Here is a 104,844-nt window from a genome sequence, read left to right as displayed (position 1 = left end):
CTGAAATTGTTCCAAATAAATCGTATTTACAACTATTACAATTTCTTTTTAACAATTTTTGTTGTGAGGTGGATATTTTCCGAGTTAATTATACTTACAGTAGACGCCTATATTTTTGACTATGATATTGCATGAAACTTTTTTGGTATTGTAATAAATTTCAAATCCTTCTAATCACTTAAAGTCCTATGTTTTGGCTATCTATGGGCAAATTTTCAGCCAAATCGATTATGATGTATTTAGGGAATGGAGGAAAATGTAAAAAACGGTATTTTAACGTTTTCTACACTATAAAATCTGACCAAAAACTTGTTTTGAATCAAAATAACTTGTTATAATGCCATATAATGACATTTTTTTGAGTCCCTTCTATTAAAATATTATGGTTTTCATTGATACTTTACGATAGAAAATGCAAATTTGTTTAAATAAAACCAAATCACTGTAAAATCGCTTAAAATAACATTTTGAGAAAAAAAAAAGAAAGAAGAAGATAATTCGACCTTAAATGTTTTATTTCTACATCCTGCAGATGATATATACCAATTTTCAGACAAATCGGAGATCCTAAAGTTTTTTTGGTCCAAAATTGAGTGATTTGAAATGGATAGAATTTGAAAATAAATATAAAATTATAACCGAAAGGCAATTCGGATTTGTGAAAAAAGCTAACACAGAGAAAGCTATAATCGATCTTGTTGATCAAACAGTACAATGTCTAGAAGAATCAAATAAATGTCTAGCAATTTTTCTGGATCTCGCTAAAGCTTTTGATACTATATCACATGAGATTCTTCTAAACAAATTATATAAAAATGGGGTAAGAGGTATAGCTTTAAATCTTATTAGTAATTATTTATCTCAAAGAACACAAAAAGTTAAAATAGGTAATTGTATTAGCTCAACTAAAGAGATTACTGTTGGGGTACCCCAAGGAACAGTACTAGGTCCGATTCTATTTATACTGTACATTAATAGTATAACCGAAATTCATGGGTTTTCAGGGCGAATTTTATGCTATGCTGATGACACAGTCTTAGTATTTAAAGATTCAACATGGGACCGCGTATGTAAAACAGCTGAATCTGGCATAAGTAATATACAGTTATGGCTTAACCACAATCTGCTCAGTCTGAATATAAAAAAAACTAAATTTATTACTTTTTCTCCCACTATGTCTGATCAGCCAACTAATATTAGTTTAAAAATTCATAGTTCAGATTGCAACAGTGTGCAGGCATGTCCATGTCCCTCTTTAGAAAAAACTAAATCTATTAAATATTTAGGAGTTATAATTGATCAGCATCTGAGATGGCGTGAGCATGTGGCACACGTTGCAAAAAGAATTAGATCCTTAATGCCTAAATTTTACTTATTAAGAGACATTCTCTCAAAAAAAACCTTGAGTATCCTATATAACTCTTGGATTGAATCTATAATACGATATTGTATTGTTGTTTGGGGTGGTACATTTAGTAATACCTTACATATTTTACAGATAGCTCAAAATACACTTCTTAAAATAATATTTAAAAAAAGTAAACTTTTTTCCACATCACTTTTATATAAAGAGCTAAAACAAATGAGTGTCCGATCTATTTATATACAGCAATCATTAATTTGGGTATTTTCCAATTCAAGTAAGTTAAAAATAAATCAACATCAAAAGTATACAAGGGCAACTCAACAACTTTTGGTTAAAGTACCATTTTTCAGCAAGACAATTACAAAACGATCACTATTTTATTATGGTCCAACTCTATTTAATTTATTGCCAAAAAATATAAAAACAATAATAAATTATAAACAGTTCAAAAGAACCATAAAAAATATGATATTAACTAAAACAATTGAATTCAACATTTTCTAAAAATTAATTTTCTAGCCAAACTGTCTTCTAGTAAATATAGTTGCGCCATGCCGATTAGGTCTTCTCTCCTCTCACTTTCAATTGTATTTTGTCAATCATAGAGTATGTAAATTATACCAGCCACAAGTACTTACTGTTTAAAATTGTACAATTAGATTGTACACCTTCAGGGATTAAGGTTACAATACAGGTATTAAGTTGCCTAGTGTGCTTTTTCCCTGAAGTGGGTGCATTATATTAAATATAATATTATTGTTAATTACAATGTACAAAATTCTTCTTTGGAAATAAATTGAATTGAATTGAATTGAATTGAATCACCCAAAAACTGTTTTTTCTGTATCCAACAAATGTATCCAATAATTCTGATCTATGAGGCCATATTGAAAACACATCATCTACATATCTCCACCATATTGTGGGTTTTAAATTTTGTTTAGAAATGATATTAGTTTCGAAATCCTCCATAAATATATTAGCCAATAATGGAGATAAAGAAAGCCCATTGCTAGACCAAAATTTTGTTTATAGAATTCATTATTTAGTTGAAAATAATAAAAAATCTGTTATATTGTACCTCCAAAAAATATGCGGTTTTGTACTTACCCAGTCCTAGAGCTGGCTTATGGGTGGTCAAAAGTCACAAACTACACCGGTTCTGAATCGGCCCTGACCACGTCTTGAAAAAAATCAGACCGGTGTAACTTTTCCGCACACATACACACATACCCACAAACATTTTCCCCTTTTTAAATAGAAATTTAGTCATATTAACTCCGTAACTTTTGAATTTTATAACCGATTTTTAAAATTGGACGTGCGTTGGAGAGGTAATGACCAGTATAGTGGAACCTCTATAAGTCGAATTAATCGGGACCGCGGCCGATCCGGGTTATCGAAAATCCGGGTTAGCCGGAGAATATGGTAAAAATTAATAAAATACGGTATAGGTACTTACAGGTAAACTCCATTATAATTGCATGAAAACATGAAATAAATATGGACAATAATACATCTAAATTACGTACAGTTGTATGCAGTATTAGTATTGCTCATTTCTTGTTACATAAAAAAATTAAGTCAAACTGAAAAAAAGTTTGCATTGTCTGATGAAATTCGGTCCGGATTAGCCGGACTTCCGGGTTATCGGAGGCCGACTTATCGGGGTTCCACTGTACTATCAAAAGCCGCAAAAGTCGGACTTAAATTTTCGAAATTTTTGGGAGTTTTGGGAACGAGAACGAAAAACAACCCTAAATGGGAAGAGCCGTAAAATCCACAAACTTCAACCAAAATGGATCATTGACATATGGATAGGCGAGTCTTTTCCTAAACTATAAGATGGGATTTGGCCCAATTTTCAATTCAGTCAGATTTAGAAAATCGAGAATTTCGTGTATATATACAGGGTGAGGCAGATAAAGGTCCTATTAGAAATACCTCGAGAACTAAAGATAAGAGAATCATGAAAATTGGAATACAGGGGTTGTGAGGTATGAACTATTTAATGAAAATATTTTGGTAACTTTGCTACTTCCGGTTATACCGAAAGTTGATTGTAACTTCCTTTTTTTAAATGGAACACCCTGTACATTTTTACATTTTTGGATTCTGCTCGATGTCTTCTTTCCTAAAATATGAGGTTTTGTAATATTATACAGGGTAGTTTAAAAGATAATTACGGTTTTTTATAAATTTTGTAGCAAATTTCACACCTTGTAGAATTCTACTTATTCGATATCAAAAACTCCATTTATATTTAAGTGATTTTTAATGTAGTCTACTATTATCAAAATTTATTAATGTAGCGAAATGTTTAATTTTAGTATACAGGGTTGGTCGAAACTCGGAATGAGTATTATCTGAGTTTTCTTAAATGGAACACCCTGTATTTTAGTATTGTAATGAAATGATATTTTATAGTACTTTTTTATTTCTTAATCATTCCCTATACCTAACTGCTTTAATTTGTAAGTTATTCGTAGTTCTTTAAGCCAAACATAAATTACAACAAAAATGACGTGAAATTTTATTAGGTTTGCCGTAAAAATATTCAATCATAAATAATTTTTCGAAAATAAACACATATTAATCTCGACTTACCCTTAATTTATTAATACTGGTTGATATATCAAAATACCTAAGTAGTTAAGATTGTTGGCGTGTAATATGTATTAATAAAAACATACAATATTCTATCTAGTTGGCTATGACTTTGACACTAAATATGCTTAAACATTTGCTTTGCTTAAACATTCTACTATCTTTGAAGTTCCAGTTGCTTTGCTACCATTAATGAATTTTTCTAATGAGGAACTGATTCAAATGTTTTTTTTTGTTCTAGGAGAGTATAACAAATAAAAATGTGCTACTAGCAATAATAATTTATCATCAGCAATTCCATGATAAATGACAACCAAAAAGAGAAACTTTTTAAAATTTACTAGAGCGGTTTCAACGAACTGGACATTTAGATTACGAGAAATCTGATCGAACAAAAACTATTGTAAATGATTAAAATGAATTAAATGTTAGTGTCACTGAGAATCTGCATATTAGTATGAACGTTCTCGTAATCTAAGTGTCTAGTACGTCGAAACTATTCTAGTCAACTTTAAAAAGTTTCTCTTCTTGGCTGTCGTCTATCAGGGAGTTGCAGATGATAAATTCTTATTGCTAGTAGTACATTTTTGTTATACTCTCGTAGAACAAAAACTTTACTAATAAGTTCCCCATTACAAAAATTTATATTAGTAATGGTAACAAAGCAACTGGAACTATAAAAATAATATAATGTCTAATGTTTAATCAAGTGTAGTGTCAAAACCATAGCCAACTAGGTATAATATATGGTTTGTTTTTATTAATATTTTATGCACCAACAATCTTAACAACGTAGGCATTTTGGTATCTCATCCAATATTAATAAATTAAGGATAATTCATAATTCTAGATTTACATGTATTTATTTTCAAAAAATTATTTATGATTGAATATTTTCACGGCAAACCTAATAAAATTTCAAGCAATTTTTTAAAATTAAAGTTAAATTTTTTAAGAAATAGAAAAGTACTATAAAATATCATTTTATTACAATACTAAAATACAGGGTGTTCCATTTAAGAAAACTCAGATAATACTCATTCCGTGTTTCGACCAACCCTGTATACTAAAATTAAACATTTCGCTACATTAATAAATTTTAATAATAGTAGACTATATTAAAAATCACTTAAACATAAATGGAGTTTTTGATATCGAATCAGTAGAATTCTACAAGGTGTGAAATTTGCTACAAAATTTATAAAAAACCGTAATTATCTTTTAAACTACCCTGTATAATATTACAAAACCTCATATTTTAAGAAAGAAAGACATCGAGCAGAATCCAAAAATGTAAAAATATACAGGGTGTCCCATTTAAAAAAACGAAGTTACAATCAACTTCCGGTATAATCTGAAGTAGCAAATACCAAAATATTTTCATTAAATAGTTCATACCTCAAAACCCCTGTATTCCAATTTTCATGATTCTCTTACCTTTAGTTCTCGAGATATTTCTAATAGGCCCTTTATCTGCCTCACCCTATATAGTGTCACATGAAGGGCGGTTGTGCGCTACTGGCGAGGACTGCCGTCCTCGAAAAAATACTACTAAACACTACAACTCGATTATTTTTTTATTCAAAACAAAGAAATTAGGTACGTCTTTTTTTTAAAATATCACGAGATTTTCCGATTAGAGCTTCACGATATTCGATAAAAATATCGATATTGTATTGATATCATATCGAAAATCAATACGATACCGATACAATATATACCTTAGCAAAATGTCGATACAATACAATACTCTTGTATTGTCGATACGCTTTTCTCGATATTATTGGGAATATCGATATCGAAAAAAAAAAAATAAAACGCCACATAAGTGCTGAACCTATTAATCCATTATACAGTAAAAATATTATAAGTTATAATATTATGCTCTCCATTAGTGCGAGAGAGAAGGACGATGAACCCAATAAGTCAATAAATTTCGATATTTTGATCATATCGGTGTTTTTAAAAAGGAAATTGAAAATTACTTGCAATCTGCAAGACTTGGATCAGACACAAATATTTTATTATGGAGGAAATCATATAGTATTGTTTTCCCCGTTTTATATCGGTTGGCTAGGGATATCTTGTGTCCAAGCGACGTCCGTACCAGTCGAGCGGCTTTTTTTCTGAAGCAGCGTTGATAATAACGAATAAAAGGTGATCTTTGGAAGACAAAAGTATTAAAGAACTCATTTGTGTAAAAAGATAGCAGAAGAGCTCTTTAAAAGATAATATTATGAGGTTTCAATGTAATTTTTCCTCTTTCTTGTATATTTTTAGAGATTTTTTAATAAAGATAATGATAAATGAATAAAGGAAATGAATCGTTTTTATAATTAATTTAATCATTTTTATGTCGATATTTTATTGAGTATTGTATTGATATCGTATCGAAATCAATATCGATAAGATATTTTTATAAGAAAGTATTAACGATATCGATACACGATACGATACTTCATTAGCATAACCAACACAATACTCAATACTTAAAAAGTATCGATAGTGTATCGTATCGTGAAGCTCTATTTCCGATGTGTGTATATGTTATGGAAAGTGATTATGTTAGCCATTATGTATAATGCCCGGTCATTATTAATAATGACTAACTTCAGCGGGCAATTTGATAACTTTTTACAATTTATCATATTGTCTGGTCATTATGAAAAATGCTATACTATGGCCGGGCAATGTGATAAATCGGCGTTCTTAGTAAATCATGCGATCTTCAGCAGCGAATCAACGCGCTGTATCCAAGGTTACAGTCACCGAAGCACGTCGGCCATTATTTATAAATCATATTGCAGTTGAATGTTAGTAATGGTATATACGACAAGTGGTTTGTTTGTGACATTTCTTTGTTAATTCTTTGTTTATAAAGTATTGCATAGTGAACTATGGAAAAAGAAGAACCATTAAGTGATATGAAAAATCGATTTAACAATCGGTTAACTGAATTAGTTTCAGTAAAAAGTCAAAATTCACAAATTTTCACAAAAACAGCCTACATGGAAATGATACAGAAGGTAAAAAACTCTAAAAGTAAACAGACAAATAAAACGCCGAGTGATTATCAGCGCTTACGAAGATTCGACGTTATGACGATTAGACAAGTAGAAAAATTTATTGTTCCTGTGAAAGAAGATAACGTAATTAAATACTACGTCCATACAGAAGAAATATTTGATACATTGCGCGATCTTCATATTACTATCGGGCATGGTGGTAGAAACCGAATTGAGAAGGAAGTACATTCTAAATTTAAAAATATTACAAGGGAGATGATTGTTATCTATTTAAATTTATGCATGACCTGTCAGAAAAAACATAATGTTCCAAAGAAAGGCTTGGTGGTGAAATCAATATTGAGCAAGGAAATGAATTCAAGATGCCAAGTCGATTCAATCGATATGCAGTCACAAGCCGATGGCTGTTATAAATTTGTGCTTGTTTATCAAGACCATCTTACCAAATTTGTCCAACTTCGACCTCTTACAAGTAAAAGAGCAGAAGAAGTATCGCATGTACTTTTGGATATTTTCACAATATTTGGGGCGCCGAGTGTGCTTCATAGTGATAATGGCAGAGAATTCGCTAACCATATTATCAAAGAGCTGTGTAGCATGTGGCCCGAGTTAAAAATGGTACATGGCAAACCCAGGCATTCTCAGAGTCAAGGATCTATAGAAAGGGCCAATCAAGACGTAGAGAATATGCTTAGTTCGTGGTTAGAAGAGAACAATACAAACAAATGGTCTGAAGGCTTACGTTTTGTTCAACTAATGAAAAATAGAGCTCATCACACTGGTATAGTCCATATGAAGCCATGTTCGGCACAAAGTTGAAAGTTGGTTTAAAAAGCTCTCTACCCCAAGAAGTTCTGACTGATGTTAATTCGGAGGAAGACTTAGAGGTCCTGTTCAAAAATCAAGAGGCTGGGCTATCTACAGAACCGGATATAATACAAAATAATAATATAAATGTGGACTCTTCAATAATGTTGCCCGAATCAAGTTCATCTCATGTTCAAAATTCATCTCGTGAATCTAGTCAAGTTCCAGAATTTTTAACAAATGCGGTAGAAACGGCTATTGTAGTTAATTTAGAAAATAATGAAAATCTGGATTCCAATATAGATATTAGAATAAACGATGTAAGGAAGAAAAGAAAATTGGCTTTGACGAATCTAGAAAAACAAGCAGAGAAGATGTTAAAATTTTCCAATTCCAAATATCCATCGGCTAAACTAGGTAACACAGTTAGGTTACGAGTGCCAGATGTGGACCGAGCTCGTAGTGATCAGTGATCAAAGAAATCTACTAGCTATCGTGACAGAGATAACTGAAAAAAAGCTTTACAAACTAGGCACAAAATATGGCATAAATCAGTTATATTCAAGAAACCAGTTTACCGTTTGTAAAGAAAAGTTTATCTCCATAGAAGAGATTCCAGACACTGAGATATCTCTTAGAGAATGCGCAAGAAAATCTTCTAACTGTGGGGGACAAGGATACAGTAGGTGCGGTTGTAAAGGTGGGTGTAAATCTGATAAGTGTAAGTGTCGTAAAGAAAAAAAAATATGTAACTCCAAGTGTCACCATAGTGGAACATGTTTCAACAAATAGTTATGTATTGTAAATCATTCATACAAAATAAATTTCGATGATGTAGCACGCAAAGGAGGTAAGTGTATTTTTATTTAAAATTGAGTTTGATTTAGAAGAAAAACGATTTAATTTCTCACTGGCCGCTTTGTGTGTTACCATCGATTTCGGTCATTAGAAAAAAATGCAAAGAAAAACACAGAATTCTTTTTTTGGTTTCCTCAATTACCGTTAATACGTATTATATTTTTTATGTATACTTATTCATTAAATGTACTCATGTGCCATTTCACAGAAGACTGCAAGACGGTTTTCATTAGTATATAAGAAATATTTTAGTTTTTACTACATACTTGATTGTATCAAAATAAATATATTTCATATTTAATAAAAATAAAAGTAATTTTAATCATCCTGTCTAGTAGATGCCAAGCATTATACATAATGCCCGGGCAATGTGATGAATTTAATAGTATTTATTATATTGACCGACAGTATTGGGCATTTTTTATATAGCCCGGGCATTATGAAAAATGACCAATTATTCATATGGTCCATAACATATATACATCAAATAACCACACACATACAATCCGAAAGCTTGCAGGATAACTCATTACGATATCTAACACATTAGAGAACAAAGAAGTAACGACACATAGAAAGTGATACGAGTTGAAGAAAACTGGGCAAACATCAAATATCTCAGATACGGAAGTTTTTGGCCAAAAAAATATCTAATACCCAAATTATAAAAGTTACATGTAGTTCAGAGAAATAAGGTTTTTGTCGGGACACTTGAGCAGCCAGGTTGCAAATGGATTTTTTGGGTACTATATACCTAATACATTATAAATACAAAAATGCCCGCCACAGTTCGGACGAGAAACTTAGTTAATAACAAATAAGGGTCAAAAATGACAGTTTTTGATTTGGCGATTTTACCTGTAATCCATGTCTTATATCTTCGTTTCTTCTTTTGTCTAATCTTCTTGCTCCCACCACTTTTCCTGAGTATCTGGGAGCAAGAAGATTAGACAAAAGAAGAAACGAAGATATAAGACATGAATTACAGGTAAAATCGCTCAACGAAAAAGTTGAAGAAAAGAAGTTAAAATGGGCTGGACACATGATAAGAATGAGTGGTGACAGACAAGTGAAAATGACATGGGAGGTCAAAGCAGTGGGTAAAAGCACGAGGGGCAGACCAAGGAAAAGCTGGAACAGTAGTGTAAACGAAATACTTAAGAAAAGAGGAACATCGTGGCAAGAAGCAAAAGTTTTAGCAGCAGATAGGAAGAAGTGGCGTAAATTTGCAGAGAGTATTATATAAAGGAGGAATCCTCGACAACTAATGGTAAAAGAGGCAATCGATTATGTATGTATGTATGTATGTTATTATTGACTGTAGGCTAAAACTACAATGGAATTTGAACAACTGGTATTTTTATACGAATTTTCAAAGAAAAACTTTTCGCCTAGGTTAATTTTATTACGGTCAAAGTTAGCCACTTTTTTTATATAATTGACGGCTACTTTGTTTATAACAATTAAGCAACCTAACTATAGCCATTTTGAAGTTAAAGATATATAGGTTATGTGTTGTCAATATTAACAAAGTTATTCAAATTGTTTATAAGCCAAAATTACTCTATTTTAGTAAAATGTTTTCTGAGTGATAAAAATGACATTTTATTGATTTTTTTAAACGCTTTGAAAATATGACTATTCTTCTTTCATGTTGTTTTCACAGAATTGCTGTATCATTATTATTTTCTGAACAATAACATTGCGAAAAAAAAGCTCTTTGGGATAAACAAATTGAAAAAAATTTAAACTAATTGACGCATCGTCTTAAAATTTTTTGTGCATTGTATGAACTGTTTGACTCAACTTTTCGTGCAATATGAAAGTCCTAAATTCATTTTCGCAAAAGCTATAGCAAATTTTTTATTTTCGAAATTTTAGTTGTATTTTGCAATATCCGAAGCAACAAAGAATCGGACCAAAATTCAAAAAACGCTATTTTAAACCTTGGCTCATCTAGTAAAAGAAAAATATTATAAATAAGACATTTAATTACCCTATTTTTACCTGTAGCGATTTAAACGAAAAAACTCTCATTTTTGACCCTTATTTGTTAATAACTAAGTTTCTCGTCTGAACTGTGACGGGCATTTTTGTATTTATAATGTATTGGGTATATAGTACCCAAAAAACCTATTTGCAACCTGGCTGCTCAAGTGTCCCGAACATGGTATCTTTTTGCCTTATTTCCCTGGTGTAATGGTGCAGTGGAGAAATCAAGTACTTAGATATTATGTCAAGACACAACAAGCATAAGACAATTATTTACAAGAAAATAAGAAATGAAACATATGCACTTGTAAACAGAATATAAACTGGTATGGTGTCTCAAAACAAATGAAATAAAATTTTCATGGTAAAAAAATGAAACATAATGAAGACAACAATAAATAAAGGTTGGTAGAGAAACTAATTGGACCGAAAGGCAAATAAAACTCCCTACAGAAAAGAAAACTACAGCTCATGACCAGATTGACGTTAAAAGTGCAAAAATACTTCAAAGACTACTAGTAAGAAAAGGCGATAAAAAACCAGAAAAAAAATAAATTAAACAGGTAGGTAAGCATAAACTTATGTTTATCATATCTTTATAAACGTATCTTTTAAATTTACAACTTTGCATTAACCAATAAATCAGAGGATAAACAGAGGTTTTTGTGCAGAAGCATCATAATATACAAATGCAGGTGCGGTCATAAAAAACAAATTACCAATAACGCACTACAGTATAATATCTACACCAGGATTTCTATGTTTATTTGACTTAAAAAAAGCATTCAAGAGAGTAAGATTCAAAGATATAATTAATCTTTTGTGTAAGTACATTAATGTATAAATATGGTTCCCTGGACATCATAAAAATAATTATTGAAAACATCTATCAAAACAACACGATTCAAATAATAGTCATCATCGACTCTTTTAAGTCCACTACAGGAAATAGGCTTCCCCTATTTTTATCTAGAGTGCACGATCTTGTGCAGCATTGATCCAAGTTTTCGTCATATTTCGTAGATCATCTTGCCATCACGTAGGTCGTCTTCCTCTGTTTCGTTTATCTGTTCTTTATCATTTATCATTTGCTTTGCTTGCATGTCCAACTTCCATCTCCTTCCATCATATTCATCCTTGACACATGGCCAGCTCTCTCCATTTCAATCTACAAACTCTCTCCACAGCGACTGTAACTCCGATTATGTTTGGCAAGTCTTCGTTTCTGATAATCTTCGGATGAAGGATCTAGCGAACAAATTCGCTTTTCTGGCTTTTAGAACTTAGAGTAGGGGAGCAAAGTATGCTAAATGTGCAGTCACTCGAGCACTTTGGGGACCTATTGGGTTGTGATTATTAGGTCCTAAAACGAAAAAAAGTTAAGTACAATTTTCCATTTTAGTGGGGACTTCCCATTTTTTAATTTAATTTTCCATTTCCAACAATCGTTTTTTCCGATTATAGCGCCATCTATAGATAATTCGAAAAAATATTTCGAATGTTTCGAAAAATGTTTCGAAAAAAGTTGCTTATTTTTATGCAAAGAATCCAAATCTGCAATAAAAAATGGGGGCTTCCATTTAAGATTTTAAAGTAACCCCCACCGAACCTAAGTGGGGGGTCGTGTTTGGTACCATTCGATAGACTTTTCAAAAATATTGAATAAGTGTATTTTGCAGTTTTTCGATCTGATGTTCATTTTGCGAAATATAGCGGCATTTGTATTTAAACCACCCCTCTCCGTGGGGGCTCATGTTTGGTTTCTTTCGATAGATTTTTGAAAAATATTGAACACGAAGATTTTAGTTTTTCGATCTGACGTTCATTTCGCGAAATATTCGCTTTTTTTGTGAAACTTTTTGATTCAGGCCCCCCTGAACCAACTCTCCTGTGTTAAGAGCCAATATATTATGGTAGAGGTACATCTGCAGGGTACCACGTTTCTCCCCATATGATAATCTGACGCGCTCGAGTAACTGCAAAAATCCCCTCTTGGGCTCCCCTACCATTACCAGTGTGCGGAAAAATTTGAGAACTATTGAAGATGGAATAAAATCCCACGCTCTAATATACTGCCCACTTGATTAGGCTTTAATATTACAAACAAGCTAAAAATTATTACTTGGTTTATGTATTTAAATTCATTAATTACGTAGTAATGCTTAAATTAGGTACGTCATTGAATAAAATACGTTGTGGAATAAATTATATCAGTTTTAAAAAAATAATTTTTTTAGGAGGAAGTTCTGCGTTCTCTCATATGGCGCTACAGCCCACGTCGGGCCCTGGATTCCTCCCAGCATCCGCCTACAAGTATCTCTGTCTCTGGATGCTCTTCGCCAGTTGTTCACCCTCAATATCTCTTTAGCACTGGTTGCTATTTCGTCTATCTACCCTTTCCTTGGTCTTTTTACTGGCCGACGCCCCACCATATTGCCGCTAAGTGTTCTACTAGGTGTTCTGTCCTTATCCATTTTTATAAGTTGTCCTGTCCAGCTCAATCTTTGTATTTTTGCATAATTGGCTATAGAGGGTTCTCTTTAATCCTACGTTGCCTGGTTGCGAAGGAAGTCATACGTTGCCTGATATAAAATAAGGAAAAGTTTAAACATCTAGTATTTTATATAAAAATGTAAATTTATAACATTTAAGCTAGTCACGTACGAGGAGCTATATTACAATGAGGTTCAAAATTATGGAATAAATTAATTTTTTCGAGAATAAGCCACTTTGGAGAAAAATCCCGGCTGGTCGATTTTTACTTTTAATTGTGTTTTTTGCCATATATACTATATTAGTGACGTCATCCATCTGGGCGTGAAGACGTAATCGATAATTTTTTAATGAGAATAGGGGTCGTGCGCTAGCTCATTTGAAAGGTTATTCAATTCTCTATTTAGTAATATACATATTAACGGCGTTGTTTATAAAGGGCGTCCAAAAAAATTTAAATTAAAATAATTGAAACAAAAAGAAGAATGTATTTAATCTATTTAATTCAAAATACATTTTACTGTTCTCAGAAAACAGAAAAGAATTTTTTTTTGACAAATAAACATTGCTTTTCGATTAAACTAAATGTTTAAACTGACAATAATAAGAGGCAGGTACCCAGATAGCACGGGACGTCCCGAGGACGTCTGTTTCAGATCCCACTTAAGTCTGAATGTACTGGGAACTTAAATCGGATGTCCCCAGAAATTACAAATCCAGACGTTTCCAGGAAGTACGATTACGGCCGTCCCCAGGGCGTCTGTTTCAGGTCCCACTTGGGTTGTAGCTTGAACATTGAATTGAAGCAAAAAGCAATGTTCATTTATCAAATAAACATTTTTATGTTTTCTAATAGAAGTAAAATGTATTTTTAATTAAATAAATAACATACATTCTTCTTTTTTTTGTCAATTAATGTACTTTAAATCAAATTATTTTGGACACCCTGTATAAATAATTAGGTTAATGTTTATATTAATGACTAGAGAATTGCATAACCTTTCAAATAAGCTACCACACGATTCCTATTATTTTAAAAAATCATCTATTACTTCATTACGCCCAGATGGATGACGTCGCTAGTAAATAATAGGTTTGTTCCAACACGACAAGAAACCGTCCATGTAACGATTACCGTTCTGCGCAGTAACATGGAACGTATTATTTCGCTACCATGGAACCCATGGAACGTTAATTATATAGTAACGTGATCATTACATGACGGTTCTTCGTTGTGTTGGAACAAACCTTACATATGCCAAAATTTCATAATTTAAATTTAATTCCATAATTTTGAACCTGTCTATATATTATATCTCATATATTCTCATATCGCTCACATAGTAATGAGTGAGCGTGAGCCTGCATACACGGAACCGTAATATAAATTATAGTTCCGTGTATGCATGCTCACTCAAAGGTAGTGAGCGATATAAGATGTTATATGTGAGATATAATAATAATATATTATAGTAGGTATTGGCTCCGTGCGTCTCCCCTCTATTTACAGCAATTTACAGTCACGTGACACGCTGTCAGTTTTGTAAAGGCTGTATGACACTATGCATTTTCTTGTATCATTTCTAATATCGTTTCTGATATCGTTTCTTGTATACATTTTCTTGTATCATTTCTTGTACGTACATTTGTGCCCTGTATGACACTATGCAAGTTCTTGTATCGAAAACTGTAAGTATGAAATTCGGCACGTGATTGGTCGAAATTTTGTTTGTCACCCTGTCACGTTAGATTGGTATGGTACTTATGCCCAGGCAACCAAGTGACGTCATATAACGTTGAGGAAACGTCAGTTTTTGGTTGAATATAACACGTGTTTGTACATTACGTCATATAGACGTCTTTTGTAGGTGATTTTAAATACGTAAGATTAATGACGTTAAAATTACGTTTAAAAAACGTTTGAATTTCAGACAGCCTAAGTCTGACGTCACAAAATTGGGAGGAGCTTGCTTGTTTGTATTGACTACACACAATTTCGTTTAGGTATAGATAACGCTAAATGTTCATAAGAAATTTCTCATTTATTGTTTACGTGGTTTGTGCCTTGTGTGACAAAATAAGACTTTTCATTTAGATATTTAGTTGAAAAAACGTGTAAATTAAGCGATTTTTATGTGTTTTTGCTCAGTGAGTTAGTTTAATGCAGTAATTCTTCTTGACAACTATTTGAGGTTATGTTTATTTGTTTTTAATTAAGCGTTAAATGAAGATATTAAGACAGCGTTAAATTAAGATATTAGTATGCTGGATAACTTGTTAATAAATTATTTATTAGTTTCATATATATGTTGTTTCAGTTTTGACACAGTAAATAGGTATATATAACTAGTGAAAATTCTAAAATGTGACGGCTGGTACAATCATGCAGAATCAATGATGCTTCTAGCCTAGCGCACAAGCGATCTTAAACAAGTGGTAGTACTTATATCTTCGACACATGGGACGTAGGCCTATATGTTTCATGTTATGTACCTATTTTTTATACTATTTTGAAACATCTGAAAGAGGTCACTTTTTGAAAGTATTAAAGACGTGATTTTACCGACGTGAAAAAAACGTAGATACGACTACGTTTTAAAATCGTCACAATTATGACGTCAAATCGATGAGACAAATACACGTGATTTTCAACGTCAGTACTACGTCATAGAAACACGTCAATTGGTCATTTTTATGACGTGTTATCTACGTTATAAAAACGTCGTTTGGTTGCCTGGGTGGTAGTACTGTGTCTACAGCTGATTTTAAGGATTTTATGAAATTTATAAACTTTTAAAAACAAATATTTTAATGTTATAATAACTAGAATTTTTACGTTGACTGTTGATTATTTGTGTTTTTTATTTTGTTTTGATATTTGTGCTAAAATATTTGCATTATAATTATCTTCAGTTTGATCCAAATTGGAACTATTGTATTTTCCTCTATTAAAAAATTATGCAATATGAAACCCAAAGTTATTCTAAATATATGGTTATTAGTAGAACAGTAGTCCATACCAAACGGTATATTAAGTATCAATAAAATATTTATAAATAATACCTACAAGACACAAATAAATTCATCAAGACATAAATCATATGATCTCATTTTCAGCCGCCATTATGACATTTAGAAGTTTTACCAGCAGGTTTTACGTTTTTGCTCTTTGCGCATAAATTGGCGCAGTTATTGTACAAGAATCTGTGCCTGACACAAATTCTTGTATCGTTTCTGATATCGTTTCTTGTATCTGTGTATGACACTATACATTTTTTTGACATATCAGAAACGATATTAGAAATGATACAAGAAAATGCATAGTGTCATACAGCCTTAAGGACGTTTTAGCAATTTAGCATTGAGTCTTTTGGGATTATTTTGTAAACTTGAATATTTTATATTTTTATTCGTTATAATAAACGAATACAAATTGTTAGAATTCATTAGTTATTCTTTTATAGTGTCATTTATAGTTCAACAAAAATATGTTTTGTCGTTAATAAAGATTTATTGACATAATCTGCGATAGTGAGGTTATATAGGACATGCCATATCCCTACTTTTTGGAGTCAATTCGGATGTATCAGAGCTAAACAGTGTATGTATAATATGTACAAAACTTATAAAAACGTAAATAATATTATTATATCATTATCATGTGTATATTGCCACATCCTTTGTATATATACAGGGTGTTTCATTAATAATTGTCCATATAGTATCTGGAGAAACGTTAGCACAAAATACGAAGATTTGACCTAAAACACTTAAATAAAATGTGCTTCCTTACTGAGTTACAGGGTGTTTTATCTAAGAATTTAAAAACTATTTTTGCTCAGCATTTTAAAACGAACGAATCGTTACGAATGAAGAGTACATTATTTTCAAAGAAAGTATTGGAGAATCCAAATATTGGACTAAAATAACAATTCCGCCAGTGGCGTAGAATTTGAAAAGGGTCAACCATTCAGTTTCCCCTGTCGTACGCCTCTGCTAAAAGCCAGAACCGTTTGTCTAACATAATTTAGTAGTATGTACAGTACCTATACTTTCTGCAAAGTATGAAAAGGATACGTCGAATAGTTTTAAAATGCTGAGCAAAAATAGTTTTTAAATTTTTAGATAAAACACCCTGTAACCCAGTAAGAAACCACATTTTATTTAAGTGTTTTATATTAAATCTTCGTATTTTGTGCTAAGGTTTCGCCAGTTACTATATGGACAATTATTAATGAAACACCCTGTATAGAAAAAGTTAACCTCACTTTATCTTTTTAAGGCTATGGGTACATAATTCGCAAATATTTTACGTGTATCCCTAATTTTTCTGTGTTTACACGGCAAATTACGTGTAGTAAAATTCACACTGGTATGGATATGTAAACATTACTAGAATGTCATTCTACTTGAAAATGTCATCATTAATTTAAAGAGATGGGTTTTGAATGTTCTTGGATAACTGTTATTTTTATAATTGCAAAGTATTAATTCAGTTAATAAATGTGATAATTTTTTCAATAACTATGTATTCAGTGATTGTAATAATTTATTTGTACAACAAAGACTAATACTCAATTAAGAAAAGAGGAAAAGTGCTAAAGTGATTTTTTAATAATATATTGTTATGGAACGCTTACAATTTTGAACATCTTTAACAACAAAATACTTGGATCACAGAATTTATTATCCTGGTGTATTCTCTGCTTGGATCTTCCACAAATAATACACAATAAATAACTTTTTATTAAGTTCACGTCTAAAAATCAATTATTTATCAAATACACTATGTATCAATAATATTTAATCAATAACTCAACATATTCCCGATGCAATGTCAAATATTTAAAATTGTCACTGATTGTCAGTGTCTGACTGACAATATATATGCTGACAATATTATGTTCGGCTGAGTGCGTTGTAAGACAAAGATAGATTTGGAAAATATGACCACGGCATTGTGTTCATTTTTTTCGAATCCTGAAAAAACCAATAAATATTTTTGAAAAATTTAAACGCAGAATGAAAGACTAAATTATTACCGAGGGCCGAAAGTCCCTTAGAATAAATAAAAAGTTTATTTTTAATGATATATTTGAAATTAAAAATCACACTAAATTTTTCTCTTAGTTTTTCACCCATGTAACTTATTAAAATAAACATTATAGAAGTTCTCAGGGACTTTCGGCCCTCGCTAATAACGTAATCTTTCATTCTGCGTTTAAATTTTTCAAAAATACTTATTAGTTTTCTCAGGATTCGAAAAAAATTAATCCCCATTTGAATAGCATTGCAGCCGAAAATACGTACCGATCCTCTTAACAGCGTTAATTAATTTTATTCTTTGATCTAATTTTTTTGGGAACGAGGAAAATAAAAGTATTTCACATCACTACTTTGGTGAGGCAAGAATGGGATATTATAGACTGCGAGAAAACCTGAGCAACGTACCAGTTAAATCAGGACATAGTAGAATAACGAATGACATTAATGATGCCGAATGGATGATGATTTCTATGACCATATGACATCAAGATACAAGCCTGAAGTACCTGTTCAAGTGGACATTTGCCCACGAGACGAATGGGACAGAGGAAACTCTCGACCCAGACTGCAGGGTTACACCTGGTATACGGACGGGTCTAAAACTGCAGACGGTTCGGGCGCAGGGATATTCTGTAGTGGTGGAAATTTCAACATTTCTATTCCACTGGGAGAATGTACGAATGTACCTCCGTATTTCAGGCAGAGATTTTTGCAATCTTGCAAGGTGCAAGAGAAAACAACCTGAGGGCATTCGAACTGCAGCGGGTTAACATATGCACAGATAGCCAAGCAGCCATTGGGGCCCTTATAAGCCCTAAGGTGAACTCTAGGCTGCTGGGAATGTCGACAAGAACTTGACAGACTGGCACAACATAACAGTGTTATACTGGTATGGGTTCCAGGTCATCGGGGCATATATGGCAATGAAAGAGCTGATGCACTTGCCAAGAGAGCATCAGCTACAAAATACCTGGGTCCAGAGCCGGCCGTGAGAGTGCCAAAAAGCAGCGTCCGCGAACGAAAAAAAGTCTGGATCCGAAGCCAACACAACTCACACTGGGAGAGTGTACCCGGTCAAACACATGGCAAGATATATATCGGACGGACATGTACTAGTAGTGCTGAGTTACTGCTGAAAACAAGCAGGAATCAGCTCAGAGTCATAACAGGTCTTCTCACTGGACATGCGCCAGTTAAGGGTCACCTGCATACAATGGGGCTGTTTCATGGAGATTTGAGCTGCAGACTCTGTAACAGAGAACCTGAAACAGTCAACCATATTTTGCATGACTGTGAGGCATTGGATCGGAGGCGGCAAACACTTTTCGGAGACATCGAAGTGACTCCAAATATATATGGCACCCACCCACTAGACCTGTAAAAGCTGGTACAGGGTTCCAGAATTCTGGAATGGGTTTTATAAACGAATGGAAGATGTACAATAAGCCAAGTGGCTGCAGTACAACCGGTTCACAACAGACGGCTTCCAGAAAAAAAAACATCACTACTTTTCCATGTATTTTTACAGTGAACAACACAACAAATAGCGTGATATGGCATTTTTTTAAAAGTCCCCTTTAAACATACAATAAAGCGTCCTTACAAAGATTCAAGCAACCGCCACCATGAGCAGGTCGGTCGATTTTGCCTTGACACTTTGTTAACGTTCGGAGCGAATAAGCTCCCCTTTAGTAACAAGGTTCAAAAAGTTTTCACCCACGCATAACTTCGGTGCATGCTTCGGTGACTCAAACATGTATACCTACCTCTAATCAGCACTGTTGATGGAATTTTTATTCCGAAAAAGTTTTGTGATGTAGTCCGGTAAAAGATCTTCTTAAAATATACATTTCATAAAGAATTTTTAATAAATTTTTAAATAATTAAGACATTGAGTTATGGACTAACTGCAAAAATCCCAAGAGTGAAACTATAGCACTTTTCTTACATACAATTTGGCGCTCGTTAATATTAAAACAAACAAATATTTAGTCGTTCCTGTTTTATATAAATTAAAAAATAGTAGAAAAGAATCCCTAAAATAATAATAAAAATGTACTTTTTCAAAGCTTTCTCTCTTTGAAGATATATACATAAGGTTTGTTCCAACACGACCAAGAACCGTCAGATTACCGTTTCGTTACTAGATAATTAACGTTACATGGGTTCCATGGGAACGAATTAATACGTTCCATGGTATTGCGCAGGACGGTGATCGTTCATGGACGGTTTCTGGGTCGTGTTGGAACCAAAGATATTATACACACAGATTTGGCCAACTCCGAAAAATAGCGTAGCATGGAGCAATTCGGGTCGGTGGTCCAAAAATTGTAAAATACTTTCATTGGTCCACTCCATATTTACTATTTTCAATATTTTCTACGCTCTGTGACAATAACTAAACTACTTTAATAAACGTTATAAACTTTAACCTAACCTAAAAAAACTTGCTTGTGCTTGCAAGAATATGTGGATGATATTCCAACGGCGAATATTTGACACGCACTAAAATTGGTCAATGCCAAATAGTAAGCAACCCCTCCACACTAATAGGCAAATAGCAAGCATTTGTTAGGTATTTGCCAAATACCACATATCTGGCGCCGCCTTATCCTTTTACACGTCTCTGGTTGGAACAAACCACAACACTGCCAAATGCAAATATTTCGTTCTGTGGTCATCATTTTAGCTTGTAGCTATCTTCATCGGAACTTATTCTGTTCAAGTCATAGATATATACAGTTCAAGTTTCAAGTTCAAGTCAGGTCATGTCTACTACCAAATACTATAGACTGTAATACATCCAACTCCCACAGAAATCTGGAAGCACGTTGCCACTAGCGCGCTAGCGCCACTGTCGGCTTGAAGTAAAACTACGTTTTGAAAATGTAAAATTTGACGCATGATACTATAAATAACAAGATAATAGGTTTGTTCTAGCACACAGTCAAACTAGTCAGAAACCGTCAGCAAATAGTTGGTCAGTGAGAGAACATAATACAGTCAACCATGATACTATAAATAACAAGATAATATATTGCACATCCGGAAGTCGTGACGTAACTGGAGACCGGCAAGTTCGTAATGGTTCGTAATCATTCGTAATGTCCGATTACTTTGAATTGTTCGCGGTTGTATTTTATATTTTATCTTTGACAGTTATTTTGACTGGAATCTCGACTCTAAATTCTTTTCGAATACATTGAAGTTTAATCCCATTTAACTTTAACAAGCATTCAAATTCAACTTCCGGTCTCCAGTTACGTAATCAATGCGCGAACTCGGACGTATTTTGAGCTACGGGAAAATACTATCTCTTTATTTATAGTATCATGCAGTCAACAGTGCTATTCCCGCTATCCCCTATACGCGCGCTAGTCGACTATTCGCTGATGGTTTCAAACCGTTTGAAACTGATGCTAGAACAAACCTATTATATTGCACATCCTGAAGTCGTGACGTAACTGGAGACCGGCAAGTTCGTAATGGTTCGTAATCATTCGTAATGTCCGATTAGTTTGAATTGTCCGCGGTTGTAGGCTAAGTGTATTTTATATTTTATTTTTGACAAAATTTTGACAGGATTTAAGGATTTAGGACTACACTAAATTTTTTTCGAATACATTGAAGTTTAATGTTATGTTTCTAATTGAATAATTTCATCACAGAATACATACAAATCCCATTTAACTTTATCAAGAATTCAAATTCAACTTCCGGTCCCCAGTTACGTCATCATGCGCCAACTCGGACGTATTTGAGCTACGGGAAGACACTATCTCGTTATTTATAGTATCATAATTTGACGTAAATATTCAAATTTATTTTAAAAATTTTTGAATAACGAGCTAATTTTGCTAAATTAAATTAAAATAAAAATAGTTTTCAAACACTCCCCTAATAGCACAAGCACGTCCAATGGACGTCCATAGGACGTCCTTCACGGACTTTAAGGACGTCCCTTGGACGTCCGTCTTCGTCCGAGGAACGTCCTTTATACGTCCTATTTTGATCCAAATGTCGCGCTACCGAACGTCCATTGGACGTCAATCTAAGGTTCGAGAGGACGTAAATTGGACCTTAATCGGACGTAAATTGGACCTTAATCGCACGTCCTAGGGGACGTAAATTGGACCTTAACAGGACGTCCTAGTCTGGTCCAAATGCGACGTTCCCAAACGTCTAATGGACGTCCACCTAACGTCCAATGGACGTTCATCTGACGTTCGGTGGACGTCAATTGGACCTTCATAGAACGTCCCAGTTTGGTCCTATGCCGTGCTGCCGAACGTCCATCTAACGTCCTGAGAGGACATTCGGTGGACGTCTAGCAACCATATTTAGACCTGTGGAGAATGTATTGTCGGAAATAAAAAATATATTTTTTAAGGAACTTATATTACATCTTATAATAAATTACAATTATTGGATATTACATTATTTACATTAAATTGCAATTACACTTCTCCAAGAAATTAACGCACCACCTTAAAAATAGAGCATTTTTGATGTCTCGAATTTCCTAAACCTGTTGTCCCATCTAAGTGATTTTTTTATAATAATATAGCCTAGACTATAGGTTACCTCCTTAAGCTTGTCATGCACGGGGAGCTATACGCTCTGAGCTTCACTGGTGTCGCTAACTAGCGGATTACTAATGCAACTTTCGCCGGAAATTTTTAAATTTATTATTTAATTTTTATCGTTTAATATTTACAACGCAAAAAAGTAATTAAATTGTAATCGATTTTTTTAAGATTTTGCTAATCATTTTGACGTTCTTTTGATAAAATATTAGATACTTTCTTATTTACTTTCTTATTTAAGCAATTTAGACAAAGAAGTAGTTTGAAAAACCATTTGATGATTCACACTGGAGAAAAGCCTTATAAGTGTGAAATTTGTTTTAAGCAGTTTACTTAAAAAGTTCATTTGAAAACACATTTGAGAGTGCACACTGGGGAAACGCCTTATAAGTGTGAAATTTGTTTTCAACAGTTTTTTCGGAAAGGTTATTGGAAAAAACATTTGAGAGTGCACACTGAAGTAGTTTGAACAACCATTTGATAATTCACACTGGAGAAATAGGCTATTGATTATGTACTATAGAAAGGAACTAATTACAACGTTAACGGAGTTTTATTATTTCATATGGTCAATGAATCTCTCTATATGAAAAAACCGCGGAGTGCTACCATTTAAAGGGGTGCGTTTTTGAGAAATGGGTGAATTAGTCCCTGGGCACAGGTTACATTAGGGTGAGTTCTATGCACTTTTGGTACAAACACGTCTACATAAAAATTGTTCCTGGTTAAATATCCTATCTAAATATAACTTTTTAAAGTCAAGGATACTTTTTTTTACAAACATATATTCAAAAGAAAAAGCACAAAGAAACCCAAAAGAAAGAAATTTTTTTTTGTCCCATAACTTTTGTCCACGGGGATATAGGTATAGACATTGCTTCATAGAAAAAAAAACTTACATATTTTCTCTTTAAAATGATGTTTGGTAGAGGTCATTAGGATTTACAGTTTTCGAAATATGATTTTTCAAAGTTCGCCACTCACAGCAATTTTGGGCAGTTTTCCTTGTTATTTCGCAAATATTGTTCTGTAACTTTTTTCTACGTAACTTTAGGTATATGCAATGGTACATTTAAGAGGAATAGAGATCAATTACCTTTAAAATGGTTAAACGCAAAATGAAAGATTACGTTCTTAGCGAGGGTGGAAAGTCTCTGAAAACTTCTATAATGTTTATTTTAATAAGTTACAGGAGTGAAAGACTAAGAGAAAATGTAGTGTGATTTTTAATTTCAAATATCCCATTCAATGGAAACTTTTTATTTATTTTAAGGGACTTTCGACACTCGATAATAATTTAGTCTTTCGTTCTGCGTTTAAATTTTTTAAAAATATTTACATATTAGTTTCTTCAGGATCCGAAAAATTAGTCCGTAGTGACATTTTCCAAATCGAACATTCGCTATCTTTGTCATACAACGCACTGAGTCGAATAGAATGGGGTGGCCAAGCTCCTTGACAGTCCGAGCCATTTTTCAAAATTTGTAATTTTTCGCGAACCACAATTAAACAATTATTTAAAAACTTTAAAAACAAGGTGTTCAATTTTTTTCCAGAAATAATATTTATGAAAACATGATCAGACGCTCTTATAGGGTATGGTATAATAAGGTATGCAAGTATAAGCCGGTGGTTTCCAATAGACGCTGTATGCTGCGTACAGCGTCACGCCGTAGGAAAATTGTTCATTTTCGTTACTTTTAATAAACTTTGAAGGATAAAAACCATCTTACAATCGAAAATAGTTAAAAAAGAGTAATTCTAAAACCAAATTCAAATTATGGGGTGAATTGAAGTGGCTACCGACTTAGTCGGTTGTCTCCAATAGACGCCTTAAGCTGTATACAGCGTGTATTGGAGACCATCGCCTAAGAGAAAATCAATAAAAGTACAAAATATGTTGTTCTGAAGCTATTTCCTTTTGGCATTTTTAAAAATCAGCTACATATTCTGAATGGGAAATAAACCACAATTTTTCGTATTTTGACAACGACATCCGATGTGGACGTCAAAACGTTAAGAAAATCATTTTTTTAGTTAAATTGTGGCTTATTTTCCATTTAGAATATGTAGTTGATTACAAAATATATGCATTAAATTTAAATATACACATTTAATTTACTTCTTCCACTTTTAATTTACTTACATCCAAAAAGTTTGAAACCAAGGAAGGATTACGACAAGGAGACCCACTATCAACAACCGCATTCAATCTAACATTGGAAGGAATAATCAGGAAAAGCAGAATAAACATGCAAGAAACGATATTTAAAAACGGTCACCAATGCATAGCATTTGCAGATGATCTGACGCTATTAGCAACAAGCAAAAAAGAACTACAAAAGTTAATGAAAAACATAATAACAGAAGCCAAAAAATTCGGACTTAAAATAAATGAAGAAAAGACAAAATATATGATAATGGGAGAGATCCAAAAAGAAAAAGAGAATAACATCATGCTACAAATAGATGGAGAAAAAACATACTCGTTCAAAAGAGCTAAAGGAATTATTTACCTGGAAGCCAAAATAGATGAAAATGGTCATGAAGAAGGGGAGATAAAGGCAAGAATAGCTAAAGGAAATAAAAAATATGGAGCATTGCGTACATTATTGAAATCCAAATACGTATCAAGAAAAACAAAAATAAGAATTTATAAGACTGTTATCAGACCTAGAGTAACATACGCATGCGAAACATGGGTGCTCAAAAAGTCAGAAACAGACCTTTTAGAAAGATGGGAGAGAAAAATGCAAAGAGTAATACATGGAGGTGTGAAAATAAAAGGTTAGTGGAGAAGAAGAACCAATACAGAATTGGAAGGACTATATCAAGAGCCAACGATCACGACGACGATCAAAGCACAGAGAATACGATACTTGGGGCACATCGAGAGAATGGGAAGTAAAAGAATGCCAAAAATGGTACTCTCACGAAGACCAATACAAAAGGGGAGGAAAGGCAGGCCAAGGAAAAGATGGAAGAACAGTGAGTATGAAGACTTGAAGAAAAGTAACATGGAACAAAGAGATGGAAAAGAACTAGCATTGGACAGAAGGAGATAGAGAGAGGTGGTGAAGGAGTGTATAAAAAGACTGAAGTGTATTTAAATAAAATTTATAAGTTTTATAAGTTATGTAAGTTATATTAAGTTATTTATTATATTATTTTTGTAATCAGAAATGTAAACAGTTTAGCCCTAGGCCTACAAGGCCTGTTGCGCTTAATAAATAAAATAATTTACTTCTTCTGATAATTCTTTAACATTTTTTGGTAAATAATTGGTGACAGCACTTCTCGGTAATTCTTTCAGATCTGTACCTCAGAGCTAAACTGTATTAACTCACAAAATTGAAATTTTACAGGAGAGCAGTTTAAAAGAAATATAAACAGTAAATTTTAAATACAATTCTTATTTCTTTTTCTTCAAATATGTGATAAACACTATTGGATAAGTATAAATGATAGCATATATTACTGTATTTGTTATTTTTATACCTCTTTAATTTTTTGAAAAAACGTGGAGTTAATACTGTTTGGCATGAAAACAATTACCATGTTCGGGAGTTAATATAATGGTAAGTTGACACACGTGAATAAATAATCTGGAGATAATACGATACATGAAACACAATTTATTTAAGAACACTTCTTTTTATTTTAATTAAATGAAATAACAATATCTATAAAACAAATGAGTAAACAAAACTAACGAAAAACGAAACCCAAAAGATGAGTATTGTTCACTTACAATTATTATTTTGGAAAATTTTTATAAATCCTCATCTACTTTATCGGAGTGGGATAAGTTTTTATAAAAATTATGAAATTCCTTTGGCTTATATCATGATTCACAGGCAGAGCCGCAGGAAACTCAACACGCCTAGGATTTCTGTTAAGATAAACAGATTGGAATGTTTCCGAACTAAAATTAGTTTTGAAAATAGTAAGTAATCCCAAATTATCGCTACATACATATACCTAGTCCGTTCTTTAACGGTAAAATATTGCAAAACCTCTAAATTTTAAAGAACCGCTTGGATTGACGTGAAATTTGGCATACGCATAGCTAATAAGTCAAAGAAAAAAAGTGATATTGTGCCGATATGTGCTTTTGCCCTGGGGGTGTTTTCACCCCCTCTTGAGGGTGAAAAGTATTCTTCCAAAGAAAGTCAGGAAATGGATAAACTGGCTAATTTTAAGTAACTTTTGTTCTATAGAGTTTTTTCACTAAGTCAATACTTTTCGAGTTATTTGGCAGTGAATATGTTCATTTGTTCAACAAAATAACCACGCTTTTAGACGGTTTTTCGCAAATAACTCAAATAGTAAGTATTTTGTCGAAAAAACATTCTTAGCAAAAATATAGCATGTAAAAAATTTAAAAAAAATGGTGTATATATTACGTCTCTACACCTAGTAGAAGCAGAGTTATAGCTATTGAAAAATAGGTTCATATTCGTCAAATTTTAAATAGAATACTTTAACGTGAAATAACCAAAAATGAAGCACATTTCGCGGAAAACCCATTACAACTTATTTAAAGTGTTTAAAAAAATCTTCATTTTTGTTTTATAAAAAAAAATTCTAGCATCAAAATTAAACAAGTTACGCTCAAAATAAAGTTAGTCCCTTTTGGTTTTGGTAAAAAAATCGAGAAAATCACCCCCTAATTAGTATCTTAAATGAACTTAATCGTTACGACTTCACAAGTTTTTTGACTCGTGTATATATTGTTTATATGATCTGTAAGTTTCATCGGTTCAAAGTCCTTATTATTGAAAGGGCTGTAATTAAAAGGGGTTGAACGAGTCACTGATCACGAATGTATGCAAATTTAGAAACACCAAATCTCAATCAATTTTGGTCTAACAGAAAAACAAAAAAATACATGATATTCAGAAAAGCAAATCTGACTTTTTTTATTTTTCGAGATTTTTGGTATCTCTAACAATTTTTAAGTTATTTTGAAAAAAAGCATATTTTTCAAAATTTAAATTTTTAAAAATTTTACTTTGAAACCAAATTTTTTCAAAAATAAGCACTTTGAGTCGATAAAACTTACAGATCATATAAACACAACATAAGTAAAATAATTTGTGGAGCGGTAACGATTAATTTCATTTAAGTTGCTAATTAGGGGGTGGTCTTCCCGATTTTTTTTTTGCAAAAACAAAATGGACCAACTTTATTTTGAGCGTAACTTGCTTAAATTTAATGCTAGAAACTTTTTGTAAAAACAGAAATAAAGCTTAAAAGTTAAAATGGGTTTTTCCCAAAAAGTGCTTAATTTTTTGGATATTTCACGTCGAAATATTCTATTTGAAATTTGGTGAATATGAATCTATTTTTCATTGGCTATAACTCTGGTTCTGCGAGATCCAGAGACCTAAGGTGTACACCATTTTTTTTACTTTCTTATAGGCTATATTTTTGGTTTTTCTCGACAAAATACTTACTTTTTGAGTTATTTGCGAAAAACCGTCTAAAAATGTGGTTATTTCGTTGAAAAATGAACATATTCACTCGCAAATAACTCGAAAAATGTTGACTTAGCGAAAAAGCTCTATAGAACAAAAGTTACTTAAAATTAGTCAGTTTACCCATTTCCGGACTTATTTTGGACATATATTTTTTCACCCGCAAGAGGGGGTGAAAGTCACTCCCAGGGCAAAAGCACACATCGGCACAATATCACTTTTTTTCTTTGACATGTAAGCTATATGTATGCCAAATTGCATGTCAATCCAAGCGGTTCTTTAAAATTTAGAGCAAAAACCGTGAATGAATGGACTAATAGGTACTTCCAAATGGACAACATCTGACATACGAAAGTCTGTATTCTGCTGAGTTTGTTCCTTATAATAAAAGGTGGACAGTTAAAACAGTTGTTGTTTTAAAGAGTCTTAAAATCCTTGAAGTCATTTAGTTACTTTCATTTATTTTCTACAGAATACTGAATACCAGTAGCATGCCGCGGTTTTACATCGTTCCATGGAGTTAATACTTTTATTTTGCTGGGTATTAAGTGTAAACGACTGTTTAGCTCGGAGCTACGGAGGGACTTAAACGTTGCCTATCTTCGGAACCACATTAAATAGGATTTTATATCGTATTGATATGAAAGATGTGAAGTGTGCTACGTAGAAAGTGAAATAATACAATTTTTCAAAAAAAATGGAGTTAATACAGTTTAGCTCTGAGGTACAGAGATGCTAGTTAGATACTACTAATTAGTGTTTGAATTTCACGAATTTTAAAGAGAAATAAAATGGTTCACTACGTTGTTTCAAATATGCAAATAGTTCTACAAGCAGCCTTTACTAATGAAGAATACTTGCACTCAGCATCTGATCTGACCACATGACCTGCCCATCATATCTTGTTAGTTTTTATATGTCTGATGATGTTTTCAGTACCATACAGAGTCACTAATTCAGCTTTGCGGCTCCTTCTCTACTCTTCTGTCAACTCATCTCTTTGAGGGTCAAATATTATTCTGAGAACTTTCCTTTCAAGTACCAGCAACTTATTTATTTTCCGCTGATGCAGTCCATGTTTCACTTCCATATGTAACAATTGAGTGAATAATTGGCATGTATACAGTCTTAATTTAGATTGTATTTTTAGCAGCTTAGATCTTAATAATGATGCTATGGAGTACAATGCTCTATTCCACGCAGCAGCTATCCTTGCTGAGACTTCTTTTTATATGTGGTTGTCATCTGTGATTACCGCCTCTAGATATTTAAACTCTTTTACTACTTCGAAGTTGTGGTCATTATTAGGTATGTTCTGCCTAAGTCTTGGATTTTTGGTCACTAGCATGTATTTCGTCTTCTTTTCATTTATTCGAAGGGCCTGACTACCTGATCCTTCCTCGAGTTGTGAAAACACTTCTCGCATGTCTCTTGTAGACTGAGCGACTGCACCTAAATAATCAGCAAAGGCCAGCATTAGTTTTGATCTTCGATTCGCAAATTCCCCTGTCAGCTCAGATGATATTTTACTTATTACATATTCTTAGGTCAAATTGAATAACAATGGTGATAAGGGATCTGCTTGCCTAAGTCCTGACATTACAGTCTTTTATAGTTTTTGTCAGTAATTTAAGACATTTTTAAACACAAAAATTAAAAGTAACTAAGGTTGGTACATTTATTTAGGGCCCCAAAGTATCCTTTAAAGAGCCACATGTGGCTCGCGAGCCACAGTTTGGCCACCCCTGAGTGACAAGACAGTGATAATTTTAAATATTTGACATGGATGGCATCGGGAATATTTTGAGTTGTTGATTGAATAATATTGATAGTGTATTTGATAAATAATTGATTTAAGACGTGAACTTAATAAAAACTTATTGTTTATTATTTATGGAAGATCCAAGCAGAGAATACACCAGGATATATTCTGTGATCCAAGTATTTTTTAGTTAAAGATGTTCAAAATTTTAAGCGTTCAACAGTAACAATATTTTATTACAAAATCACTTTATCACTTTTCCTCTTTTCTCGACTGAGTATTAGTTTTTGTTGTACAGTATATAAATTATTACAATCACTGAATACATAGTGAAAAGATTACCATAATAGTTAACTGAATTAATAATTTAAGCAATTATACGAGTAGCAGTTATCCAAGAACGTTCAAAAGCCATCTCTTTAAAGTTAATGATGACATCGTCAAGTAATGTTTACATATCCATACCAGTGAGAATTTTACTACACGTAATTTGCCGTGTAAAGACAGAAAATGTAGGGATAGCCGTAAAATATTTGCGCCTACACTCTTAAATGTATTCTACAAAACGATTGAGTCTATGCATGATGCTATAAATAACATTACATATTTATAATTCATGAGTTTATGGAGAAGACTGACTCATCTGCGACACATGTATGTAGTTATGGAGTTGACAAAGATAAAAACGAATCTTCAAAATAGGATGGAAAACAAATTTCTTCCACAAGCAGCTAAACAACTTAAATGCATTGAAAGATTCCGTAAATGTCGAAAACTTCATGAGTGACGTTCACGCTTTTTATGAGAGCTGCATTTCGTATTTAAAATTAGTAACATGTTAACTGTGTTAAGAGCCAATATGTGGTAGGGTACCAGTTTTCTCCCCATATGATAATCTGACGTGCTCGAGTAACTGCAAAAATCCCCGCTTGGGCTCCCCTACCATAACAGAGATAGAACCATAGATATTTATAGAACCATAGATATAACACGTAGATTAGGCAAGGTCCGAAAAATAGCGTAACGCGAATAGCTTTCTCTCTCTAGCATATGATGGCCGCTGCCTCTGTGTCTGTGTCGTTTCATTACTCCCACCTCTTGGTAGATACGCTCACACTCGTAAGACAGACAAAGAAAGCTAGACCACCGCATGATACTATAAATAACAAGATAGGATCTTCCCGTAGCGGAAATACGTCCGAGTTCGCTCATCGCTTGACGTAACTGGAGACCGGAATTTGAATTCTTGTTGTTAGCTTATAGTCCAGGCTATATCGTCGCCCCCGTTAGCTAACATATTTCGATTCGATTTTGTTGCACAAACTCACTTAAAATGAGTTCCTTATAACAAATACACAGAGTGCCGCGAGGTGCCGCGGTCGGAAAATTGTTTAAACAATTTTTTTAAACAAATTCAAAAAATCAATTTTTTCACTTCGTATAATTTTTTAGATTCTTTGGGTCATTATGAGCCAAAAAGGTCTCTAAAAGGTATTTTTCTCTAAAACTGGCTGTTGTTGAGTTATACTCGATTTAAAATTTGAAAAACGCGAAAATGGCCATTTTCAAGGCTTAATAACTCGGTTAAAATTATTATTATGAAAGTCAAAAAGTAACTGAATCAAAGTTGAGAGCCCCCCTACAGGATCCTGAAGAAATTTTGTCATTATTTTATTACTGAGCTGTTATTTTTAATTGTTAACAATGAGCGCTAAGTGAGGCGGTCGTCAATGTGAGTGCAAGTGAGATGCACCATTAGACGGCCGGAATGGTGCATCTCTTTCGCACTCACTATTGACGGCCGCCATTATGCAGTTAGCGCTCATTGTTAATAATTAAAAATAACAGCTTAGTAATAAAATAATGACAAAAATTTCTTCAGGATCTTGTAGAGTGGATTTTAAAACTTTGATTTGGTCACTTTCTAACTTTCATAGTAATAATTTTTAACTGAGATATTAAGCCTTAAAATGGCGATTTTCGCGTTATTCAAATATTAAATCGCATATAACTCGAGAAAAATAAATTTTAGAGAAAGATCACAAGATACCTTTTTTCCTTATAATGACCCAAAAAATCTAAGAAAATGGAACGGATTGAAAAAATGTATTTTTTGAATTTGTTTAGAAACATTGTTTAAACAATTTTCTGACTGCGGCACCTCCCGACACCCTGTGGATTTGTTATAAGGATCTCTTTTTTAGTAAGTTTGTGCAAAAAAATCGAATCGGAATAATTTACCTAACGGGGCGACCATACAGCCTGGACTATACAACCGCAAGCAATTCAAACTAATCGGAAATCATTCGGACATTACGAACCATTACGAACTTGGGTCTCTAGTTACGTCACGTCACGACTCCTTTCTCTTCTGGATGCGCAATATATTATCTTGTTATTTATTGGCTGTGAGTTTCGACGGTAGCGCTATCTCGCGGTTTGAAACTTATACTTTTCTGATAAAATTTATGTATGTGAAATATACAAAACGAGAAAAATAGATATTTATCTAGAAAGACACAAATTATGAACTGAAATATTATTGTGACCTGATTACTAAACGAATACACATAATTAATAGTAAAATTAATTATGTTTTTTTATTTTATTCATTATAATTTTAATATTTAATATATAAGTTCGTGCGACTGGATGACTGCTTACGCAAGAGACCATTGAGAAAAAGAATAAGTTTATATGAATTATTTAACATTTTAAAGGTTACCTCGGTTTATTTTTGTGTGCTTACTGCTTTGCTTATTAAAATTTGTAATTTGTATGAATTGTAATTTGTTTGAATTCTATCAAAATGGATATTAAACATTATACTGGATTCAAGTCTTATTTCCCATGATATCCAATTTCAATCAGCAACACCAAAAAAGGAAAGGATTTAGTTGATACAGGACATGTACCCAATGTTTCCGAATATAATAACTGCATCCAGTACTGTTATATTCAATATTTTTACATGAATCAATACAAGAGCTACAATATCTTGTTTTCTTTTTTGAAAAATCCATATTACCCGCCATTTCAGTTTGTGAAGTTTATCAAATGCACAAAACAAAACTGCCAACTGCCACTAACACAGCGTTGCCACATTTTATTTAGAAAATCTACTGTAAGTTTAGCTTACTAAAATCTACTTATCAAAAACTAAAATATACTATAAAACTTTATTAATATATTTGTATATAATTTAGGACTTTTTATAATAAAAATAACAGCTGACTAACTAGAAATTTTTTTTATTTAGCTAATGTCTCGACAACTAATGGGCATTGGCATGGTGATGGTACAGTGGATTTTACCATAGGTAGCTAGTGTTAAGGCTGTATGACACCATACATTTTCTTGTATCATTTTTAATATCGTTTCTGATATGTCAAAAAAATGCATAGTGTCATACACAGATACAAGAAACGATATCAGAAACGATACAAGAATTTGAGTCAGACACAGATTCTTGTACAAGAACTGCGCCAATTTCTGCGCAAAGAGCAAAAACGTAAAACCTGCTGGTAAAACATCTAAAATGTCATAATTACTTAAACTCATAATGGCGGCTGAAATGAAAATGGGATCATGTATTGATGAATTTATTTGTGTTTTTGTAGGTATTATTTATAAATCTTTTATTGATACTTAATATACCGTTTGGTATGGACTACTGTTCTACTAATAACCATATATTTAGCTCCTAGTAAAGTTCAAACTATAAATTTAGGTTTCATGGTGCATAATTTTTTAATAGACGAAAATACAATAGTTCCTAATTTGGATCAAACTGAAGATAATTCTTATGAAAATATTTTAGCACAAATATCAAAACAAAATAGAAACACAAATAATCAACCTCAAACAGTCAACGTAAAATTCTGGTTAACATTAAAATTTATAAAAAAGTTTATAAATTTTATAAAATCCTTAAAATCAGCTGTAGATGCAGTACTACCAACTACCATAACGTGACACAGGGTGACAAACAAAATTTCGACCAATCACGTGCCGAATTTCATACAATTTTCGATACAAGAACTTGCATAGTGTCATGCAGCCTTTATGTGTAGTAGTGTGTGTTGAGTAAGTGTCTTGTTACTTTACAAAGTCGATGTCATTGTCTTTGCAGAGACGCTAATTATATCCGAACGTCTGCGGTCCCTCCGGTGGGTACCGATCACACAAGGATAGAAACTATTTTCATTTATTAATTTATAATAAACGAAAAATTCTCTACCCTGGTGAGATTCGAGTTCACGACCATTCGGACCTTTCGATCCAAAGGTAGGCGCTCTTACCACTGAGCCACAGAGGGAGTTTAACTAGAAATTAATACGACTGTTTGTAAACAAAAACCAAACTTTTTTATATTTTAACTGGGGAACAAAATGACCAACTATAATTAATTTTTATCAGTTTCATATTTAATATTTGTATATAATATTTTGTCATCCACAGATTTTAACATCTGCATGTCTGGATCACATTCTTCAAACAATTATTTCGCATTTTACATTAGAAACACGCAAACACAACATTTGTTGTTTTGCAAATATTTTAGTTTTCCATCGTTAGCTTCTAACAGGCTCACCGAATACCAGAACTCTTCAATAACACCTGAAATAGGTACTGATTGCACTGCTACTTGAAATCTGCAAGTTTGTTACACCAGAATCCAGTTTCATTTCTGTTTAATATTCATCATCTATGTCCTGGGGCTAGATTCCGTGCACTGTAGATATCTACACTTCGCTTTCTATCGATGTCAATTGTCGTGAAAATATTTGAATTTTTAGCTTTAATTGAATTATTTTCTAGTTTTGCTAGTTGATGCTGAAGTGACACTTAGTAAAACAAGAAAATATTTGAATTAAGTGGGGGATTTACCTTATCAAGAGCAAGACCTGCGGGGATTCGGTTAAGGCGGAGGTAGATATTTTGCTACTGATAGGCGGAGCGTAAATATAACGTTATAAATTACGTTTCATACAATAAAATAATCTCCCTTATCTCTAAGTATAATAAATACGAGGGGATTTGAAATCTCTGAAATAAGTTTAAAGACTTATTTTGCACAGTCTGCAATAATAAGGAAATAAGGATTACCTTGTCATGTACTTTCCAATCGGCGGAGCCACTTTATAGAAGCAAAATATTGGATTGCAAAGAGTTCGTAGTCCCGCATTTTTAAAGCTTATTTTTGATTTTAGGCTCACGAAAAAATTATGTAATGTAGTTAAAAGTCCAATCTGTGTTCCTGTGGAGAGAGTTTTTAAAAATTTTATTTAGGTTTCCTTAAAAAAAATTGAGGAAAATGGGTAAAAAACCGACATTTTACCAATTTTTTTAGAAAAAACTAAATAAATTTTTTAAAAAATCTCTCCATAGGAACACAGATTGGGCTTTTACCTACATTACATATTTTTTTCGTCATCCCAAAGTTAAAAATAAGTTTTTAAAGTGGGGGACTACGAAAGCGTTTCAAATACTGATATTTACAAGGTAAATTTCCCTCTTAAATGATTTTATATTGAGATATTGTTTCGGATTATTGACTTTTATAAAAAATCTTACAGGAAAAATATACACAGTAACCTATCTATGACAAAATTAAAAATCTCTGTCATCTTAACAGTCAGAGATAAAAGTTGAATTATTTTGAAAATTACAGGACGTACCAATATGTAATGGGAAGACAAAGTTATTTTTTTTTTTTAATTATTAGGTACTATCAATAAGGCAGAATTTAGAAAATCACACTCTTTTAAAGTTTTGTGTTTTTATGTCCTAAAAATTCAAAATTAGAAAAAACGACTTACATGTCCCTTTTGACCATCTTGGGTATAAAAATAAAAAATCATTCAGTAAAAATAACACTTTATTTAATATTATCTTTATCTCTAATTGCCATTGTCCTGTTAACCCTGCTGTCAACAATTTCAGGCAAAACATACTCCAAATAAAATATTTTTATTTTTTCTTCCATTTTTTGGGTCCAGAATACCTGGTTTCTTGGATTCTTTTCTATTTTTATTCCTTTTGGAGTCCAAACGCAAAGGTAGCAAAAATCCATTTTTGTAACATGCAATTGACCTTGAATTTGATAATACCAATTGTGGTTTTCATTAATTGATCTTATATGCGAACTGATACGAGTAGATCTTATATGCGATCAAGGAGCCGAGTCAAGAACATCTAAACGAGTACCTACTTTAATTATCACTTCATGGACGTGTAACGTAGGTAATTGATTTATTTATAATTTCATACTGTTGATTTATAATTTCATACTAAAAATTGAAATAAAATACATTATAAAGGGTGTTTGGTAAAGAATGGGCCATAGCTTAACCTCAGGTTTCTGAGGTTAAAATAGGCTGATTTAAGCTAACTTACCTTAGTACAAAGTTTATAATAACCGAGATAGAAGGTGTCAAAGTTAAATTTTTTTATTTATTATTGAATATTTCCTGACAGGTATGAGATAACAACATGAAATTTGGTATATGGGGGTTTGTTGGGTCGAGAAAACTAAATTCCGTACCAAAAATTATGTATTGCCCAGAGGGCGCCACATACGCCTTTCAGCACTCATTTATTACGTTAAATTTTTTTTATCCCTCACTCTGTATAATTTTGACATTAAAATTTTTATTCTTCTATTAGTTTTACTTAAAAAAGGTATACTTCTTTCATCTCCCTAAACTCAACGGTTTTCGAGATAAATGCATTTTAAATCTGCGATACACCATCATTTTTAGCATAATATCATTGTAGTTACACCCGAAAAATAACTTAAAACTATAAAAATTTTCTACGTTATTATACGGAGTAGAGGCCTGGACACTTTCCGAGGCTTCTTTGAGAAAACTCGAGGCATTTGAGATGTGGTGTTACAGGCGCATTTTGAGAATTTCGTGGGTGGATCGTGTGACTAATATTGAGGTTCTACGTAGAATAGGCAAGGAATGCGAGATTATTAACATAATCAAAGAGCGCAAACTAGAATATCTTGGCCATGTTATGAGGAATGAACAGAGATATGGCTTGTTGCAACTCATTCTTCAAGGCAAGGTATTTGGAAAGAGAGGACCAGGGAGAAGAAGAATATCTTGGCTTCAAAACCTGAGAAAGTGGTTTAATACATCGACAACCGGACTATTCAGAATAGCAGCAAGCAAAGTTAGGATAGCCATGCTGGTCGCCAACATCCGGAACGGATAGGCACCTTAAGAAGAAAAGAAGAAGATAAAAATTGTGCCAGTTCTCAAATTAATGTGATTGCATCGCAAATTCCATTTAAAGAAATTTGCGATATATTTTTGGAAATTTTTATGGTTTTAAGTTATTTTTCGGGGGTAACTACAATGATATTATGCTAAAAATGATGGTGTATCGCAGATTTAAAATGCATTTATCTCGAAAACGGTTGAGTTTAGGGAGATAAAAGAAGTATACCTTTTTTAAGTAAAACTAATAGGAGAATAAAAATTTTAATGTCAAAATTATACAGAGTGAGGTATAAAAAAATTGAACGTAATAAATGAGTGTTGAAAAGCTTATGTGGCGCCCTCTGGGCAACACATAATTTTTGGTAGGGAATTTAGTTTTCTCGTCCCAAAAAAATCCCACATACCAAATTTCGTGTTGATATCTCATGCCTGTCAGGAAATATTCAATAATAAATAAAAAAAAAAGTTTAACTTTGACACCCTGTATCTCGGTTATTATAAACTTTGTACTAAGGTAAGTTAGCTTAAGTCGGCCTATTTTAACCTCAGGAACCTGAGGTTAAGCTATGGCCCATTCTTTACCAAACACCCTGTATAAAATGTTTACACATTAGGTAGCTATTAGTTGTCAAGTTGATAGAACACAAACACATCTGATTTTGAAAAACAAAGTTAGAAGGTACGTAAACGTAACCGAAATAACTGAATAAATAAAGAAAATATTTGTGATATAACTTATTGAACAGAATGTCTGTGAATTCTAAATGTAGGTTGTTTAAAAGAAAGGTCGTTATAAGTCAAAAGCTGACTAAAAGGTTAAGTATCCTAAATCTTACATGTCACAATACCGACAAATGCTTATTTTCTGTAATCAAAAATGTCCTGAAAGCCCTTTACAAAAAAAATATAACTTGAAAGTTAAGAAAAAAACAATCTTACCTTCACTTCTTTTCGGAGTTGCAAAGGCCCAGAATCCTTTTGTTGAGTCAGGCCTCTTATTTTTCTGAGATAATTTCTCAGCAAGTGATTTCGGCACTCCACCTTCTGAACAGAAATATCAAAATTTTTATATGGATCCTTTTGCAATATAGCATCATAGCAGCTGCTATCTCCATCGGCAACCATTTTATTAAAAATTAATCCATACATTTCAATACTCTTAATAAATCCTTCAGCAATAATGTTAGCTTCCATAGCACTTGAGGAACCGTTCCAATTTTTGTAACAATTATGTTGTGGTGTATCAGTGGAATATTTTTTGCAGATGATGCAAAATTTATTTCTCACTGTTAAAAATAGTACTTTTTTTGTTTTGAAACCCACAATTGCAGCAGCCCCACTAAATGAATTATAGTTCATTCTGTATGACCTTTTAGCCCAAACACCATCACAAACGACTGTAACTAAAGGGATACCGTCTTTACTTAGTTCGCCGCATTCTATTGCTAATCTTTTTTCTTCGTTGGCAGCTTTTGCCATTTCTTCTAGGGCCGCTTCTTCCCAAAGGTCCGATAAGTTATCCTGTATCTTGTTATATGTTTTAGAGGATAATGTTGGTATATTTAAAGAAGAATTGAATTCATTTAAATGTGCATATCCTGACCCAACGTTAGTAATGCCAAAGACAGCACTTTTATTGATTTCTTCGAAATCTTCAACTGTTGTCACAGTCTCAGTAGAAAGACACATATTACATTTAAATGTTATTTTAGATGCTAATCCAAATCTTGTTTCTTTTGTTACCTTTAAATTTTGAAGAGAACATCCAAAGTGAGGCGCATGGTTTGATATTAAAATCAGGGAATCTAAAAAATATTGAATATCAAGTATTCTGCGTCCTTAGAGGTTTATTTTTGAGTCAGAGTCTACTTTTTCATTTTTCTTCACATTTTTAGAAACTGTAAGTTGACCAACTTCGAAATTAAAAGTATCACTAGCGTCCATATTTTCACTAACATTAGAAACTACTACTTGTTTGAGTTGTTTGTTTACATAATTTGAAATGTCACAAAGGTCTGTTCCATTATTTGAATTGTCACAAAGGTCTGTTCCACTATTTGAATTCTCAAAAAGTTTTGCTCCGCTATTTGAATTTTCTTCATGTCGGAGTTGAGAATTATCAAAATCAACTTTATTTTCACTCAGAGATTGTACACCACGTAAAACTGCTTCTATAGTCGGTTCGCTAAACCAAGACGCAACTGGCTAGATATTGTAGTCGATAATTTTTTTGTTTTTTGCCAATTTTGCAAAAATTGGCAAAATTACTAACTAGTTAGTGATTATTAACTATTTAGTAATTATTTTTTGCCAATTTTACTAAAATTGGCAAAATTACCGACTAAAATATCTAGAAAGTTGCGTCTGAGTTTAGCGAACAGACTATACCATATAATTGTCTACTGAACTATTATAAATGTTGTCTACATTATCTACATCAATAAAATTATTGCTTTCTTCGGTATAATTCTCAATAGCAGGAGTAGAACTTGCCATATTATTATGTTGCAAATTCAAATCGTCCTCAACTTCTAGAAGTTGTAATTGTCCAGATGTTGAAGCTCTATCCTGAAATAACCTTATTTTGTATCAATAATTTCTCCATTTCACTTTGATAGAATTCATTTTCATAGACAATAAGATTTTTACAATCGCATAAATTTTATATAGGGCGTTTCATTGTGTCCATTTTGTTTTATATGGTACTTTGTAAAGACCTGACTAACTCTGCAAAGCTAAACCTGGGTATAATTTCTATTTTTAAAACTACAAGAAAAAATTAAATGAATGTATTGTACCTACCAATTACTTTTTGTCTAATAAAAAAACTTTGGGTTTCCTTTAAATTTTGCCACAAATAAGCAATTCAACTGTGATTATTAATAATTACTTATATTAATTAAAATAGTCCCTTCGAAAACCAATAAAATCTGAAATATCTCACTAGATATCCATTGTCACCACTGTTCTATGCAGTGTGACCTGAAAATGTGGAATAACTTCATTATTTCATAAACTGAAAATATTTTCAAAAAACCTGAAACAGGTTGATTTCAATTCTTAAAATTACGTTTCCTGGCACAGTTGCGAAGAAGATTACTTTACCTCGTTTGAAGGGTATTTCAATTATCTACTAAATTGTTATAGGTACCTATATAATGTTTCCCGAAAATATTTATAGTTTAGAAAATAATGAATTTATTTCACACTTTTGGGACACACTGTATACATATAGTTACGTTGCTAACAGCTCTAAAGTTAGTCAACTCTTTATGAAACAACCTGAAAAATTCATATTATGAATTTATTCGCTACTTTCTTTTTTCTTACTTACTTTCAATGTCTTCTGACGCTTGCGATTTAGAGGCATCGTAAAAATATCAAAATAACACTCGAAAACTCAAAAATACAAAGATAAGGCCGCACCTACATTGGATCCGATTTTCTCCGATCAGATCAGATCCGACGTCGGCCGACGTCGGAATAGAAAATAAACCCATAGTATTAAATGGGGGTGCCTACATTGGATCCGTTTTTCTCCGATCCGATCAGATCAGATCAGATCCGACGTCGGCCGACGTCGGAATAAAAAATAAACTCATAGTATTAAATGGGAGTGCCTACATTGGATCCGTTTTTCTCCGATCCGATCAGATCAGATCAGATCCGATATCGGCCGACGTCGGGAGTAGCTTCTCCTATTCTCATCGAGAAGTGTTTGGTTTCATTCCGATTGGTTGCAAGTTGAGTTGCAATTTTAGTTGCAAGTTGGTTGCAAGTTGGTTGCAAATTGGTTGCAAGTTGGTTGCAAATTGGTTGCAAGTTGGTTGCAAAATGGTTGCAAAATGGTTGCAAACTGGTTGCAAACCGGTTTCAAACTGGTTTCAAATTGGTTGCAAGTTGGGGGTTGCAAGCTAACATGTTTAAATATATTAAATTCATCATCTCCTTAACACATCTTCATCGGAACTCATTGTCGGTGGTCGGTGGTCGGAAGATTACTGAACCAATGTAGGCACCCTCGCCGGAAAACCGGTCTGATCGGATCTGATCTGATCGGAGAAAGACGGATCCAATGTAGGCACCGCCTGTCGGATCGGATCGGATCTGGTCTGATCTGATCTGATCGGAGAAAATCGGATCCAATGTAGGTGTGCACTAAGTCTGAAAAATACACGACACTACTGCTCAAATACAGAAAAGATAATGATATAATTACCTTCGGTACCTACCTGCTGATTATTTATATTATTAATACTTAATCCCTTGCAGATGTTTTTATGAGGCTTGTTCCAACTAGCGGTCAAACCAGTCAGAAACTATCAGCGAATAGTCGATCTTATGACTGCATTATGTTCTCGCACTGGCCAACTGTTTGCTGACGATTTCTGACTAGTTTGACTGTTGGTTGGAACAGACCTATTGTAATACCAAAAATACCACTGTCAGACACTAAACCTAATAGGTGCAAATATTTTATTCTACAGGGAAAAATAATAGTTACTTACAAAATTCAAAGTGTGATTCCTCATTTGAAGCTATTTTTATTGCCAATTTAATGCAATAAAAAATAATCTTGAAATCAACACCAGAAAAACAACAATTTTAGTTTTTAGTTAATTTGATTTATTAAAATGTGATTCCTAATAATTATTTTATTTTTTGCATTGAATTACTAATTCTTTTTTATATATTAGAATATTTGCTAATATTTTAACTTGAAAACTAATGTCAGATTTTAATAACTAAATAAGATACAAATATACGTAGCGATACAAATATTTTATATAAAGAGAACACAAAAATTACTTATGAAGGTACCAAAGATATATAGAAATAAAGGCAAAAATTAAAAAGTATTTTTCATCATTCCCCAGTAAAATGCAAACATCTGTGAATAGTTTTATGAGTTTATTATCTTTAAAAAATATTAGTTCCTTTACTTTCCAATCGGCGGAGCCACTTTATAGAAGCAAAATATTGGATTGCAAAGAGTTCGTAGTCCCCCATTTTTAAAGCTTATTTTTGATTTTAGGCTCACGAAAAAAATTATTTAATGTAGGTAAAAGTCCAATCTGTGTTCCTGTGGAGAGAGTTTTTAAAAATTTTATTTAGGTTTCCTTAAAAAAAATTGAGAAAAATGGGTAAAAAACCGACATTTTACCAATTTTTTTAGAAAAAACTAAATAAAATTTTTAAAAAATCTCGCCATAGGAACACAGATTGGGCTTTTACCTACATTACATATTTTTTTCGTCATCCTAAAGTTAAAAATAAGTTTTAAAAGTGGGGGACTACGAAAGCGTTTCAAATACTGATATTTACAAGGTAAATCCCCCTCAATATATTGACATTGATAGAAAGCGGTCGGCGGTGTTAGCGATTGTACACAGAATCCCACCCCTGAATCTTATTTTCGGTAATGACATTGGGAAATTGTAACAAAATGTCTAAAAATTAATTTAGAAATGGGGTAAATACTATTAAAAAGCAAATTTTATTTTAGTCATAAGAAAATGTTGAAATATACCAAAAATCTTCTAAAAAATATTGCCTATCAGAATTTTTTAAAAATTTTTCAAAAATCTACCAAAAAAGTAGAAATCTACTAAATGTGGCAACTCTGCACTACCAGCGCTGGTGAAAACCAGTGACAACCGTCAAATCCGCTCTCCTCTACCCATGGCGCGCCATTTAAATTTATCAGATAAATGCACAAAACTGCCACTAACAGCGCTGGCGAAAGCTGTCAAATCCCCTCTACCCATCGGCTCATGGCCAATAGTATCATGTTACGAACCATTACGAACTTGGGTCTCCAGTTACGTCACGACTCCCTTCTCTTCTTCTCATATTCAGCCCTGTGATGAATGACCGAAGTTAACTTTAACGTTTGAGTTAAAGTTAAGATAACTCTCATGAATAACGATGCCCATAACTATTTAGGTAAAATTCGGTGTGATGTATCGGTCAGAGTTATGAGATAGTTATTTCATCAACGTTATATTAGAAATAACATTTGAGGAAAAAAGGTTGAGGTAACAAAGAGAACCTTATGTAGAAATAGTACAAGTTGGAGTGAGAGCGAGAGATTGATCGGAAAATGCTACAAGATAGGTAGATGACCGTACAAGTAAAACCCGTCGTCGGCCACCGCCGATCACCGAACAGCAAACAGCTGTTTAGGTTCGGTGGTGTTTCAAACGGTAGATAGAAACAGGGGTGCCCAATTGGTGTATTTTCCCATAATTTTGGGGTAATTTGAAAGCGTCTATTGAAATTTTTCTAAGCAGAAATTGTAGTGGGACTTTTTGGGGGCGGAAAATTATGGAGGATTTTAAGGGGTCATGGTAAATTAAATTTGCGAATGTACATAGAACTGTATAATTATACTCCCATACAATCGAAGACGATAGGAACTATGAATTATTTCCAGAGCCCTCGTTGATAAATAGTATAATTCTGGTTTACTCGGTTTACTGTTCTCTTCATTTGACTACTGATTTATATTAAAATGCGGCAAAAATTTAAATTTGGGGTATTTGAGCTTCAATTTGAGGGAGTTTCAGTTTCTAAGTGGAGGATTTATAAAATATCATCTGGCAACTCCGGATAGCTCAGTAGGTACTTAAAATAAAATTTCAACCTAAATCTCTCGATTTGATTTTTGTATAATTTTTAAAATTATATTACCCTCCTATTCTTAATTATTAAATTATTAGCTTCTAAATTCACTTGATTTCTGTCTAAAAAACAAGTCAAAAGATGAACCTTACCTTACATAACTACAGAGTTTATCTTATAACTTGAGGTTTAACGTCGCGTTATAAAGTAACAGTTGATATATCAGATAACTCAAGAACTGTCAAGAAATAACGCAAATAGTTAAGTTAAATATGATACATCACACCAATTCGAGGATAACATAACTATACAGGATAACTTTACGTTAACGATAACTTCGGTCATCCATCACACGGCTGATTCAGTCGTGTGATGGATGACCGAAGTTTAACGTTTGAGTTAAAGTTAAGATAACTCTCAGGAATAAGGTGCCCATAACTATATAGGTAAAATTTGGTGTGATGTATCGCTCGCAGTTATGAGATAGCTATATCAAAGAATACTCCATCCAACGTTATATCATCAACGTTATATTAGAAAGAAGTTTTGAGGAACAAATTTTGAAGTAACAAAGAGAACCTTATGTACAAATAGTACAAGTTGGAGTGAGCGCGAGAGATTGTTCCGAACATACCCGTCGTCGGCTACCGCCGATGACCGAACAGCAAACAGCTGTTTGGGTTCCTTGGTGTTTCTAAGTTGCTTTCAAACGGTAGATAGAAACAGGGTTGCCAGATTGGTGTATTTTCCCAAAATTTTGGGTTAATTTGAAAGCGTCTATTGAAATTTTTCTAAGCAGAAATTGTAGTGGGATTTTTTGGGGGCGGAAAATTATGGATGATTTTAAGGGGTCAGGATAAATTAATTTGCGAATGTACATAGAACTGTATATTATACTCCCATATAATCGAAGACGATAGGAACTATGACTTATTTCCATGGCCCTCGTTGATATTGTAGTATGAATTTTGCTTTACTGTTCTCTTCATTTGATTAATAATTTATTAAAATGCGGCAACAATTTAAATTTGGGGACTTTGGGGTATTTGAGCTTCAATTTCAGGGAATTTCAGTTTCTAAGTGGGGGATTTATAAAATATCATCTGGCCACTCTGGATAGAAAGCTCAGTAGGCACTTAAAATAAAATTTCAACTTATATCGCTCGATTTGATTTTTGTATAATTTTTAAAATTGTATTACCCTTCTATTCTTAATTATTAAATTACTATAGCTTCTAAATTCACTTGATTTCTGTCTAAAAACAAGTCAAAAGATGAACCTAACCTTGCATAACTACAGAGTTATCTCATAACTTGAGGTTTAACGTCGCGTTATAAAGTGACCAGATAACTCAAGAACTGTCAAGAAATTACGCAGATAGTTAAGTTAAGTATGATACATCACATTAATTCGATGGTTATAACATAACTACAGGATAACTTTACGTTAACGATAACTTCGGTCAGCCATCACAGGGCTGATTATCTTGTTATTCATGTATCATGGACCACCGTAAATACTTGATATTGGCGTTACACTCCGATCAAAGAATGCATATCTCTCACGTGGGAGATATGTATTCTTTGCCCCCATGCATTGAGTGGCATATCCTTAGCCTGGTCTATCGTTAATATGTCTATGATTAGAACACCGAAATGTTTATTGCTAACTTCCATGATGCACAAGGCCACTTCCAAAAACGATGAAGTATGTCATTAAAGTTCTGTCAATTTTGCTTTGACTACGCATGACGCATGGTGGACATGGTGGTGTGTGCTGTGCGCATGCCCGCATGCCCATATTGCCCATCAAAACAAAAAGTCAAAAAATGAATTTGTATTTGTGTTAACAAAAATTAAACAACATACAAGATATAAATTATTAAAATATAGAATTATGGCTGATTTCAAAGTTGTTACATCCGATTTTGTCAATTTACAAATATCAACATCTAAAGATGACTTATCTTTTAACGAAAAACGTTTTCCTAAAGATATTACTATATCAGATTTAAAAGTAAGGTTGTTACTCTGTTTAATACTAAGGGGCCTTCCCACAATGAGTTTATCTACTTGTAATAATTGATTACTTTAAAATTCGTTATGAACTTTAAAATATTTATGTTTTCAGGTGAAGCTGGAATTAATTACTGGTGGTAGTTGTAACACAATGCAGCTTCAAGCTTTCAATAAAGACAACAAGTGCGTTTGTTCCTTAGATAACAATACTGCTCTACTGGGCTCATATCCTTTAGAAGATGGTATGAGACTTCATGTCATTGATAATTTTTTAATGAGAAATGAACTGGATTTTGGAAATGTTCCCAAATTTGAATTATCACAGGATGAATATGACAAAAAGGGTGATACAGTTAGATCATTTTTAATGAAAAATAAGATGGGTAAGTGACTAAAATTGAGCAACTCTTAGGGCTTCAATATGAATAGATATTGTTTATCGACTATAACTTTTCCCACTTTTCATTTTCAAACAAATTAAGTCAAAATATAAAGTGAAACGTATGCTGATATGTGTAGTATATAGTATACAAAATGTATATATACATCTACGTTCGTTTCACTTCATGTTTTGACTTAATTTGTTTGAAAATGAATCGTGACCAATGGGAAAAGTTATAGCGGACGAACTATATAACATTGGCCACTGATACACAGCGTTTACTTTTAATTAGATAATATACCACAGTGAAGGAAGCGCTAAAATCGGCAATGTTGCTTATTATTTCACTATATTTTACCACCAAAAATAAGATGTTTTAACCAAATAATGCTTCAAATCTAATGGTGCAGAATAATTTTGAATTCAGTTCCGCTAGTGAACTTGCTTTTTATCCTTAAAAGTAGAAAAAAGTTTTAATATCTCTTGCGTAATATTTATCTTATAATAATTTTAACTGTACTATATGGAAGTGTTTACCTTAAAGTTCTGAAATGACTAATTTACACTAAGTAGGTAACCTAATACGATTCTTAAAATACCAGCAAGTGGTTATCCATAAAACAGCCACTCAAATTTTTTTTATCAACATTTATACAGTCGGAAAAATGAAAGAATACCCATGAACGATCACATCAATCACATATTTTGTATTTGTGGTTTTTTTTTTATAAATAACAAACGAGAGAGATAGATTATTAATAATCTGAATAATATGTGATTGATGTGATCGTTCATGGGTATTCTTTCATTTTTCCGTCTGTATAAAACATTTAAAATCATATTTTAACTGTTAAAAATGTTCAAAGTTTATCTACTTGTTCCGATAGTAACAATATGTTATTAAAATAACTTTATCAATTTTTCTCTTTCCTTGATTATTACTTTTTATTGCATAATACAGTATGCAGCAAAATAAACAGTACTGAAATAAATATTGAAATTTTTATGATTATTTATATATCTAGTATATACATGATATACACAGAAAAAAATAAAGAAGTTAAAAAACAAGCCAGAACAGATAAAAGGCTGTACCTATATGGAACAAATGGCAGAAAAAGCAGAGGAAGCAGCGATAATACATGACACAAGGACACTTTACTCAATAACCAAAGAAATTAAAGGGGGCAAGAGCCAGCAAAGAACGAAACTAATGGGGAAAGAAGTAGAAACACTCACAACTCAAAAAGAAATTGCCCAAAGATGGACACAATTCTTCGCAGAACTCTATGAAGAAGGAATTGAATCACAAATAGAGATGGAAGAAACAGAGAGAAACGAAACATTAATCATAAGAAACGACGAATTTACAAAGGACGAAATAAGGTATGCTATAAACCTTTTAAAAAACGACAAAGCGGCTGGTGTTGATGGAATTCCCGCAGAACTGATAAAATCACACTTAAACTTCTCAGTGGATATGTACTACTTACTATTTAAAAAAATTTGGATCGAGGAAAAGATACCAAAAGATTGGGGTGAAGGAGTTATAATAAAGCTACCAAAGAAAGGAAATCTCACACTATGCGAAAACTGGAGACCAATCACTCTTCTCACTGTAGCTACCAAAATAATGGCCAGAATAATATTGGAGAGAATTAAAGATCCCATAAATGAAAAATTAAGAATTAACCAAATAGGATTCAGACCGAACAGTTCCTGTATTGACCATATAAATACCCTAAGAATCATCCTGGAACAATCAGCGGAAATGAATCAGGAAGTTTATATCAACTTTGTAGACTTCGAAAAAGCGTTTGATTCAATAAATCGTAATATGATGTGGAGGATATTAAAACTCTATGGAATACCAGACAAATATATAAGAGTAATAAGGCTTTTCTACGACGAATGTTTTGCCAGAGTTTAACATGAAGGGGAACTATCCCAACAAATAAGCATCAAAAAAGGAGTAAGACAGGGCTGTGTCTTGTCACGGACATTGTTTATAATAGTCATAGATTGGATAATGAAACAAACTGAAGATAAAAAAACAGGTATACAATGGTCACCATTTACAAAACTAGAGGATCTAGAGTTCGCTGACGACATATGTCTCATAACATCAAACAGACAACACATGCAAAACAAAATCACCAGATTGAACAACATAGCAAAAACAACCGGCTTAAAAATAACTCCCAAAAATATGAAAATACTATCAAATGGGGAAACGAACGGAAACAATATATATTTGGAAGGGAAACAAATAGAAGAAGTAAAAGATTTCTGTTATTTGGGCAGTCTGCTAAACACAACAGGAGGCACAGAAAAGGACATAACACAAAGAATAAGCTTCGCACAAAAAAACGCTTTCAACTCTTTGCGCAAGATATGGGCCTCGACAAACATCAGCAGAAGAACAAAGTTACGATTATTTGAAACTAATGTAAAGTCTGTCCTGTTATATGGAGCAGAAACATGGAAACACCATAAAAAATTCTTTCAGAAAATACAATCCATTAACAGGTGCCTACGTATTATACTGAGAATATTTTGGCCAAACAAAATTACTAATGACGAATTGTGGAGAATAACAAATGAAGAAAGGATAGAACATACAATAAAAAACAGAAATGGAAGTGGATAGGACACACCTTACGAAAACCAGCAACAAATATTGCTAGACAAGCTCTACGTTACAATGCTCAAGGCAAAAGAAGAATGGGTAGACCATCTTATACGTGGAAAAGAACAATAGAGAAAGAACTCAAACAAAATAATTTAACATGGAACGATGCAAAAAACAGAAGAGAATGGAGAAAACTAGTAAACAAAATTGGACGGAACTCAACAGATGATGCGTGGGACTAGCAACTTCACCATCATTCCTCATGCTACTTGAAACACCGCAAGGTGCCCTTTGCTCCACTTGGAGATGTATGGTTATGATGATACATGATATAGCCTTGCAAACATTATTCATGACGACGCAAGTTCGCGATAAAACATATGTTAAAGATGTCCTCTGGCCAGTGGCGGATCTACAGGAAGGGAAAATGAGGAAATTTACCCCCCTAACACGGTCCAAAACTAAAGAAAAAAATTGTTCAAACATAAAAATATATTTATTTATTTAGTTTCAAAGGGCTGCTGCCCAATATGATTACAAGTTTATAATATAATATTTCAATATACTTATGCGTGTCAATAATTATTAAAATATAATAAAATAGTTATAATAATACTACAATAAAATATAAATACCACAAACAGATTTACATATCACAACAATGACTATCAATTCCACAACTACTCAAATAAACATATACCTGAGACCCGAAATGAATTCAGCTTTCAGTGCAAAAAAATCTAGATCAGGGTGAATATTTGCCCATCTTAGTGGTCGAGATAAAAAGTTGTTATAAGCATAGTAGTCTGGGCTGATTATCGGAGAATAGGCCATTTTTGGGAAAAGTTATTTACCAGCAATTTTATTGCTGGAATCGAATTATAAAATCCTATATATTAATAATATAGGTATGCAAAGTCCTCAGATAGTGTGCTACTTTTTTTATAAACAAAATGGCGCCCGAAAATCGTGTTTTTTTCAATTATTGCTCTATAACTCCGAAGATTTTAACTTTACAACAAAAACACTCAAATAAAAATTAACCGTGATTAAATTCTGCATAGAGACATGTTTTTCCCGATCTACTCCGACGAAAATTTTCCTCGGAAAATGCGGGTTTTCCCAACAAAGTCTTTAATATTCAAATAAAGTTTTAGATAAGTAATTATTTACCAATAATTAAATAATTTGGTGACTTAAAAGCCTTCTTGGTTTAGATTATAGTTCCAGAAGCTGGTGAAAATCAAACGAATATTTTAGCAACAATTCAATTGTTAATTATTAAATTACGGTCGCAATAATAACCAAAATAATTATGATACACTGATTAAACTTTGAAATCTTATAAAGATGAGATGCCTATTTAACATTTTGTCGACAAAATATAAATTTTTTATTTTTTTTGCATAATCTTTAAATGTTAAAAAAAAATAGTTATAAACAAATTAACGTTTCTGAGAAAGTTTTTATTATATTATAATTTTAAAAAATAGCTAAAATGCGCATTTCAAATATCTTGAAAATGAATGCTTTAAAACTTTTTTGCAACCATTTGCAAAAAAGTTATGAAACACCAAAATAAACATACGATTACTACATTGTTAATAATTTTTTTTAATTCTTTCAAAGCGTAGAAGTGAGTTTAAAGTACAAGCTAATTATTTATAAAACAATATCGATTATCAGCTTAATGGTTATATTGTAATTAAAGATTACAAATATATTTTTTTGTAATTTACACGCGCGAAAGTAGAATAATACAGTACCGTAGCTACCCGCCCACATACACAACTCGCGCGAGTTTAAGCGTGTCAGCCGCTTCGAGTGAACATTTTATCTCCGGCTCTGTATCAAGCCTACTTTCGCGCTAAAAATTACAAAAAAAAGTATTTTTAATCTTTGATTAAAATATAACCATTGTACTAATTTTTGACATTCTTTGTGAGTAATTAGATTGTACCATAGACTCACTTTTAAGCTTTGAAACAATTAAAATAAATTATAAACAATGGAGATATCGTATATTTATTTTGCTGTTTCCTAACTTTTTTGCAAATGGTTGGAAAAATTTTTTAAATCATTCATTTTCAAGACCTATGAAATACGCATTTTAAGTATTTTTTAAAATTAGAATATAATAAACAATTTCTAAGAAATGTTAATTTGTTTATAACAATTTTTTTTAAACATTTAAAGATTATGCAAAAAAATGAAAAATTTATATTTTGTCGACAAAATATTAAATAGGCATCACATCTTTATAATCTTTCCAAGTTTGATCAATGTCTCATGATTATTTTGGTTGTTATTGCGACTGTAAATTGTTAATTAACAATTGAATTGTTGCTAAAATATTCGTTTCATTTTAACCGGCTTCTGAATTTATAATCTATACCAAGAAAGCTTTTATTTCACCAAGCTATATAATTATTGATAAATAATTACTGGCCCAAAAAATTTATTTGAAAATTCGAGATTTTGTTGGGAAAACCCACGTTTTCCGAGGAAAATTTTCGTCGGAGCAAATCGGGAAAAACATGCCTCTATATAGAATTAAATTGGGGTGAATTTTTATTTGAGTATTTTTGGTGTAAAGTTAAAATCTTCGGAGTTATAGAGCAATAATTGAAAAAAATACGATTTGTTGGCGCCATTTTGTTTATAAATAAAGTAGCACACTATCTGTGGACTTTGCATACCTATATTAATAATATATAGGATCTTATAATTCGATTAAAGCAATAAAATTGCTGGTAAATAACCTTTCTTTGTACTTTACTAATTAGACCAACGTATTATAACTGTTTTTTTTTCAAAATTTAAAATTATGCAAAAAAAAAGAAAAATTTATATTTTGTCGATAAAATATTAAACAAGCATCTCATCTTTATAATCTTTATAAGTTTGATCAATGTATCATGATTATTTTGGTTATTATTGCGATCGTAAATTGTTAATTAACAATTGAATTGTTGCTAAAATATTCGTTTAATTTTCACCAGCTTCTGGAATTACAATCTATACCAAGAAGTCTTTGATGTCACTAAGTGATTTAATTATTGATTAATAATTACTTACCTAAAACTTTATTTGAAAATTATAGTTTTTGTTAGGAAAACCCGCATTTTCCGAGGAAAATTTTCGTCGGAGCAAATCGTGAAAAACATATCTCTATGCAGAATTTAATTGCGGTGAATTTTTATTTGGGTGTTTTTGTTGTAAAGTTAAAATCTTCGGAGTTATAGAGCAATAATTGAAAAAAATACGATTTGTCGGCGCCATTTTGTTTATAAAAAAAGTAGCACACTATCTGCGGACTTTGCATACCTATATTATTAATATATAGGATCTTATAATTCGATTCCAGCAATAAAATTGCTGGTAAATAACTTTTCCATGAATTTTGCTAATTAGCCCAGAGTATAGTTGGTTCGGTGAATAGGAACAGAAAGTTTGGTTTAATAGTGTTCTGTGGAGAGGTACATGGAGACCAACCTGCTTAAGTAGCTGAGGACACAAAACTGTTGAATTAACTATCCCATAAAGCATCTTTGCATCTTTAATTATTCGTCGGTTTTGCAATGAGAAAATGCCAAGTTGGGTTTCAGTTTGATGATAATTTACTTGATTTAACTCAAAAAGTATACCCAGTTTATATGCTACATAGTTCAAGAACTTGTGTTGGACTGTCTCGATTTTTGATATGTAAATATTATAAGATGGAGACCATACACAAGAACAATACTGTAGATGAGGTCTAACTAAAGAACAATATAGTAGTTTAATTGCTTCAATATTCTGAAAGTCTCAACATTAGCTGACATGAAACCGAAACTATAAAAAGACAAATTCAACCTAATAAACACGCTAGTCAGAAAATGAAGGGAACTAAATGCCTATAAGTTATTATTTATGTAATCTGAGTTTATCTTTTTTGTCTTTTGGAAGTTCCCCTCTAAGGCAAATTTTCCCTCCCAAGGCAAATTTCAAGATCCGTCACTGCCTCTGGTACGAAAAAATCTTTAATTCTAGTCCACAATTCCGAAATGGCAGACGGTGGATCTATCTGACTCCTTCAGCATTCCCCATATGTACTTACGCATCTGGTGGCATTAGATCTTGAAGTGGCAACTCCCAAAATGATCGCACAGTATTCGAAGAGACTCCCTGGCAGTGTGACAGGTTGTCCCATCCTGCTGAAACCATTGTTGATTTTAAGCTTAAACCGTTGTCGTGATATTATCCGTATGGCCGAAAATAGTACTCTACCATAAAAATTGTTTCTGCAAAATTAAGAACCATTCTGAAGTAGGTACATAACATTATCACGACATTCACAGACGTTATGACTACGGTCTGAAACCACTCAGTACGTTTCGGCACCTGACACATACAAATTTGAGGCATACGAATTTCATTACTGTTTATTTTGCAGCATACCGTATAATATATAAACTATTGTAACCACTGAATGCATAGTTAGTTAAAAATAATCCTACTAGTTTAATGAATGAATCATGGCATTGGTACTCTATGACTATGCCACCTACAATCTTAATGTTTACATCTCTATAAATTATAATAAAAGCATAGCTTATTGAATTTTAGAATGTGTCAAGTCGGCAGTGTTACCATTTTAAGTCCATATATCTAATTGAAAACTAAATGCAGTGTAAATATGTGCATAAAAACACACTAGATTTTTAACACATGAGAAATTATTAAAGAAGTACATTATCTTTACAGTTTAACCTTATGTATCATACAAACACCATATGTGACATTTGGCAAATTACCTTTTATTTTACAGGTAAATATAATCAAGAAAATATTCAGAAAAAGGAACAGTTGGAAGAAGAAGAAAAAAAATTAACAGAAAGCATAAAGATAGGATCTAGATGTAAAGTGTCCGTTCAAAATGCTTCTGATAAACTTGGTACAGTAATGTACACAGGACAAGTTGAAGGGCTCTCTGGATATTGGATTGGAGTTAAATATGACGAACCACTGGGAAAAAATGATGGAAGGTATGCCAATTTTCTCTTACCAAAATTAGTAAGAATTAAAGCGTTTGTTTGAAAAACAACACATGTACATTTTTTGCAAATTCGTCTTTATGTATTCATCTCATATGTGATGGTACACGACAACCCTCACGGAATTTTCCTAATTTATTTGTTATAAGAATAAGGTCAATATTATAGTTGCAATTTGTATAATTTATTACGACAGTAGCAAAGTTCAAAGTATTCAACTCATTCGCAAGACTGCAAACAAAGCACACGTCATTATTGAAATACGTATAGCATAACCATATATGGTAATACATATGGGCATTGTTTTTAATATAATAGATATAAGTGGGAAGGTCGAGTACCTGAGACATCGTTGTTGGATCAGTGTGTTCGCTGAACTCTGCTGGCGCGTAGTCAGGGGATATAGTTACCGAGATATGGGTCACCTTGACCTATCCTAACGATAATGTCGGTCGACGTAGTTGTAATTGTACCTTTAACCTTGTAAGAATAAAGTTATGTAAAAAGTTTAAGTTTGTTTGTTCGGGATAGTGTCTTCGTCCAGCAACCCCCAACATCACATGGCGACCCGTGCCTTAAGTTAAAGAATGGAGTTTTCTGGTTCGCATATAGATTGAGGTATGCAGCTCTACACGTAAGATGGGAAACAACCAGAATAAAGAAAAAGAGGAACAGATCTTCATAAACCAAGCAGGCAACAGCGGAGGTGTGACAGCTGAAACCGGCGAAAACGAGAAGCTATCAATCCCTGGAGTTTTGGGAATTGTATCGTTCAGCCTGGCCATAATCATCGTCGGATGGCTACTGTATCGACGATGGAAGAAGCAGCTTCGACGCCACATCCGACAGGAAGTATCTAAATCAATGGAGATGCTGAGGTTAGACGCCCAGAATCCAGGACCAAATGCATAGACACATGAACCCATATTCGTGAGTAATTTTTCTTTTTAATACAATACAGTTTAACTGCTTATGAAGTAAGTTTGATGACTATTTTTTTTAATTTTCATATTGACATTTTTATTGTTTTTATTATATAATTACTCACTTACTTATTTACTGACACTTTAAATATTGACGGTTATCCAATATTATTGATCCTTTTATTTTACTTACATTTATGTTTTATTATAATATTTTATATGTTATATTTTGTTATATTTGATAAACTTAACGGCAATGATAAGCTTTACGAAGTAATTGAGACTTCGAGACACTAGGCCATATACTATTGAGTAACGTAGTCAGGCCAAGCCGAATTTATGTTCGAGGAAAGATTTCAACGTATTCTGGAAGATATAACTATATTAAATAGGAATCTAACAAAAGACACTATAGAACGAAGGAAAAATAAGCTAATCACAGATAAATGGGTGGAAAAACTCAGGACTATCACGGAACAGTTTAGGACGGTGCATAAAATATACAAAGGTGACAACTGTAAGGCAGCAGAAGACAAATTCATTGCAGATATTATTGCAAAAATTGGAGAAAAAATCGAAAAAGTCCAAACAGAACTACGGAAAAGACAAGTTGAACATAACAACGACAAGATGGGAGAGAAATTCGAACTGAAAACAGCAGGGAACCTGGTCCCTCACATAGGAAACACCGAAGAATCAATTAGAGCATTCATAGACGCAATTGAACTGTACGATGAATTTTTAGATAATGAGGGAAAACCGCAACTAACAAAGTACCTGTTGAAGGTGAAACTAACGCAAGCAGCAAAATTACGACTGAAGACTACTTACAACTCAAACGCGGCACTAATAACCGATATTAAAGAAAAGTTTCTAGTAAAACAATCTATCCCTGTTCTGTCAGCGGAGATCAACTCAGCGAAACAAGAGAATAGGTCAATAGAAAAATTTGGAAGAAGTTTAGAGGAGCTCATGGCTAAATTAACAATAGCACAAGCAGAGGGAAACAGAGATGCAGAAGAAGTGCTGGCCAAAGTAAACGAAAAAATTGCAATAAGCGTGTTTACTAACGGTTTAAAAAATGACAAGATAAAGACAATTTTGAAAGCCAAGAACTTTAGCACTTTAGCGGAAGCGATAACAAGCGCAAAGAACGAAGAATCGCTAACTCGAACGGAAACTGCAGGAATGTACCACATGAATAAAACATATAGAGGCGGAAGAAGAAATACAACAAACGGATACAAAAATAATTTTGACAGGAGAAAAGAAGGTAACAAGACATATAATAATAGAAATACAAATGGAAACGAAGTAAGACAATATCATAACAGAGGTAGGTCTCAAAGAAACAGAGGAGCAGGACATGGTCAACGAGGGAGAAATAATAATTGGTCGCAAGGTAGAAACCCCAGCAACAGAAATTCACCAGGAGCATATTTCGCAACAGAGGAGCAGCCCCGCCAAGAGCAGCCACACACAAGCACAATACAAGAAGTAGATTTTTTTCGTGGCCCATCGAATGGAGGCAGATAATTCCACAGCAAGTGGATTAAATTATATTAATGTTTATTACAGAGGAAAACGCAAAAAACTATTAATTGACACTGGCGCAACAGTCAGCGTTTTATTTGAAGAATGTTTAGATAAAAACTACACCGACATAAACAAAACCCGACGTATTAGCTTGCGAGGCGTTACCGGAAAAACTGTATATACAAGGGGAACCTTATTGTGTGACCTTGAAATATTAGATAACTCAGAGAAGATAACGTTGACACAGGAATTTGCAGTTATGAAGAGTTTCACAAATAAAGTCGATGGAGTTATTGGTAGCGATTTTTTATACCAATATTTTGCTACAATAAATTACGAATCCTTAAAATTATCGTTACATGTAGAAGGAATGAGAAGAGATTTGGAAATGCTATCTATGGGAGAAATTTATACGATAATAATACCTAGGAGATGTGAAAAATTATTTTTTTTCGAGATCGGGACACACTACGGAGATTTTGTAACTATACCACAGGAGATAGCGGAAGGAATTTTCTCGGCAGGAACAGTCTCAAAACCAGTCGACGGAAAAATACCAATAAGGATATTAAATATCAATGATAGAGAAATAATTGTTAAGAATTTTAGACCGAAGGTCGAAAGATTAGACAAGTTCGACGTTTTCCACATGGGAGAATCAAAACAATCGGTGAGTCGTGCCGAAAGACTTTTGAATATAATAAACACAACAAATTTATCGCTAGAGGAAAAAATAGCAATAGAAAAAATATGTGTAAAATATTCCGATGTGTTTTTCTTAGAAAACGATCCATGCACAACGACGGACGTATACAAAGCAAAAATAAAATTGCAAAAAGGAGTATCACCTGCTTATACAAAACCGTATAGATTACCACATGGACAAAAAACGGAAATAAATAGACAAGTAGACAAAATGTTAAAAGACGGGATTATTGAAAATGCAATATCAGAATTCTCATCTCCACTACTTATAGTGCCAAAGAAAAACGATGAAAATGGAAACAAGAAATGGAGAGTTGTGATAGATTACAGACAACTAAACAACAAAATTGAGAATGACAGATTTCCATTACCATGCATAGAAGAAATCCTAGACGCTTTATCAGGAGCAACATATTTTTCGCATTTAGATTTATACCAAGGATATTACCAAATAGAACTCGATTCTAAGTCCAGACCGTACACAGCATTCGCAACCGATAGAGGTCAATATCAAATGACACGACTTCCGATGGGGTTAAAGACAAGCCCATGATGTTTCTCACGAGCCATGACTATGGCAATGTCAGGTTTAAATTATGAAAACATGTTTATATATCTTGATGATTTGATAGTCTTTGGCAACAGCCTACAACAGCATAATCAGAACTTAGTGAAGGTATTAGAGAGACTAAGGAAAGTAAATCTGAAATTAAATCCAATTAAATGCGAGTTTATGAAAAAAGAACTATTATATTTAGGACACAAGATTTCGAATAAAGGTATAGCACCAGATCCGGAAAAGATCACCGCATTGGAACAATATCCAATACCACAAAATGCAAAAGAAGCAAAAAGATTCGTAGCCTTTGCAAATTATTACAGAAAACATATCAATCATTTTGCAGAAATAGCCGCACCTCTAAATAGACTATCAAGGAAAAATGTAAAATTTGAGTGGACAACAGAATGCCAAAAAGCTTTTGAAAGCCTCAAGACGTCATTATCAAATCCCCCCGTAATGGAATTCCCAGATTTATCGGAGGAGAACACGTTTATTCTACGGACAGATGCATCTGGCATCGCACTAGGAGCAACTTTGTCAAACGGGAATGACAAACCGGTAGCATATGCCAGTAGAACACTTAATAAAGCGGAAATGAATTATCCTACGATAGAAAAAGAATTACTGGCAATAGTATGGAGCATTGCTAAATGGAGACATTACCTTCTACAGAAAGAATTTATTATTTTGACAGACCACCGACCATTGGTGTACCTATTTGGTATGACAAACCCTTCGAGCAGATTAACCAAATTTAGATTGAAGTTAGAAGAATACGACTTTACAATTAAATACGTGAAAGGAGCTGAAAATGTAACAGCTGACGCCTTATCACGAATAGAAGTTACATCAGAAGAACTAAAGCAACTAAATAAGGACTCAGAGAAAAGTATATTAGTGATGACGAGAGCACAAACGAAAAAGCAGGAGGAAATCGCCGATTCGAAGAACGAATGGACTGATCAACCAGACGTAGTCGAATTGTTGAAATTCCCGAAAAGTGCGGTAGAGGTAAAACTGATAGACAAGGACGATTGCAAAACAATGAAGCTAGATTCGGCTGAAGAAAATACAAATAGTAGTATATTGTACAACGAAGAAGACGATATTATTTATCTGATTCGAGATTTTCGATCAACGTCTGCACTACGAGCGTCGTTGAGAAACTCGACATATCAAGAACCTCGATCAACGTCTGCGCTACGAGCATCGTTGAGAGCCTTGATTCAAATGTGCGCACAAAAGAATATAAAGGAACTAGTACTAGTAAAGAATAATAAGAATCAGCCAATTATTGAAGAGATAAGAAAGGATCCTAAAATATTTAAAGAAAGAGATATCAAAATATGTATAGTACAAGACAAACAGAATATAGTAGATGAAAAATTAAGAAGAATTATAATTAATGATTTTCACATGTTACCAACAGGAGGGCATGCCGGAATAAATAGAATGTACAAAAATATAAGGAAATATTATTTTTGGAATAGTTTACGAAAAGATATCGAGGAATTTGTGAAGAGATGCGACGATTGTCAAAGACATAAGCATTCTATCATAACCAAACAACCTCTAACTATCACATCGGCTGCCACCTGCGCATTCGACACAATATTTATAGATCTAGTAGGACCATTTGAGATGGATGACAGTGGGAATAGATATATATTGACACTGCAATGTGAGCTAAGTAAATACATAGAAGGATATGTAATAAAGAACAAAGAAGCCGAAACAGTAGCCAAGGCATTGGTAGAAAATTTTATTAGGTATGGAGTACCCAGAAAAATAGTCACAGACCAAGGCTCAGAGTTTATGGCAAGAACATTTAAGGAAACATGCTCATTATTGCAAATAGAGAAACTAAACTCAACAGCATATCACCACGAAACAATAGGAGCTTTAGAAAACACTCACAAACATTTAAATGCGTACCTTAGGATACAACTATCAAAATTCCCTACAAATTGGAGTACATGGGTGCAATATTTCTGTTTTTCGTATAACATTTCAGTACACTCAGCAACGGGTTATACACCGTTCGAATTAGTGTTCGGAAAAATATGTAGACTGCCGACAAATGTTCAAAACAAAATAGAACCCCTGTATAATTTTGACGACTATCCCATGGAACTGAAATACAGACTACAAGTAGCCGCAAAGGAGGCCAGAGAAACACTAACACATACAAAACACAGCAGAAAAAAAATATATGATGCCAAAACGAGTAAAATAACTTATAAACCAGGAGATAAGGTATTAATAAAAAATGAGCCAAACACAAAACTTAACTCTTTGTTTTCGGGTCCTTATACCGTAATTAAAGATGAAACGCCTAACGTAATTATTGAAAAAAAGGGTAAACAAGTAGTCATACATAAGAATAACGTTAAGCTGTATAATATATAAAAAGAATAAGTACTGAAAAGTGTTATAGTGTAAAAGTGTAATAATAGTCCACCATAAGACTTTTACTAGTACTTAAGGTTCAGTGTACATATTTATATATCTCATTTTTTTTCTTTTCTCATTTTCTTTTAATATGTTTGTTTAATTTTCTTATAAAGGAGAGACGTCAGTCAGCATAAATAATATAAAATAGAGATGAAAGGAAATTGTTACTGAAATTCCCTTTCATCTTTTCCCCGCCCAGAGAGATGTGATGGTACACGACAACCCTCACGGAATTTTCCTAATTTATTTGTTATAAGAATAAGGTCAATATTATAGTTGCAATTTGTATAATTTATTACGACAGTAGCAAAGTTCAAAGTATTCAACTCATTCGCAAGACTGCAAACAAAGCACACGTCATTATTGAAATACGTATAGCATAACCATATATGGTAATACATATGGGCATTGTTTTTAATATAATAGATATAAGTGGGAAGGTCGAGTACCTGAGACATCGTTGTTGGATCAGTGTGTTCGCTGAACTCTGCTGGCGCGTAGTCAGGGGATATAGTTACCGAGATATGGGTCACCTTGACCTATCCTAACGATAATGGTCGACGTAGTTGTAATTGTACCTTTAACCTTGTAAGAATAAAGTTATGTAAAAAGTTTAAGTTTGTTTGTTCGGGATAGTGTCTTCGTCCAGCAACCCCCAACATCACACATAGAATAGTAGTTTCTTTATCCATCTGACTTTGATTTGCCAAACTTTTAATTTTTGGACAAGTGTTGTTTTTCAAATGAACGCTTCAATTGGTTTTCAAACTTGTTATAAGTGTTAGTTTTGGTTCTGTATTTATTTGTTGATTACACCAGTTCGTGGTTAGACTTAGTAAAATTAAAAATCAGAAACGCCACAAGAAATAATTAAGAAACTAAAGATTACGTTTTCACACATGAAACCCCAGCTAATTTTGTATCAGGTAATGTCCGATTTGAAAGCAGTGGATTCAGGCAATTCGCCCAAAAGTAAAATTTTAACTTGATCATATTAGTCCAAGATATCCACACTGTAACAAACGAGGAGAGAGAACAGTGGGGACAACATTGCCACTTAACATTCAATATTGGTCAAAATAGTATATCTGTCACCTTTTTGAAATTATTGTTGGAGTGTATACTTATTTATAACAATTTTTAGTAAGTAGTATCTACCTAGTCTGTTTATTTCATTATTGGCTAATTTCAATAATACTGATCTGTTGATTCAAAGTAGTGCCATTACTACACAAAAAACTATGCTACTAGTATATAGTCTTTTTACTACAAAAGCACGTTTACGTAGGACAAAATTTCTGACGTCAGAGCACTGCCAAAACATTAGAATGTGACTTTTCATCATGGCCACAATAATGTCAGTGCTTGTCAGATAATTTTCTTTGTTTGTGTTTACTGTACAAATAATATCCATCATTACTTATTCTAATTAATGGTCAATCGGTTTTCATTTCTTACCGAAATATATTAAGGCCATCGGTACATAATTCGCAAATATTTTACGGCTATCCCTACTTTTTCTGTCTTTACACAGCAAATTATGTGTAGTAAAATTTTCACTGGTATGGATATGTAAACTTTACTTGACAATGTCATCATTAGATGGCTTTTGAATGTTCTTGGATAACTGTTACGTGTATAATTAATTGCCTTATTTATTAATTCAGTTAATTAATATGATAATTTTTTCACTAACTAGGTATTCAGTGATTGTAATAATTTATCTACTGTACAACAAAAATTAATAATCAATCGAGAAAAGAAGAAAAGCGATAAAGTGATTTTTTAATAATATATTGTTACTCTGAAACGCTTACAATTTTGAACATCTTTAACAACAAAATACTTGGATTACTGAATATATTCTGGTGTATTCTCTGCTTGGATCTTCCATAAATAATAAACAATAAATAACTTTTTATTAAGTTCACGTCTTAAATCAATTATATTTATCAAATACACTATCAATATTATTTTTAATCAACAACTCAAAATATTCCCGATGCCATGTCAAATATTTAAAATTGTCACTGTCTGACTGACAATATGCTGACAATATTCGATTCGACTGAGTGCATTGTATGACAAAGATAGATTTGGAAAATATTACCACGGACATTGTGTTCATTTTTTTCGAATCCTGAAAAAACCAATAAATATTTTTGAAAAATTTAAACGCAGAATGAAAGACTAACTTATTACCGAGGGCTGAAAGTCCCTTAGAATAAACAAAAAGTTTATTTTGAATGAGATATTTGAAATTAAAAATCACACTAATTTTGTCTTATTTTTTCACCCCTTTTTCACCCAACTTATTAAAATAAACATTATAGAAGTTCTCAGGGACTTTCAGCTCCGCTAATAACGTAATCTTTCATTCTGCGTTTAAATTTTTCAAAAAATTAGTTTTCTCAGGATTAAAAAAATGAATCGCATTTAATAGCATTGGAGCAGAAACTACGTATCCATCCCCTTAATGATACGCCGAAATATTTTTAACGTTAATTTGTTAATTAACGAAAATAAACATCAACTTTAGAATTGACATTTCTCTAACTATACGACACCCACACGGAACTGTCCGATCTTGAATAAGTGTCAACATGGTTTTGTAATAGGGCTTTTCATTCAGTCATTTGTTTCGAGCTTCTGTCATATGTCGTATAATCCGTGTATATTAATATTATACACAGATTATACAACATATGACAGAAGCTCGAAACAAATGACAATCGATGAAAAGCCCTATAAGAAAAACGTAATTCGCGATGAAAAACAAAGTAGCTGACCTCTGGTGGAATAAATTTAAACTACTATAAGTGGTATAAACAAACCAGAAAATTGTTGATTTGAATGGAATTTGGTCAATATTAAGAAATTTTTAGTAAATTTCAGCATTATGAGTACATTAAAATATTTTAAATCAAATCGGTATTGTTCTATTCCTCAATTGAACGTTTGTTTATACCATTTATATCAGCCATTTTCTTGCATTCGACCTGCCCTCTATATTCCGTTTCAATCGCGAATTGCGATTGCATTGATTATTTCATTCATAGGAGATTCTGACCAATAGAAAGCTACAGACATGCAAATTAAGGTGATAATTTTTGATAATCTCCCGTCGTTAAGCATATTACGTCAGATGCCCTTCGTTGCTACGAAAAAATACATTCAGTGACATTAATGACAAATGTTTTAAAAATTATAAAAGTGATGACTTTCAACCGTCAAATACATATTTATAACAACTGTGTGTTTAATTTCACTAATTGGTACTTACATATATAAATTACAATAAAATTTTGGTTTTGAACAGTTTTATTCATGAAATAATCGCAACAAATTGCACTCGAACTCTAAAATTAATATAGAATTTTTGCCCTCGTGACACTTTGACATAATTTCACTCGCCTTCGGCTCGTGAAATTAAAACTGCCAAAGTGACACTCGGGAAAAATTCAATAATTTTAGAGCTCTTGTGCAATTACTACTGAGAATTTTAGAATTATGTATATTAATTAAATAACCAAAAACATTTTTTATTATTAATAATATAAATGTTATGAAACAATCGGTAAGTTAAATACTCCAGAAAATAATAATTTTATTTAAATATATTAGACAATCATACGCTACTGATATGGCAGTTTAGTGTTGGTACATTTTTACTTAATTTCGTACATAATTTGATTCACAAAATATAGCTTTAAAAAACTGTACTGTTTTTATAAATACCTACATATTAAATATATAGCTTAATTTAAAAATTATTGTAATTATTGTTGTGTATTGTGATTGTGTTAGAAACATGCCAAGTCAAAACGCTTCTGCGATTAGATTATTTTGAACAAGAACGAAATAAAGGGGTCCCGTTTTATCATTAACTGCAGAGAAGTAAGTTAAAGAATTTAGATTATTTCTCAGATGAGGTTTATTAGAAATAAGATTATTATTAGATTTAAAGACTAGAAAGACCCCTCCGTGGCTCAGTGGTAAGAGCGCCTACCTTTGGATCGAAAAATCCGAAATGTCGTGAGTTCGAATCTTACCAGGGTCAGAAATTTTTCGTTTATTATAAATTAATAGATGAAAATAGTTTCTGTCCTTTTGGGATCGGTACTCACCGGAGGGACCGCAGACGTTCGGATACAATTAGCGTCTCTTTGCAAAGACAATGACGTCGACTTTGCAAAGTAACAAAACACTTACTCAACACACACACTACACATGACACTAGGTACCTAACTGTAAAAATTTACCGTACCTACCATGCCAATGGCCATTAATTGTCGAGGCATTAGCTAAATAAAAAAAAAGATTAGAAAGTTTTCTTATGAATTTTAGCGTTTGAAGTAGTTTTAAAACATTAGTGGCCGGTTTCACCAGGACAAATACATAGTTGCTTATTCTATGAATAAAGTTATTCGACCAATAAACTGACATTTCTCCATTTTACTAACGTCAAATAAGACTTATTTTATTTATTTTACATATTTGATCTCGCAATTTCGAATAAATTTGCAAGTTAATCTCGCTGTAAATATCTTTAAGACCCTCTCTGTGGCTCAGTGGTAAGAGCAGAGCCCCTACCTTTGGATCGAAAAGTCCGAATGGTCGTGAGTTCGAATCTCACCAGGGTCAGGAATTTTTCGTTTATTATAAATTAATAAATGAAGATAGTTTCTGTCCTTGTGGGATCGGTACTCACCGGAGGGACCGCAGACGTTCGGATACAATTAGCGTCTCTCTGCAAAGACAATGACGTCGACTTTGCAAAGTAACAAGACACTTACTCAACACACACACTACACATGACACTAGGTACCTAATTGCAAAAATTCACCGTACTACCATGCCAATGGCCATTAGTTGTTGAGGCATTAGCTAAATAAAAAGAAATATATCTTTAAGAAAGCAAATTCGTCAGTTTAACGTTAAATTATCCAAATTATGTTGAAACAAAATAAAAATGTAAACGTCTAATAAATTTTATTCGACAAATAACTATTCATTGATTTATTTGTTGTTGGTGAAACTGGACCTAAATGATCTATTTTATTAATTATACATACACTATGATAATATTGTTGTTAATTAATATATTTCGGCAAGTAATGAAAACCAATTGACATCATTAATTACAATAAATAATTACTGTATAGATATTATTTGTACAGTAAACAAAAACAAAGAAACATAAATATCTCTGGCAAATAATGAAAAACATGTACATGATGAAAAGTCACATTCTAATGTTTTGACAGTGCTCTGACGTCAGAAATTTTGACTGACGTAAGCGTGCTTTTGTAGTAAAAAGACTATAGTTTATGGTTACCAGGATTAATAAACTAAGAGAAATTTAGTTAGATTTTTTTCTCCATTAGAAGCTCTCCATTTTACTCTGGTTGTTTTACAGCCAATTGGGTTATTGCACATCATCAAGTAGGGTCTGTAGGACCCTGATTGGTTTCATTGTGACATATTTGCAGAACAGACAGTCTGTGGCTAGGGGTGTCCTCCTTCTTGTTCCCTCTAATTTTCTATTTATTCGGAGCATAGTTGTAGCAGCACAAATCTCACTATATAAATGTAGTAAGTCAGTTGTGATGGACTGGCAACACGGTAGTGATTAGACAAATACGTTGTTATTTTTCGGCTGCAATCAACCTGATTTATCGGGAGTTGCAACGAGAAACAAATAACCAAAGTATAAAGAGTGCAAAACCCAGTCAAAAACTAATCAGTAGTGCAAAAAGTGGGATTCTAAAAGGTGAGTCGGCGAAAAAACTATACAAAATTACCCAAAACAAAACGACATAGGTTAACAGAAAATAGCGATAAGAGACAAACCAGAGAGCTAAGTAAGTCTCGGCCGATTCATTTGCGACGTTGCCACTGTGAGCAAAATATCCCAAGCGACAATATTTTAATTTTTAATTCAATTTTAATTTAATTTTAATAAAGTAAATAAACGGTAGACACTTCTTTCTCTGAACTTTTGAGGTGGAAAGCAGTGCCTGGCGCCGAATAATGAAAAAGTTTTTGGAGAAAGGAAAAGGTTGTGAGAGTGATAGCTCGACAACGGACGAAGGAACAAAAAGAAAAATGAGAGAGGGGTACAGCGAAAATGGGGAAAGAGAAGAGCACGCGAAGAGTAGAAAGCTTTCAACAAATTCACCACAAAAAAAGTATGAATCAAAACTAGATACCATAATTGAAACGATGAACAAATTATCAAACGATGTCACAGAGATAAAGAAAGACCAAAAGAGCAGTAAAGAAGCAATAGAACAGCCCATTGAAGATAACCGAAAGTTATGGAATTTATGGAAAAACAACGGAGGAAGAACAACGTAGTAATGAATGGATTAACAATAGACACCTATGAACAAGGAGCAATAAAAGAGGCGATGCTGAATTTATTCAAAGGACATATGGGAATTTAGGTTAAAATAAAAAATGCATACAAGTTGGGAACAAAAACCTGTCTGATTGAACTAGAAGACCAGGAAGAGAAAATCAAAGTCACGAAGAAGAAGTACAAGCTAAAAAACTACAAGGAAGAAAAAATATATATCAACAATGACACCACAATGAGAGAAAGAGAAATACAAAAAACTATCCGGATGATCGCACGAGAAGAGAGAGATAAAGGTAATGAGGTAAAAATTGGTACAAATAAACTCTGGGTAAATAATGAAGAATGGAAATGGAATAATAAAGAAGATAAGATAGAAAAATCAAAAAACTAATAAAAAGCGCCAATGGAAAAACTATAATGGAACAGGCAATGAACAAGGACACGAGTAGAAATAAAGCAATATGCAACGATCAGGATAGAAACTTAAACTGTAGTAATGATGAGAAATGCTTACAAATACACAGAGCAGCTGCAAACAATAAGATTAAAAGTATAGAAACAACTGCAACTGAAAAGACCAAAATACCCGAAGGATGGACAATAGGAACTTGGAACGTAAGAGGTCTCAACGGTAAGGAGACAGAACTTGCAGAAGAATTTGATAAGGCTAGAATAGACATACTAGGAATAACAGAGACAAAAAGAAAGAGCAAGAGCACACAGTTTCTAGAAAATGGCCATTTTTTAATCCTCAGCGGAGTATCGCAATTAGAAAGAGCAAGTGAAGGGGTTGGTTGTTTAATCAATAAAAACCTGACTAGCAGCATTAAGGATTGGGAATGTATCACCGAAAGGATCCTAAAAATAAGGATGACAACCGATGAGAAAAAGCTAGTTAACATCTTTGTCATATACGGACCAAATGATACCGAAAGAGCGAACACCAAGGGTAGAGTAGGCATAAAAGACAACGACTCCTCGGATGTACTAGGGCAGTACGGAGAACTAACAAGAAATAATAATGGAGAACGTATTATAGACTTTTGCAGAGAGAATGGCCTTTTAATAATGAATTCGTTTTTTCACCATAAAGATGTGCATAAATTCACTAGAGAAGTTAAAAGCAGAGGAGAAAGATATATTAATTGACTATATACTGGTGAACAGATCTTTAAGACAATATATTAAAGATGTCAGAGTGCGAAGGGGAGCAGAAATATATAGCGACCATTACTTGGTAGTATCCCGAACAAGTATAGGAAAGGAACAAAAACTAACACAAAGGAAACCGAGAAAAAGAGACAAAACCCCAAGAAATCTCACAAACGCATCTATAAGTCATATAAGCTAACAGATAAGAAAATAGCACAGAAATACAAAAACTATGTAAACAATAGTCTACAAAAGCACTTAAACCGGAACTATGACTTAAAAGAAACTTGGCAAAAACTTAAAGAAGCACTCCTAGATGGAGGCAAGCAAGTCTGCGGAATTACTATAATCAATAAAGACGAGCAGTGCACAAATTGGTGGAGTAGTGAAATAAAAGAAGAGGTCAAATCAAAAAAGTTAGCGTGGAAGAAATACCTAGGGAACCAGAGCCCAGAAAGCTACCAAAAATATAAACAGCAGAGGGCAAAAGTAAAAGACATAGTTATGGAAGCGAAAAAGAAGAGCTGGGAGGACTTTGGCAATAAAATGGAGAAAGACTACCACACTAATCAAAAATTATTTTACAAAACCCTGAGAAGTCTAAGAGCAGAGAAGGTACAACAAACACCAAAACAAATTAAAAATGAAAATGGGCACATTCTCTGCGAGAACGAAAGCATCATAAACAGATGGAGAGAATATTTTGAAAACCTCCTGACCCAAGAAGACTCCAATAATAAATTAGATAACACCGAAGAAAATGCACTTGAAAACCAAAATCAAACCGAAATAACAACAGATGAAATAAAAGAAATAATATGCAAGCTTAAAAGAGGAAAGGCAGCTGGCTAGGATAAGATATCCGCGGAAATGCTGAAAAATATGGGAGAAAATAGAAATGAAATGCTCAGAAAAGTTTGCAATAAAGCATGGAATGAGAGCAAGATCCCAAAAGACTGGGAAGTGGGGATTATTCTACCCATTTTCAAAAAAGGAGACAGACGAGACTGCAGTAATTATAGAGGTATAACTCTCCTGTGTATTCCTTCCAAAGTCTACGAACGAGTACTAGAGAAAGAATTATTACAAGAAGTGGACCACAAACTGGAGCAGTCACAGAGCGGCTTCAGGAAAGGAAGAAGCATTCATGACCATATTTTCACACTCAAGCAGCTAATACAAAATACGCGAAATACAAGCACGGAACTACACCACGCTTTTATAGATCTAGAAAAAGCATTTGACAGAACACCACGGATAGAAATCGACAAAAGCCTAATGAACAGAGAAGTACACTAAACTCAGAAAAGCTATTGAGCCTATACAAAAACACAAGAAATAGAGTAAGAACAGATAATATGGAATCGGAGGAGTTTATAGTTAACGATGGTTTAAGACAAGGAGGTGTACTAGGCCCCATCTTGTTCAATATTGTTCTAGATGATGTAATGAAGGAAACCAGAGAAGAAACATCAAAAATATATGTTGGACATAGAAATCTCGAAATGATACAGATAGCGGAATGTGCATTTGCAGATGATCTCGTTGTGTTTGGAAGAGACGAGGCCGCACTACAGAGAAACCTCCAAATATGGAGGGATAAACTTGAAAAACGTAATCTGAGGATTAACGAAAGTAAAACCAAGGTCATGGTATGTGGGAAAACAGATAAACGTACAAAAATTAAAATCAATAACCACACCTTAGAGCAAGTTGAAACTTTCAAATACCTGGGAGTTCAAATATAGAGTAGGGGTGCACAAGAAACTGAGATAAACAACAGAATAGCAAGCGCAGCCCGCATATACCATGCAATTAAGAGCACATTCCTATCGAAAAAATAAGTATCCCAAAAAGCCAAGATAACAGTCTACAACACAGTTTTCGTACCTATCCTAACATTTGGATGTGAAAGCTGGACGCTCACCACCAGACTAAAGAAGAAACTGTAAAGCATGGAAATGAAGTATTTAAGAAGAGTACTAGGTGTGACCAGGATGGACAGGATACGGAATGAGGAAATAAGAGAACGTCTTAAAGTCCAACCAATAGAGAAGAAAATCGAAGAAGCCCAGTTAAGATGGTACGGCCACATGGTTAGGATGGATAAAGGAAGGCCAGTGAAACAAGTTTGGGAAGCGAGAAGAAACCTGAAAAGACCGAGGGGCACGCCCATGAAGACCTGGGACGATGAAATTGCTGCCATCCTAGACAAAAGAGGAGTCACTAAAGAACAAGCGAAGAACATGGCAAGAAATAAGAAGGATTGGAGGAAGTTTGTGTACGAAGCATAAAAATAGACTTTACACCCAACACTTTAGGGTAGAAGGGTTATCGATTATATATATAATATATAAGTCAGTTGTGATGCAAGTCTTTGGTGATTTACTGATGGAGCATGGTGTAGATGTGCTTATGTAAACAATCAATAACGGTAGAAGAACCATGATAAGGCATTTTTTAAAATAAATTTATCAAAAAAAATGTAAGGCCGTCCTCCAATTTTTAAAATTTACGCCACCGTGAGAAGCACTGTAGAAATATATTCCCTCCGTGTCAACCTCACCAGCGAATATACGCTGTCCAGGAAGCATAGAACTACATAGATCACTGTGTGTCAGGCTGAAAGTTGCCCTAATTTTAATCTGTAATAGGGTGTCCCCTATTCGCCATTAGGGCACACCAAGGATGTCCTCTTATCACCATGGACTTTTGAGATGTTTCTCATACTTTTTCAGCTACAATTAGAATTTGGGCATCTTTGGATCTTTCAAGCACATTTTATTTTGTTTAAAATTATTAAAACCGAGACAGGTATTATTAAAACCAAGATAAAATTTTGAGGTCATGAGAGCCAGAGTGGCCTAACTGATAAGAATAATAGGGAGTTTTTGTGCACACAAATACGTAAACGTAACGCATCTTTTTGACATGTACGCTTGCGCATTAATGGTTGAACTCCCGTATCTCGATACGTATTACCTAAAGTAACGCTCTGAATGCACACGAGGATCTTGCCCGATTACCTACCAAATGAACATTTCATCAGCGTACTACCCGTTTATAAACATTTTAAGGTTATATTGGTTATTGGTTTAGTCTATTTGAGTAAAAGTATTCTGTGTTTGTAATTGGAAATTGGAACTTCATAATAGATTTAAAAAGTTATTGTTTTTAAGTTGTCTATTAATAGAGCAAAACAAACAAATCTTCTATTAATTTAAGAAATACAGTGATCACCACAATTAATAACTAGATAAACAAATCACCTAGTTTCAGTAAAATTTTCAAATAAATATTACCAAACTATTTACATTATACTGGAATTCTGATCTAGGTACAATAATTTACAACTAAAAAGTAGGTATAAACAAAAATAAAAAAATTTTAACCTAAGGAAAAATAATATTTTTATATTTAAATAGAAGCAATTAAAACCATACAATTTCATCATTCATTTATCCTTTTTTACATTTGTATATTGTGTGAACATTGTTTTATTTTTTTAATGTCAACGGAATTTAAAAATGACTACGATTTGCTTTAGGTTACGTTAAGTCAGTTACAAAAACTACCTATTTTAATGATTTTAACATTCATCCTCTATGACACGTTAGTTGCTTTACGTATACGGAGATGCGTTACGTTACGTAGCAACAAAAACTCCCTATTACTTTACATATAGGGCTTTTCATTCACAGTCATTTGTTGCGAGCTTCTGTCAAATGTCGTATAGTCCGTGTATAATATTAATATATACGGACAACACATGACAGAAGCTCGAAACAAATGACAATCGATGAAAAGTCCTTTCAAAGAAAATGATCAGAAGCTATCGATATCTGATTGTTTTAATAATAGAGCTTTTCATTCACAGTCATTTGTTTCGAGCTTCTGTCATATGTCGTATAATCCGTGTACATTATACACAGATTATACAACATAATATTACAGATGCTCGAAACAAATGACAATCGATGAAAAGCCCTATTGTATGTTGACACAGGCCAAGATCGGTTGTGGATCTTGCCTGCTTGCAAAAAAGTCGCCACTGCTGTCGATTTCTGGCAACTTCCCTCCATCTTCTGACCCCTAGAATCTTTAGGTCTTCTTCCACATCATCAATCCATCTTCTTCGTGGTCGTATTCTACTTCTTGTGCCCTCTGGTTTTGAAAAAGGTAATTTCTTAGTGTATTCGTGATCTGGTATTCTAGCAATATGTCCAGCCCATCTAAGTCTCTACACTTTAACGAATTTCACAATATCTGAATCGGTGTATATACAGTTCAAAGTTGTATCTTCGACGCCATAGCCCATTTTCATTTACGGCCCCAAAAATTTTTCTAAGAATTTTTCTCTCAAAAATACCAAGAAGTCTTTCATCATTTTGAGGTAACGTCCTCGTTTCAGCCCCGAATGTCAAAACCGGTCTTATTAAAGTCTTGTATATACAGGGTGTCCCGAAAAGATTGGTCATAAATTCTGGGGTCAAAAATAGGTTGATTGAACCTCGCTTACCTATATACAATAGTGCACACAAAAAAAGTTACAGCCCTTTGAAGTTACAAAATGAAAATCGATTTTTTCATATATCGAAAACTCTTAGAGATTTTTTATTGAAAATGGACATGTGAAATTTTTATGGCAGCAACATCTTAAAAAAAAAGTGAAATTTGTGCATCCCATAAAAATTTTATGAGGGTTTTGTTCCCTTAAACCCCCCCCCCCCCCCTCAAACTTTTATGTACGTTCCAATTAAATTATTATTGTGGCGCCGTTAGTTAAACACAATGTTTTTAAAACTTTTTTGCCTCTTAGTACTTTTTTGATAAGCCAGTGTTTATCGAGATATTTTGAATATTTGTCGAATCCACCACATATTTGTATATGGTTAAGTATGATTATAGACACCTGTTAACCTTTAACTACACGCGCTTGCGTATTTTGTACGTCTGTACACTTGTACAGTAAGGAAAAAAACTCCTATAATATAATATGTATCAAAAGATGTATATAATTTTAAATAATTTCAGTTGTTACAAAAGATATTGTTTCTAAATATGCAAACAAAACGAAGGTTGATTAAGGCAGTTTTGTTTGTGTAACCTCGTAGAAGCTCACGTATAGTTTTACTTTTCAAAGTTCAAATTATAAGGAGATATGAATAGCCCACAGAGGGATTCAGATTATAATCATTGTAGTATTGTTATTATTCAGATCGTTACTATGCTAGTGAGCCGTCCTGCGAGAAGGGTGTCCTAAAGGACCACCCTGCGAAACAACATCTTAGTAACCTTATGTTGATTGATGTTGTAAATCGTAAATAAAGTTATAAAGTTAGAGTCAGTGTTTCAACTCGACAATTCAACCCCGCAAGATTATCATGGCAATCTACCAACGTAACAATACCAACATAACATGGCGACCCTTAGCCCTTTAAACCTAGACAGCTGAGACGACAGGAAGCTGAGAAGAAATAGAATATGGGAAACAACCAAAACAAAGAGAAGGAGGAGGAAGTATTTATAAACCAAGCGGGAAACAGCGGAGGCACCACAGCTACCAAAGAAAAGGGATACGATATATCTATTCCAGAAATATTGGGAATGGTAGCATTTGACCTAGTATTCATATTCGTCGTATGGTTGATCTATAGACAATGGAGAAGGCAGCTGGAACGACAGATCCGACGAGAGGTGACTAGATCAACGGAACTGCTGAGAGTGGATACCCAGTTTCCAGGAACAGCCACGAACCAATGAGAGGGATAAAAGACAAACGTGAGTACATTGGTTTACCTTTATATATGTGTATATTTAATCATTATACAGCTGGCTATATAGATTTCATTTTTAATTTTATTATTGTTAAAGAACGTTTCGTTTCGTTTGTTTAAATAAAAATTACAATCTCTAAAACTAAAAATAAAAGTAGAAACATTATACGATCATGTTTCATTGTTTTTAAATACAAACGCTAAATGCATTAATACAGAAGGCAGGTCATGATTTTTTTTAGTAAGCAAAACGATTATTTATTACTACTTCCTATTGCATAAGTGAACTTTAACTGAATACATGGATCATATTGCATAATTTCTACATTTTCGTTAGGTGCTACATCTATTTATAGAATTTATTTATTTACTTTCATGATATACACGGAAATATTTATTTATAAATATATATATATATATATATATATATATATATATATGAAACTTAAAGCTAAAATCAATATCAACAAAAGAATTAATATTAAAATTAAACTCACCAGGCTTCCGGGTTGAACCGCGTCGTTGGTTTCTAGGCCGAGCTTTCGACGTCCTCTCTGACGTCATCTTCAGGGCTTCCGGGGTCTCAGTCTCCTGAGGCTCCAGACACTACACTCACTACTCACTGCAATACTGTTGTTGCTGACGCTGGGGCGGTCATTTATACCGTGGACTGATGTGACTGACGTGGCTGTCGATGACGTGGCGGAGTGGGAATTAGCGCGAAGACTATTTGGAGTGGCGCGAAGATTTTTGACGGCTGGAATTGTATTTGTAGATGGAGCGGACGATGTTTTCTTTAGGAGGGGTCTCCAAGTCGAAGGTAAACGGATGCCGTCATCTCTTTTATTGAGACAACTTGGCCGTTTTTCGATTTCTATGGCTTCTCGGATAATCCTTTGTTTATAGAAGCGGATGGGGGCTATGGTTCTGGAGTTTTCAAAGTCAATTTTGTGACCTGTATGAAGATGGTGTTGGCCTAGGGCTGAAACTGAATCGGAATTGCGAACAGATATGGAATGTTCATAAATCCTATTTTGGATTCTACGATTGGTTTGTCCTATGTAAGATCGGGGGCAGTCTGCACAAGGAATTTCATGAACTCCGTGTTGTTCATTTGGAATGTTGTCTTTGACGGATCGGACAAGAGATGAAAGTTTTTGTTGGGGGGTAAATATATATATATATATCAAACAAATGAAATAGAGAATGTGGAAAAATCCCCTTACGAATAACTCACACGTCCACTATTTCTGGCTGGGAAAAATTTTTCGAATAGAATCAATAGATATATATATATATATATATATATATATATATATATATATATATATATATATATATATATATATATATATATATATATATATTCCGCTTCCATACAAAGTCAGTCCAGTAATAGGTAAATGAATGAACAGTGTCAGACCAGTGAAACAATGTGAGACCATATACGTGGCTCCGGATTGTTTCTCGCAGTTTTCTACATCAATTTGCATATTTTATTGACTATTGCGGAAGAAAATGAAAGAGTATGGCATTATCTACTGTAAATGATACCAACATGCCTATATTTGAGCCACATATAGTCAAAAAGTGCAAGGCAAAACTGAAGTCAAGTGGCTCCACATTGTACGAAGGATTGTTTTGTTAGTTCCAACTAATTCCGCCTAAAATTATATACAAGCGCTGTTGCATCTATTTGTATATATGTCTTAAAATTAGCAATTCCGAACCAACAGAAGTGGCAACAGCGTTGGTTGTAACTATCAATACAGTATATCGTTTCGTGTCATCTCAGGTAAAAAAAGGATATTATTGAAACGGTCGACCCGAGGGAGTGACAATACAATGATAAATTTGTCGTTCTTAAGTTTAAATGGATTCTGGTTAATTGGAATACATAACAGATTTTCATAAAATGTATATTTATTGTAAATTATAGTAGAAAGAACAATATTCTTTAATTGAGTTCCAAATTTTAAAGAGAACAAAATTAAGAAACTAATGTAGAGATATTTTGAGATATTTTTATTTTGTTTTATAATGTCGTATAAGGTATATTTTCTTTTGTTTTTTGTCACTTTTTTACAGACAAATTGGCTGTCTTAATTTTAACGTAGATTATAGTTTGGAAAAGTAATTAATTCATGTAAAATGTTGAGAATGTGGCGATACAATGCTCTCGTCTCTTGTCATGTCCGACCGATCTTTGTGACTTTATTATTTTAACTATATCTGGTTAGTCATATAAGTGCTGGTAGGTTCCCACTTTGTACAGTTCTCTGGTGTCATCTTTAACTGCTCCATATATTCCTGTAAGAATTCTTCTTTTTGTGATTTTTAAGCAGTTCTCGTATTGTTTTGTCATTGTCCATGTTTCACAGGCATACGTCATTATAGGCCCGAACGGTAGATTCTTATTTTGTACAGCCGGATACATTTTTGGATTTTATTATTTTTTGTAACGCAAACCAGCAACGATTTGCACTTTGTATCTTGTCTTTAATATCTGTTTATGAGTAATGATGTTGATAGAGCTGATCGTAGCTCCCAAATGTTTACACTAATGAACCCTTTTTAAGTTGTACTGGTCCATTGTAACGTTTTACTCTAATATTCTGTCTCACTGTTCCGTTCGTATTATAGCCATAAATTTTGTATTACTCTTATTTATTCGGAGGCCTATTTGTTTTGCGGTATTTTACAGTCTAATAAAGTCTTCCTTGATACCTATCGTTGTATTTTCTACTATCGGCCAAAACCAGTATAGTGTGAAGCCCTTGTGTTATAATATGTAATGTGAAGATAGTGTAATATTATGCGAGGAGTGTTTCTGTGCTCGTTTTGTACACAATACTCTCCAATACGGCATTTGCTCTAACCCTTCAACGCCCAACATTTTTTAGGTTCCATGTATGCCCAAGGGTGGGTAAAAAATGTTCACCTCGAAAATAGCTAATATATTTATTGAGAGTTGTTGCAAATGGATTAAACTTAAGAATCTTATGTTATGCTTAATTAACACACCATCTTCTAAAATATTAATATAAACAATTTACAAATCTTACAACAAAATTACAATGTACATCAAAATTAAAATACGAGTAAAAACCAGTAATTCAGATTTGTCGATTTTCTCCACATTCTTCTTTTCAGCCTCCTCATTGGCGGATAATTATGTCGATTATGTAATTATACGTAGATAATTATATGGATTATGTTCCTTCTTCTTCTTTTAGTGCCTATTCGTTTCGAATATTGGCGATCATTCTGGCTATAATTATTTTATTAACTGATGCTTTAAATAGATTAGTTGTTGTTGTGGAGAACCATTTCCTCAGGTTCTTTAACCATGATATTCTTCTTCTCCCAATTCCTCGCTTTCCGAATACTTTATCTTGAAGGATTACCTTCAGTAATCTGTATTTGGTGCCCTTTCTCATTATGTGTCCGAGATATTCTAACTTTCTCCTTTTAATGGTATACATCAACTCTCTTTCTTTGCCCACTCTTCGTAATACGGTCTCGTTGGTTATTTTGTCAGTCCATGATATCCTTAGGATTCGCCTGTATAGCCACATCTCGAAGGCTTCAAGTTTTATGTTCCTACCAACGAGAAATTATATAGAGACCTTTAGTAGCAAGTTTTATCAAGGGTGTATTTTTTGTGCTCACTCATATTTAACTCAAGATATTACTTTTACTTTCAAAAATATCGGTAAAACCAAATTAACATTCGATAAAGGGCTGTCTTTTTAAAAATAATAATCTAAAATAAATAATCTAATAATGACTAGAATCAGAGAGGTGTTATTTGCTTTTAATGTGTTAGCTCAAAGATGTATAGATATGAATGTGGATGTGCATGTTTGTTACGTTGATTTTGAGAAAGCATTTGAAAAAGTAAGACATGAACAATTAGTACAAATTATAAAGACAAAAAACATAGACCAAAGGGACTTCCGAATAGTAACAAACCTTTACAGGAATCAAAGAGCATAAATTGTAATAGATACAAACCCGGTCCAGAAATTGAAATCAGGAGAGAAGTTAAGCAGGGATGTGTTATGTCTCCATTACTCTTTAATGTATATAGTGAAGCCATTTTTGAAAAAGCATTACTTTCTCATAGTGAAGGAATAATACCAAACGGGAGATCTATTAACAACATAAGATATGCAGATGATACTGTAATTATCATAGCAAGCTCTGCTGAACAACTCCAACTACTACTAAACAAAACAAACAGTTTCTGTGAAGAAAATGGACTAAAAATGAATACAAAAAAGACAAAATACATGATACTAACTAAGAAAACATACAACCAAACATTCATTTGGGATATGCACCGATAGAAATGGTGCATATCCCAAATATACATAGTCGTAGACGTTGAAGGTCAAATTTTGACTACAATTGAAGATAAATTAAGAAGGTGGAAAGAATATATGCAAGAATTATTCGAAGATGCTGCACGAAGTCCGTATAAAATAGACAATCCCTACGGCCCAGAAATAACAAACGAAGAAGTAACTATGGCCATTAAGCGGATTAAAGATGGGAAATCACCAGGACATGATGAGGTGCATGGTGAAATTTTAAAGCTATTAGAGGCACAACAAATTACAGCTCTTACGAAGTTATTCAACAACATATACGAGACTGGTTACTTACCAAAAGACTGGCTACTATCAATATTCATTCCACTTCCCAAAATAGCCAACGCTAGAAAATGTGAAGAACATAGATTAATTAGTTTGATGAGCCTTGTACTTAAAGTACTCCTTAGTATCATTCACTCGCGCATATACACCAAATTAGAAGAACAGCTGAGTGAAGTTCAATTTGGATTCAGATCAGGACTCGGAACGAGGGAAGCACTTTTCAGCTTGCAAGTTCTAATACAGAGAGCCAGGGATGTCAATTGCGATGTGTATGCATGTTTCATAGATTTCGAGAAGGCATTTGATAAAGTCCCACATGGAAAACTAATCGATATCCTAAAAACATCAGGACTCGATGGTAAGGATATAAGACTCGTTTCAAACTTATATTTCCAACAAAAAGCAACAGTTCGATTCGAAAATGAACTGTCCGAAATCTTCACGGTTGAAAAAGGAGTCAGACAGGGTTGCATACTGTTACCAACATTATTTAACATACACTCTGAAAACATCTTTAGAGAGGCCTTGGACGAATCAGAAGATGGTATTGCAGTAAATGGACAACTTATAAATAATATTAGATATGCAGACGATACAGTATTGCTGGCAGATAGTGCGCAGGGGCTCCAAAGGATCATGGATAATGTTGTAGAAGCATGTAACAAATACGGCCTAAAATTAAACTGTAAGAAGACAAAAATAATGATCATTAGTAAAAACACCAACATAAACGCCCAAATTACAGTAAACAATACACCCCTAGAGAGAGTACAGAAAATATGCTACCTGGGCTGCAACATTAAGGATACTTGGGATCATAGCTACGAAATAAAAACTCGTATTGAAAAAGCCAGAAGCTCTTTTAACAGTCTTAAGAAAGTTCTCTGCAACTTGTCTTTAAGTATCAATATACGCATAAGAATTCTTAGATGTTACGTCTTTAGTGTCCTCCTATACGGAGTTGAAAGCTGGAGCCTGACAGAAGATGCCATAAAACGGTTAGAGGCGTTTGAAATGTGGTGTTACCGACGTATGTTGAGGGTCTCATATATACACCACACAACTAATATAACTATTCTCCAGAGGCTAGGAAAAGACAAAGAAATAATTAACACCGTAAAGAACAGAAAATTGGCTTACTTCGGTCACATTATGCGTAATGAAAAATACCGACTGCTGCAGTTGATTCTACAAGGCAAGATTGAGGGCAGGAGAGGCCCTGGACGTAGATGTATATCCTGACTGGCCAATATTAGGAAGTGGACTAGTCTAATGTCAACTGATCTATTTCGAGCTGCCGTAAATAGAATACGATGGGTCAATGTGGTCGCCAACATCTCCAGAAGATAGGCACTTTTAGAAGAAGAGGAAATGGTCGATACATACAAATACCTAGGAACCTGGATTTTATAGAATAATGACAAAACAACAAACAACAGAAATAAGGACCAGGATAGAAATAGCAAGAAGTGCGTTTGTAAAAATGAAAACAGTTTTCTGCAACAAAGACCTTGGATTGGAACTGAGAGTAGGAGCTTTGAGATGCTACGTGTTCTCGATACAGCAATATGGACTTAAAAGTTGAACATTAAAGCAAGAACATATAAATAAGCTACAGTCATTTGAAATGTGGTGTTACAGAAGGATGCCTAGAATAGCATGGACACAGAAGAAAACGAACACGGAAGTATTGCGAGAATTTGGCAAATAATGCGAAATAATGTACACAATAAAAATAAGAAATTTATAATATCTGGGACACGTAATGAAGAGACAGCGATATGAAATGCTAAGACTGATATTACAGGAAAAGATAAGAGACAGAATGAGTATTGGAAGAACGGAAGTGTCATGGTTGAAGAATTTTTAAGGAACTGGTTTAAATGCAGTTCTGTAGAACTCTTCAGCGCAGCGGTAGATAGAGTAAAGAGAATGATGATGATATCAAAACCACCGCACCGATTGGTAGACGGCACTTAAAGAAGAAGAAGCAAAATCGCAGAATAAAGTTAAAACATTTAAAAGTACCTTTTGACGATAATGGGAGATATTTATTGGGCAAAACTATATTTAGTCACATTATATTAAATTTTTTAGAAGTTATTGAATGACTTATTCAGATATTCATGGTTGTATTTTATGTATTCTTATACTAACATTATTTTTTAACATAAGAAATGCTGATCTTTTGTTTATTATTCCAATTGTAAAAACAAACTATTTAGGTACAAAATAACACAATATGTATAATAATTCCAACTATGAAATTATTAAAGGACTAAACTAAAGGAAGTGATTCATAGGATAGGTACCGATATTTTTATGGCTAAGTCGGGATCGTAAACATGGGTAATAATACCTATTGTAAAATTTTAAGTGAATGCAGTCCGACAAATCCCATTGTGAAAATGTGAATAAGCAAATAACTGTAGGTAGGAGGTACATATCTTATTTACAATTCACAAAAATTTATTGAAACAGTTATTCTTACGTTTCATAATTTCCGAGATGTTTAAATATCCACAATGTTAGACTTTCTTGTATTTGTTTATATTTAAATAAATTTTTAGGCCTGGATCCCGCGTGCCAAAAAAAAGTTGATTAATAACATGCTGAACATTTGTTAATAGCTTAACGGTGTTTAGTCGGACAAACTTTGATGTATGGGAACACTGGAACAGGTGAAGTTTTAATTGTGAAACTTATCATCCTGACAAGTTTATGATTGTGAAAACTAGCAGGGTGTTTTTTAAGTTTATTTAGTAGGTAGCAAACTTTACATAATATATGAAAAAAAATTGTCCCTCAACCTTTACCGAAAGTATACTTTTTCTGACCTGATTGTAGGGAGCAAAGTCGTACTTTTCCTGCAAAAAGTAAGAAAACCATGTATTTAAACGAATATAGATGTATGCTTCACAAAATCAGTATGGTACATTCCATGTCAAATCACTCAGGCAAAAAATTTTGGATCTCCGATTTGTCTGAAAATTGGCATATAGCTTCTGCGGGACGTAAACATAAGATATTTAAGGTCAAAAAATCTTCATCTTCTTTTTTCTCAAAATGTTATTTTATGCGATTTTACAGTGATTTGGTGTTTATTTAAACAAATTTGCATTTTCTGTCGTAAAGTATCAATGAAAAACATAATATTTTAATAGAAAGGACTCAAAAATGTCATTATATGGCATTATAACAAGTTATTTTGAATCAAAACAAGTTTTTGATCAAATTTTATAGTGTAAAATACGTTAAAATACCGGTTTTTACATTTTCCTCCATTTCCAAAATACATCATCATCAATTTGGCTGAAAATTTGCCCACGGATAGCCAAAAGATAGGACTTTAAGTGGTTAGAAGGATTTGAATTATATTACAATACCAAAAAAGTTACATGCAGTAATATCAGATTCAAAAGTATATATTAGTCCAGTCGGGATAGCATTTGACCTTGAATGCCGAGCTGCCCAAAATTTTATTTTTCTGATCTTTAGGAGAGTCAATAGTAGCCTAAATTTAAATCACGAATGAATTCTTCTGTTACGTTAGCCGCCATCTTGATTTTAAAGGAGAACCTGTTTTGCTCAATATCTCCGCCATTTTTAACTTTTCGACAAAAATGGGAGGACCTGAAATTGTTCCAAATAAATCGTATTTACAATTATTACAATTTCTTTTTAACAATTTTTGTCGTGAGGTCGATATTTTTGAGTTAATTGTACTTACAGTAGAAGCCTATATTTTTGACTATAATATTGCATGTGCCTTTTTTGGTATTGTAATATAATTCAAATCCTTCTCATCACCTAAAGTTTCATGCTTTGTCTATCTGTTGGCAAATTTTCAGCCAAATCGATTATGATGTATTTTGGGAATGGATAAAAATGTAAAAAACGGTATTCTAACGTTTTCTACGCTATAAAATTTGATCAAAAGCTTGTTTTGAATCAAAGTAACTTGTTATAATGCCTTATAATGTTTTCCATTGATATGGAAAATCAATATATCAAAAATATTATGTTTTCCATTGATACTTTACGATTAAAAAATGCAAATTTGTATAAATTAACATCAAATCACTGTAAAATCGCATAAAATAACATTTTGAGAAAAAAATAAGATTTTTTGACCTTAAATATCTTATTTTTACGTCCCGCAGAAGCTATATACCAATTTCCAGACAAATCGGAGGTCCAAAATTTTTTTTGCTCCAAAATTGAGTGATTTGAAATGGAATGACCCGTATATAAAAGTAAATTTATGATTTAAATCTCGTAACTCGAACAAGTTCTAATTTAAATCTCGTAACTTTTACTTCCCATTTCAACTAAGTACGTTGTATTTAAAATTTCTAGGCGTGAAATTTGTAGACGAGACTGTGAAGTTGATTTTGTAGACGAAAACGGCCAAATGTAAAATGATTTAAAAGTCTGCACTTTTTACGCGTTTTAATATTACGGCAACACTGCCTGGCTCGGGAATTACCGTATGGATACCTATTGGAGTATAAAGATGGACTGGGTTTGTATGAATCTGCTATCGGCTCAGGATTGTTAGAAATTTTTAGGTGATATATTTTTTTTCTACAAATCTTTTATTTGCAAACTATGTCAAGTATATATTTCATAATTCATTACGTCACATATCACCTAAGTTTAAATTTGAAAGATATACTCCTCTAACTCTATCAGAAATCGATGGCTCGGGATAACTGTTTTGTCTAATGGACTGACTTTGTACGAAGGATGTATATATATATATATATATATATATATATATATATATATATATATATATATATATATATATATATATATATATATATATATTGTATTTGCGTCCCTCGTGGCTTCTGTATAGTTTTGATTCTTCGTGACTTCCGATCAATATACAGCGTGTATATTAACAAGAATAATTTCATACAGTTAGCGCTCGCTTTGGCATCCGTTATACTGGCAACAACGTACTTATAATATCAAGTAAAATATTTAACCTTGGTCGTGTTTAAGTGCAAATTTAGTTGTAGAACCCAGACAAATTCTATTTATAACTTTTGCCAATTAAGTGGTTTTGCTCGGATATACGATAAGGATTTGCTGTAAATTGTTTGTTTTCGTTTTTTTATACTCTTAAATCAGGTTAGAAAAACTTATTTCTTGGGTGTAGTTATGAATGATGTATTTTCTAAACTTTTAGATTTTCTATTTTATTTCGATGGAAGAAGATTATGGATTTCGGAAGATTTCGATGGAATAAGTTATATTGTAATATACTTAACAATACCACTATATACCCTTGACAAATTTTTATTTTTTAAAGTTAATAATTGTTTGATGAGCCTTTCGATAAGTTAGGTTAGGTATATTATTAAATTTTATTTTGATAATAATCGGTACTGTTTCTCTCTCTCTCTCTCTCTCTCTCTCTCTCTCTCTCTTCCTGTAATCCCTTCCCAGCGCATCCTTATCTGTTTTATTCTTTCGAAATTTGCTATACAAGTATTTTCCATTGCTCTCTGTTTCTCGCTCTCTGTTTGACTTCTCTCCATCTCAGGCCAATTCTTTCATGATCTCTTATTACAGTTCTTCTCCAGCTATTATCAGGTCTTCCTCTTCTTCTTCTTTCGTCTGCTTGGTATTCGAGTGATTGTTTGGTTATATTATTTCGATCCTTCCTCAGAGTCCGTGTAATTCATTTCCATTTCCCATTTTTAATCGTGACTGTTATTTTCTCTTGTTTTGTTCTTCTCCGTAGATCTATGTTTTTTATTTTATCTGGCCAGTATATTTTTAGGATTTTCCTCAACGATTTATTTATAAAGGTTTTTAATTTTTTGCTAGTTGTTTCTTCCTGTCTCTTCCTGTAAATATTTTGATTTTGGTTAATTCTGATATATCGCGTGTGTTCAAGATTTTCCTTAATGCATTATGAATATATAATGAGTGCATATTGTGCCTTTACTATCCTTTTTTCTACATCTGATCTACTAGCGCCTTTTTTTCCATGGTTGATCCCAGATAATATGTAAAGTTATCTACCTCCTGTATTTGTCTTCCTTGTATTTTAATTTTAGTTTCTTGGTTGCTGTTTTTTAAGTTTTGTTTTTTTTGTCTTTATCTTCAGGCCCATTACCCTGGAGTATTTTGCAAGCTTCTTTTGCTTATGGCTGCTATGTTCGGTTAGGGGAAAAATGTCATCTGGGAACTACAAATCCTCCAACTAGTCATGCAATTTCAATCTAATACCTGTTTTATTATTGCTTACTTTCTGCATGATCCAGTCCGTTATTATTAGAAATAATGTCGGGGATAGCACACATCCTTGCTTAACTCCGCTTTGTATAACTACATCTACTACCATTATTCCCGCATGTTCTAGTCTGGCTGTATATTTCTTGTCAAATAGTCTGATTAAGTTGATGTATTTTATCGGTAGTCCATATAGTTTTAGAATCTTCCACATTTGTTCTCTGTTTATACTATCGAATGCCTTTTCAAAGTCAAAGTCAAAGTAAACATTATGTTTATATTTTTTTGCCATTAAGATACAGAGGTGCTGATAGAGTACAAATGTGGTCGATAGTGGAGCGTTTTGCGCGAAAGCCTTCTTGGTTGCTTCTTAGTCTTAGTTTCTTGTCTATTTCTGGCTTCAGTCTATTCAATATGATATTTGACATTATTTTGAATGTGGCACTTAGCAGTGTTATTGCTCGCCAATTCTCGAATTTATTTAAATCGCCCTTTTTTGGTGTCTTAATGGAACCCTCGTTCCATTTCTGTGGGAGCTCCTGGTCGGCCCATATCTTGAGTTTGTGTAACATTTCTACTAATTTGTTTGCGCCCGCCTTTATTAAATTTATCGGTAGGTTGTCGCTTTCAGCGGCTTTGCCATTTTTTTAGTTGATTCAGTGTGTTTTGTATTTCTTCTTTCGTAATTTCAATTGTTCTAATGTTTATTTCCTGTATTACGTTATCTTCGTCTATATCTGGTGTTTGGAGTATATTTCCTCGCAGTGTTGTTTTCATCTTTGTATTATTTTATGTTTTGATTTAATTATATTTCCTTGTTTATCTTTGATTTGTTTATTACTGTTTAGTGTTTTCCCTGTCAAATTTCGGATGATATTGTACTGTATCTTCAGGTCGTTTTCTTGCGCAGCTTTTTCTGACATTTTTACCATATCATATACTTAGTATCTTTTGTCTTTCCTGGCTTGCTTTTTAACCGCTATATTTTTTCTTTGTATTTCCTTTCTACTGCTTTTTCCTTCTTCGGTTGCTTCTTTTTGTAACATTTTTTTTTAAGTTTCTTTCTTTCTTCTCTTAGTTGCAATAGTCCAGAAAAATAAGGTTTTTGTCGGGACACTTGACCAGCCAGGTTGCAAATGGGTTTTTTGGAGTTATACCTATTACATTCTAAATACAACAATGCCCGTCACAGTTCGGACGAGAATTTTAGTAATTAACAAATAAGGGTCAAATATGACAGTTTTTCGTTTAAATCGCTACAGGTAAAAATAAGGTAATTAAATATCTTATTTAGATTATTCACCTTTTAGTAGATAAGCAAAGGTTTAAAAATTTTTAAATTTTGATCCGATTATTTGTTACTTCGGAAATTGCAAAATAAAACTAAATTTCGAAAATAAAAAAATTGTTATAACTTATAAAAAAATTGTTATAAAAATGAAATTAAGACTTTGATATTGCATGAAATGTTGATTCAAACAGTCCATAATGCACAATAAATTTGAAGACGATTTGTCAATTAGTTTAAATTTTATTCGATTTGTTTATCACAAAGAGCTTTTTTTGCAATGTTATTGTTCAGAAAATTATAATAATACAGCAATTCTGTGGAAACCACAGGAAAGAAGAATACTTATATTTTTAACTTATTTAAAAAATCAATAAGAAGTCATTTTTAGCATTCTGAAAACATTTTACGAAAGTAGAATCATTTTTGGCTTCTAAACAATTTTAATAACCATATTAACATATTGACTAAATCTGCGTTGGGATTTGAAAAGCTGATATTTTTACACGAATTTTCAAAAAAAAACTTTTCGCCTAGGTTAATTACGAGCAAAGTTAGCCACTTTTATTACTTATTTAATTCACAGTTACTTCTATGTACATAAAATTCTCCTGTAACAGTGTTAGTTATGATATTCCTCCGAAACGGCTTGACCGATTTTTATGAAATTTTACACGTATATTCTGTAGGACTGAAAATAGGTGGTAATCTATTATTTACACCCATACGTTATAAGGGGGGTTGCCCCCTGCCACTTTTTTATTGTTTTGGAGAAAATTGTCTACCTTCATTTTATATTATGTACCATTAAAAATATATACAACCCTTAATTTTCACCTTTCTACCACCAACCCCTATTTTTTAATAGTTATCTATTTATTTACATCTATAAAATTCTCCTGTCGTAATGTTAGTTGCCATAATCCTCCGATACCGCTTGAACGATTTTTATGAAATTATATATGTATACATATACTTGTATATGTATACATAACATTTTGTATTGTTAGGTGGGTATATGTGTACATAACATACTCTACAAAACTACAGGTATATATAAATTTAAAAAATAATGATCAAAGTCCATCAACAAACTCCGGAGATATTAAGCGCAACATATCTTTGAAAAGTTAATTTCATTTTTTGAGTGCACGGATTTTAATAATTCCGCTCCACAGACCACGAGTCGATTTCGTTAGGACGTCATTTTTAAAGATATATTAACAACTCTGTTCAAGTTTACTCAAACTTTTACATATAAACTATATACATACCTTGAACTTTAAAATAGCGCTAGTTAGGTTTCTTAATTGTTATAAAGAAACTAGCTGTGAATTAAATAAAAAAAAGTGCCTAACTTTGACCGTAATTAATCAAGGTAAAAGTTTTTTTTAACATTTATGTAAAAGTACACATCGAAAACAATGTGATAACTACAGGGGTAATTTGTGTTACTAAAAGATAAATTTTTCATATCTACAGTATTTTTTGATAAAATGCATATTTTTCGAGGTATTCTCAAAAAATCCTCTAAAAAAGTCGATTTTTTCGTCGAAAAACTGTTACTTTCAAGCGCGAATAACTCGAAAAATATTAGTTTTACGAAGAAAATGTAAAAAACATTTCTTTCTTAGAATTACTTTTTACATCGATTTACATGGTTAAAATGCAATAAAAATTTCCCGTCCCCGAGATGGGGTGGCAACCACCCCAAGCTTTTAGTGTACAGCGGCATGATATAGAAAATGATCCTTGGCCTATTCCCTACGCCCTACCTTCTGTGAAAATTTCAAGTAAATCCATGCTGGACGAAAAAATTGCGAGTCAAAATGCTTCATTTCCTCGACTATAGAAGGAGGAGAAACAATCAGTAAATGTAACGAATATAAATACCTGGGTATGAATATGAAAATCACGAATGATGGAACACTAGACGGAGCCGTTAAAGAACGAAACACTCAGGGCAGGAAAGCAATTAGGCTCCTAAACTCAGTACTCTGGGACAAGCAGGTAAACAACCAAAACAAGAAAAAGATCTATAACGCCGTAGTGAAAAGCATTATAACATACAGCTGCGAAGTATGGCATATGAAGAAAAAATCAAAACGAATGTTAGAGGTCACCGAAATGGATTTCTGGAGAAGGGCTGCAGGAAGATCAAGAAGAGAACATGTCACCAATGAACGGATACGAGAAATAATGAAGGTCACACATACAATAAATGACGAAACCAACGAAATACAACTACGATGGTTTGGTCACGTATAAAGAATGCATGAAGACAGAATCCCAAAACAAGGGCAAAAATGGAAACTGCAAGATAGAAGAAGATGAGGTAGACCGAGGAAAAGTTGGCAGGCAGGAATAAACAAAGCCATGGATGAAAGAGGTCTGCAAGTAGATCAATGTACGGACAGAGAGGAATGGCGAACGGGTATCGGAAGACGAAGAACGTTATAAACCGATAATATAATAATAATGTAAAAGTACCAGCTTTTTAAATCCTAAAGTCTAGGGATGGCGCTTGTTGAACAAAAAACCGGTTTTTGGTTATACCGGTTTTTTTAACTTACGGTTTAACCTGGCGGTTATAACCGGTCAAAAAATCGGTTGTTCCAAAAACAGGTTTTCGGTTTTTTTTTAATCAAAAGCAAATACACAATAAGTTATAATGTTACATTTATATTGCACTTTAGTTTGCTCAATTTTCCTCCTGAAAAATTCCCCAACCAATTCAACCTATAACAATTTTCCCAGGCGCTTTCAAGTTACCCTAAAAATGGGCCAGAGTACCCCAATCTCTGATTCGTCGCTCGTTGTAGACGGCGTCGGCGTATATTACGTTGTCAATAATTGGGATATTCCCAAAAGTGATGATCCTATCGATCTATCAAAATGTCCCTTGGATCTATCAAGTTTTAAAAAATGTCCAAATGACTTATAGGTATTTTACAAAATAAATTCGATAAACCAATTCAGTATTTACTTCTCTATTGCCATCAAAAAATTTCAGTAGGTAATATTTTTTAATACGTTTGTATAATACCTACCATTTATTTCGTAAGAATTATTTATTGTTTAAAAATTACATAATGGAGATTCCTAATCGTATTTCGGTATTCACATTATACAAGAGTCTCAAGTCTCAAGTACTCAAGTATAAACAATTTTTTAGCTGATGATGGTTGGAATATCGATTTCAAGCAGATCACATACTTTTATGTAAATATTATCATCACATGCACCATTTCACCAGTCTTTGAAATATTTATTAATCTAAATAACTATTCTCAAAATTGTTTCATAAAAGCTGATGTGACACTTTCGTCCAGTTCTCTATTAGTAAATAAAAGTTGAATTATGGTTGTTTGGGTTAATTACTTCGCATTTATTATTTATAATATTATATGATTAAGATCGAAAATATATAGAAATTTCTTCATTTTTCTCTAAATTAATTTTTTTCCACAGGCAACTTATTCGGTTTTTCAATGGTTATTACTTTAAAAAGAAAAAAACCGGTTATAACCGGGACAAAAAAAAAACAACCGGTAAAACCGGTTGTTTCGAATTAAAAAAACTGGGTTTAGGTTATAACCGGTAGGTTTTTTCCATCCCTTAGTCGATTAATTTAGTTTGCAGTCAATACTAACAAAGTTATTCAAATTGTTTATAAGCCAAAAATGACTCTACTTTACTAAAATATTTTCGGATTGATAAAAATGTGTTTTTATTATTTTTTTAAAAACTTTGAAAACATAAGTATTCTTCTTTCATGTAGTTTCCACAAAATTGCTGTATCATTATTATTTAATGAAGAAAAGCATGCTTTATCATTGCAAAGAAAAGGATTTTTTATTAAACAAATTGAATAAAATGTAAACTAATTGACGAATCACCTTGAAATTTTTTGTTATATCTGGACTGAACATGGACTGTTTGACCCAATTTTTCATGTAATATCAGTCTTAAGTTTATTTTTGCAAAAGTTTATTTTTGCAACTTCCGAAGCAACAAATAATCGTACCAAAATTCAAAAACTGCCATTTTAAACCTTTGTTCATCTACTAAAAATGAATACTCTATCTGATATAAGATATTTAATTACTTATTTTTACCTGTTGCGACTTAAACGAAAAGACTGTAATTTTCAGGGCCGTGCCGTTCTATGATGCGGTGAGGCAGCCGCATCAGGCGGCATCACAAGGGGGCGGCATAATCAGTAAAATCTAATATCTTCTTCTTCTTCAAGTGCCGTCTCCTAATCGGAGGTTGGATATCATCATCACTATCTTTAATCAATCCACCTCTGTTCTAAAGAGTTCTATAGAACTGCATCTAAACCAGTCCCTTAAATTCTTTAACCGTGACATTCTCCTTCTTCCAATGGACACGCGCCAACTCGTAACTCTTAATGACAAACTTTTTCAAATCAAAATGTACACCGGCCAATTCGTAACTTTTTTACTACCTGACCCTCCCAACTTGCAACTTATACAGGTGAATTCGAAACCATTGTTTAATTCTAATTCTATTTACACATAAACATTATATCTACTGGTAATGCAGCAGAGTTATGCTCCACGTAACGTAGAGCCACACCCAGAGCTTTAGTGGCATCTGCGTGTGAGACTCAATATGACAGGGAAACTTCTTCCTCGCTTTCTTCATCTTCATTAGTCATTAGGGTTGCCTTGAGGTTGAACCAAGTCTACAATGTATTCATCCGTAAATTCTTCGCTCCCTTTGTCGTCAGCTTCAATCCATTCTGTAATTACACTTTCTTCTTAGTTTTCTGATCCATCTTGTATAGGGGAACGGGGAAAAATGGAGCTTATTCAAATTAGAAATCAAGCCATAGAGTTAACGACTAAGCACAAATGATGACACTGGCTCTGCATCAGTGACATCAATCTGAGATGGGTGGAAGAGGGAGAGAGACAGGCACAGCGACTCAAAATCAACGACAAAGTAAACTTTTAATTATTAGTTATGCTAACTTTCGGATAATCCGACCTTTTCGGAATCCGAACAGGCTGTCCCCCCAATTAGTTAGGATTTGCGGGGTTTTACTGTATATAGGTACCTACTATAATATCTGCATTCCAATCGGCTGGTAGTCTGTTTTGTTCATATTTTTTGTTGTATTAGCTGGTTTATTTCCTTATGTAATTCTCTTCCTCTGTATTTTTTTCCACTGTTATTTCATTTTCTTCTGCTGCTTTTCCGTTTTCTATGTTTTTAATATTTGTTTTTGTACGTTTTCTTCTGTGAAAATTTCTACTTCGTTGTTATCTTGTTCTTCTTCATCTGTTTCCTTCATACCGAATAGCATTTTTTCGTAATATTCTTCTCATATTCTGCTGATCTGTTTGTCTTCAAACAGGGTTTCTCTTTTTTTTTGTTTTTTAGTACTCTTGTTTTAATGCTGGACGTATTTTTTTATCTGACTTTTTTGTAAAATTGTTATATTTGATGGTTTTCTGTCTTTTTTAATGTCCTCCAGCGAAACCCGTCATTTTTCTTCTTTTTATTTGTTGAGTTTGCTGTGTTTCTCGCTATTTTTTATTCTTCCCTGTTTTGTTTTGACGGATTGGTTGTGTATCCACGTCATTCTAGCGTAGTTTTTTAGTTTTCTGCGTTTCGCAGTCTTGATCGTACGTAAATTACACATTTAAAATTGATAAGGATTTATAGGTTCCAAATTAGCTAAAAGACGGTGTTTCAATCCCTGTTTGTGTATTATCGCTCCAAACCCTTCTTGGCAGTAGCGCACCCAGGGGGGGGGGGGTTTGGGAGTTAAACCCCCTTTCCCCCAGGGCATATGAAAAATATATAAATAATAGCAGGAAAATGTAGTTTGTCTTTCACAAAATATAGAAAAAAATTTCGACGCCCAAGCCAACCCCCTTCCCCCCAGAGAAAAATTATAGGTGCGCTACTGCTGCTTGGATGTGTCCCGTTTTTTTCAAATTTATGATATGGTCACCCTACAGTAGAAACGCTTCTTAATTCACGAGAGTATTCTACACACTTGTTCTTAATCCAGGATACAGTTTTTTGTGTCAAATTAGAATTTCATAATGGTAGATAAGTTTATTTTAATTTTCTAATCTATTTCAACAGTAGGGCCCCCGCATACTGCAGACTTTTTACCTGCCGATAGTTTAGTCGGGTTGGGCAAAATTAAAGATTTTTCTTTTTAAAATATGTAAGAATGTAGTTCGTTTGGTATGGCATGAGTGCTTTAATTTTTTTTAAGTATGTATTCTATTTGTTTTTAATTTTGTAGGCTAGCAGACTTAACTACTTTATGTAATGTGAAATTTAAGACTTACTACTATATTTTAAATATTTTTGAAAATAGTATTTTCTATATCCTTACATAAAAAATACATTGAGTGTATGAAATAAGTAAGCAATGTTTTAAACATTTTTATTATTTTCCAGACACCTTTGCACCTATTAGTTGAACAATAGTACATTGTTTACCGGGTAGGAAAAGCTTAACATTCCTGGACGACTGTGAAGATTGCTAAGTCGAGGCGCAAGCCGAGACTTAGCAACACAGAGTCCAGGTATGTGGCTTTTCCTACGAGGTAAACATACTATTTTTCCGCAAATCGTTTAAAATTCGACAGATATTGATTGATTTAAAAAAACGCGATAATTTTATTCCCAAATAAATGGTGCTTTGAAATTCCTAATAAAATTACTTGGGTTACTATGGAAACGTATTGAGGTTGAATTGTCAAACTTGACGCTTATAAATTTAATTGCTGGTGTTCTCGAAAGTAAAATGATAAGTGATGATGAAATTTCCATTCCTGGGACTCCTCCAGAGCTGGTTGAGGCAGTGAATACTGCTTCATTAGAATTATTGCCAAAGAAATCAAGAGAAAAGTACGAAAATGCATACAGACGTTTTATGGATTATCGCATGAGTAAAAATATGTATTATCATTTATGTAGAACACTAACAACTGTACGGAAATATCATTTCCTTACAGTAAGGAAATGACATTTCCTTACAATAAGGAAGTCCTGACTTTTTCTTCAAGAAATTTTGACAGGAATGTCAAAATTTCCTGGCGATTTGCGGAAAATTATATTATTAAAAATTTTGTACTTACTTTACTTAAGCCGTCCTCTTGTACCCTACGCTGTCGAGGTAAAAGTTTTGTAATAAAAAATTAAGAATTCAATTTTAACACTTCTATAATATGTTACAATTGAGCAATTAGACCAGCAGATTCGGCAACTGGTTATGATAAATTCATCAATTTTAATGAACATACTTTTTAATTTTTTATTTTTGCAGTGAAAAAAAAATACATTGTTAATTATACAAAAAAATATCATTAATATATCACAACAATATTTTTTTCAACATACTACAATAATCAATTATAAAAATATCCGAAGTCTAAATTCCAACATTTGAGGTGACAACAGCGCAGTGGAAGCCATGAGGACATAAACTCAAATATACGGAGACCACTACAACCGCAAACTGAATAAATATATATTTGGATGCCATCAAAACCGTTAAAGTGATTTTAGATATACAGCAAGCGAACATGGCGCGCCTGACGGCAATTGTTCCAAGTAATGTGTATATTATTATACAGATAACGTGACTGAGGACGTCCGGCCAATATTTTGTGTAAGCATTGTAGGAAGTGGTACCTTTCATTTGCGATACATTTTAGGGAAAGTCCTCGTGGCAACCGTATATCGGAGTTCACGAAGACCTGGAAGCCACGAGAGACTACGGTTTAACATGCGGGGACGTCATAAGATGCTAAAAATAAATATATATATATATATATATATATATATATATATATATATATATATATTAGTTGACCGAGTAAAAAGACTATCGGGAACCATATTTTATTTATGTTCGAAGAAAAATTTCGACAAATTTTGGAGGAACTAAGAATATTGGACAGGAATTTGAGAAAAGACACGATACAACGACAAAATAGCTTGAATATTACCAATAAATGGTTGGAAAAATTAATATACTGCACAGACAAATTTAATGCAACGCTTACAATATACAATTTAGAAGAACAAAGCGAAAAACAAGAAGAAGGACAAAAGAAAAAATTGAAGCAATAAAAGGCGTATTAGAAAAAAGAAAGGAGAAGCATAAAGGCGATACAATGGCAGAAAATTTGATCTCAAAACCGCAGGGAACCTGATCCCACATATTGGAAGCATAGAAGAATCGATCTAGGTATTCACGGATGCAATCGAATTATACAACAAATTTTTGGACGAACTAGGAAAGAAGCAATTGATTACATACGTATTGAAGGCTAAACTGACACAATCAGCGAAGCTACGATTAAAAGGTCCATATGGCACGATTGGCGAACTAATAGCGGATATTATGAAAAAGATGACGGTGAAACAAACAGTACCAGTTTTATCGGCCGAGATAAACTCAGCCAAACAAGCACATAGATCCATAGAAAAATGCGGAAGGAATTTGGAGGAGCTTATGGGTAAGCTTACGATTGCACAAGCCAATGGCAACAGTGGATCGGAAGAAGTGTTAGCAGGAGTTAATGAAAAAATTGCTATAAGCATATTCAAAAATGGACTCAAGGATGAAAAAATTAAAACAATACTAAAAGCAAAAGAAATCGCAACTCTAGCGGAAGCAATCGCTATTGCTAAGGACGAAAAATCAATGGCACGAACAGAGACTTCAAATGTATATCACATGTGTAAGGCACATAGGGAAGGAAGAAGAAACAGCGCACGGATATAGAAATAGATTCGACAGAAGGAAGGAAGAAAATAGATATAACAGAAATAGAGGACCACAGGGACAAATGGGACAACAATACAATAACCAAACCAATTTTCAAAAAAGTAGCGGATCTTGGAGATCACCGAGAGGAGAGAACAACAACCAAGGGATGCATCAAAGAGGATATAAAAGAGGTAATGTAGCAGGAACATATTTAGCTACAAGCGAACAAAGGACACATAAAATACCCGAAGTAGAGTTTTTTCGTGACCCCACGAATAGAAGCTAATCAATTCGAAATAAATGGATTGAACTATATAACAGCGCATTTTAAAGGAAAAAATATACGACTGTTAATAGATACAGGCGCAGCTGTTAGTTTAATTTTCAACGAATCATTAGACAATGACGAAGACATAAATAAAAGCGAACAAATCAAATTAAATGGAGTATCAGGAAGTACGTTTACGATGGGAACACTTTGGTGTAACATTGAATTAGTACAAAAATCAGGAGATATCATCACATTAGGACATGAATTTTCAGCCATGAAAAGTTTTTCACATAATGTGGACGGAATAATCGGCTCAGATTTTCTGTCAAGATATCAAGCAACAATAAACTACGAAACTTTAGGACTAACACTGGGAATAAAAAAGAAAACATCGGAAGTACCTATGGAAACAATAGGGGAACATTTTTCGATTCTACCAGCAAGATGCGAATCTATACATTTTTTTAATGTAGGAACGGAAACAGGAGAATACGTGGTCATGGCACAAGAAGTTTGCGAAGGAGTACTTACCGCAGTTTGATAATATTAGTTAGTTAAGCCCATTAACGGTATGCTACCCGTAAGAATGATAAATGTAAACAATACGGATATAAAAATTAGAAATTTTAAACCTACAATACAGAATTTAGACATATTCAATATTTTTTGCATGGGGGAAACAAGACAAACGGTTGACAGAGTCGAACGACTTTTTAACACCATACAAACGGAGACCATGACATTAGAAGAAAAGAGGTCCATAGAAAGAATTTGTGCGAAATACGCAGATGTTTTTTATCTGGAGGACGATCCTTGCACTACAACGAATATACAGGGTGTCCCGAAAAGAATGGTCATAAATTATACCATAGATTCTGGGGTCAAAAATATGTTGATTGAACCTAACTTACCTTAGTACAAATGTGCACATCAAAAAAGTTATAGCCCTTTAAAGTTACAAAATGAAAATCAATTTTTTCCAATATTTCGAAAACTGTTAGAGATTTTTTATTCAAAATAGGCATGTGGAATTATTATGGCAGGAGCATCTTAAGAAAAAATTATAGTGAAATTTTTGCACCCCATAAAAATTTTATGGGGTTTTGTTCCCTTAAACCCTTCCCACTTTTGTGTACGTTCCAATTAAATTATTATTGTGGTACCAATAGTTAGACACAGTATTTTTAAAACTTTTTTGTCTCTTAGTCTTTTTTCGATAAACCAGTTTTTATCGAGATGCGACTTCTTTTTTATATGTTCACATAAAAATTGTATGGGGGTTTCGTTCCTTTAAACTCCCCAAATGTTTGTGTACGTTCCAATTAAACTTTCATTGCAGTACCATTAGTTAAACACAGTGTTTTAAAAACTTTTTTGCCTCTTAATATATTTTCATATTATAAAAATGTAAATTATAGGTTTTTCATATTATTACCAGGTGTCTATAATCGTACTTAACAATATACAAATAGGTAGTGGATTTGACAAATATTCAAAATATCTCGATAAAAACTGGCTTTTCGAGAAAGTACTAAGAGGCAAAAAAGTTTTAAAAACACTGTGGTTAACTAATAATACTTTAACAATAATTTAATACGAACATACACAAAAGTTTAGGGGGGTTTAAGGGAACAAAACCCCCATAAAATTTTTATGGGGTGCACAAATTTCAATATAATTTTTTGTTAAGATGTTCCTGCCATAAGAATGCCACACGTCTATTTTCAATAAAAAATCTCTAATAGTTTTCGAAATATTGAAAAAATTTGATTTAAATTTTGTAACTCCAAAGGGCTATAACTTTTTTTATGTGCACATTTGTACTAAGGTAAGTTAGGTTCAATCAACATATTCTTGATCCCAGAATCTACGGTATAATTTATGACCATTCTTTTCGGGACACCCTGTATACAAAGCAAGAATTAGATTGCAGAAAAATACACCAGTTTACAGAAAACAATATAGGTTGCCACACGGACAGAAAACGGAAATCAATAAACAGATAGACAAAATGTTAGAGGAAGGAATCATTGAAAACGCAGTATCGGAATAATCATCACCATTACTTATAGTACCAAAGAAGAGTGATAATCAGGGAATGAAAAAATGGAGAGTAGTAATAGACTACAGAGAACTAAATAATAAAATAGAAAACGACAGATTTCCACTACCATGTATAGAAGAAATTTTAGACGCTTTATCTGGAGCAACATATTTCTCACATTTAGATTTTTATCAGGGATATTACCAAATAGAATTAGACTCAGACTCTAGACCCTACACGGCATTTTCAACAGATAGAGGCCAATACCAGATGACAAGACTTCCAATGGGACTGAAGACAAGCCCGGGATGTTTCTCAAGAGCAATGACGATGGCAATGTCAGGATTAAACTACGAAAGCTTGTTCATATATCTGGACGACTTGATAGTATTTGGCAACAACACAACCAGAACCTAGTAAAGGTACTAGAGAGACTTAGGAAAGTTAACTTGAAACTTAACCCAAGGAAATGCGAATTTATAAAAAAGGAACTCTTATACTTAGGACACAAGATTTCGGAAAAAGGAATAGCCCCAGACCCAGAGAAATTAGTAGCAATGACACAATATCCTACACCCCAGAACGCGAAGGAAACAAAACGGTTCGTAGCATTTGCAAATTATTATAGGAAACATATAAACCATTTCGCGGAAATAGACGCACCACTTAATAGATTATCTAGGAAAAATGTAAGATTCGAATGGACGACAGAATGTCAAGAAGCATTTGACTAACTAAAGACAGCATTAACAAACCCACCCGTAATGGAATTCCCGGATTTATCGGAAGAAAACAAATTTATTTTAAGGACTGATGCTTCAGGAATAGCATTAGGAGCCACACTTTCAAATAGTAATGACATACCTGTAGCACCTGTAGCGGAACTAAATTACCCTCCAATAGAAAAGGAATTACTGGCAATAGTATGGAGTATCTCTAAATGGAGACATTACTTACTACAAAAGGAATTTGTTATCCTAACAGACCACCGTCCGTTAGTATACCTATTTGGAATGACTGACCCGTCTAGCAGATTAACGAAATTTAGACTAAAACTAGAAGAATATAACTTCACAATAAGATACGTGAAAGGAGCAGAGAACGTGACAGCGGATGCCTTATCACGGATTGAAATCACGTCAGAAGAACTGAAACAAATAAACATAGATACGGGAAAACACATGTTGGTGACAACAAGAGCACAGGCTAAAAGGCAGGATGAAGTACAGAATTCGGAGGACGTAAGGACTGATCAACCGGACGTTGTCGAATTGCTGAAACCACCGAAGAATGGGATATAACTAAAACTGATAGACAAGGAGGAATACAAACATATACAATTGAAATCTGCTAATAAATATATATATATATATATATATATATATATATATATATATATATATATATATATATATATATATAGAAAACAATATAGTATTTAATAAGGATGATGATATTATTTATCTAATCCGAGATTCTCGATCAACGTCAGCGTTACACGCGCCGTTGAGAGGCTCAGAAAGTAAAGAATCTCGATCGGCGTTAGCACTTCGAACAACGCTGGGAGACTTAGTAAATATGTGCACACAAAGGAAGATTAAGGAAATAGTGATAATAAAAAGTAATAAGAATCGGCCAATTCTTAACGAAATACGAAAGGATCCAAGAATTTTTAAAGGAAAATGTATAAAAGTTTGTATAATACAAGACAAACAAAATATAGCAGATTGGAAATTGAGAAGAGTTATAATTAACGACTTCCACATGTTACCTACAGGAGGACATGCAGGTATAAATAGGATGTACAGAAATATAAGGAAATACTATTTCTGGAACGGATTACGCAGAGATGTCGAAGAATATGTAAAAAGACGCGATGACTGCCAAAGGCACAAGCACTCGAAAATAAACAGACAACCCATGAATATCACATCGACAGCCACAAGTGCATTTGACACGATATTCATAGACCTTGTAGGCCCACTCGAGGAAGATGACAATGGAAACAAATATATATTGACGTTACAATGCGAATTAAGCAAATACATAGAAGGATATGTAATAAAGAATAAAGAAGCCGAAACAGTAGCCAAATCATTGGTAGAAAATTTCATTTTGAGGTATGGAGTACCCAGAAGGATTGTAACAGACCAAGGTACAGAGTTCATGGCAAGAATATTTAAGCAAACATGCGTATTGCTGCAAATAGAGCAACTAAACTCCGCAGCATACCACCACGAGACAATTGGAGCGTTAGAGAATACTCATAAGCATTTAAATGCGTATCTGAGAATACAACTGTCGAAATTCCCGACAAGTTGGAGTACATGGGTACAATATTATTGCTTTGCATATAACACTTCAGTACAATCAGCAACAGGTTACACACCGTTTGAATTGGTATTCGGGAAAACCTGTAGACTACCGACAAATCTACAGAACGAAGTGGAACCACTATATAATTTTGACGACTACCCTTTAGAGCTAAGATACAGACTTCAAACAGCAACGAAAGAGGCCAGAGAGACGCTAACAAGTGCAAAACAAGCTAGTAAAGCAAGATACGATGCCAAGACAAGCACCGTAACATATAAACAAGGAGACAAGGTATTAGTTAGGAAAGAGTCAACTTCAAAACTAGATCCTTTGTTTTCAGGCCCATATACAGTTATTGAAGATAGAGCACCTAATGTTATCATAAATAAAAACAATAAACACTTAGTAATTCATAAGAACAATGTTAAGCTGTATACTGATTACATAAATAAGAGGTACAGGGGTAACCAATAGTGCAAAGTGTAAAGTGAAAAGTTGACTAAGTGAGAATAGAAAGAAGACTACTTAATACTCACGGAATTAATAATTGTAAACGATTTTTTTTTGTTGTGTTCATTAAAAAACGAGCTATGTAGGTAATTAACACCAAACGGGCGAACGGAAAAATGAAGAGCAAAGGTTTTCCATTGCTTTCATTTTTTTCCCCGATGGGAGGTGTACAGTAAGGAAAAAACTCCTTACTGTATAATATAATATGTATCAAAAGATGTATATAATTTTAAATAATTTCAGTTGTTACAAAAGATATTGTTTCTAAATATGCAAACAAATCGAAGGTTGATTAAGGCAGTTTTGTTTGTGTAACCTCGTAAACGCTCACGTATAGTTTTACTTTTCAAAGTTCAAATTATAAGGAGATATAAATAGCCCACAGAGGGATTGAGATTATAATCATTGTAGTATTGTTATTATTCAGATCGTTACTATGCTAGTGAGCCGTTCTGCGAGAAGGGTGTCCTAAAGGACCACCCCGCGAAACAACATCTTAGTAACCTTATGTTGATTGATGTTGTAAATCGTAAATAAAGTTATAAAGTTAGAGTCAGTGTTTCAACTCGACAATTCAACCCCGCAAGATTATCATGGCAATCTACCAACGTAACAATGCCAACATAACACGTCAGATATAAGAACTCTACTACAAATATATTTAAAAATTTAATTTTTGACCTTGTTTATCTCTCTAACCTATGACTGGAATGTGCTTTACAATTTGGTTTTAGTTTCGTTATAATCGGCGTTCTGGGAAGATCCTAATTTACAGTTTATTATTTGTTGTTTCCGGTGGTGGACAATATACGCCACGATTATATTAATATAAGTCGTAATATAAGTACATATTTCAATTGTTTTTTAGTCATTATGGCACAAAATATATTTTTCTTTATAAACAATACTTTTTTCCTGTAAAAAATCACATTTCAAAAATTTTTTTAAAATTAATTTTATTTACCATGGAATCCAGTTATTCCATGATTCCACTTATAAAGAATCTTAGGTACTAGGCTTTAGGCTTAGGTACTGAGAAGGAACTCCAAGTATTCACTGATGCCGAATAAGGTTTATACCAAACAACTAAGTGTATTTTTCAAAAAAAAAAATAAACAAATCCGCTGTTTTTTAGTATATTTTCTTGTGGCGTATAAAGTACGCCACGCGTGTAGTTATGTTATAACTTGATGCGCGGGTAGTTAAAGGTTAATAATCTAAAAATTTATTTATAACTTTAGGTATATTTTGAAAAAGAAGCAACATCTCGATAAAAGATTACTTACCAAAAAAAGACTAATAGGCAAAAAAGTTTAAAAAACACTGTTTAACTAATGGTACCACAATAATAGTTTAATTGGAACGTACACAAACATTTGGGGGGTTTAAAGGAACAAAACCCCCAATACAATTTTTATGTAAATATATTGAAAAAGAAGCCGCATCTCGATAAAAACTGGCTTATCGAAAAAATACTAAGAGGCAAAAAAGTTTTAAAAACGTTGTGTTTAACTAATGGTAGCACAATAATGAATTAATTGGAGGGTACACAAAAGTTTGGTGGGTTTAAGGGAACAAAACCTCCATAAAATTTTATGGGGTGGACAAATTTTACTATAATTCTGTTTTAAGATGTTCCTGGCATAAGAATGATACATGTCCGTTTTCAATAAAAAATCTCTAATAGTTTTCGATATATTGAAAAAAATCGATTTTCATTTTGTAACTTCAAAGGGCTGCAACTTTTTTTATGAGCACATTTGTACTAAGGTAAGTTAGGTTCAACCGAACTATTTTTGACCCCAGAATGTGTGGTATAATTTATGACCAATCTTTTCGGGACACCCTGTATTGAGCTTTACTGCATGTTTTATATTTTTATTTTTTAAATGTTTCTGAAGACCATGAACAGTTCTGTTTGCTATTTCTATGTGTCTTTTTATTTCGTCGCTTGTCGTGTTCATTGAGTTTACTAGCGATCCAAGATATGTGAATTACTTGACTTGTTCAAAGGTATGGTTGTTAAGTTGAATTCTCTGTTGGATATTTCGGGAGTTTTTAGAAACCGACAGAAAATATTTTTCCTCTTTTACCACAAGTCCTAATTCACTTGCCGCGTCCGCAAGCCTTGTAAAACTGCGCCATGTCTCTCATACTTCTGCCCACTATAACTATATCGTCTGCGAATGCGAGAATTTGCATCGATCTATTTGGAATAGTTCCGTTCATTTTAATATTTAATTTTCTGACTGCCTTTTCCAAGGCAATATTAAAGAGGAGACACGCCAGCGTGTTTTCTCCTTGAATTCTAACGCACGAGCTTACATTTTGCATTGTTAGTTGGGTCAACTTACCAAAGGTGGGATCCCAAAGCCCTATTATTGCATTATATAATGCAGTTCTTTTAACACTGTCATAGGCTGCTTTGAAGTCAACGAAGAGATGGTGGTATCTATGTTATATTCTAGTGAATTTGATGTATGGTTGACTTTCCAGCACTGAATCCGCATTAATATTGACCAACAATATCCTTTGTAAAACGTTTAAGTCTTTCAAACAATACATTGGCGAATATTTTATACTCAGATGCTAACAGAGTAATGTCTCTATAGTTATTACAATCCAGTTGATCAGCTTTTTTTATGCAATGGACATATTATTCCGTTTAGCCACCTTTCTGGTACCAATTGATTCTGCCATATAAGTACGAAAAGTACTACTTGTTCAACATACAATTACCAAAACAATCAGACATTGTTAGCTTCAGTAGTTCCGATCAGTTAGGCCAATCTGGTTCTCATGGCCTCAGTTATGGTGTCTCTTTTACATACATATTTTAAATTAAAAAATTCTTGTACTTTATAACTTTGTTTTTAGCTTAAAAGGAAAAAGGTATTTCCAATGTCCAGAAAAATATGGTGCATTTGTTAAACCACATAGTATAACTTGCGGAGATTTTCCTGAAGAAGACTATGATTTAAATGAAGAAATTTGATTGCCATTCCAAACTACATTTTCTTGTCGTAAAAATTAATGCTTTACTACTATACTACTACATTGTGATGCTTATTATATTCTTTTTAATACATAAATTTTAAATTTTTTGTTTAGTTTAATTTCTTATAATACACTGCGCGTCAGAGAAAACGGGCACCCCAAAAATAGGTTATTTTTGATGTCTCGTATCTCCTAAATCTGTTACCGATTTAAGTAATTTTATATATAGCCCTATTCTTTTACAATATCGCTGTAATAATAATGTTGTTAAAGAAGTAAATTTTCATTGTATACCGGGTATACGAGTCAAACTGTGTTTTTTTCTCAAAGTTCGCAACACCCTGTGGAATATTCTAGCATTTATAAAATACTGAAATTAAAACCCAACTATATCCTCAGGTTTTCTTAACATTCTGTTTTTTTATTCATTCGCTTATGTTGGATAATACAAATATTAGGTACTTTAACAACTAGCCATGTTCTTCATCAGTTCAGGGTGTTTCTAAATAAGTGCGACAAACTTTAAGGGATAATTCTGCATTAAAAAATAATGACAGTTTGCTTTATAACCGTATGTCCGCAAATGCTTCGTTTCCGAGATACAGGATGTTAAATTTTTTCTTACAAACTGACGATTTATTTATTGCCCTAAAACCGGTTGAGATATGCAAATGCAATTTGGAGGGTTTTAAGGGATAGTTATTGCGCATTTTTTGACAAGCAATTAAGAATTTAATATTCACCATTTGCATGCATACGGGTAATACGATCGATCATATTACCCGTATACACGCCAGTGTTGAATATAAAATTGTAATATCTACGTCTTAAAACCCACCAAATTTCATTTGCATATCTCAACCGGTTTTAAAGCAATAAATAAATCGTGAGTTTGTAAGATAACATTTAACATCCCGTATTTCGGAAACGAAGCATTTGCGGACATACGGTTATAAAGCAAACTGTCATTATTTTTTAATACAGAATTACCCCTTAAAGTTTGTCGCACTTATTTAGAAACACCCTGTAGTGATAAAGGACATGGCTAGTGCTTAAAGTAGATACCTAACTTTTATATTATCCAACATAAGTGAATGAATCAAAAAACAGAATGTTAAGAAAACCTGAGGCTATAGTTTGGTTTTAATTTCAGTATTTAATAAATGCTATAATTTTCCACAGGGTGTTGCGAACTTTGAGAAAAAAACACAGTTTGATTCGTCCACCCGGTATACAATGAAAATATACCTGTTTAGCAACAATATTATTACAGCGATATTGCTAAAGGATGAGGCTATATAATATTAAAAAATTACTTAAATCGGACAACAGGTTTAAGAGATATGAGACATCAAAAATGACCCATTTTTTGGGGTACCCGTTTTCTATGACGCACAGGTAGTAAAAACTTTTTAAACTAATTTATATTCATTGAAATCAAAGACGTAAGATTTAGGTGAGTCACACATGGAGAGATAGTTTTGGTAAATTACTCATTATGGGAGAAACAAATTTCAAGAACATAACCCAAAATGTGCTTACATGAAGATATGATCAAGAAACAAGTGGGCGAAGACGTAAAAAGAGACAGCGGTGGACAGAATAGAAAAAAATAAGGGGAAACACAGCACAAACAAAAAATTAGTAACAAGACACAATACTGGTCTCTGAGAATTTATTTATTTATTTACGGGCTACGACCCAGTTATATAGAATACAAAATATTACAAATATCACGTGATACATTAACTAACAGTTGACTGTCACATATTAAATACACAACACTTCTTGAATGCCTAAGAAATACTAAATCAATTATGTCATACTGTGCACTTGACTCAAGAGTTAAGTCATCGGCCTGTAAGTGGAAACCGTAGTGACTTAAATCTTGAATCATCAGCATTCAACGGGCTAAACATAAAAATGGAGTAAAGAAGACAAAATTGGCAAAGCAGCGACATATAGAATCAAACAAATATTAAAATAAGATAAAATACATAACAAACAGAAATCACCTAAATTACTAAAGTTTTTTTATACATTGTCTGTAAATATTCTCAGAAGCGCATAATAACAAATCAAAGTCTATTTTATTTCCATTTAGAATCATTCTATTCAATGGAGAATGCCTACCAAAGTTGCAACGATGAAATTGAATTACAAAATTTTGAGATGATCTAGCGACTCGTAGGGAATATTAAAGTTAATTTTATATACAGCAGATCAGTGCAATTTATTTTGGAATTCCATAGTTTATGTAGAAACAAAATATCAGCATAAATCCGTCTGAAAGATAATTCGGCGGCGA

General features: G+C 33.1%; 2 protein-coding genes across 2 annotated transcripts; one reads left to right on the top strand and one right to left on the bottom strand.

Annotated features, from left to right (window-relative positions):
- Nucleotides 1-35,946: 35,946 nt before the first annotated feature.
- Nucleotides 35,947-39,073, bottom strand: LOC126884293 (uncharacterized). The gene is made up of 2 exons (XM_050650225.1): nt 38,198-39,073; nt 35,947-36,316 (listed from the first exon to the last, which is right to left on the bottom strand). Exons 1-2 carry the CDS (start codon nt 38,945-38,947, stop codon nt 36,251-36,253), a joined length of 816 nt encoding a protein of 271 aa, XP_050506182.1. The 5' UTR covers nt 38,948-39,073; the 3' UTR covers nt 35,947-36,250.
- Nucleotides 39,074-45,633: 6,560 nt separating this feature from the next.
- On the top strand, nt 45,634-102,641 carry LOC126884294 (tubulin-folding cofactor B). The gene is made up of 4 exons (XM_050650226.1): nt 45,634-45,899; nt 46,014-46,284; nt 53,726-53,942; nt 102,417-102,641. The coding sequence occupies exons 1-4, from the start codon at nt 45,780-45,782 to the stop codon at nt 102,532-102,534; spliced, it is 726 nt and encodes a 241-aa protein (XP_050506183.1). The 5' UTR covers nt 45,634-45,779; the 3' UTR covers nt 102,535-102,641.
- The last annotated feature ends 2,203 nt before the right edge of the window (nt 102,642-104,844 follow it).

Source organism: Diabrotica virgifera, chromosome 5 (assembly GCF_917563875.1).
Source record: "Diabrotica virgifera virgifera chromosome 5, PGI_DIABVI_V3a".
Classification (NCBI taxonomy): Eukaryota; Metazoa; Arthropoda; class Insecta; order Coleoptera; family Chrysomelidae; genus Diabrotica; species Diabrotica virgifera.
Note: the sequence above shows the minus strand (reverse complement) of the source record. Positions and strands in the feature narration are given on the sequence as shown.

Bases quoted from the DNA above. Each gene is read 5' to 3' on its own strand.
- LOC126884293 (XM_050650225.1), bottom strand. From the start codon at position 38,947: ATGTGTCTTTCTACTGAGACTGTGACAACAGTTGAAGATTTCGAAGAA. The intron at 36,317-38,197 runs GTAAGATTGTTT...TTCAATTTTTAG, and splicing joins AACTCCGAAAAGAAGTGAAG to TATGAAATTATAAATCAACA.
- LOC126884294 (XM_050650226.1), top strand. From the start codon at position 45,780: ATGGCTGATTTCAAAGTTGTTACATCCGATTTTGTCAATTTACAAATA. The intron at 45,900-46,013 runs GTAAGGTTGTTA...TTATGTTTTCAG, and splicing joins TTACTATATCAGATTTAAAA to GTGAAGCTGGAATTAATTAC. The intron at 53,943-102,416 runs GTATGCCAATTT...CTTTGTTTTTAG, and splicing joins CTGGGAAAAAATGATGGAAG to CTTAAAAGGAAAAAGGTATT.